Source organism: Geotrypetes seraphini, chromosome 2 (assembly GCF_902459505.1).
Source record: "Geotrypetes seraphini chromosome 2, aGeoSer1.1, whole genome shotgun sequence".
NCBI lineage: Eukaryota > Metazoa > Chordata > Amphibia > Gymnophiona > Dermophiidae > Geotrypetes > Geotrypetes seraphini.
The window spans coordinates 383,254,351-383,398,529 of record NC_047085.1 but is presented as its reverse complement, the minus strand read 5'-3'; the positions used below and the strand labels follow the sequence as shown (position 1 = coordinate 383,398,529).

Sequence of the window (144,179 nt, the reverse complement as noted above, 5' to 3'; positions counted from 1 at the left end):
TTCTCTGTCTCCCCCCATCTGCTTTCTCTCTCCCGTGTTCTATCCAGAATCTGTCATCCCCACTTCTATACAGCAACTGCCCCCCCCTTCCATCCATATCTTCTCCTTGTCTGTCTTCCATCCAGTCTCGGCAACCTCTCTTGTCTCTCCTATTTCCATACATCTACTGTTCCTCTTCTCTCCTTTCTTTCCAGCATCTCCTCTTTTTCCTTCCATCTCCCACCTTTGTCTCTTTCCCACACTATCTGCCTTCTTTCTTTCCCCTCTTCCATTCAGTATCTGCCCTCTGACTCCCCATCCCTTTCTATAAAGCATTTGTCCCCTCTCTCCTTCCATCCAGTGTCTTCCTCTCTCTCTCACCTCCTCCCCCTTTCATTATATCCCCCTCCTGTCTCTCCCTCTTCCATCCAGGCCTGTCTCTCTCCATCTGTACAGCTTCTTCCCCCTCTCTCCCCTTCCATCTATATCTTCCTCCTGCCTGTCTCCCCTTCCATCCAATGTTGGCCACCTCTCTCATCTCCCCCCCCTTTTATCCATCATCTCCCCTATCACATCCCCTTCCTTCATCTCCATCCAGGATCTCCCTTTCCATCAATATCTCCTAGTGTCATCCTTCTTCCATATAGCATTAGCACCTTCTCTCCATCCAGTGTCTTCCTTTCTCTCACTTCTTCCCCCTTTCATCATATCTCCCTCCTATCTCTTCCCCACCTGACACCCGGCTTCTGCTTCTCATACCATGCACCAAGAGCAGCACTTCTATCTCCCCTAGCCACTGCTGCTGCTTCTTTAAACAAGCAGCAATAGTGGCAAAAAATCCTAACTCAATCTCTTGCCGGGCCGCAATTGCAGCCTCAGTACATATACCTGCTACATATACCATCTTTCCATTGTCCTCTTCCGGTTCCTGGTCAGTGCCAGCAGCCGATCATATTAAGGATGTGAATCTGGCCAGCGGGAGAGTGAGACAGCTTGTTTTGCCACTGCTGCTGCAGATGCAGCCAGGATGGTGGTGGGAGGGAGGTGGGGAAGTGCTGCTTTTGCTGTCCAGTAGCTCTAAATTGCTGTGGGAAGTCTTCAAAAGACACGGCTGTGCAGCTTAGAGGGAACATTGCATACAGGTATGGACAGATCAGACAGCTTCAAAGATTACCCTTCAGGTGTAACAGACTGGCCCAACAGCAATACCTACCTTTATGTCAATGAAAAAACTCAACAATAGACCTAAATCAGTAACTGGATTTCCCTCACTAGTCCTTCTTTCTAGATACCATTGTACTCAGGGTAAAATGCCCAAACCTCAATTCTCTTGTCTTGAAATCTAACACCTACTTCATGAAGCTTATAATCACATCTGTAACTTTCTGAGCTTTCTAGTTCTCCATCTCACAAAAAGAAAACAAAATTAATAGATAGTCTTATAAGAGCATCAACATATGCAAATAAATCCTCCCCCCTTGGCTTTTTCTAGGGTTTTACTAGCAAGGCTCTAACAAAAAATAGGATGTTTTCTGTTAACAGCCTCCATACCCTGGACAGGACACCACAAAACATAACCTTTTTGTCTTGTCTTCCACCCTCAGCTGATAAATCTTCCTCTCTTAAAGAGATCCCACGTGCCTATCCCAGGCTTTCTTAAATTCAGACACAGTCTCTGTCTCCATCACCTCTACTGTTCCATGCATCTACCACCCTTTCTGTAAAAATGTATTTCTTTAGATTACTCTTGAGTCTATCACCTCTTAAACTTCATTCTATGCCCTTTCATTCCAGAGCTTCCTTTCAAATGAAAGAGATTCAACTCATGCACATTTATGCAACGTCCCCTCTCTCACCTTTCCTCCAAAGTATACAGACTGAGATATTTCTGTTCCCATACACCATATGACGAAGACCATGCACTGTTTTAGTAGCCTTCCTTTGGACCGACTTCATCCTTTTTATCTTATTGAAGGTGCGGTCTCCAGAATTGTACACAATATTCTAAATGAGGTCTCACCAGAGTCTTATACAGGGGCATCAATACCTCCTTTTTCCTACTGACCATACCCCTCCCTTTGCACCCTAACATCCTTCTAGCTTTTACTGTCACCTTTTCAACCTGTTTAGCCACCTTAAGATCATCACATACAATCACACGCAATTTCCGCTCTTCCGTCGTGCACATAAGTTCTTCGCCCCCTAAACTGTACCGTTCCCTCATATTTTTGCAGTCCAAATGCATGACCTTGCATTTCTTAGCATTAAATTTTAGCTGCCAAATTTCAGACTATTCTTCAAGCTTCTCCAGGTCTTTCTTCATGTCATTCACACCATCTGGGGTATCTACTCTATTGCAGATTTTGGTATCATTTGCAAAGAAGCAAATCATACCTGACAGCCTTTCAGCAATATTGCAAGTCATGGCAGAATACTGTTTTTTTGATTTACATCCCCTAGGTCAAATCATGGGCTAAAACTAACATAATCATCATCCAAATAACAAATTTATCTTGAATCAACATAAAAAAAAAATTCAATATACTGATCTAATTACATCAAGCTATCTGAGGGCTAGATTTGGCAACTGTGGGGTAAAAATGGTACAAAGCATCTGTAGAAACATAGAAATAGACGGCAGATAAGGGCCACGGCCCATCTAGTCTGCCCACCCCAATGACCCTCCCCTACCTTTCTCTGTGAATAGATCCCACGTGTCTATCCCATTTGGCCTTAAAATCAGGCACGCTGCTGGCCTCAATAACCTGAAGTGGAAGACTATTTCAGCGATCAACCACCCTTTCAGTGAAAAAGAATTTCCTGGTGTCCCCGTGCAGTTTCCCGCCCCTGTATTCAGTACATAAAAGTTTGAAATATCATGTCCTATGTCTCAGGATTAAATTCCCTCTAACCTGAGGAAGCAAAATGGGATGTTTTCCCCCAAATAGGATCAAAGTTTTACAGTGCCTTTTTCATCAGATTTTGCTGACATGAATGTTTTTCACTGTCAATTTTATTTTTCCCTTCAACAATTGCAAGAAATGAAAACATTGGACAGGAGATGATTTACGTCAGACTTGTGCAAGCAAACTGACTTGAGGCCTTTTCATACAACTTTTTTAACCTTCATTTGTCAGAAAATTAAATAGGGTTCTAGAATGTTTTCACCGAATACTTGTGACATGCTGGGTTGAAACTGCATCTTTCCTGTTTTCTTAATGTTGCATCTGAATCAGCATCTTTTAAAATATATCATGTAAATCTTTAAATGCCACATACACAACAAATATAGCAGGTGTTTAATTGGGTTTTAAGATCCACAGTCTTCACATTTTACAATCACAATTAAAATTAAGCAATAACACCAAAGGAGTTCGAGTATACAGTGATAATATTTAGCCATATAGGGAAATTGATAAGGATCCAGATACCATGGTGCCCATTATTGTAACCCTGTGGTGACTGATCACTGTTGTGTTCCTAACAAACACCTAAGAAATGCTTAAATTTTACAGAATTATCAATTTGTTTCTCCGGTATGAGAACACTGAAAACCTTAAGGGAGATTGCAATAGTTAGTGTGGTATTAAAACAGTTATATAACTAATAAAAACACTAAATCAAGTTAGATATGCAGCACTGTGTCATTTTCATTTTAATAAAAAAGAACATTATTCTCTCCTCAAAATTGCAAAGTTCTAGTTTTTAACTCGGTGCCAACACAGTCTGAAGCCAGCAAAACCTAGATCTGCAGTTTAGAGAATTGTTTTGTGGGTTTTTCCTCTATAATCCTCTTGTTCCCTTCAGTGTCTGAATAAAAGGCACAACCCAGGAGATCTATGTGAGATAAAGAAGAGAAAGTAATACAGGGGATGTAAAAGAAATCACAGTCTATATAAAAACAAGGTTTTAGAAGAATAGAACAGAAAAGAAAGCAGGACTAGTGAGGTAGGAAAACAACGTTACATGTGGTCTTATTCATGGGTCTCCTTTCCTTTTATTTTTTTTGTTATACTGTATTTTATTTATTTTTACATACCACTTACAATCTAAGTGGTGTACATTCAGGTACTCAAGCATTTTTCCCTATCTGTCCTGGGACAATGGGGGATTAAGTGACTTGCCCAGGGTCACAATGAGCAGTGTGAGATTTGAACCCACAACCTCAGGATGCTGAGGCTGTGGCTCTAACCACTGCACCATACACTCCCTATGTGTGTTTGCATTCTAACATATCAGTACTTTCATAAAGGTATGCGTTTTTATTGTGTGAGCAAAGGGGTTATATAGATAATGGACATCCCAAAGTGAACAGACTCCACCTTTGATTCCGTGCATCTATTTGCTGTTGATGTTCCCTGCTTGAGAGTTGTATGTTTCTTTGGGGGGGTGAGGCGGGGAGGGTGGGGGGGAGGGGGTTTCTCTCTGTGGGGTGGGGGTGGTGTTTGATCGTGGAGGACATCAGAGTCCAGTCCTCCGCGGTTGTCGGGTGAAATTGTATGCCCTGTTTTCTACTGCTGTTGTACTTGCTGTTGTACTTACATAATAAAATAGATTTGAACATAAAAAGAAGGGAACTTAAGGAGAAAACTTCAAAAGGGGATAAAGAAAGGGGATGATTAAATCTATGGATCAAAAGTTCATGATCCAGTAGACATGTGCGAAAGTTCTGACTTGTCAGCAGGAATATGCTGGAAGATGTTTGGATGAATGCAACTCATAGTAACATAATAAAGACCTGAATGGTCCATCCAGTCTGCCCAATAGTCACGCGCATTATACATTCATGGTTAAGTTGCCTTTTTCCATTTATATTGCTGGGCCATAGACCGTAGAAGTCTGCCCAGTACTGTCTTTAGGATCCCACTACTAGAGTTTCTGTCATACCTCACTCCAGCCTATCCTAACCATCCTGTCACTGGAGCTTCCATCAATGCCCTCCCCAGCTCATCCTTAATCAAATCGCCATATATGGGACACAGACTGTACAAGACTATCCAGGACCGGCCTTTGTTTTATACCATTCATTGTCCAATTAGAGATCCTCTGTGTTCATCCCACACTTTTTTGAATTCCGTCAACATTTTCTTCTTCATCATCAACCTCGGGAGGGCATTCCAAGCTATTCTAGGAACAGCTCATTAAGTACTTTTTGTGATAATTAAGTATGTCTGAGTGAATGAAGAAGAAGTTGGTAATACATTGTTGACTGTGATTCTCACCATTTAAAACTCCCATCTCTACTAGGATCTACAGTTGGGATATTCAATTCAGAGTAGACGAAAAAAGAAATGATCAGCATTCCGTATCCAGGTCTTTCAAACATATTCTCCAATATAGGTCTATCTGGGCCTACACATTAACCCCCTAATACTATAAACTTGGGTGCACAATTGCAACTAGACAGAATTGCATATGCAAGTTATAAAATATCACCTAACTTACACCCCCCCTTTTACAAAGCCGCTCTAGCGGCTGCCGCATGGCAATAGCCTTGAAGCCTTTTAAATACCTATGGGCTTCGGGGCCATTACTGTAGCAGCCTGCGCTAAACGGCTTTGTAAAAGAGGTCTTTAATTGATTAAGTGGGCGCTAATTGGCTTTAAGTGCCAATAATGACCATTACTTGACATTAATTGGCAACATTTTATTGTTATGCACGAAACTGCACTTAGGCACTATTCTATAAACCTAGTGCCTAATTTCTATAGCTTAGAACTATAGCAAAAGAGTGTTAACATGGAAAGGCATGAACATGCAGGGGCATATCGGGCACTTGTGTGCTAAGTTTAGAGAATACTGTCAGTTACACATGTAACTGACAGTATTTAGATGTGCATACAGTATTTACTCCAGCTTTTGACATGGCTCACCCCTTACGTTTGGCACTCAAATACTGATGCTTTGACTCTATAACAGCTTCAGTGCTAGAATACTTGCAGATCTACCCCTAAGGGGGGGGGGGGGCAATTTTCAAGCAGCTTTCTGAGAGTAAACAAGCACTTTGACCTGTCTCCACTTCATGTGGAGAAAAGTATGCATGTCATCCCTGCAGGGAATAAGGGCGGCACTGGTGGCAGGGCCTGGGCCATCCTAACAATGTTCTTGTAGGAGTTTATTTTTAACTCCCTGTACATATTTCTCCATGGTAATCTTGCATCTGTAAATTCTTAGGGTATTTATGTACTGCACCATCCCAGTCAAAAGTTTCCAAAGGAACATTTCACAGGGCATTTACATTTGAAAATAAGCTTGCAAGCACTATACAATAGAGGTATGTTTGTATACAGTACAAATTCCATTCTAGAAAGTAGAAAATGAGGCCAAATATTGTATTATTTCATATTTTGCTATTACATCTTGAAATTTTTTTTTTTTTAAATTTAAATAAATCTTTATTAATTTTAAAGACATACACAAAGTGCATACAGAAATACAACAGTTGGCACCAAATAACAGCACTTATTACTAACAAATAATAATATAGACATATTTCCCCCACCTCCCCACCCTTCCTCCCAACCCAGATGTGTAAAACTCAATAAAATGTAAGGCTTGAACTATTAATTGGTGGATACAAAATTTGCTAATGGGCTCTAAATCTCCTTGAAGTTTTTACCATGACTCTTTAGTTCCGAATTCATACATTCGTATTGATAACATAAGCACAGGGATTCCCACCAAAAGGTGTGATTCAGTCTATCACAATTCTTCCAGTTTTTTGTGATCATTTGTATAGCAATCCCAGATTTTATTTAAAACATTTATAATCCGCTTTAAACCAAAGCAGCTCACAATCAATGTACAATGTACATACTGTAGTTTTGAGCACAGACAGGTTTCAAAATCCACATAAAAACCAGAAAGGTAGAGGGCAGAGTATGGACACCATATCCTGTTCATCTTAGAATAGAATCATATAATCATTGCAAAACATCATGCCATCATCATAGCATGTAGCAAGATAATGTACACAAAACCAGGCTGCATTATGTTTGCGCATTTATTGTAGAATGAAGTATAATAAATATAATGATTAAAGATAAAGCACTAACCAAAAAGAATGCTATCTCAATAATGGCCTATGGACTTCTCATTTAGGAAATTATCCAAACATTTTTTGAACCACTAAGCTAACTGATTTCACCACATTCTCCAGTAACGAATTTCAGAGTTTAATTACACATTGTGTAAAGAAATAGTTCTTAGTTCAATCCCTATTTCTGGGACTTTTGGACTACTGCAACATCCTCTACCTGCCATGCCCAGCAAGCATAACAAAACAATTGCAGACAGTAGAAAACACAGCCCTCAGACTGATCTACTCACTAAGCAATATGAGCACATCACTACCGTATACCTAGACTCACACTGGTTCCCTACACAAGCGTGAATACTATTCAAATTTTACTGTCTATTATTCAAAGCAATGAACGGCACTGCCCCCATCTACCTAATCAATCGCCTAAACTGGAACAAATCAACCAGACCTAGGAGAACTCAAACCCCTTTTACTCATCCCCCATTCAAAGGCACACAGCGCATGAGGATATACTGTAGGAATGAGGCTTCACACAAGGCTCAGATCGAGATGAGGCAACCCTAATGGATGGTCTCTCACCTTTTTATTGAGTATCTTAGCTCCTTAATTACATAGCTAATGCTTTGAAGGCTACGATCTCATCATGCATTTACTGTGTGGATTATAACAAGGTAACTCATTTGTTTACATATCTCATGTGATTCTCAAAGCTACTATCTCACGTGACATATGAATACATCATAACAGTTACAATAAAGTGATTCTTTTGTGTATTCTTTTAATATGTCTATAATCTTACTATAGCATGTGACAGTCCAAAGGTTATAATGCATGCTCCTTAAGCACCTCATGATTAGCCTTAAACTCAGGGTCTGCTTTTGCACATAGGTAAAGTCTGATTGTTGCCCATATAAGGAATAGTTAAACAAGATAAGGAATAAGGGTAAATGTGTGTCAGGTTAATATATGATAAGAAGGGAGGGGGGGAATGTCTCAGCATTCTGTCATAAAGTGCAAACATTTTCCTTGCTTTTAGAATGTCGACATGGCAGGAGAGGAGAGGGAATGAGAAAGGATTCATACTTCCACAGGGCCTCAGATCCTCACACAAGGCCTTAGATCAGTGTGCTGACCTTGCCCTGGTTCAGAACTGCATCCCTTCAATGTATGACAACCTACTAGCAATTCAAGCAGTGAAACTAGACCACCACCTCTCAAACATACTGATAACTACGACTGACTACAAAATATTCTGAAGGGAAATTAAAACCCTGCTATTCAGAAAATTTATCAAGAAAAACTAATACATCTCCTTAACTATTCCCAATCTTGTATAGGCAGAACAGAAGTCACTAATGTAATGTAATGTTTGTTTTAAATCTGCTATTAGTAGCTTCATCGCATGTCCCCTAGTCCTAGTATTTTGGGAAAGAGTGAACAAGTGATTCACATCTACCCTTTCATTATTTTATAGATCTCTATCATATCACCCCTGACCTGTCTCCTCCAAGTTGAAGGGCCCTAGCCACATTTTACCCTTCTCCATTGAGAATATTGACCATTTAAACCCACTCTCTGTTTTCTATCTTTCAACCAGTTTTCAATCCTTAAAAGGACATTACCTCCTATCCCATGACTTTCTAATTTCCTCAGAAGTCTTTCATGAGGTACTTCATCAAATGCCTTTTGAAAATCAAAATACACAATATCAACCGTTCACCTTTTCCACATGTTCATTCACCCCTTTAAAGAAAATGCAGTAGATTGGTGAGGCAAGATTTCCCTTGAATAAAACCATTTTGGCTTTTTCTCATTAATCCATGCTTACATATATGTTCTGTAATTTTGTTCTTTATAATAATCTCTATCATTTTGCCCGGCACCGCCATCAAACTTACTAGACTATAATTTCCTGGATCACCTTTGGAACTCTTTTTAAAAATCGGTGTCACATTGACCGCCCTCCAGTCTTCTGGTATTATGCTGGTTTTTAAAGAAAAATTACAAATTACTAACAATAGTTCTGCAAGTTAAATTTTCAATTCTATCAGCACTCTGGGATGTATACCATACGGTCTAGGAGATTTGCTACTGTTCAATTTGTCAAATTGACCCATTATATCAGTGTTATAGAGATTTTTATGCGTTTCTCTGATTCATCTGAACTGAATACCATTTCTGGAACCGGTAGCTTCCCCACATCATTTAATCTCTCCTCTATGGCCTTGTTTTCCCTTTTATCTCTCGGTCGTCTAGCGGTCCAACTGATTCTCTTTCCAGCTTTTTGTTTTTTATATACCTAGAAAAGATTTTACTGTGTGTTTTTGCTTCTAGCATAATCTTCTTTTCAAGATCTCTCTTCGCCTTCCTTATTTAGCACCTTGCATTTGACTTGACATTCCGTGTGTTGTTTACAGTTATTTTCAGTCAGGTCCTGCTTCCACTTTCTGAAAGATTCTCTTTTAGCTCTACTAGCTTCCTTCACTTCACTCGTTAACCACCCTGGCTGCCATTTGGTCTTCCTTCCTCCTTTTTTAATACATGGAATATATCTAGTCTGGGCTTCCAGGATGGTATTTTTAAATAACATCCATGCCTGATGTATATTTCTGACCTTTGCAGCTGTACCTTTAAGTTTCTTTTATACCATTCTACTCATGTTATCATAGTCTCCTTTTCTAAAGTTAAGTTCTGTTGTACTGGATTTCCTGTGTAAACGTTTTCCAGGGATTATATCAAATCACTGTTATCAAACGGCCCCAGGACTATTACTTTCCTCACCATTTCATGTGCTCCACTAAGAACTAGATCTAGAATTGCTTTACCTCTTGTTGGTTCCTGAACCAGCTGCTCCATAAAGCAGTCCTTGATTTCATCAAGGAATTTTATCTCCCTAGCATGCCTGGATTTACCCATCAATATTGGGTTATTTGAAATCACCCATTATTGCTGTGTTATCCAGTTTGTTAGCTTCTCTAATTTCTGATAACATATTAGCATCTGTCCGTTCATCCTGGTCAGGTGGACAGTAGTACACTCCTATCACTATCCTTTTCCCCCTTACACACGGAATTTCTATCCATAGGGATTCCAAGGTGTGTTTCTGCTCCTGTAGAAATTTTAGACCATTAGACCATTTGATTCAAGGCCCCCATGAGACATATAATTTAAAAAAATGTTCAAAAAGTGGCCTTAGTCGGTACTTGAACGATCAAAAAGACAGATCATCCAAGAACCGCTAATCAAAACTGATTTTAGATGTATCTAAAATCAGCTTAAGCCTTTAACCTTCCTCTGTATGCCTTGAGCGAAAAGGGGCGTTTTTGGAGGAGTGGATAGGGTGAGAGGTGGGCAGGATGTGAGCCGACCTAGACTTAGTCATCCAGCAGCTTCCTCTGAATGGTGGGCCTGCCCCTTCCCGGTGCATTGTGGGATACACCGGGAAGGGGCCTAGGGTCTGATTGGCCCAGGCCTTAGGCACATGTTATTGGACAATTATCCTTTACATCTTATTCCGTTTTCGTCAAATAATAATAAATTAACCAATAAAGATTTTCTTAAGAGTATGTCGCAAGCTGTGATGATGATTGAGAAATGCCTTACTACACCATGGGAGACCATGATGTATGTACCTATATGGAATAACAAGCAGATTAAGATCCAAGGGGAGATGATTCAATGGCCATTATGGCAGCGGGCAGGTAAATGGTCAATTCATCATTTACAAAGGGATGATAAATGGTCATTCTTCCATGATTTACAGCATGAATATAAGTTGCCTCCTAGTCAATTCTATAAATGGATACAACATAAGCACTGTATTGGTACTTTCTTGAAATGTAAACCTCTTTGTTCTTCCATCCCAAGTCTACTGCCTTTTATGTCAACAATAACATCTAAAAAAGGGTCTGCTTCTAAATGGTACAAAATATTGCAGGTCAATGCATTTTTTCATCCCAAAGAAATGGAATCTACAAGGCTATCTGATAATAAAAAGGATATATCGGAGCAATGTTGGGAACAGGTTTGGCATTTCATTCACAAATCATTAAGGTCAACTGCAATCAAACAATCAACTTTTTTTGTATTTCACAAGGCCATTTGGACGCCATATAAATGATCTAAAATTAATAGGGATAAATCAAATAAGTGTTGGTCATGTTTAAAAGAGGTTGGCACCTTAATTCATTTATTATACTATTGTGATAATATACGTGAATATTGGCTGAGAGTATGGGATACTATCTAATCTAATCTAATATTTGTGTGTTGTGCACACCTAAACAGGCTCTAGGTGACTTGAGGAAGGGAGGGAAGTGGGTTAGGGTGGGAGGAAGGAGCGGAAGGGGGACAAGAAACATAAATCCTAGGCGAATTAAGTAAAGGTCAGGTGCTTATGACGATCTTAGAAGAATTAATTGTTGAAGAGTGAAGTTTTCAGTTTCTTTCGGAATAGAGTATGGTTGGTTTCAGTTCTTATAGTCTCTTTGAGATCATTCCAGATTTCGATTTGAGGAAGGTGAACATGGACTGGAAGATTCTTTTGTACTTGAGATTTTTTGTCGAGGGGAGGTTCAGTTGGATCCTGTTGAGAATTCTGCGTGAGGTGGACCATGCATCAGTTAAGAGTTTGATGAGTGGAATGGCTGAGTTGCCGTAGATAATGTGATGCATGATACTGGTTGAATTTTATACAAGCTGTGATGGGTAGCCAGTGGAGTTGTTTGTGGTAGGTTGAGATGGAGTCGTATTTTTTCAGACTGAAGATGAGTCTTACTGCAGTGTTTTGAATAAGTTGCATTTTGTGGGTGAGGGTGGTTTTGATTCCCAGGTAGGCAGAGTTGCAGTAATCCAGTTGGGATAGAATTATCATCTGGACAATGGGGGCAAAGTGATACTGGTGGAAGTATCTGTAATCTACTGAGAATCAAGGAATTACTAATATTAAATATCATCGTATTAGGTAATTTTGGGCTGCAGCAGCAAATATCTGATAACTATTCAATATTATTAAGAATTTTGATCAATTTGGCCATCATAATTATTTTAAGACACTGGAAGGATACATCAAAGGTGGAATATATCTTTGTGGAATACTGTTTGTATTACTGCTAAATATGAGCATATTGCTGCAGAAAGTTGTAATGCTTCAAACAAATTTAATAAAATATGGGAGCCATTGAAATCTTATAGTTATGCACCTGTTAAACCATGAGGATTTGTTTGAATACAGTATACAACCATACTGTTTTACTGTTTTATCTATAATAGCATTAATGATTAATTGTTAATTGTTATTCGTATTGTTTTGTTCTGGTTTTTTTCCTTTTATATGACTTATGTTATTTTACATAAGTATGATTACTTTAAATGCCAATAAAAATTATTGAACTAAAATAATTCTTATTTTTTTTAATGGCAATCTTTAAAAATGTTAAAGAGTTTGATAAAATCAATTTGTGTGTATAAATTAATATAAAACAATTTTGAACATATATGCTGAGCAATCTTAATATGCATGTTGTCAATTTTTCTGATTCGTACCACTGAAATCTACTACAGATCAGTTGCCAAAACTGTCAGTCTTGAATAAAGAGAGGAAAATTCAATGTCTCCAAAGGTTTGACTTGGCTTAGCATCAGTCTCTGTACAGCTTCTTGCTTTTAGAATATGCACACTGTATGGGAGTGTACAGCCCTTCCCTGAGACTGTGGCAGCCTGTGCAAGTAAGTGTAGTGAACAAGATAAAAGAAAAGATTCCTTTAAAAGAGACTCTCTTGGGAGATGTAGTCTTAGAAAGTTAGAAGAGTTTGTCAGAAGACAGGACTAAATGAGGCTAATTTATTTATTAATTGGAGACTCTCAAAGGAGCCACAGGCCCAAAGCTTCCAGAATTGTATGAATCTGGAGTACCGTGAACATTTTGAGAAAAATCACAGTGTGACTGGACAGGATTTTAAAGAAAAATATTCTCCAAGTTGTTTTCCATTATTCAGTAAATGGTGCTCAAATTTGGATACCTGAAAAAATGTGTACTGAGCACTGTTCTATAAATGGGCGCTGTTTATATAATAACACATAGTGCTGGGATCTATGCCCCACTTTTAGGCATGAAGTTTTATACCAACTGAATTCTGGTGTAAATCCCCACATCTAAATTAGCTTGTTAGGTGCCATCGACTTGTGCTCAAGTCCTAGTGACTTGATGAATTACATATCTAAAAAGAGATCAGTCATCGGTTTTGTGCCAGTCCAGTAAGGTCCTGCAGCGTCATCCCCATGGTTTTTTTCAACATTTCCAGCTATTTGATTGCAGGTCGTCCTCTATTCCTGGTTCCTTCAATCTTCCAAAACACAATGTCCTCCAATGATCTTTCTCTTCTGACAATGTGACCAAAATTAGGATTGCCCAAATTCTATAATAATTCATGTATCATTAGTGAACTTCCCTGACCCTCCTATGCTCCTCCCATGGCCACCCCCCCCCTCATTTCAGTTGTATGCTAAATTATCTGCATACACATTTTTATAGAATAGTACTTAGCAAGATGCAGATGTAAATCCAAATTGTTGCCAAGACTGTTAGGGGCAAATTCTATAAGAAACGGCCAAAAGTTAGATGCCAAACTAGGCACCGTTCAGCGCGATTCAAGTAAAATTGGGTACTGTTTAGTGAATCATGCTACGCGGCGCCCTGTTTTGGAGGCACCCAATAAATAGGCCAGCTCTAGGTACAACTAAAAGTTAGGCGGCCATGTGAGCGTTTAAGCACGCTTAAGAGCAGCAATTCTGTAACAAGGCGCCTAACACGAAGCCATGCCCATGCCTAAGATGCATAGCACCTATTTTTTTTTTTTTTAAAAAGGCTGCCTACATTTGTAGGGGTGCCTTGTTACAGAATCGCTCTTTCCTGATAGGCGCCTAAGTTTCAATTATTGCTGATTAAAAAGCTTAATTGAGCTTGTTATTCAATTTAGATAGGCGCTTATCTAGTTGGGCATCTCCAAAATAGGTGCCTAACATTAGGCACTGGTTACAGAATTAGTGCCCAATTATTGGCGCTAATAAGCTTGTTACCAAATTTGTGCACATAGTTGCATGCTAAATTATATCTGCATGTATAGAATTCCCCTGCAGATGTAGTAAAACAGATGGTCTGCAGTCTGAATTTTCCTGAATAGTTAGGTTATATTTAGTTGACATATTTTTGCTGCATTCAAAAATCGTTGTTTGCTTTGAGATAAATCAAACTTATCTGTCCATTCCTAGCTTTAAATGGTCTGCATTTGTTGGCCCATTTGTTAGTCATCAGTCAGCCTGATTACTGCAATGCTCTATGTGCTTTGTTATCACTTACACCACTGAGCAGTTCCAATTATTTCAAAATGCAGTGGTAAAACCTATTTGTAGTGCCAAGAAATTAGATCTTGCAACATCTTTTCTAAAAGAACAGCACTTGCACCCAGTTCTGTATAGGATTAATTTTATAATCCAAGTTTTAATCTTCAGAGTCTTCTGCGCAGATACTCCTTACTATTGCAACCTTGCTTATTTTTTATTCTCTCTTGTGCACACTCCAGTCCTCCCAGAACAATTTTTTGATTATCCCATCATTGACTGCTCACTGGAATAAGCACTTCAAAGTGGATTCTATTGTTGGCTTCTTCATTATAGAACTCCTTTCTTGACCTGAAGAGTTTAACATTAGGGGAGAAGACCTGTTTTTTTTTTCCCTCTGGTGATTGACAACAGTTGATCTTTAGGCCTCAGATCTATAGAAGGATTTTGGTATAAAGTTTCTTGCTAAATGTAAGGGCTGAGTATAATGGATTGTGTATGGTGTTGTGTTTTAGGCTGTTTTTAGATTATGTTTTCAACAACCATTATTTGAATGGCATTATACCAAATCAATCAATAGACACAATAAATAAGATAATTTGACAATTGTCATTTACAGTGGGGAATATCTATGCCTGAAGGTTCGTGTAGCCAGCTGCTTAGGGCTTTAGCAGTTTATTAGTAGAGTGTCATGGAAAGGACTGATTTTGTTCTTGTTGGGAAAGTGTGCTAGCTTGAATGTAAATGCATCTGAGATATAAGTAAATTACCCTGGTACTACAGGGTTTGCTATTAAGCTTTGTCATAATTTTGGAGGTTTGCCCTAGTACTGTATGTGACAGTATGGTCAGAATTAGGGTTATCACATGGCTCCAGAAAAAGGAAGATGGATGGAGACATCCGGTTTTACTTCCACTGCTTTCAACCAGATGTCTCTATTTGCCCTCCTTATTTCCTTTGCTTTCAGTGGAAGTAAAACCTGGATGTCTCAATCCATCCTCTTTTTTTCTGGAGCCATGTGGTAACCTTAGCCAGAACTAAAGGACAACCCCCCCCCCCCTTAACTAAGCCACGGTAGAGATTTCTACCGTGGCCCAGAGCACTAAATCCTCTAACGCTCATAGAATTCCTATGAGTGTTGGAGCAGCATGGAAGCATTTAGTGCTCTGGGCTGCAGTAGAAACCTCTACCATGGCTTAGGAAAAGAGGGCCAAAATCTTCACCAGCAAAAGCAGTCTTGTGTGCATGAGCAATGGCTATTACTACCTCTCCGATTATGCCCAGCCTAGGCCAGTGTTTCTCAAGTCGGTCCTGGAGTACCCCCTTGCCAGTCAGATTTTCAGGATATCCACAATGAATTTGCATAAACTTGATTCGCATACTTCTTCCATTATATGCAAATTTCTTTCATGCATATTCATTGTGGATATCCTGAAAACCTGACTGGCAAGGGGGTACTCCAGGACCGACTTGAGAAACACTGGCTTAGGCCATTGTTTTTGTATTATGTGCTGCCTTTGTTCACCCTGTAGATAAGTCTGTTAACCGCATCAAAATACTTATCAGGTGTATAGCAGTATATAAATAAAATTGTATGTTATTATTATTTTTCTGTGCCTGACTTTCTGTACTTCCTGCAGGGGTGTGAGAGCAATGATGTGCAAAGGAATGCACCTAAGGTGACTTTAGGGTGGTTTGGATGCAGATTAAAGAATGACACGGGGATAAATTTTTCCCCATTCCCGCGGGAAATCATTTTCCCATCTCATCCCCGTGAGTTCTTATCCTGTCCCTGCCTCATTCCTGCATGCCCCGTTCTCATCTGCACAAGCCTCAAACACTTTAAAATCATAAATATTCGAGGCTTGTACGGTTAAGGCAGAGCTCACAGGAATGGAGCACGGACAGGGATAGTGACAAAACTCACAGGGACAGGACGGGGAAATTGAGTTCTTGTGGGGACGGGGGGACAAATTTGTACCCGTGTCATTCTCTAATGCAGATTAAAGACTAAGAACATTTTTTTTGACTGAAGATGTTTTAAGAATTGGAAAGAGCGGATGGTAGCATAGCTTGTTTTAAGAAAGGTTTGGACAATTTCCTGGAGGAAAAGTCCATAGTCTGTTTTTCAGGAAGACATGGGGGTAGCCACTGCTTGCCCTGGATTGGTAACATGGAATGTTGCTACTCCTTGGGTTTTGGCCAGGTAGTAGGGACCTGGATTGGCCACTGTGAGAATGGGCTACTGGGCTTGATGGGCCATTGGTCTGACCTAGTAAGGCTATTCTTATGTTCTTATGAGGCAGGATGAAGCACTGTAGTTGGCTGTGGTGCCTTGTTGGGGATTGGGGAATTTAGTTGAATTGGTGGCTCATGTGTAAAGAGGCTGTGCCACAGGAACTGAGCAAGGCAGTGGTAACACTACTTCAAAAGAAGGGTCAAGTTAGGGATTTGCAGTTTGCAATTTAGAATTTTAATACTACAGAGAAAGTAGTAATAAAAATACATTATGGTTTGCTTGTGGCAAGAACTCAACCATTTCACCCCTCTGAGTCCAGATATAGCATTAACTGAAGGTTCAAAATAAATAATGACCTAGAGCAGTGGTTCCCAACCCTGTCCTGGAGGAACACCAGGCCAATTGGGTTTTCAGGCTAGCCCTAATGAATATGCATGAAACAAATTTGCATGCCTATCACTTCCATCATATGCAAATCTCTCTCATGCATATTCATTAGGGCTAGCCTGAAAACCCGATTGGCCTAGTGTTCCTCCAGGACAGGGTTGGGAATCACTGACCTAGAGTATGATGTGACTTGAGCTGCCTTTGACATCATCCACTATGGCTTTTTATTATTTCAGCTGGCAAAATTTGGATATGAGGGGATGGTATGGTTATTTCCCTTTTATCTATAGGTCTCAGTGTGTGTTTTGGGAGGGAATAGTTTTGTAGGAGTACTCAGTTTCTCGAAGAGTCTCCCACAGGTCAGTATTATTACCAATCCTGTTTAATTTGTTCATGGCCCTGCTGGCCTAGAAATTAGAACAGCGAGAAGTAGAGTTTCACATTTACCCCAATGAAATTTAGTCACTGCTATATATGAAAGGGTATCCACAGAAAGTAATAGGAGGATTACCGGTAATTAATTTCTCTGAAAGGTGGTGAATTGGTTACTAGAACAGCAATTGATCCTGATTGTCAGGAAAACAGTGGTAAAGTGGCTATTTTGGACATGTGAAGGGGCATAATCAAAACATACATGTAAGTCCGATTCAGACGTATGGTACTAGATGCCTAAAGTCGGCAGTGAGAAAATGCCCATTTTTAAAAAATTCATCTAGAATTTTTTTTTAACAAAAATTGTCTATCTGGACGTCCAGGCTATTGTTCATCCAGACTGCCAGAACATCTATCTGTACACTTCTCCCTCCAAATCCGCAGTTTCAGTATCTGCGGATTTGGTTATTTGTGATTGTTTAAAATTGATTTTAATTTTTTGGGCTATTTTCAAGCCCTCTGAGACTCCCTGGAACCTTACCTGGTGGTCTCTCGAGACTATGATGGGAGCTCACGGCAGCCATTTCCTATGAGTGATCTGCATGGGACAGGAGCGTAGGAAGATCACTTCTGTCCCGAAAGCCCGCTAGACAATCAGGTACGATTCTGGGGAGTCTCTGAGGGCTTATGGTAAGGTCCGTGATTCCGGGGGAAGGGTCAGAACCAGCTCAAATATTATTTTTAATATTCGCAGGCTGGCTCTGCTCCTAACCCTCGCGAATATTGAGGGAGAAGTGTATACCACATTTTCAACCAAAATTCTGTCCAAGTCCCAAACACCCAGAATAAGACCATTTGGATGTTGGGGGTGGGTGGGGGGGGGGGGGGGGGGGAGGGGCACTCTTGTAATGGACTGGCCACCCAGACATGGCAACAGAGCAACAGAGCACTGCTGTGAACTTCACAAAAAGGGGACCACATAAACATCTCAACAGAAGTCCCTTATAGGTTATGGTGAGTCCCCCCCAAATGCCCCCAAATCTACTATACCCACCTGTCTACAGCCCCAATAACCCTTATGGCTGCAGATGGCACATATATGACAGTAAAGTAGGGTTTGGGGGGGGAGGTTGATGGGTGCACATGTTTTACTATAAATGTAGTGGTTAGCGTGGCTTATGGGCCTGAGTTCTCCTCTCTATGGTTCACTAACCCAACCCCCAGTCTATTTAAGACACCTGTGTGCAGCTCTGCTTGGCTTTCCTATATCAGGTGCTGATGATCTGGAGACAGATATGCACTTTTTTATTCTGATATTTATGGGTGTGTGAGGAGGGTCAGTGAACACTGGAGGAATGTGTGTGGGTCTTTACTTTGTCTCTGTAGGGTTATCTGGTCACTTTGGATACCTTTTGGGCATTTATACCAGTTTTTACATTATCTAACTCATAACGTTTAAGTTTCGTCCAGAATGTCTAGTAAAACATTCAGTTATTCCTGCAGGACAACTAAGTCTAGGTCGGCCCTCATCCTGCCCACATACTGCCCTAACCACTCCTCCAGATACACCCCTTTTAGCTCTGGGGTGCACAGCTGGATTCAGAGGCCTAAAAAGTTCCGCGACATGTCCAGAAAATCGGTTTGATTATTGGCACCTGGACGACCTGTCTTTTAGGTTGTCCAAGTGCCGTTTTTAGAAGTGTTTTAAGTTTTGATTATGAGCCCCATACTTCTTAAAGTTTTGCCTATTTGAGGGTTCAGGAATCGAAGGCCTTATGTGTGTGTGTGTGTGTGTGGTTCATTCTAGCATGAATCAGCTTAGACTACTCCATCAGTTGAAACCATACTTACCAACAGTGCAAATTAAAAATATTTGTGCATGTTATGATTACAACTACATTGAATCACAGAAACTTTGTTTTTGGGGTTGTCGTAGGTGAATTTGAAGAGGCCTAATACAGTGGCCTAACTGATTATATGAGGTAAGAAGTTATATCATATTACTCCCATTTTTGTGAGCTGTATTGGCTCCCAATGCCCTTACAAATCAAGTTTAAAGTGCTTTGAGTAGTGTAAAACCTCTCTAAGAAATATTACCCTATTATTTACATGAGTGGTTGAAATATTATGCACTAGGTAGAGGTTTACACTTTTCCCATTTGTGTATATTAAGTTTGCCAGTACCCATTACAGTTTATCTCGTGTCAACAGAGAATGAGGCCTTTATGCTATATGGGTCCCAGTGTGTGGAATTCATTACCTCAGTTTGTGTGAAGAAATTAATTTTGCACAATTTAACAACTGAAGGCTTTATTTTTTAACCATTATTATGGGGAAGAAGAGGGTTGGGGTGCGGGTGCTATACTTACCATGAATTTGCTGTTTCTGTTGTTTTTTAAATATGTAAACCACTTCAATGTCTTTATGATAAAGTGGTATATCATTGACTAAATACAGTAAAATAAAGCAGTTCTAATAGGAAAAGTAATACTGTATATGGCTTCCAGAGTATAGGCATAGGAGAAAAAGAAGCATTTTTTCATGGGAGCGTTGAGAGGTCCCTTAAAGGCATTAAAAATGCCTATAAGACAGCATTGATATTCCACCCCCCTCCAATATATATTGTTGCATTGGTACAGCTGTTACATTAATGCTTGCTCACTTTATAACAAGGCTAACATAATGTCAAATGCTATCTGATACCCTGTAGAGAAGGGGTGACCAAATGGTCGATCGCGATCAACCAGTAGATCGCAAAGGCAATATGAGTCGATCGTGTTGTCTTTGCAATTTTTTCACCCTGCTGCTTCTCTGAGCTAGACTTCACCTCCAACATCAATTCTAACGTTGGAGAGGAAGTTCTGGGCCAGCCAATCGCTGCCTGGCTGGCCTGGAACATCCTCCCTGACGTAGGAGGTGAAGTCTTGTGGGTCCAGCGCTTGTACGCGCCAGGCCTGGCTTGGGGAAGCAGCAGGGAGAAATCGGTGTGGTGGTTTGGGGGGGATAGGGAAAGAATCATGGAAGTGGAGAAATCAGCGCGATAGCTTAGGGGAGGCAGGGGGAGAGAGAAAGAAAGGCAGAAATAAAAAGGGGGCAGGGGGAGAGAGACAGGCTGGTAGGGGAGAGAGAAAGAAAGGCAGAAATAAAGAGAGGGGCAGGGGGAGAGAGAAAGAAAGACAGGCAGGCAGGGGGAGAGATAAAGAAAGGCAGAAAGAAAGAAATATTAGCTTTACAGAAGAAGGAAGTGCAACCAGAGACTCATGAAATCATCAGCCAAAAAGGTAGGAAAAATGATTTTATTTTCAATTTAGTGATCAAAATGTGTCTGTTTTGAGAATTTATATCTACTGTCTATATTTTGCACTATGGCCCCCTTTTACTAAACTGCGATAGTGGTTTTTAGCGCAGGGAGCCTATTAGTGTCGGGAGCTGCGAGGGACATTCAGCGCAGCTCCCTGCACTAAAAACCGCTATCGCAGTTTAGTAAAAGGGGAAGGGGTATATTTGTCTATTTTTGTATAGTTGTTACTGAGGTGACATTGCATATTTTAAAGTCATCTGCCTTGACCTCTGAAAAAATCCCCAAATACAAATGATAATTAATATTTTCTCTACGTACAGTATGCTTTGTGTTTTTTAAAATTTTATTGTTGGTAGGTCATTTTGACTTGGTCATTTTAAAAGTAGCTCGCAAGCCAAAAAAGTGTGGGCACCCCTGCTGTAGAGATACATAGCAGATTATTTCTGTTCTATGAACAGATGGGGGTGGGAGGGGGGGGGGAATTCTGTACAAGGTGTCTAAAAAGATAGGCGCCTATTACAGAATTTATTTATTAACAATTGTATACCGCACAATCCAAAGTTCCTGGCTGTTTACACAAGAACAAACACAATAAATTAGAATCAAACAAGGGATTAACGATTAAATCAGGTATTCCAAGTAATTTCTCTCTCTGTCCCAGTGGGCTCACAATCTAGCTAAGGTACCTGTGTACCAATAATGATCAACTTTGAATCAAATATTTACTCATATTTCCAGATTACATCTGTTTAAATGAAGCTCAATGCGGCAAAAACAAAATTATTGTGATTTGGCCTGAACATTGATCTTTTACCTTCTTCGATAACTTTGAGTTCCAGAGATCTTTTGACGATAGATTTTTTCATCTAAGGTATTGGGTATTTTGTTGGACTCTTCCCTTTCCTTTCAAAGTCAGGCGAATCATCTTTTATATAAAATGTTTCTTTAGTCTTCGAATGTTATGGAGTTTGCGTCACCTATTCTCTAAGCAACATTTTGCTGTACACTTCCCCCTCCCCATTCGCAGTTTCGGCAATTGCAATTTCACATATTCACGATTTTTTGGGGAGGGGGAAAAAAAAAGAACCCCCCCCCATAGTTTAGCCTTCTCCCCGGCATCCCGGGCTCACCTGGTGGTCTAGCAGGCTTTCGGGGCAGGAGCGATCTTCCTACGCTCCTGCCTTGTGTAGATCGCCAATAGGAAATGGCTGTCGTGAGCTCCAGCTTCGGGGCTGTTAGCACGGCTTTGTAGAAGAGGAGGTAAATGAGGTCTCACCAGTGTCTTATACAGCGGCATCAATACCTCCTTTTTCCTACTGGCCAAACATCTTCATATGTACCCTAACTTTCTTCTAGCTTTCATCATCACCTTTTCAACCTGTTTGGCCACCTTAAGATCATCGCATACAATTACACCCAAACCCAGCTCTTCTGTCGTGCACTTAAGTTCTTTACCCCCTAAACTGTACCGTTCCCTCGGGTTTTTGAAGCCCAAATGCATGACCTTGCATTTCTCAGCATTAAATTTTAGCTGCCAAATTTCAGACCATTTTTTAAGCTTCGCTTGGTCTTTCTTCATGTTATTCACACCATCTGGGGTGTCTTCTCTATTGCAATTTTGGTATCATCTGCAAAGAGGCAAATCTTACCTGACAGCCCTTCAGCATTATCGCTGATAAAAATGTTGAAAAGAACAGACCCAAGAACAGAACCTTGAGGCACACCACTGGCAACATCTCTTTCCTCAGAGTGATCTCCATGGACCATACCCTCTGTCGTCTTCCACCTAACCAGTTCCTGACCCAGCCCGTCACTTTGGGGGCCCATCCCAAGAGCACTAAGCAGCAAGCCAGCACCAGCAAGCCAGAGAAGCTGTTCACGCTGGTGAAGATTAAAAAAGGTATGGGGGTGGGAAAGGAGGGCGCGAGTGTGGCATGGGGGTCTGGAAGGAGTGAGGGTGGAGAGGCGAGTGCCATCTCCCCAGGCACCTCCTACCCTCGCTACACCGCTGCGTATGTTCATCGATTTTATATTTCATTTTTTTGAAATTTAAGAAACTCTTACCTATTGCTGTGCAATGATATAAATGCATTTTACAATTTAACACTGTCCCCTCCGTCATTTCCCCAGGAATGTGAAACGGTGTGGAGTGGCGGCATCTTTTTTTGTACAAGTTAATAGCTCATAGAGTTCCTGAAGAAGGGGGTCTATCCCTGAAACCTAGCTTGGTAGAGCCTAAAGAATAGCATGTTTCATCTAAGGAGGTGCATGAAATAGTGCTGAATGGCCATCCTCCTGGTGAAGCTACAGGCAAGCCCCTTGCATGAAGATAAGTTTGGCTCTCTCGCTTAATGTTTCATTTTTGTTTTCTGGGCTGCCATCTCTGGGAGACTCTCTTGTTGGAGGAAACATATTAGGTTTATTTTCATTTATTACTTGATTTGAGGCACCTTTTATACCTGTGATACACTCACAATTTTGTAATTAGCGCACAAGTGATATCCTATGATGGTGGCCTAAACAGTGAGAAGGATTCTCACATTGGGAATAACCGGGCCGAAGTTAAGCATTAGAGCTTTTTTTCCTTATGGGATTTTGCTCTTTAGAGGTTACTACCTAACAGAGAGGATTCACTTCACATTCTAAAAATTTGTATGTTGGTGATACACAAGTGTTATTGTTCAATGAGAAAGTCCTCCAGTGACTGCTTTTTCATTTTTGTCATCTTTGTAAGTGGTATATACGAGGGTCAATTGAAAGGTTTCCAGCCTGACCAAGAAAGAGCAAGATTAGCATTACAATTCTTTAGTTGTCTGACAAATGGTGTTACAAACATCTACAGCTAGATCAGTGTCTCTCAAACTTTCTCTAGCTGGGGCACACTAAAGGTAGAGGCCATGGCTTGAGGCACCCAGAAGTGCGTGGATGTCGCTGTGATGACATCACCCATATGCATGACATCAACATGTTGACGTCTGCACAAGTGCAGAGGCCCTCCAGATGGGTCCTGAGACACCAGTAGGGGGTGCCAGCAGGGAGGAGGGCCGGAGAGGAGGAGAAGCACTGACACCAGTTGATTGCCTACAGCATCAAGCTGAGTATCCCCTAAGTCTAACAAATATCAACTGAGTACCCCAACCACAGACCTCCCTAGGCCCAACCAAGCGCTGCCCCAGATCCCATCCTCTTTACTAATTGTAATGCAATTTTTTTCCATTCATTTTTCATATACACACAATATACCGTACTGTACACAGCAGATATAAATTCTCAAAATGACATTTCAATCACTATATTGAAAGTAAAATCATTTTACCTACCAGCGATCCTCTGCGGGCTGCTGTAATTAGCTTTAAATGTGAGACAGGGAGGCTAGAGGGGGAAGCCAAAATACGCTAGAGAGAAGGGAGAACATGCAGGCCTTTGGCAAATCAGACAGCGCTTGCACTGTACCGTATAGGGAAGTCAGCTGGCAGCCTCTCTTTCTCCTCAGTGTGCTGCGGTACACTTGGAATCTTAGAAGGCACACTAGTGTGCCTCAGCACACAGTTTGAGATACACTGAGCTAGATTTTAAAGTCAGTCTGATGTCTAGTTTTGCATTGTCTGCCTTTTAAAGTGAACAATGGCTCCACTATATAAAAAATGGACAAAATTGAGTATTGCACCATGATAAAATTATTTCATTTGAAGGAAAAATCGCCTACTAAAATTAAATCTGAGTTAGACACAATGTTTCCTTCATTTTCAGTGGTGAAAGTGTGAGCTTATGAGTTTATATATAGCTGTACAAGCATTGTTGATGATGAATGCTCCAGACATCCAAAAGCAGCAACAACTGATGAAATGGTTGATGAAGTTCACCGAATCGTGATGGAATATCGCTGATTGACCCTAAATGAGATAACAGAGGCTGCTGGCATTTCTTCAGAATGTGTATACACCATCCTACATAAATATTTAAGCATGAGGAAGTTGAGTGCACAATGGGTGCCATGTTTGATAACCATTGACCAAAAATGAGTTTGGACATTTTGAAAATGCGTTGAGAGTTTTAAGGGCATTTTGTGACTGTGGATGAGACTTGGTTTCATCTTGTACTCCTGAGACAAAATAACAATCCAAACAACAACAGATGAACTGACTCCAAAGAAAACGAAAATGACTCTGTTGGCTGGGAAGGTGATAGCGACCATCTTTTAGGATTTCCGCTGGATAATTTTTATTGACTATTTGGAAAAGGGAAAAACCTCAATGGCTAATACTATGCTGGCTTATTACAACATCTAAGTGCTGAAATCATGACAAAACATCCTCATTTGGCCAAGAAGAAAGTTCTCTTCCACCAGGATAATTCACCAGCTCACACATCAACAATCATGATGGTAAAATTGCATGAATTGAGGTTCAAATTAATTTCCCATCCACTGCACTCTCTGGATTTGGCTCCATGCAATTTCTTTCTGTTTCTGAACCTGAAAAAAAGGCTGTCTGGGAAGAAATTGTCTTCAGATTCTGCAGTCATAGATGCTGTAAATAGTTATTTTTCTAGTTTAGATGGTTCATATTTTACTGAAGGCATCAAAGGTCTGGAAAAACATTGTATCAAATGTACTGAATTAAAGGAAGACTGTTGAAAATAAATTTCATCCCCCCCACCTTAAAAATGTTTATTTTTTTAAATTAGGCTGGAAACTTTTCAGTTGACTTGTGCCTAAAAATATATGTGTGCATCTGGCCTATTATACTGGTGCTCTACTGTATAAAAGAAAGAAAATGTCTGCTTTCCTTTATAGAACAGGCTCCAAATAGATGCCTCTCTATAGACTTCACCTCCATGCCCCCAGTTCTAAATGCATAAGTGTTTTCAATATCGCTCATGTCAAGATCAAAACTGCATGAAACACTGGTACAGCACAGTAAATAAGCCCCGATAGGCAATGAGACCTTCTAGAGATTTTTCTATGTGAGGGATTATGGAAGGTAAATAAGAGGCTTATATATGCATGTGGGAAAATAAACCTTGGAAGGCCAACAATGGGTGAAAGAGAGAGTTATGTAGCATAGATAACGATATATCATCCTGCATACCCCTAATATTTATTTGGCCATTAAAAATATCTACTGACTATCCCATTTCCTAACAGCTGCTATTCAGAAAAAACTAAAATATCTGGAGATATGTTCTTCAAAATACAGAAGTTAAAAGTACATTAAATGGATATAACTGAAAAAAATACGATTGAATATTGCTGAAGTACAAGGCAGGATTTAGATTATTATTTTTTTTTTTAGTGACACAAAAAATATATACTGCTAAGCTTACAGCAGGAATTAGCCCACAAATTTGTTTCTTTGGATCAAATCTGTAAAGCTTTAAGTTGCTGTGACTGGCATTTCTGTAGCTATATTGATCACAGGACATAAGTTTATTTTGTTATTATACTGTTACATTTGTGCATCACCACTGAACCTACCTAAACAAATGAAAAACCTGCAAACATAACCATAGTACCAACATATTACATTATAATATTTCTATTTGGACACTTAGGAGCAAATTCTATAAATGGCATCCCTGATTGTAGGTGGTGGTAGGCGTCCTACCGCTGGCTAACTAGCCAATCGGGACATTCGTTTATATTTTAAAAAACACACTAAGGCAGGCTGCCTACATTGTAGGTGTCTTCGCGAGCCTAGGGAAGGAGCCACCTAGGCTCACCCAAGGCTAGGCTTGGGTGTGGTTTCATCCAGAAGTTGCCTTAGGTGAGCTTAGGTGGCCGTAGGCGTCTCCCTAGGGCCGTGATAGGCGCCTGAAATGTGCATTTCAAATAGACGCGGCCGCTAAACTGATCACGGCAATCGGTTTAGCAGCTGTGGCAAGAAAGCCATTCATCCCCCCCCCCCCCCCGAAGACTACCAGCAGGAGGGATGCTCATTCCCTCCTGCCAGAATCTCCCCCCGAGTCACTCCCCAGCAGGAGAGATGCCCAACAGGGCAGGATTAACCAATAGGGCAAGTAGGCACGTGCCTAGGGCCTGAAATGGTCAGGGGGACCCAATCTAGGAGGGCATCAACATTGTTTTTTCCAAACGGCGATGGTCCCCTCCAGCATCGATTGGCAACGCGGGCCCCCCCGATCGGCAATGCGGGCCCCATCCCGATCGGTAACACGGCTCCCCCATCAATTGAAAGTAAGACAAGCAAGCAACGTGGGTAAGAAAGGCAATGGGAACTGTAATTGTGCAAGCGATGCTGCTTGCCCAAAGCTTCCCTCTGACGCAGATTCCTGTTTCTGCCTGGGCCCATGGTGGGGTGGGGCAGGGGGCCCAGTGTACTTGTGTGCCTAGGGGCCCTTGACGAATTAATCCTGCCCTGATGCCCAGTACCTCTTTCCAGAACCTCCCACCTTAAGATCATTGGCTTGAGATTCCGGTTGGCCCAGGTGTCTAAGGCCCCTCCTGTGGGGTGCCAGAGGATGTCTTGTGGGAGGGGGAGTTCCAGCAGGAGGGACTGGGCATCCCTTCTGCCGGTGGATGTCTTGGCAGGGCGGCGGCAAGAGAAATTGGACACTCCTCCTACCGTGGATATTCAGGGGTGGGGGGGGCACGGTTTCGGGGGTTCCAGCAGGAAGGGACTGATCATCCTTCCTGCTGGTAGTCTTTGCAGGGGTGACAGGTTCCTTGCTGCGGCCGCTAAACTGATCACAGCAGGGAGATTCCCTTACTGTGATCAGCTCAGCAGCAACCTGATTCTCTAACTGGCGCCTGTGACATAGACGCTAGTTAGAGAATCATGGCGTTAGGCGGGCTTAGGCATCTGTCTGTGAGTACAAAGTGTGTGCGATTCTCAAAAGCCACTTAGGTGGCTTCTGAGACTGGGTGTCCTAAACAGAATCTGACCCTTTCAGACTTATTTATGCACTAGCTGTTGAAAAGAATAAATGAAAGATTTTCAGGCAGCTTGGTTAATTAAATAATAGCACTGGCAAAGAGAAGATGCAAGTTTCAGAAAAAAAAAAAAAAAAGAAAAAGTTTTATTGTAGACCAGGAATTCAACTTAGTTCTTGGGACAAACCTAACCAGTCAGGTTTTCAGGATATCCGCAATGAATATTCAGAAGATAAATTTACAAGCACTTCCTCCATTGCATATATATTCATTGTGGATATCCTGAAAACCTGACTGGCTAGGTGTGTCCCAAGGATTGGATAAGAACTACTGCTGTAGAGCCAGGTTGGAGAAATCCTTTTGAGATTGTGGCCTAAAGGACCAGTGAGGGAGTAAAGGGTTCTCCCTCACTAATATGGTTATTATATTGTTGGACAACAGAGGGCACTAGGTAAGAGTCGGCTACCTAGAGGAAAGTATATGTAACCCTGCTGAGTCAGAGGGGCGGGATTTCTGGCCTAAAGTGGAGTCATTCAGGGAGGTCCTGAGGGAGAGGCTTCCAGGAGAGAGACTTCCCTAGCAGTGGCTTGAATCAGACCCCTGGGAATGAAGAGAGCATGTGAGATCTGTTTATGTGAGATGGCTAATGTCTGTTTGGCTTGGGTAAGGCATTTATATCCTTTGAATATTATGAGAGCTGGCTCTGTGAGCAAAAAATAAAGAGTGCTGAGCTGGATTATGAGATATGGTTAACTGCCTAGAAACTAAGGCTGCTCAAGTTGGATTGAGATATAAAAGTACAGATGATATCTTTGCCTTCCCTGATCCTGTGAGGGAACAGGCTCAGGTACGAAAGGAAGAAAGACTTGTCAAAAGAGTAAAGACTGCTGAACTGGACTAAGATATAAAAGATAAAAGTATATCTTTGCCTTCCCTGAGTCTGCAAGGGAACACAGTGGTCAGTCCAGGACACTAGTACCCGGTAAAAGCTCAAATAGTAGCAACATTCCATGCTACCGATCCAGGGCAAGCAGTGGCTTCCCCCATGTCTGTCTCAATAACAGACTATGGACTTTTCCTCCAAGAAATTGTTCAAACCTTTCTTAAAACCAGCTACCTCTTATTTTTTTTATTTTTTTTTTTTGGGGGGGGGGGCAATTTTCTTATTTTGTTGTTCTTGCCAGTAGATGGTGAAATGTGCTAGGAAGTTGTTTGACCACATTACGGGTGTCCAGGTTTTTGCTATTATCTTTTGGCTGTTTTTCCTTTTTCTATTGCTTATTATAAAGTCTGGTTTGTAACCTTTATTGTGGGTTTTTTGGGAAGGATAATGTAACCAATCTAGGCAGCTAACTTAATTTTTTTTAAAAATTATTTTAATTGGCTTAATTGATGCTGATAATTAAAAGTGCCATTACAAACTGATTAAAAAACAATTTAAACTATTAGCCAGTAGGCACCTACCACCTCGCGTTTGGCGTCTACACTGAGGCGCCTACCAGCGTCTACACAGAAAGTAGGCATGGTTAGGGTTTCGGTGACTGAGTTAAGTGCCGGTAGGAGTCTACCTTAGGGGCTGGTATATTAGGCCAAGACAACCCTGGCTTAATATACCGGCGCCTACCTTTGATTGACATTTACAGAATCTGTTTATTAGCAATTTATAAGCAAGCTCTTGTCTATTAAAAAGCTTTGCTGTGGTGTTCTGCTCAAATTTTTTTTCACAGTAAGTTTAGATATATGGGATAGATGGCGACAAGGCATTTGCGATGACTACCCCGGAAGCAGGTGCTGTTTCTGCCAAAATGCCAAAGGGTTTGAGTGCTGCGGCTATGATTGGAGCCACATAGTGTCAATGACAGCTGAAGAATCAAACATTACTGGTGGCATTGGGTGATTTGAGCATCTTGTCTATAAAGATAAGTTGCTGGTGTTATTTCCTGTTTGAAATATACGATTTTCGTGGTGGACAGTTTTTAACACTGTTGGACACGTGGTTGAATTTCTATCACATTGCACATTATACAAATGAAAAGCAAACAATGGTGTATTTATTGACGTTCAAGCAGTTTGTTGTGGCTGTTGTGGTTATAGCTTACTAACTTTTGCTCATTAGCTATCTTTACACTGATTTTTTTTTTTAAAAAGTAACAATTTATAAGACCTTATAATAACAAATACCTATAGCACTATTCCATGTGATATTATTTTTCTACTTTATTGGCTTTTTTGATTATGATTTCAAGTGGAAGAGGGTACCCCTGTTGTTGCCTGGACTGGATTAATGCCAGGGATGGTCTGACGGAAAAGTCTGAATGGAGCAGGTATACTGTATACGCGGTTAGAGGCGATTTTCAGTCTGCTAATCAGGTAAATGCCTGGATAGCAAAAAAACAGTCTGAATATTAGCCAACACCTGGATTATATTTTTTTAGTTTTTGGATAATATTGTGAACTTTATGCTTCCCTCCTGGTTGTCACTTCATACAGTATATGTTGTTTTTATTTTACATGTTACAAAGTGCTTTACTAGGGGGGTGCTGAATAGTTCTCAGCCCAACCAAGACGAGAATGATGTGGCTATGGTTCAATCAATTTTCTGAAACAATGTCAAAACAGAGAATTTTGTTTCTGCAAATTGGCACTTAATGAAATAAGATAGCGCTCTTTTCAGCTACAGTGGCAAAATAACGCTCAGAATGTAGGAAGTTGGTTGGTTGGGCTGAGAACTTTTCAGCACCTCCTCCTATTAAATTCATGTCTCAGCTGCCTTAGCTAATTCAAATTTGCACTGATGCTCAAATTTTGATTGAATCATGGCATACAAAATACAAATAAATAATAATAATAGGTCAAGCACCAAGATTATTCAATGTCAAAAAAGGCTACATGTCTGTATGCTGTTCTGCGGACAAGCGGGCTATTCTTTTTTGGAAATTCCTGACCCTTACTAAGACAGGCAACTTCTACTGAACACCTTCCTGAGGTTGTCTCTGCTATTGTTCAAAGTCCTGGACCATCATTGTTTTCTTTTTTCCCCTCACACAAGCAATGTTCCTTGCTTCCATCCTTTTTTTACTGTTTAAAGCTGTCTCAAATTTGGCTTGGCAATGGCTGCTCCCTATTCTGTGTATGAGTAAGGAATAGAAGCAGTATATTGACTAAAATACAATAAAATGAAACTTATTGCCAAGGCTGATCCAGCTGCAGATCTAAAGCGTCAAAATTATTCCTTCACTGACTGGCATTCATTAACTTTACGATGGTTTCATGCCCTTATAGGTGGTATCTCACCATTCTTTTTATTTTTTTTTTTTTTACTCTGATGCTTCCTTTATTTTTGCTCAAATTCCATTCAGTTCTCAAAATATCATTACCATTGCAAACAAGGCAAATGTGTTTATCGGAAACTGCAAACTCCTTTAGGGCCTCATAGGATTAATCACGGTTATAAAGTTTTATTAAACACAATTTTTGTTTAATGACAAGCGTTACCAGTCCTTCCAATTCCGAACCAATCCTGTCCTAAGGGTGTATCTAGCGCAGCAGATTGTTTTCACCAGACTCTCCAGACAATCCCCGCTTGCTTTGTCATGCACGAAGATATTTTTCTTCCCGGATAATTTGAACTTCCTTAAAAATCACATCTGTTTCATACTTTATTTATTTGTAATTTAAATCCTTAAATTGAATCTTTCATTACCAACATCTGGGCCTGAAATGCAGCTCACTTGAAAAAAAAAAATACAAATTTTGTTTTATTTCTACTTACGCCACCCTCCTCCCCCTTTTCACTCAGTAGCACTGGTACGAAACATTCCCTGGCCAGAGGGAAAACAGCCGGGTATCTTAAAGCTGGGATGCTGTACCATGTGTAATGTGGTTCACTCAAATGTCCCTGAAGTGACTGGCAATTTGCCCAGAATTAGACTGAATGCAAGTAATAAGCTGTAGAAATTCCACAATATTGACAATTAGATATCTCTATACAGCAGCAGCTGGGTATTGTTCTCATAGTATACTCTCTCTCAAAGCACCTCCTAAAAAAAAGAGGGAAAATAAATTCTGGCAGAAGGTTGCAGGCTGCAGAAAGGTAATATACATTGTATGAAATCTCTTGAATATAGATTAATAGGAATGTATCTATTAGTACAGTGTTTTTCCCCTCAAATAATGGCTGAAATGAAATTTCATGGAATCGGAGTTCATAATATCACATCTGTGCTGGGTAATTGCTCTCTGTTTAGCTCTTTTCTTTTTTTCCTACATAAAGAAGGTACCTCTCCTCATTTACACTAATTGTAAAAAGAGAGAAAAATCTGTACTCTTTTGCTCTTTGTGCTTTTCATGTGCTCTTTCAATGTATACCTTGGATCTGGTTGTCACTCTTTCAGTGCATTTATTTCAGTCCTGTTCTTTTCTTAAAAAAAAAAAAAAAATCCTGTGCAAAATCACCACACGGTCTGTATTTGGGCTCCTTTAAATGGAGTGAAAATGAATGAAGACAATGAATCCCTTTTCATATACTCTGCTCAGTAGATTGAAGAGAAACCACTATGATCTGTGCATCCGTGTATCTCCTGTCCTAGCTCCCATCAGAGTCCCGACCTTGGACGAAAGACAGCACAAAACACGGGAAAGAACTGAATGAGCTTAGCCTATATTTTATATACTATCTGGTGACCACACACTGTACTATATCTGTTCGTTATTGTATGAAGCAGCACACATACTTTGTTTTCTCTGGAATTTCCAGACAAAAGCAGCCTGCGGACTCTGTATTGGTTGGGTTCTGCTACTCCCTGTATTTAAGATCACAATTTTTTTTTTCTATGTGCTTGCTACATGGTGAATAAAAGCTAATTTTAAAAGTAAGTAATCGTTTTTGAGAAGTAATATAAAACTGAGGGAAGATGTCAAGTTTTCCACTGCAGATGCTAATTTATCAAGCTAATTACCAAGAAAATGCACCTAAATTGCTGATAATTTTGAGTCTTGATTACTTTAGCAGCGTAGACACTGGTGGCTGCCTTAAGGATCAGAAATCTTATGTCAGCTTCCCTGCCTCCTCTCCCGCGGCCTTTCTCTGCACTGTCTCTGCCAGAGTAGGTCTGAGGCTGGTGCTAGCACCCTCCTGAGGATCTCTGCTGGCAGGTGCGGGCGAGCTCTTTCTTCTGTCCTTTTACAGTGCACTCTAGCTGCTGAGTCAGTAGCTAATGAGGCCAGTCCATGAAATAAAGGCAAGGATGAGAAAGCATGAGGTCATACCACTTGCCAGCAGCACGTCTTTCGGTCTCTGTGGTGTAAGATGTACTCAAACAGCAAGGGTTAAAAAAAAAAAAAGAATTCAAACAAAACAAACTGCTGTACATTAATTGACTGCAGTATCAAGATCCTTTTTAGAACCTCCGTTATCAGCAGAAGTACAAGTATGTTGACATGAAGACAATAATTACAAAGCAGATTTCTTGTGAGAGGACTTAGCGGTTCTGATGCTGATCCCTGTTGTAATGAGCACATTTCCATACTTATGAATTACATACAGCAGAAGATATACTTCCAGTAATCATTAAACTCCCCCCCTAGCAATTCATGCCTAGCTGAGCCGCTCGCCTTTAGCTCTTGAAGGGTTAATGTGCTGTTTAGTACTGAATAAGATAAAATGAGCTGTAAATAATGTAATGATATATATTGTTTAGCTGCTTATACTGTACCAGGTGCACATACACCCACTCCTCAGTGAGACGTAATCTGGGGCAGTCATCAAACACAGTTGTATTTTTAATACCCCCTTATCCCATCCCACCCCACCCTACATAAATAAACAAAAACACAGAAAAAGAAGAACAGCCAGAAAAATATATATATTTAGATAATACAATCAAAGATTCAGGAGAGATCTGCCCTATTTTTCAAAGTCCTACATCTATGCCAGGTAAAATACAAAACTGTGTGTGTGTAGAGTCTATATGCACAAAATACATTAATGGTCCTTTTATAAAAATACTAGAAATATGATACATTCTCAATAGGTTACAAGGAACAAAATATGTATTTCTGAATACTGGTAATTAGTGTATAGTGGCTATTAGACATTTTTTAGCAGCTGCACATGTTCTAGAAGTACCGGTAACAAAGCTTATACAAAATAGCCTATTTACATTCTGCCTCTTTCTCCTTTTTCTAGCTTATAACTAGTTTCAATTAATTGCCAATTTTAAAATATACATTTTAGTAAATATTTACCATTACATATAATTGATAGAAAATTGTGTGTCAAGATACTCTCTGAATTACCAAGATACTTCTCAATGGGAAGGGAAGTTCTAGGGAAAAGGAAGCTGAGCTGACATAACTTTCAACTAATACAGTAAACTGCATTGGAAATGGAAAGTTAAACCTTGTCATAAAATCAAGCTTCAGTAGAGCGTTTTATCGTGGATTGACAAGGAAGATGCTCTGACGCTCATAGGAATTGAATGAACGTTGGAACATTTACCTTGACGGCCCGCGCTAAAAAGCTTTACCGCAGCTTCATATTTAGGGGCCATAGCTTTTTATTTTATATTTTACAAGAACTTTAATTCCTCTAAAGAGATGCTCTTTTTTTAAAAAAGATGGTCCACATGGTGTTATTGTAAACATAAAACCTCCCTGTTTTCACTATTGCCGGGATTCAATTTGTCATCTCAAAATCTACCTCATTGATTGTATTTATGCTTAAATTTAGTCATTTTGCTGTTGTTATACTGTTAACAAACTTGGAAATATAATGTCAAGGTATATCTGCTGTACATTGTCTTGGGTGAATCTTTTTCATAATGACAGTTAATGCTGTAAATCCCCATAAATAAATGCATTAGTCATTATTTCCAACAGTTCGAAAAGCTTCAACCATGTCTCTTCCAGGTAACTGTGGGCTGTGAATGCATGAGAAGTATTTCACCATTTTTCCACAGTCTTGTAAGATTCTAGATCTGCTTACAGACAAAAACATGGAAGAAGAATCACACTCTTTAGAAGGCTAAGCCAAAAGAAGAACGGAGATGGCCAATGGGCGTGAGTAGAAATGCCACAGGGACCATACAATGCAGATGAATCTTGAAATGGCTGCTTATCAGCAAGTGCTTGCATCAGGGGTCCTAACACAAAGAGAGAAAAAAAACCCCTTGATAAACACAATATAAATAATTTACATACAAGCAATAAACAAATCAGTAAAGTGAAAACAGATTGAAAATCAGCAAAACCATAATTAAAATTATACAAGAGGGGCCTAATTTTGGAAGCGACGCCTTCCGTGGCAGATGCCTGCTGTATGTCAATGACCAAAACTCTCAAAATACCCAAAGGGGAATATCAATCAATCACAACTAACCCAATCCCCAAATATAACCCAAGAAAAGTAGGTAGTACTACAACCAAATGCCCACAACCCCACAAATGCAGGAAATAACAAAGTTCAATAAATATATATAGTGTAGTGGGGTCTCAGTGCGACAGTCCAAGTTATGGTGCGCTGGAAACCAGTGCTCTTGGCTTAACATATAAAGCGGGACTCTTTTTCAAGTCGCGTTGTGCACCATCATAGACCTCACTTGTGCACAACTAATAATAATTAATAATATATAAAGTGCTAGTGCAAAAGTATTAGTTTACAGCAAAAAGTTGCAGTGCTATTGACTTTTAAAGATTAAAACCAGCGAGGTGAGTAAACTTATCTGCGGTAGCTGCCCAGTGTTTTCATGTCCATTATTCTCAAAAATGTTTGGTTTTTAAAAAAAAAATTCTTTATTGATTTTCCAAACTTCAATAGTGCAAAACACAAATATTTAACATATAATAAGTCAATAAAAGCACATTCAACTTACAAGTATACATAACCAACCATTTCCTCCCACCCTCCCAATGATTATTCAAATAAACACAGAAACATAGATTTTCCCCAATAACCTTACCCTATTCAAATTAGTAATATCCTTCCATCCTCCCGCCCACCCCAATTGTAAATACTCAAAGGTCAAAATTAGGACAGAAATAGCCCCCCTCCCACCCTTCCCTGGATGTGTACGAAAATAAACAAAAACTGACTCATAATCAAAGACCTGCTATAGCGAAGTAATATAAGATGTCAATGGGCCCCAAACCAATTTAAATAAATTACTGTGCCCCAAACTATCGGCATTCATTTTTTCATACCTATAGCTGGAGCACAGATTTGCTCAACAGAAAGGGAAATTTAGACGATCAGAATTCTTCCAATTTCGGGTAACCACCTGCATGGCTATTCCGGTCATGATAAGGAAAAGACGGCATTTATAACGATCCATAGGGGGTTTAACATGTAGTAATGTTCCACATATGACCGCCTCATACGTCAGTGGAATTGATGATTCCAATATGTTGTTAATCTTACCCCATATTGACCTCCAAAAGTTAAGTATCAAAGGACAATAGAACAGATGATCCAGTGTCCCATTGTCTAGAGACAGTGCCAGCATCTATTAGATTTAGAACTATCTAACCTGTGTAATCTAACCGGGGTCCAAAAAGATCTATGTAACAAGAAAAGCCATGTTTGTCTCATAGATGCTGACGCTGTACATCTCATCCTTCAAGTGCAAATATGCTGCTTTATCTCAATGCTTCAAATGTCTCTGAAACTAGATTTTGTTTTTTTATTCAAGAAATCAGATATTAATTTATACCACCGGGCAGCCTGATAATTATTGTCCTAAAAAATCTGTCTGTAAATTAGGAAAAAGATGTTTTAAGAAATGTTTTATAACCGATCAAACCTTTGGAAACACACTGAGTCAAAACACGTGGCAATTTCCAGAGGTGGTCCTCACACCTATGGATAAAAAGTATAGCAAAAAGTCTAATTAGAAGAAATACAGTATCAGCCATCTACTATAATAAAACACTAAGCGTGCATGCGTACTCCTACCTGTGTGATCTGTGATCCGTATGTCCGTGGCAGGCAGGAGTGCGCATGCGTGCATAAAACGGTCCCTGCAGTCTTTCTGGCTCCCCCTTCAATCACAGTAAGTAAGTTCTTTGTCGGCACCCCTCCTCGAAGCACCCAACCCCCCGTTGAACCTCCCATTGCAGTCTGACACTCCCATCCCTTCCCGCCGTCTGAGCGGCTCACTTAGTCCCTTGCTGCCAACCTTCCCTTCCCGTGGTCCCAACTGTTGACCCTCCCATCGTGGTCTGACCCTCCCATCCCTTCCCGCCGTCTGACCAGCTCACTTAGTCCCTTGCCGCTCCCCTTTCCCTTCCCGCGGTCCCGACAAACCTGCCAACTGAAGCAGCATCCGCAGCACTCTACACATGCTGCTTCGGGGCCTTCTACTGCCCTGATTTGCTCTGCTGCGTCTCTGATGATGTCATCCGGGATGTGCCAGAGTAAATTAGGGCAGTAGAAGGTCCCGAAGCAGCGTGTATAGAGTGCTACGGACGCTGCTTCAGTCGGCAGGTTTGTCGGGACCGCGGGAAGGGACGGGGGGGCGGCAAGGGACTAAGGGAGCTGGCCAGACCGCGGGAAGGGAATGGGGGAAAGGGGCAAATGCTGCTGCTGCTGCACAGGGAAATGGTGTGGGGGGAGGGAAATGGAAGGGGAGGGAATGCTGCTGCGGCTGCTGTACAGGGAAGTGGGGGGGGGGAGAGAAATGCTGTTGCTGCTGCACAGGGAAGTGGGGTGAGTGCGCTAAAAACGCTAGTTCACCTTTGTAAAAGGAGCTCATAGTAATATATCTTCAATATACTGTTTTTGGACATTACATCTAATCTGATCCTTTAGATTTATGTTGGATAATTCTTTAATGCTTTAACTTGTTCACATTCTAATTATGCATTATGCAAAAATATCTTTTCAATAGTTAACACAATATATAATTTAGACTTCAATCTATTCAGAACCTAGCCATCAGAGTTCTCACTGGGGCTACATGTTTTGCTAGGGTTACTCCACTTTTAAAAGAGGCCCATTAGTTGCCATATAGATGCAATTTAAGTTGTTAGTGCTGACTCACAAAGTTTTATTTTCTGGATAGCCACAATATCTGGCAAACTTACTTATTCCATATTGTCTCTCACGGTCATAAAATCTCAGAATCAAAACCATTTAGCGATACCTTCATTATCAAGAGCAAGACTAGGTTCTACATGCGAGTCCACATTTTTTTACTTGACCACAGCATGATGGAAACATCAGGACAAGTGGGATTTACAAAGGAAACCAATTCTATATCATCTGCATAAAAAGGTTTATGATGGTGGTTTGAAAAGTTTAGTAAAAGAAAAAAAAAAAATCAAGTTGATCAATGTGTAGTCTTCATTGAGGGCTTTACACTTAGTCCAGCGAGTTTCCAGGTTTTTTTTATATAATAGGAAAATTGCTTATGAAAGAACTAGAAATTCGCTGGACTAAGGGCTCCTTTTACTAAGGTGCGCTAGCGTTTTAGTGCACGCAGATTAGCATGCACTAACCCCACACTATTCGGCTAGAACTAATGCCAGCTCAATGCTGGCGTTATTCCACGCGTTAAAGCCCTAATACAGCTTAGTAAAAGGAGCCCTAAGTGTAAAGCCCTCAATAGAATCTATGTTGTTTACCGTAATTTGCTTTTTTTTTTTCAAAACTTTTCAAACTACCCTCATACGATATACTCCTAACTCCTGTATCAATAAAGCTAAAAGACTAACAAATAATTAAACAGTAGAAGAGATAACAAAGAGCCCTGAGAGACTCCACAACAAAGATCATGTCATTCAGAAGACTGACCAAAGCGTGAAACATAGAAAGATATTCCTGTCAGGAATGACGTGAACCACTGAGGAACTGCATCTAATATGCCTATATCCTTCAATTGACCAATCAGATTGACCAGATCAAAAGCCACTGATAAGTCCAGGAAGACAATTACAATTTAGCCTTCTAATTGCTCCTGAATGTTACTAGCTGAAGGCAAATTAATTTTGCTGATAAAATCTTTCAATTGTTCTAACACAAACATTTCAATCAACTTTGAGAGAAAAGGTAGATTGGAAACTCGAAGAAAATTCTCCAGTGAAGAGGGATCTAATAAGTTATTTTTTAAGATACATTTAAGAACGTATCACTGTTGTTTTCCAAAAGACTGGGAAAATCCTGTCTAAAGGCTAGAATGTATCATATCCACTATAGAAGGAAATAGGAACCGCAGCTTCTCAACCAGAAACTGTGATGAGACTGTGAAATGAAGAGATGAATTTATCAAAATCTTGCAATTGTAGATGGCTAAGTTGAGACCAATGTCTCTAGAGACTCACTGAATTGTATACAATATCTAAAATCTCTATAAAAGATAAGAAAGGGAGATGATGTAGCAAAATAATTCTGTAGATGTTTAACCTGATCTTGAAAATAGGTAGCTAACTTCTCTGTTGACACTGATGAATAGTGAGGAGTCGGGTAGAGAATGACACAGGGACAAATTTGTCCCTGTCCCCACAGGAACTCAAATTCCCCATCCCATCCCTGTGAGTTTTGTCACTGTCCCTTCCCCATTCCTGTAAGCTCTGCCTTAACTGCACAAGCCTCGAACATTTAAGATTTTAAAGTGTTTGAGGCTTGTGCAGATGAGGACAGAGCTTGCAGGGATGGGGCAGGGACATGAATAGAACTCACTGGGACAGGACGGAAAAATGAGATCACGCGGGGACGGGGTCCCTGTATCATTCTCTAGACTTGGAGTTTTAGTTCAAGAAAATAGCATCTTATAAGCACAACTACATTTCCCGATTTGCACAGAAAGTCGGTTGTTTTGCCAGCTTAATTTCTTTTAAATGAGAATTATTCAATTCAATACATTTTTATTTTGACAACTCTGATCTCCTTTTCCTCCATTGCCTTTCAGCTTTCCTAGTTTAATGTTTCATGAAAGCTAGACCCTGATGATACCAAGTCTGCCTCATTTCCCCCTTAACTTCTAGCGCAAATAAGGGTACATGAGAGTTTAGAGTCCGTGTTAAAAGTAGAATCCGCAGTTCAGTTTTTTTCAGAAAGAGAGAGAACTTTGAATTCAGTCAAAAATAGGCAGTCTGAAAGAAAATGGGCGATCTCTATCTTATTTAAAGAATGGGATAATTTAGAAATGTTAGCTGTAGGTGTGATATCACGGTTAAAGCAACCTTGAAGGTAAACCAATGAATGGTCAGTCTCACGCGGTGGCCCTCAGGTCAAAGACCAGTGCCCTAACTGAGACCGGCCCTACCTGCGTACGTCCGTATTCAGCAGGAACTTATCTAGCTTTGCCTTGAATCCCTGGAGGGTGTTTTCTCCTATGACAGACTCCAGAAGAACGTTCCAGTAGAGAATGACACGGTGACAAAAGTCTAGGGAAATCATTTACTGTAAATCCTGCATTAGAGACAGTAACATCTAATGATTTTAAAGTAAATATGAAATAATTTCTAAACTGGATAAATGTGCATGTACTGACACACACATGTTCATGTTGCCATTCTATAACATAACCGAGTATGTGCCGACACCTACACATTTACGAGGAGGAGCTGAAAAGATCTCAGCCCAACCAACCACCTTCCTAAATTCTGAACGTTATTTTACCACTACAGCCGTTATTTTTCATTTTTATTTCTTTCTTTCAAAAATTGACGAATCGCTTAAATCTAAGGGCGCCTTTTACTAAGCTGCGCTAGCGTTTTTAGCTTGTGCTACAGATTAGCGCACGCTAACCCCACGCTACATAAAAAATACGTAAGCTCTATGGAGGTGTTAGTGTGCAGGCGCGGCAATGTAGCACGTGCTAAAACCGCTAGCGCAGCATAGTAAAAGGAGCCCAAACGATGTACAAAACATTTACGCCCACAATTTCAAGCACAAATAAACATTGTAAAATGCAGTGAACAAATAGGTCTACCCCCACAAATTTCCTCAATACAGAATTCTTTAAAATGCCAATTTGCAGAAACAAAATTCTAGGTGTTTTGACATTGATTCCGATCATTGATTGAACCCTATCCACGTCATTCTCTTCTTGGTTGGGCTGAGAACTTTTCAGCACCCCTTCGTCAGCAGCTGGGAACGTAAGAGCATAAGTATTGCCGTTGCTGGGTCGGACCAGTGGTCCATCGTGCCCAGCAGTCCGCTCACGCGGTGGCCCTCAGGTCAAAGACCAGTGCCCTAACTGAGACCGGCCCTACCTGCGTATGTCCATGTTCAGCAGGAACTTATCTAGCTTCGCCTTGAATCCCTGGAGGGTGTTTTCTCCTATGACAGACTCCAGAAGAACGTTCCAGTAGAGAATGACACGGTGACAAAATTTATCACCGTTCCCGTCCCCGCGGATAACCGCGGGAAACCATCTTCATGTCATTCTTTAAGGAGAGAGGGAAGAATCAGAGTATGAATGGCCACAGCCACTGACCCACAAAGCTTTGCTTTGAAGAATGCTGGTGTAGAAGGACTGAGGTTGAAATAGACACTACAGAATGACAGTCTCTGGTATCCAGAGCAGATATTGTGATGTCATAATGCCTCATTCCACCAGTGCCTAAGAACCAATCACATCAGTGATGTCACAATGGCTTCATTATCCTTGGCTCACATAAGCACAGCCACTGACCCGCAAGCTTTGCTTTGAAGAATGCTGGTGTAGAAGGACCGAGGTTGAAATAGACACTAGAAAATGAAATAGGATTATTTCCCACGGTTATCCACGGGGACGGGAACGGTGATGAATTTTGTCACCGTGTCATTCTCTACGTTCCAGCTCTCCACCACTCTCTGGGTGAAGAAGAACTTCCTTACGTTTGTACAGAATCTATCCCCTTTCAACTTTAGAGAGTGCCCTCTGACTGCTGACCACTCAACCCCTCCCTAAGGCTGCTTCACCTCCTCTGCTTTGAGCTAAAGAGCCCAGTACATTCTAGGAAATGTAGTTCACCCAGAAGTGAATCTCTATTTCACCTTTTTAAAGAGCTAAGGTGAGTAATATTTCAATGTGCTTCATTTTTCTTTATTGCAATGACAAGCATCATTTTCTTTCTTAAGTGCTGTACCTGTGTGAAAAAAAAAATGTATCACTAGTATTAAGCTAGGATTCTTCTGGAACTAGTAAGAACATTAACTATGTACTATGTATGACCCCTTTGCTGAGCTTGCATTACATTATTGCCTTTCTGCAAAGGAAAACATTGCAATTCAATTATATTTGAATAGTGACCAACTTATAGCTCCAAATTTGTACTAAGGATACAGATGGTCAAGGGGTGAAGGAGAATATCATGGATAGGTAAATTAACCTATGCACCCGTAATAATGAATCTATTTTTATGTATTCCAGTGATCTCTTCGTGTTTAAGATGCCAAATTCCCTATATAAAGACTGTCTTCTGACCAGAATTTAGAACATACTTTGTTTATATTTAAGATGCGCATGTCCTCATATATAGATATATTAATAAACAATTGTTAATTCAGAGCACAAGCTAGTGGGTTTTTTACTTACAGTTTCCACACCTGCATAGCTAAACCCAACAAAGTTAAAACTGCTATTTAAGTGGTCCTACTTGCCTGATTAACTAAGCAGGCACTGGCGCTGAATACTGTTGGTGCTCTTATAACTTCTGGGAGTGCATGAAACCTGCCCCCAAACCATCCCTGCACTGCCTGGACTAGGGGACATTCGAAGTTACAGGGAAATACTTTTAAAACCAATTGGAGGAATTCTTTTTTCACCCAGAGAATAGTTAAGCTCTGGAACGCGTTGCCAGAGGATGTAGTAAGAGCAGATAGCGTAGCTGGTTTTAAGAAAGGTTTGGGCAAGTTCCAGGAGGAAAAGTCCATAGTCTGTTATTGAGAAAGACACGGGAGAAGACACTGCTTATATTGTATCGGTAGCATGGAATATTGCTAAACCTTGAGTTTTGGCCAGGTACTAGTGACCTAGATTGGCCACCGTGAGAATGGGCTATTGGGCTTGATGGACCATTCTTATGTTCTTATATTCAACGGCACTGCCCTATTAAGTGCTGCTGAATAACTTCTCCTAGGCCACTCTGCATGTCTTAAACAGGAAGGCCCCTCTTTTGCCCAATTAAACTCTTTTAAATATCGGACCCACATTGTAGAAAGTATTTGTACATTTCAAATTCATGCTGAGATCCTTCCAATCTACCCTCTCGCTTGCCAAACAAGAATACTACAAAACTTTTCGAAAAGAAATCAAAACCCTACTTTTCAAAAAATTTATCCAGATATCTTAACCCAACCCTTCCCCCTCCTCCTAGATAAATTCTCCCCCAAAACCTCCACTTAAATAATCTCTTCCTCCCCAAACACCAACCAAGTATTCAGATCCCTGAAATGTAACTCAATCTTATTTGTACTCTAACTGTAATCTATTTGTTATATCACACAGTAACGTACAGTCAATTTAATATCCAGAATTAATCCAGGTACCTCTCCTCCCTTGTAACCAAAAAAACAAAACAAACAAAAAAAATAAACCCAAAACTGTTGTAACTTCACTGGAAATGTCCAGTTAGCTCTTTTGTAATCCACCTTGAACTGCAAGGTATAGGCGGAATAGAAGTCCCTAATGTAATGTAATGTAACTCTCTTAGTGTCAACCCTTGCCGTCTCCTTGCCACACTCAGCTCTACTCAAAGTATCCCCATCTCCTATCCCCTCCTCACTTTCTCCCTCAGACAAAGGAAGACTTCTTCCACGACAAGATTCACAAGATCCACCTTGAATTCCCAACCATGTCAACTCCCCCACTACCCCTTCCAGCTGTCCACTCTACCAACCTCCTTTCCCCAGGTGTCACTCTCTTCTGTCTTCCTCTCTCTGCCACCCCTGCCACTTTGTCTTCGTTTTCTGAAGTCACCAAAGAGGAAACTGCTCACTTTCTCTTCTCCTCTAAACCCACTACCTGTTCCTCTGATCCAATTCCCATCTGCCTACTCGGAGCTATCGCTCTCACTGTCATCCCTCCCATCTGTCACATCCTCAACCAATCACTCTCCACTGCAACAGTTCCTGATGTTTTCAAACATGCCATAGTTACATCTCTCTTCAAAAAACCCTCACTAGACCCCACATTCACCTCCAACTATTGCCCCATCTCCCTCCTCCCCTTTCTATCCAAACTACTCAAACATGCTGTTTACCATTGTTGCCTAGACTTCCTTTCTTCTCATGATATTCTTGACCTGCTTCAATTGGGCTTTTGCCCTCTCCATTCTACAGAAACTGCCCTTGCTGAAGTCTCAAACGACCTGTTCCTGGACAAATCCAATGGCCTCTACTCTGTCCTCATCTTCTCAATCTGTCTGCTGCTTTTCATACTGTTGATCACCACCTTCTCGACATGCTGTCCTCGCTGGGATTCCAGGGTTCTGTTCTCTCCAGGTTTTCTTCCTATCCCATCATACTTTCAGTGTATGCTATGGTGGATCCTCCTCTGCTGCCATTCCACAGTCTATCGGTGTACCTCAAGGCTCTGTCTTGGGCCCTATCCTCTTTTCCATATATATTTACTCTCTCAGTATACTGATCTCCTCTAATGGTTTTCAATATCCTCTCTATGCTAATAACTCCCAGATCTACCTCCCCACACTAGATATCTCTACAGGAATTCAGGCCCGAATCTCAGTCTGCCTGTCTGACATTGCTGCTTGGATGTCTTACTGCCATCTCAAACTGAATATGCCTAAAACCAAACTCATCTTTCCGCCTAAACACACCTCTCCCTGCCGCTGTTCTCTATTTCTGTGGATAGCATTCTCTTCTTCCTTGTCTTGCCAGCTTGCAACCTCGGGGTAATCTTTGACTCCTCTCTCTCCTTCTCAACTCAGATCCAACAAACTACTAAAACCTGTCGCTTCCTCCTCTATAATATTACCAAAATCTGGCCTCTGCTCTCCGAGCACACTACCAAAATCCTTATCCATGCTGTCATAATGTCACACTTAGACTACTGCAACGTACTTCTCTCAGGTCTCATAAGAACATAAGAATAGCCTTACTGGGTCAGACCAATGATCCATCACCCTCACCAAAACATGGCCCCGCATCAGGTCCCTTCAAAGTCCGTGTCCCATGAACAAATTAAGCTGGTATCTCACCAATCCAAACATCCTCGCAGTGGCTAATCCAGGTCACCAGTATCTGGCAAAAAACCTATAGAGTAGCAACATTCCTTGCTACTGATCCAGGGCAAGCAGTGGCTTCCCCCATGTCTTTCTCAATAACAGACTATGGACTTTTCTTCCAGGAAATTGTCCAAACTTTTCTTAAAATCAGCTAAGCTTTCTGCACTTATTATAACCTCTGGCAATGCATTCCAGAGCTTAAGTATTCTCTGAGTGAAAAAAATATTTCCTCCAATTGGTTTTAAAAGTATTTCCCTGTAACTTCATTGAGTGTCCCCTAGCCCTTGCAATTTTTGATAGAGTGAAAAATCAATCCATTTGTACCCGTTCTACTCCACTCAGGATTTTTGTAGACTTCAATCATGTCTCCCCTCAGCTGTCTCTTTTCCAAGCTGAAGAGCCCTAACCTTTTTAGTCTTTCCTCGTATGAGAGGAGTTCCATCCCATTTATCATCTTGGTCACTCTTCTTTGAACTTTTTCTAGTGCTGCTATATCTTTCTTGAGATAAGGAGACCAGAACTGAACGCTGAGGCTGCACTATGGAACAATATAGAGGCATTATAACATTCTTAGTCTTGTTATCCATCCTCTTTTTAATAATTCCTAGCATCTTGTTTTCTTTTAAGGCCGCCGCTACACATTGGGCGGAAGGTTTCACTGTATTATCTACAATGACACCCAGATCTTTTTCTTGGGCACTAAACCCCAAGGTGGACCCTAGCATCCGGTAGCTGTGATTTGGGCTAGTTTTCCCAATGTGCATTTGTCCACATTAAATTTCCCGCTCAGCCATCTCTCACACCTTCAATCCCTTCAAAATGCTGCTGCATGACTCATATTCCATGAGAGCCGCCACGCTCACATTACCCCTCTCCTCAAGCCACTTCCTTGGCTCCCCTTCTGTTTCCGAATACAATTCAAACTCGCTCTCTAAGGTCATATTTCGATTTTTCAGCATTCAGGTTATTAGTTCAATCTCTTGTATTAAGTACTTTGGATTATTGTAATGTTATTTACTTGGGATCCTATATAAAAAAAACCATCAAGAGATTAAGAATTATTCAAAACACAGTGATTCGACTAATTTTTGGTCTGCAAAAATTTGAACATATCGCCCCATATTAAAAAAATTAGACTGGTTACCAGTCGAAGCCAGGATTATATTCAAATTTTCATGTCTATATTATAAGATGTTAGGTTTTGCACCTATTTACCTTTCAAAACATTTTGTATTCTGTACTAATTTACGACAAACACGTGGAACTTCTTTGTTCTTATTTCCCATGTTGAAAGGATGTGTTTATAAAAGATTCCTGGACAAAACTTTATTTTATCAGGCTGGCATTAGGGGTAAAACTATAAGTGAATTGTTAATAATTTTTTCTACCTATCAAACATTTAGAAGATCTCTGAAAACTTATATGATAAATTTCTTTAAATTATCTCAGTGATGTATTTCAGGCATGTGTTCATGTATGTATTTCACTGTTTGACAGTTTCTCTTGATGTAAACCGCATTGAACTGCAAGATACTGCGGGATATAAATACATTTTTATTATTATTAATATCTCTCCTCACTTATCTCCCCCTATGCTCCCCCCATGAACTCCGTTCATTGGGTAGGTCCCTCTTATCTATACCCTTCTCCACCGCCAACTCCAGACTCTGTCCCTTCTCTCTTGCTGTCTATCATGCACACATTCACAAAGATCGTGGGGAAGGCCCCACTGGGAGGAAAAGCCTCAGATAAAGCCCTCCCACCACCACAGCTGTGGCTAAGGTGTTCAGGCGGAGAACCTCATCGGCATAAAAACCTCTCGTGGAGCCTAGTGCGGCTCTATGTTGTGCAAATAAATAGCAAAATTAAATAGCCAAGTGGTCACAATAATTTAAGGTCATTTTACACCTTAAATTATTGTGACCACTTGGCTATTTAATTTTGCAATTTATTTGCACAACATAGAGCCGCACTAGGCTCCACGAGAGGTTTTTATGCCGATGAGGTTCTCCGCCTAAACACCTTAGCCACAGCTGTAGTGGTGGAAGGGCTTTATCTGAGGTTTTTCCTCCCAGTGGGGCCTCCCCCCGACTCATGTTTTAGCTCTCTTTACCTTCCACACGATCTTTGTGAATGTGTGCATGATAGACTGTTATTGGATTTTTTACTGTTTCTGAGTTTTGATACTACCTTCTCTCTTGCTGTACCATATGCTTGGAACAGGCTGCCAGAGTCAATATGTCATGCTCCATCTCTAGCAGTATTCAAATCCAAGCTAAAAGCCTACTTCTTTTGAAGCTGCTTTCAACTCTTAACTCTCACTCACTGTGAGATACACTCATCGTATCATTCCTTCTACTAGAAACTCTCCAACCCTGAGAAGTCCTGTCTGTCTTTCCAAGTTAGATTGTAAGCTCTTCTGAGCTGTTAAATGTACAGCACTATCTTTGCCTTTTAGTGCTTTCAGTGCTTCAGTGTTGGTATCTTGGCTCGATCTCATACCGCCGTCGCTGACTCACGCCAACTTATAGCCTTCGTCATAGTGATGAAAATTGACCAGTCAAAGAGCATCCAGTCCACGTGACAGTCTAGCAGTTGACAGCTAACAAACTGACTTTCCATGGAGCAAGTTTTCAGGTGCAGATCGCAAACTAGATGATGCCATACATATTAATTATGCACAATCACCTACATACACAACACACAAACAGTGCATGTCTAATCACGATGAAATCTGACACATGAGTAAGACATACCAAGTAGACAAAAATAAGCCTTGTGGAGACAAGATTTGACAAGGTTGTTTTTTTTGCGTACTACCATGGATCACCCTACTGCTGTGAGGACACATTCACTAAAGTACCCAATTTATCTGTGTCAGTCTGTTTGAGTTATTACCCATTTGTAATCATTTTTTTCCTTGCTAAGTATATTGAACTGGTTTCCTGGTTTCAGTGCAAAATGATGTATTTCATAGGATGGATAAGGATAAATCTGTGGCACCTAGGGCTGGATTCTGTAAAGGACGCCCAGTCTCAGAAGCAGCCTTTTGAGAATCACACATGGGCCTAAGCCTGCCTAACACCTCAATTTTTTAACCGGTGCCGATGTCACATGTGCTGGTTAGAGAATCAGGTTGCCACTGAGCTTATCGTGGCAAGGGATCTCCCTGCCACGATAAGTTTTGCGGCAACCCATTCCACCCCTGAAGACTACCGGTAGGAGAGATGACCAGTCCCTCCTGCCAGAACCCGCCACCTCAATATCACCACAAAGATCGCCGGCAGGAGGGATGCCCAATCCCTCTTGCCAGAACCCCAGAACACCACTGCAAAGATCGCTGGCAGGAGGGATGCCCAATCCCTCCTGCCGGAATCCCCCCCAACATTTCTACAAAGATCACCAGCAGGAGGGATGCCCAGTCCCTCCTGACGGACACCCCCACCCCCTGAACATCGCCGGCAGGAGGGATGCCCTGCCAGAACCCCCTTGACCATCACTGGCAGGAGGGATGCCCAGTCCCTCCTGCCGGACGCCTCCCCACCCCGTAAGGTAGCCCCCCCGGATCCTTCCTCCTCCAACCCTTGCTGGACCCCTCCATCCCACCTCCCAGACTCCCCCCAGCCCACCCGGAACCTTATGCTGATGGCCGGCCAGAGGCATCCTTCCTGCCTCCAGACGGTTGGCTCGTCTTAACTCGGATTTTGGGCCTTCCCCTTCCCAGTGCATAGGAGGGGCCTTAGGCACCTGGGCCAACCAGAATCTTAGGCCCCTCTTGCAGTGTATTCTGGTATGCACTGGGAATGGCCTAAGATTCCGATTGGCCAGATCCCTTAAACCACTCCCATGGGGGTGGAGGAGGGGGATACGGGGGGGGGGGGAGGTAGGGAGGCTACCTTACGGGGTGGGGAGGTGTCTGGCAGAGAGTCCTAAGAAATAAAAAAGGGAAGACAGTGAATGAAAACTAGGAGAACATAGTTAGATTGTGAGCCCACCAGAACAGATAGGGAAAATACTTAAAGTACCTGATTAGATTGTGAACCCTTGTGAATGGTCCAGATTGGCTGTGTTAATGAGCGGTATATCAAATAAAAAATAAACTTGGCTCTAAGGGCATTATCATGAGGAATATCTCTCTCAATATGTTAAAAGATTCCAATATGCTCAAAAATCACAGACAATGATAAAAGGGTGAAATCACAACTCATTACAAGTGACAACTAAAGAAAGCTGGCATGGGCCTCTGTGCAGCATCTGACTTTCAAGGAACTGTAGCTGCCAGAGTTAAGGCAGATGGCTTCTCAACGAAATATCAATCTGGGTGCCATGCTCAAAGAGATTAAAGAGTTTAGCTGGGAGATCCTAAGCAAGGTAGAATGCGTAGAGCACAAGATGGTGTTCACAATCCTTGTTAGCAACTTGGAAGAGACAGTAATTCAAAGACTGCTAAAGAGAAGGCAGGGCGCAATTATAGAATTAGCAAAGGATAAGAATAATAGCAGTCGGTGGTTGAGCCTAAAAATGGTTGGTGTCCCAGAAAGGTCAGAAACTACCAGATCCTACTGTATTGTGTTTACCCAGGAGATGTGTGTATCACATGTTTAACAATAGGCTCCAGTTTTTTTCCCCACTTCTGAATTTCAGCAGTTCTAAGGTATATTAAATTGAGCAAACTTATTGGGAAACACACTGATCTTAGTTTAATAGCTTGGTCCCTTTTCTGTAATACAAAGTAGGTCTGGATGCAGCAGGTGGTTGGTAAGGTAAAGGGATTATGGATTTAGCTCACATCTTTCTCAGTAGTTCAAAATGAGTTAATTTCAGATTCAGCACATATTTTTCTGTCCCTGGAAGGTTTAGAATCTAATGGGCTCTTTTACTATGCGGCTATACTAAATAGGCATAGCGAGTCCTTAAAGGGGCCTTTCCTGTGCACTAAGCTCATTTCTAGTGTGGCCATCAAAAAGGACTTTTTTCTGTTTGTTTTATTTCTGGCCATGTGCTAATGTTAGCAATAGTGCACAGACATGAAAAAAAATTTTTGCCATGGAAGCACTTACCGTCAGCTGTTTAAGAGGTGCTAAGGGCTGTCATGTTATGGATGTTCTAAGCAGTTAGTGTGGTGGTACTGACAGTGCACCAGCTGATTAGCACATCCATGGCCATTCTCTGCCCTTGACATTCCCCCTCCAAATGAAAAGAAAAAATAAACACAGTTGGCCTGATATTGAACTACGTGAGGCAGCGATCTCAGATATTCAAGGTTCAAAGAAGAATGACCAAAATGATAAACGGAATGGAATTTCCTCTCGTATTAGGAATGGCTAAAGAGGTTAGAGCTCTTCGGCTTGGAAAAAGATGGCTGAGGGGGGATATGATTGAGATCTACAAATTCCTGAGTAGTGTAGAACAGGTAAAAGTGAATCGATTTTTCACTGTTTCAAAAAAAAAAAAAAAAAAAAAATACAAAGACTAGGGGATACTCAATGAAATTACATTGAAATACTTAAAAAATATATAGGAGGAAATATTTTTTCATTCAAAGAATGGTTAGAGGGGCATAAATAAGCGATAGTGTGCCTAAGTCTGAGGTTGGATGTTTTGTGCAAGACTTCCACAAACCCAGTAGGAAAAATTTCCATTTTCAAAGCTGCCAAACATCTATCTTTTATTTATAGATATAAGTTTTGGTCCCTAGGACGTCTACCTTTTTTGCCCATTTTCAAAAATATAAACATCCACGTGAAAAACACACAAAAGCAAGTTTTATAGACATAATCACCAACTACCTTGTCTGATCACTGCAGAGGAATCCCCATCAGTTGAGCTGATTTTGGGGATTTCTGGTGGCTCAGCTGATGGGGATTCCAACTGTCAGGATCATCTCAGCCTGACATCTCTGGACCTCCCCTGATATCTCCTGATATCCACGACATCCCCCTGACATCTTGGACCTCCTCCAACATCAAAATAACCATTTTGAGCCAATAAGGGCCTTTGGCCCCTCCCACTGCATCCCAAGATGCATTGGGAGGGGGAAGTCCTGTAATTTGCAGCATGTGGCCCTGTAGGCAGGAGGGAGTGGGCTTCCCTTCTGCTGTATTCTAATCCCTTACAACCACAAATATCCTTGGATACCAGTTCAAGTAGCACATCTCAGCACAAAATGCGGCCATGGACACATGGCCATTGGCATGTGCCCAAAGAAGCATGAGCAAAGGGGCAGGTCCCGCCCCTTTGGAGCAATTGAGGTATGCGGAGTGAGTCATTTTGCTCTTCTTCAAAGGGAAATGCAAAGTAGTTAAAAGTATGACTATAAGACCCATAATTGTTACGGGACCTATATATCAACATTTGCAATTGGTAACGTCATTGGACATTGCAACAGTGAATACAGTTCTCTTCCTTAAAAAAAGGAATCTCCCATAGGCAATTAATCTCTCAAAGTTAAGAGGTCTAAATGGATCATCAGCCTGTCTTTTTCTAACGGAAACATGGCTATTGTCTGAAGAGGATCCAATAATAAATGACCTTCTTCTACCAGATAATTTTAAAATTCACATGCTAAATAGTGATGGCAGAAGAGGGGGAGGATTAGCAGTTCTTTTTAAGGAAGGATTTGAATTTTAACTATTGGATTCAAAAATGACCAATCGGTTAGAAATATTAGCCTGTAAAATTAGCAATAAGGAACTAGAAGAATCCCTTTCTTGCATATTATTTTATGTCCCACTGAAAAGTTGACAAATGAAAGAACCTCCCTCACCCCAAGAAGTCTGCAAAGATTAGGGAAAAGAGATGAAGTCCAACTCCAAACTAAGCAGAAAATGAAAATAATTCTATAATTTAATTTAAGAGTATTAACCGGACAAGCCCTCAGTCACACAGCAACCTCTGTCCACTGAAAATTTGGACAAAAGTTAGAGAGGACTTTTGTGAATTTGTTCTACATAATTCAATTACTCCTTCATATAATATTATTGTAGGAGACATAAACTTACATTTAGATGAAGAGGACAATCCAGATGCGAAAGATTTTAAAAACTTTCTATCTTTGCTTAATTATAATCTCCCTTTACCGACACATACACATGAAAAAGGACATCATTTAGATGTGGTAGCTATGTCTACAAAGGAGATTTTAGATCCTTCCAATCTCTCCATCTGATGGTACTTGGTGTCATGATATCTGGTCTGATCATTTTACTTATTTTAATTTAGGGCTCCTTTTACAAAGGTGTGTTAGGTCCTTAATGCGTGGAATAGCGCGCACTAGCCGCTACCGCCTCCTCTTGAACAGGCAGTAGTTTTTTGGCTAGTGCAAGCTATAGTGCGGGCTAATCCAGTGCATGCGCTAAAAATGCTAATGCACCTTTCTAAAAGGAGCCCTTAATCTGGACTCATTTAAAATCTAAAACACATCCAAGGTTAAAAAAAGAACATCTCACAAGCGGTCACATCAATCCAGAAGAATATTGGTCACAATATGAATTACGAGCGGAGATAGGAGAAGGGGTTGATTTTTGGGATCATTGGATGAAAACAAACACATCCATTTTAGATAAAATTGCCCCTAAACGAAATAGTAAAAGCTGCTCAAATAAATATAATAAATGGTTTGACACTGAACTTTTAAAAATGAAATAATTAGTAAGATGATTGGAAAGGATCTGGAAAAAAAACAGGAAATTTGTCAGACTGGAACAACTGGAGATCCAATATAAAAATCTACAAATTGATAAAAGAAAAACATAAAGCATTTTACTCATCCAAAATTGACTCATCTAATACTAGCTCATAAGGAATCAATACAAGAGAACTGTTCAACTTGGTTACAAATTTATTTGACACCACATGCTACACTCAATTCATGCATAATATTAAGCTACCTTCAGCAAATGATTTAGCACAGCATTTTGATTCAAAAATTAAAAACTTAAGAAATAACTGTTCGACAAATGACAAATATGAACATCAAATAGTTAACATACAAGGAAATGAAATAGCAGCGGATATGATTTGGAGTTCCTTTCAAGATTTAGAATGGAATAATTATGTCAAATTATATAACAAGTACACTAAATCATACTGCGTTTTGGACTCTTTTATCACCCAGAAATTATGAAAACAGCTCCATTAGATTTTAAACTAACTTTGCTGAATTATTTGACCGATAATATAAAAAATGGAAAATTCCTTACTAATAATGGTCACGTTATAATAACCCCAATTCCAAAAAATTGTAAACATAGAAACATAGAAAAATGAAGACAGAAAAGGACCATAGCCCATCAAGTCTGCCCACATTAAAGACCCACCCCCCTAACTTTACCCTCTTAGATATCCATAGCCCATCAAGTCTGCCCACTCTGATGCACTCCCCCCAACTTTACCCTCTTAGAGATCCCACATGCGCATCCCATTTACTCTTAAAATCTGGCACGCTGCTGGCCTTAATCACCTGCACTGGAAGTTTATTCCAATGATCAACCACTCTTTCGGTGAAGAAATACTTCCTGGTGTCGCCATGAAATTTAACCGCCCCTGATTTTTAGCGGATGCCCTCTTGTGGCTGAGGGTCCTTTAAGAAAGAAAATATCATCTTCCTCTTCGATACGACCGGTGATATATTTAAACGCAGCCTCTCCTCGTATGAGAGGTCCTTGAGCCCCGAGACCATCCTGGTGGCCATTCATTGAACTGACTCAATTCTCAGCACATCTTTTTGGTAATGTGGCCTCCAGAATTGTACACAGTATTCCAGATGAGGTCTCACCGTGGATCTGTACGACGGCATTATGACCTTGGGCTTCCGGCTGATGAAACTTCTACGGATACACCCCAACATTTGTCTAGCCTTGAATGAAGCCTTCTCCACTAGATTGGCAGCTTTCATGTCTTCACTAATGATTACTCTTAAATCACGCTCTGCTGCAGTCCTAGCTATGGTCTCACCATTTAGGGTGTAATTTCTGCATGGATTTCTGCTGCCAAGGTGCATGACCTTACATTTCTTAGCGTTGAAGCTAAGCTGCTAAGTCGAGGACCAATGTTCCAAGAGTAGGTCCTGTGTCATACCATCGGGCAGATCGCTATTACTTACTATGTTACATAGTTTGGCGACATCGGCGAATAATGTTATTTTACTTTGAAGCCCCTGAGTCAGGTCTCCTACGAATATGTTGAAAAGAGTCATCAGCATTAGTAACTAACTATTGACCAGTAGCATCCATTCCATTTTTTGTAAAAATCATGGAAGGATTGGTACATACCCAATTGATGGAATATCTTGATCAGTTCTCTCTTTTACATGAAACTCAATCTGGTTTTAGATCTTTGTTTAGCACTGTGACAGTAATTGCAACAATCTTAGATAATTTATGTTTCTTGTTTAGTAGAGGCCTTAATGCCCTGATTATGCAATTTGATATGAGTTCTGCCTTTGACTTGGGGCTCCTTTTACTAAGGTGCGCTAGCGTTTTTAGCACGCGCTACATTGCCACGCACGCTAACCCCACGCTACACGCCAAAAACTAACACTAGCTCATTAGAAGCTTTAGCGTCTAGTGCGCGTGGCATAGCAGTGTTCGTTAAGTGCACGCTTATACTGCTAGTGCAGCTTAGTAAAAGGAGCCCTTAGTAGACCATGGGAATCTGTTACAATGCTTAGATGCAATTGGTAACAGAGGAGAGGTGTTAGACTGGTTTCGAGGTTTCCTTATGTCCTGCACCTATCAAGTACATTTTAATTACGATCTCTCTGATACCTGGAGTAATCCATCTGGCGTTAAGCAGGGATCACCATTATCCCCATTGCTTTTCAATGTTTACATGTCATCATTAGATGTGCAATTGACCCAGCTGGGATAAAATTATTTAGTTAACGATCATTATCCCATTCGCTACCTCTCTCTCTTGGAAGTTACTCCAAAGGCAAACGAAGTACTAAATTTGATGGAGCAATGGATGACTCAATTTAGACTGAAGCTTAATTCAGAAAAAACAAACATTTTTGTAGCTTCGTCACACCCGCTTGATACTAAAACATCACTGTGCATCAATAAACTTAGTTATCCTATTCAATCTACTATGAAGGTTTTGGGTGTAATACTGGACCAGGGCCTAACGATGAAAGACCAGGTGGACTCTTTGGTTAGAAATGGTTTTTTTACTCTATGGAAGCTTCGGCCTATTAGAGCATATTTTGATGTTTCATCATTTAGAATTTTGGTACAATCCCTTATACTGAGTCAACTTGATTACTGTAATATTGCCTATCTGGCAATTTCCCAGAAGAATATGCAGCGATTATAACTGGTGCAAAATGCGGCGGTCAGGCTAATTTGGGGTTGAAGAAGTTCGATCATGTAACACCTTCCTACCAACTTCTGCATTGGTTGTCGATGGAGGCACGTGTGAAGTTTAAGTTTGGATGTTTTTGCTTTAAGGTACTATTCGGTTTAGCCTCTAAATATAACTGACCTTTTCTCTTTCTCAACCAATAGACATAAGAGAAATTCACACTTGAATTTTGTTTCTCCACCGGTTAGAGGATGTAAATTTAAAGACATCATCAACATCTTTTCTCACATCAGGCAGCATTATGGGATAAAGATCTGGAACAATTGCTTATGCTTACTACTTATGGGGAATTTAGGAAACACCTAAAAACATATCTGTTCCTGAAGTATTTAGGTAACTGACCTGTACAATCTTAGTTCACAATATCTGATCTCTAGAGCTGTTTATCACTAGCTCTTAACTTCGTTAATTCTCCTCAATCTGTAGCATCTTTTAATCATTGTAAACCGCATAGAACTTCACAGTCCTGCGGTATATAAACTGTTATTATTATTATTACCATTACCTGTTCTTCTTAAATATATTTCCTCTCAAGAAGCTTCTCCTTCTATTAAACTACAAGATTTATCAATGAAAGATTTAGGGCTCCTTTTACAAAGGTGCGCTAGTGTTTTTAGTGCACGCACCAGATTAGCATGCGCTACAGTGTGCTAGCCGAAAAATTACCGCCTGCTTAAGAGAAGGTGGTAGTGGCTAGCGCTCGGGGCATTTTAGCGCATGCTATTCCGCACGTTAAAGCCCTAACGCACCTTTGTAAAAGGAGCCTTTAATGTTGGGTATTACTAGAATGGGGAACTGTGCCTTGCACTTGTCCAAAAGAGCAATCGCTAGGCACAATTCCTCCCTCCTGTCCAAAATGAAAAGAAAAACAAAAAAAAACCCATGCCCACGGCTGCTACTCTCCCTGCCGGCTCAGCTAACTGCGACTCCCCCTGCCCCGATCAGCTCAGCTGCCAGGGAGAGCCCCCAATTCAAACCTATCTGCCCTTGAGGATAGCCCCCTTCCCCCACCAGGCTGAGCTCCCCTGAGCCCCCTACCCCCTACTGTTAAATCAAATCATCAGAAGGAATGCCCTCTCCTTCCTGTCGGCAAGCCCCCTACCTCCCATTCCCCATACTGAAGATTGGCAGGAGGGATGCCCACTCCCTTCTTGCTGAAAGGGTCTCCCAACCTGGTGGTCCAGTGTAGCCCTTATGGACAACAAACCTCCCCTCTGCAATACTAACAGGCTTTAATTTCACACACACACACAAGCCAATCACACAACAGGTAGTAACAGGGAAAAAGAAAGGAAAGAAAGGTGGAGAAAAAGCCTCAGTTCAGCTTCATCTGGCAAAAAACTCCACCTTTCAAGGCTAACCCTGTACTCCAAAATATAGAACCAGTAGAAAAAGCTCTATGGTAGCCTGCAGGGAGATGTTACAAAACACACCGGGACACACAGCCCTCAGTTGTGAAAAAAAGGGTGCCACTTTTGCCCCTACTATAGCCAATCTGTTTATGGGGTACTTTGAAGATCGGTTTATTTACCCCTCTAGATTTTGTCAAGCGATGGTGGGTGTGACCCGCTTTATTGATGATATTTTCTGTCTCTGGCGTGGATCTTTGGAAGAGTTGTTCTCATTCAGAGACTATATCAATGCTTGTCATCCTGCGCTGAAATTTGAGATGAATTTCCATTGCACAAGGATAGCGTTTTTGGACGTTACTGTGGAAATTGAGGGTGGCTTGATACATACCACTGTACATGTTAAGGAAACTGATCGTAATTCTCTATTGCAATTTAGCAGCATGCACCCATATGCCATGAAGACCAGCATCCCGTTTGCCCAATTTTTGCACTACAGACGCATCTGCAGCACTAATGAAGAATTTCAACACCAATCTGCCCTACTACAGGAGAGCTTTGTTAACAGGGGTTATCCCATCCATGTGATAGCGAGGGCCAGGAAAAGGGCCCTATATAACCATAGAGAGGCCTTACTTGAATACCGTCAGGGGCAGCGGTCCCAAGATATGGTCCCCTTTGTCTCCACATTTAATCATATGTCCAGAAGTTCACAGCGGGTCATTCGCCAACACTCCAACATCTTAAGGGTACATTCGAGCCTACAACATCTTCAGACTTTATTTTTTTATGGGCGTAATCGGAACCTTAGTGATATACTTAGCCCTAATGTTTTGAGACCTGCTTTGTCTGTTCTGGACATGGGGACTACAGGGGGCCACAGAAGTTGTGGTCAGTGTTCAGTGTGTGCTGTAATGATTGAGTCTGACAGGTTTGTGCACCCTAAGACTGGTAAAGTTTATAAACTACGAAGTGCCACTTCATGTAGAACAGAGGGGGTGGTTTATATTATAGTGTGTTCCTGTTCTATGATCTATGTGGGACACACTTATCGTCAATTCAAGACCAGAATAATTGAGCACAGGTCCTGTCTGCACACTCGGAGCTTGGAGGAGCCATTGGTGACACACTGTTTGGAAGCTAATCATGAATTTGGGGCTCTACGTTGCACAGTAATTGAACACATTGCTTACCCTGCTCGCCGGGGGAATTGGAGGCGTTTACTCTGGCAGAAAGAGCAAAAATGGATTTTCACTCTGCAATCTGTTCAGCCTGTGGGACTGAATGCCCAGATTGAGCCTTCTTTGGTGTTTGAATGCCTGTGATTGGTGGATCGTGTCTGGAGGTGGAGCTTGTGTGCAATTTCTAGCTGGAGGCTGTGGAGTGTCTTAGCACCGGTATTGTTCTGTGAAGTGGTGTGAGAGCCTGAAGAGCTTGGTGGGTCTGGATAGAGCGTATGAGAAGCAGTGAAGTTGAAACCCCTGACGCAGCAACCAGAGCGAAACGGAGGGTTCCCCATCGGGTTCAGTGGCTGCAGGGCCCAGGAGGTGAAGAGATCCTGGATGCCAAAACAGCTAAGTTGTTCTCTTTTTTTGCTGTGTTCCACGCTGAATCCTGGACTACTTTGCTACAGTGTTGATTTACCCATTTTTTCACAACTGAGGGCTGTGTGTCCCGGTGTGTTTTGTAACATCTCCTTGCAGGCTACCATAGAGCTTTTTCTACTGGTTCTATATTTTGGAGTACAGGGTTAGCCTTGAAAGGTGGAGTTTTTTTTGCCAGATGAAGCTGAACTGAGGCTTTTTCTCCACCTTTCTTTCCTTTCTTTTTCCCTGTTACTACCTGTTGTGTGATTGGCTTGTGTGTGTGTGAAATTAAAGCCTGTTAGTGTTGCAGAGGGGAAGTTTGTTGTCCATATGGGGTTCTGATTTCGAGGTAATATTATTGGAGTTTAACTGACCTTTTTCCTGAGAGTATATGTATTAGTGGTCCAGTGTAGCCCCAGACACCAGCCCCCCAACTCCATAGCTTGTTAAGAAGGTCGGCAGGAGGGATGCTCAGTCCCTCTTGCCAGCAGGTCCACCTCTTCAAAATGGTGGGCCTTCCTGGTGCATCCTGGGATGCACTGGGATTTGCCTAAGGCCCTGACTGGCCCAAGTGCCTAAGCCCGCTCCCATTTTTCATGCATCCTGTGGTCATCTGGTCAGTTTGGGGGCCTTTGTGGTACTTAGACACCTCTAAAACAGGCCTATCTCCTGCTTGTCTAAGTTCCATCCAGGACATCCTGGGAAAGGTTCGATTATTTCTGGAAGATGTCCAAGTTTAAGCATGCCCTAAGTCTGCCCATTACATGCCTCCCAACATGCCCCCTTGAACTCTGGATGCACAGCAGGTGAAACGTCTTACTGGATGTCCAGAAAAACAGTTTTGAAAGTTGACACTTAGACATCCCGGCAATTAGGACATGCAAGTGCCAACTTAGGCATTTTTTTATATGCCTTATTTTTTTGATTATGCCCCTAATAGTCATTCTTAGCCAAAAATGTCTAACATGCATCATCTTCTGTCTGTATTCAGCTATCTGACGATGGTGCAGGAAGAGTGGCAGTCTTTTTAAGGACTTCTTTCAGTGTCATCTGTCTATTCTGTTTCAGTAATCTCTTTGATTGGGTTGGCTGCCATATGCCATAATCTCATGCTCATTGATAAATGCATGTTGTTCCATGCCATCAATTAACTGGTCACACATTTTTACAATATCTATATGGATTTTTTTTCTCCGATGTTCACAAGGTCTTTATCATCACTGCTATCTTGAAACTTTTCTTTATTTAACACTCAGCAATATCACCATCACTGAAAGAATGCACAACAGGTGTATCTTTGTCAATATTCAGCACTTTATCAGTTGCCTCTAACTTATTCACATTTTCAGATGATAGACTTCTTGCATAAGAAGTGAGGTTTGATATCATCAGCGTTTCATCACTGATTTGGAAACCTTCAAAGTCTTCCTCCACAGGTTCATTTTCATCTAACATTGTTGATGGACAAGGTTTATGCCAAACTTTTTTTTTTTAAATACTGATTTAGCTACATCTTTCCAGAGATTGGCAAGTGCATAAATGACATCCTTAAGACAGCACTTCTTGAGAAAGTCCTGAATTCTTATGCCTCTGTTAATTGCATCGGGCATGTAATTTAGAAAACTGTCTTTATACTTGGTCTTCTTGGAATGTAAAATTTCTTGGTCACAAGGCTATATATAGTAAGGATGTAACACTGAGTGGGAGGTAAATGGCAGAAACATTGTTTTTCATAAGAAGTTCTTGAGGTGGATGTGCAGAGCACCAGTAAAACTTCACAGTTCTCTTTCAGTCCAGATTCTCTACCATGAGCTCTTGCTGCTGGCAGAGTGGTTATGGTACCAATCACTAAGGTACCCTTTTATGAAGCCGTTGCATTAGGGTATTTTATTGTTCCGATGCTCATATAATTCCTATGAGCAATGAAGCTTTTACCGCTGCAGCTGGTGATAAAAAAAGCCGTGTGTGGGGGGGGGGGGGGGGGGGGGGGGGAGGGTAGTACTTTTTTTTTCTGGTTACCCATGCTTTCTTGTTAGCATAATAGTCCACAGATATGTGATGCCATACTTCAATGTTCCCTCTAAGGACCGAGTTCATGTGAGCAAATATTTTTTTTCATACACAAATGACTGAGTTGATGTGAGCAAAAATTTTTGTTACATTATCCATATGGTATTACACACTGTACATTACAAATTAAGGCTCTCTTTTAATAAGTTGTAGTAGAGGTTTCCATGGTGGCTTGGAGTGCTAAATACTCTGACACTGCTCCGATGCTCGTAGGACTTCTATGAGTGTCGGAGCAGCAATGGAGCATTTAGTGCTCCAGGTTGTGGTAGAAACCTCTATTGTGGCTTAGTAAAAGGGGGGAAGGGGAGGGGTAACAATTACAAATAGAAAATGAAATGATTTTTCTATTGAAAGGACTTAAAACATTTTTCAGTTAACTCTCAGAAGCCAACACCTCTTTCCCCAGGTCAAGACTGTAAGCTGTCCTAACCTGAGGAAAACGGTTTTGGTCTCTGGCAGTTGGTCAAAAATGTATTAAAATTATTTCAATGAAAAGAAATCATCTTAATGCTGTTTTCTATTTATATTTATCAACCTTTATAAACATGGGTACCACACTATCCTGAATTAGAAATAAAATTATTTGTTTTACTTTTATGTTCTGGCCATTCATTTATTTGGTTTCTGCTTTCCTCTGTCTTAAGTCCAGGATTTTTTCCCCCTCCTTTTCCTTTTGGCTTTCTTCAATTTATTTTTCTGCATCTATGTCCAGATTTAACTCATCTAGTTTCAAGTTTCCTTATTTTTACGCTCTACAGGCAGCTTTCCATCTCTTTCCCTCACCCTGGGTCTCCTATTTTATTTACCCTTATTCCCAGTATCTCATTCTGCTCTCTTTCTCTCCTCCTTTTATACTGTGTTTGCCCCCTATATCTGCTCTTTCTTTCTGCTTCCATCATTATCACCTTCCTTTCTGTCTCTCCCCCATATATCTGCTCATTTCTCTCCTCTTCCATCCAGCATCTATCTCCTGTACAGCTTCTGCCTTCTTTCCCCCTTTCCATCCAGCATCTCCCCTCTCTCGCAGTGGCATAGTAAAGTGGGTGGACCACTCTGGGTGCCATCTTGTTGGGGGCACTGGCATCTCTTCTCATTCTACCATTCTCAGGCTACTACACTAATGATTAGGCTATTCCTGTATTTCTTCTAGAATTGTGGAGTGCCCAAGGAATAAGAAACCAAAGAAAAATAATTCAAATGTTGCTGGGTTTTTCTAAGTCCCAGTTTCCCTTCAAAAGGGGTCTCCTTCTCCTCCTACCTTTACCACACTGGTCAGGAATGTTCTCCCCTTTTCCGGAAATTGTGAAGGAATACACAGGTCGTAGTATAGCAATTTAGTAGAGCCACTAGAGGTCTCTCCTATCCTAAAGCAGAACCTTAAGGGTAAAACTGTCCAAAGAACTACATAAATGAATAACAACCCCCACCCCCCAAATAAGTAAATCCTCAATTAAATGAAAAAAAAGTTTTACTCTTTGGACTTAAGGTTTCATAATTAAGTCAGTATTTAAGGTAATATCTAGATAAACTTCATCATTTGAGACTGGAACAACAGGTGATTATGCAACTAAAAAGATAGAGCAAATAATTAATTGTTATTGTATATTCTGCGTTGTCTGAATACAGATTTATCCAAATTGCCAGGTTTATTCATAGCCATTAATCAGAGTTAACTATAATTAAAAAAGGAAGCAATTCCAGAAAAAAAAAAATCTCAGAATATAGTTTGGGGGAATTGCGTCAGCACAATCCATTAATAAATTCAATGCTGCACAGAAAAATGTACGTAGGTGTGAAATCCTGCTGGTAGTATTAAATCTGGTAAAGCAAAGCAGAAAACTAAGATAATGTTTGTAAGACAGGGTGCTTAATACAGCAGCAAGAGTGATCTCAGTTTGTATTTGAATCATTTAGTAGTGACTCTGGCTGTCTCTAAGGTTTTTGATATTTTGATACAGGTACAGGATGTGTTTGTTTTAATGGTCTTAAGCTGACAAAATACAGAAATGTTCTACAGAGATGAGAGAGAATGTGTGCAGTGAAGTAAGGCAAAATTCTGCTATATGTACATATGGTTAAGTAGTTAAGGGCCATAACTTATTTGGACAAACTACAATTCAGTACTGAAGTATTTTTATTTTAGACACTGGCAAATTCTATGTAGTCTTCCTAAACTTAGGTGCTTACATCAGCACACCCAGCCAATGTAAGCACCTAACTTAATTGGTTAATAGGTTTAATTGGCACCAATATTTGGCACCTAACACAGAAAATTATAAGGGGTTTGCATCAAAAGATGTATGAAAAGAGACTAGAGGAGAGGAGGGATAGAGTGATATGTTATAGACATTAAAAACCAAACATTTTCCAGTGGATCGATTTTTCACTCTGTCAAAAATTACAAAGTCTAGGGGACACTCGATGGAACTGCAGGGAAATACTTTTAAAACCGATTTGGAGGAAATATTTTTTCACTCAGAGAATAGTTAAGCTCTGGAACGCGTTGCCAGAGGTTGTGGTAAAAGCAGATAGCATAGCTGGTTTTAAGAAAGGTTTGGACAAATTTCTGGAGGAAAAGTCCATAGTCTGTTATTAAGACATGGGGGAAGCCTCTGCTTACCCTGGATTGGTGGCATGGAATGTTGCTACTCTTTGGCCACAGTGAGAATGGGCTACTGGGCTTGATGGACTATTCGTCTTACCCAGTACAGCTATTCTTATCTTCTTAGAGAAGGGAAAATGGTAAAACTAGAGGGCATAAACTGAGGTTGCGTGGTGGCAGACTTAGGAGTAATGTTAGGAAATTATTTTTCATAGAAAGGGTGGTGGATGTCTGGAATGCCCTCCCAAGAGAGGTGATGAAGATGAAAATGGTGACAGAATCCAAAAATGTATGGGATGAACACAGATGATCTCTAATTAGAAAATGAATGGTATAAATTGAAGAACTACTGGGCAGCCTTGCATGGTCTGTGCCCTGTATATGGTAATTTAGTTTAGGATGGGCTGTGGAGGGCTTCGATGGGAACTCCAGTAATTTGGAACATGAAGACAGTGCTGGACAGGCTTTTATGGCCTGTATCCTGCAAATAAAGAGATGGTTTGGATAGGTTGAAGTGAGCTTCGATGAGAAATCCAGTAGACAGAACCTAAAGACAGTAGCGGGCGGATTTTACGGTCTATGACAGGAATATTAAAGAAAAAAGATTATTCAATTTAATCATGAATTTATAATGAGTGTAACTATTTGGCAGATCAGATGGATCATTCAGGCTTTTATTTGCTATGTTACTATGTATAAAATGCTGTTAATTGGACTTAATTGAAAGGCACCTAACTCAAAAAACATGATTCTATAAAAAGTAGGCGCCTAGTCCAAAGTGCCCACCTAAAAGTAGGCATGATTAGGGGGGCAGATTATGGACATATTTTCGAATTAGGCACCTAATTTAGGTACATGTATTTAGATGAAGAAAACCCTGGCATAAATATGGTGTGTCTAAAGTTAGGACTGATGCCTAATGCCACTTAGGCGGCACTAAACGTGATTCTACATAGAATCGCACTTAGCGCAGCACTTGTTGGCGCTGATACATTAGGGGTTTCTTTTACTAAGCTACGGTAGCGTTTTTAGCGCGCGCTAACCCCTGCGCTATGCAGAAAAACTAACTCCAGCTCTATGGAGGCGTTAGCGTCTAGCGCGTGCGGCATTGTAGCGTGCGCTAAAACTGCTAGTGCAGCTTAGTAAAAGGGGCACTAGGTGAACAATATAGAATCAGGCCCTTTGTTTCTGAGTATTTTCAATCACTTTGTGGGTTTGTGCATAAATAGATATAAAATCCAATCTTAATTTCAGCTTAGGCTTTTTTTTTTTCCCCTTGACAAAGGGCAGTTTTGCAGAATGTAATGGGACTCGCATGTCTGTAGAGATAGGCAGGAACAGCTGAGGCTTTTGCTCTACCTTTCCAAGCTCTCCTTTCTTTCCCTCTGGTCTTTGCCATTATCACGTGTGTTTCAATAGTTGTGTTTCAGCGGCAGTCTGGTTCAAAAAAAAAAAATGGGGGAACTTTAGACTGTACTGAATAAGTTTGTGTGATGATTCAATGTAAATAGAAAAGATGCGGTGTCACGCTTCCAAAGTCCTGCCTACCTAATTGTAATTCAACACCCTTGGGTATCTTTAGGTTCCCTCCCCCCTCCCCACAACATTGTCTATGAACTCCATGCCACTAGACAAATAAACTCTTTGGAAAAATGCACTTTTTTATTGAGAAATAATGCCATCTCTTTGTTAGATTTTCAGCAATTCTGTTTTGCCCCCACTGTTTTAAGCTGAAAATGAAAAATTGTCTATAAGATGTTTGTGCATCATATTGTACAGAGCGGTATGTAGGTCAGCATGCTGCACCATAGCAGATAAGGCACAGCGAACAAGTGTTCTATGTACTTACAAGCAAATATCAGTCATAATAGAAGTAGACAGATCTACAAGAGCATTTTGGCTTCGGAAATGTTTCTTGTCATTAGCATTTAAAAAAAGCTCTGAGATTCAGGCCTATCAGCACCGATTCACAGCAAAGCCTGGCTTGGACAGGTTGTTATCTGTTCAGTACAGAGGTGCAGCTGGTTAGCAAATGGATTTGCAGATTTTTTTTTTTTTTTAAAGCAGGGATGAGTAAAAAGGCAAAGAATTCAGTACTTACAACCTATTCAGTATGTAACAATTTTGTTTGTGCTATAAACCAAACCTTCTGTTATTTTATTTTCTTTTTTTTTTATTGCAAACGGTATTATTTTTAGAAACAGAACCCAGAAAAGAATGACTGATTTAAAACAACAGTATCAATCATTATTCACATTCCAGTATCCCTTGGGGGCACTCAGATCACTAAAATTATACCAGTAAAGGGAGCAGTTAGAACTGCAGGTTTCCATGGTCCATTTTATGTCCTTCCCTTTCTCTGTGAGTCATGAAAGCAAATGGCAGTAACTATCTAATAATTTGTCATTTCTTTTTCTACTTTTGTGTTGAGATATTTTAAACATTTTTTTCCCACAGACACTTGGGGGGTAAATTCTTAACAGGACACCTATGATTTTACAAGGGTTGCTGAACAGAGATGGCTTCAACCTATGGAAGAAGTGACGTGCCTTGCATGAAAGACTTCAGGTAAGTAAAATATGGAAAAAACATGCAACATTTTAAAAACTGTTTATATTAATGCCCACAGTATGGCAAAAAGTTCCAGATCTAGAGATTATAGAGGATAATTAGTCATACAAATCTGATTATTATCTTTGACTGGGTGACTAGATAGTTGGATTGAGGAAGAATGCTGGATGTAGTGCCCTTAGATTTTAGCAAAGTTTTTGACGTAGTTCCACATAGGTGACTTACAATTAAACAAAGTAATCGACTAAGTTAGAAACTGGTGCAGTAGAAAATGACAAATGGATTTCACTCTGAGGAAAGTGAAGTTACTAGCGGTGTGCCATAGGAATCGGTCCTTATCTGGCTCTTTGAATCTTCACCAGTGCAGGTGGCTTCTCCAGCCTGCTGCTCATGCTGGCTTTCCCTCTGATGTCACTTCCTGGCTCTGCGACCTGGAAGTGATTTCAGAGGGAGCCAGGCCGGTGCGAGCAGTGGGCTAGAGTGGTTGCTCATGTTGGTGAGTATTTTGGAGAGGTGCAGGAGGGAGGGAGGGGAGGGCGCAAGCATGGCATGGATGAGGGGCAGAGAGGGGCCAGTGCCCCCACCAAGACAGTACCTGGGGTGGTCTGCCCTCCCCACCTTAATGCTCCACTGCTTGGGGAAATCCACTGCTTGTTCCTATGATAAGCAGCATAAAATCTGTTTTACGACTTGGGATTTAGCTAGGTACTTGGGACCTGGGTTGGATACTGGGCTTGATGGACCTTTGGTCTGTCCCAGTATGGCAATTTTATGTTGTTCTTATTGTAGAAGGGATGTCTGGAAAGGTGTGCTCTTTGTGGACAATACCAAAATCTGCAACAGGTACCTTTGACAGTGTAGACAGCATGACGAAGGATTGGGTAGGTACCAGAGAGACTGTATTTCCTGTGGAATAGGAAACGACCCACTGTAGCATTATATTAAACATGCCAATGGGGTCCTGAGCCACGCTGGCAGCAGGAGAGATCCACTGCTACAGCTAAAATATAGCAGAGTCTGGAGATCCTAACCTCTGCCAGCAGAAGAAAATGGAGCCACTTCTGCCACCATGACAGGAGTACTGCAGTGTATGTCACCAGGAAGGAAGCAGTATGATTTGTGTGGTGGTCCATGTTTTGGGTCCTCTCAGCTACAGGCCCCTCTCAGAACATTTTGAACTAGATACTGGTCCATGTAAGCCTGGCCCTGTGAAGAAACAGGGTGCAGGATTTTTTTTTTCTTTCCTTTGAGTTAATAAAGAAGTTTCCTTTATCATTTGTGCTTGTGTCTTGCTGTTTGTGTACGGGCCCAGACCCAAATCCCGTTCGTGCTATTACACAGAATTACAAACAACTCACCTATGACTTCCGCAAGAGCAGAAGCAGATAAGGCAATAAGAATAAAACAAAGAGAAGGACAAAGATGCAAAGATGTACAGGCTAGCAATCGTGCTAGCTAAGGAGTAGCCGGGTTGGTATCAGCTGACTACAATTTAACACATACCAACTGGATCAGTGCTTGCCAGTTGATGTTGGCTGATTATTGTCCAGTGAGACCATGGAAACTTTGTAAGAGAATATTTGGGCAACAACCACATTGTTTTTATAGCTATTTAAATATTCAAAATGTGGAAAAGCTGGTGGGGCTGGTAACCGACATATATTCTAGTAGTACATATGGGAATAACTCATACTGGATAGCCTAAGGCTACCAGACGTCTGGATTTCCCTGGACATATGTCCTCCTTTTCGAGGACATGTCGGGGGGTCCGGACGGCTTTTCAATGACCCGGCTTAAAGCTAGCAGCAACGTTGGGAGAGCATCTGCACATGCACGGATACACTAAAAACCTCTTGCGCAGTTTTGTAAAAAAGGTGGGGGCGGGGGGGGGGGGAAGAGGGGGTTTAAGGTTAGTATATTATCTCCTGATTTTTCCATATAAACCTCAGTAGGATATGGTTTCTTTGGAATGAAAGTTTTATTTCATGTATATAAATAAAATGCAACAGCTTCTCTTTTCACATTTCATACTTTCCTACTGTTCTTTGCAATGCTTTTTTCACTCTCGACAGTTTCTGCTGAATCTCCTAGTATCTTTTATAAATGATATTTTCTATTCTGGTCTGAAGGGAAATAGTTCTTTGAGCAAGAACTTAGATCCAGTCAAAAAAAGCACATGTGGGATTCCTAAGTTGGCATATTAGGTACAATCCCTACTGCTGGTATCTTATCTGCCCTTCTTGCTGCCTCACTTTGTCATACTGGTATCCTAATTATTCCACAATTGCTATTACATTAACTATAGCAGTAACCATTGGATCTATTTCTGCATTGGTGGCTTTCACATTTCTTCAGGCACACCAGTTTTCACTCTTGTCCCTGGAAGACAATCTTGGTGGTGTCGGAACAAAAAGGATGCTGGGACCAACCATTAGTGAAGTGACCACATTATAAGAAAACTTAACACACATGCAGATCTTGCTCACTGTACCTTTAGGAACTGGATTGATCCTCAGGACTCTCCTAAACCTAGATTTATGCCATGGCCTCGAGGGTAGGGTTACCAGATTTTAGTTGACTAAAATCTAGACACATAGCCCTGCCCCAGGCCTGCCCAGCCCAGCCCAGCCCCACCTGTTCTCGGGTGGGAGGGCATCCGTGTATGCGTAGATGCAACGAGATAGCATCACATGCACGGCGTTGCATCCATGCATGCGCAGAAACCCTCCCGACGTGGTTCCAAAGAAGCAGCTTTTCAAAATCCAGACAAAGTGCCGAGTTTTGAAAAGCTGTCCGAACGCCTGGACATACCCTCTAAAAAGAGGACATGCCTGGGTAAATCCGGATATCTGGTAACCCTACTTGAGGGGAGGAGTGGCCTAGTAGTAGAGCTGCTGCCCCTGCACCCTGAGGTTGTGAGCTCAATCCTAGCCTGCCTCCTGTGACCCTGGGCAAGTCACTTAACCCTCTATTGCCTCAGGTACTACAATTAGATTGTGAGCCTTAAGAGTACAGTACTTCCCTAAAATTTGCGGGGGTTCCATTCCAGAACCACCCACAAATTTTGAAAAACCGCAAATGCGGTTTAGGAGCTGAGCGAAGGCAGGAGAGAGCAGCTGGGGCGCTGGCGAGTGCTGAAAATCGTTCTCAGTATTTTCTGACTGCCTCTTCGTGGTACTAAAGTCAGGCTACACCAATCAGGAGCTGCTATGACACACCAGAATTACTGAATCCATGATTCGTGAACCGCGAAGTCACAGGGGTTTACTGTACCTGATTATAATTCAGAACTGCTTTGGGTGAATCTCTTCATGAAAAGGTGGTTAATAAACCCCAACAAGTAAATCTAATGGGTTCTCTGGTAGCCAGGTGATTGCTGGGAATAACAGATCATTCCCACAGAGTTGCCAAGTTACCCATTCCAGGAGGGAGACTTTTTTTTGCTGGTTTTGGTACTGAACATAACAGTACAACTATGCAAAAACCTTGTAGAATTTTTCTGGATGCGGGATACATTTATGATTCAACGATTGCTAGGAATATATATATATAGCACTATCATTTTACCACATTTGGTTCAAAAACTCAAATATGCTGAGAACAAATGTGCACAGGCAATATTTAGTTTCTTTCAGAATAAAAAAAAAAAATTAGCACCTAATATATGTCACATGAAGTTCATAAGTACTGGCCAAGAATCCAGTCCAGTAGTTTAGCTTTTCCAGAAAACTAACAACAATGCAACATATACAGTATAAATACCATACATACCCCAAAGCAGTGTATTTGTAGTCCATGATTCTATCCATTGAAATCAATGCTGCAGGTCCCATAATGTACCAGAATTAGGTTGGCAAAAATCCATCAATGACCAAAAAGTCTCCCTCCTGGAATGGGTAACTTGACAGCTGTGATCCACACAGTGAATCTCAGATCAGGAGATCTGCTACCCTGCAGGGGAAATGTTAGGATTTTTGTAATCAGATTAGTGTTTTCTCTTGGACTGTATAGCAAACAAAATTCTCATGAAGCTGTTTACATGGTATTTGAATGAGCTGGTAGCACAAAAGTGCTTCTCTCAAAATGGCCTCATTTCAGTGACTAACTTTGCTGGTTACTATAGCAGCCTCAAATAGATTAGGAACACATTAATTTATCTTTGCCATGCATTTGTATTCTCTCCAAAATCTCAAATCAAACTTTCTTAGAGTTCTGGAATCATCCTTCTTTTCTTCCATCGACCTGGGCTGTTTAAGGAGCACTTCACTAAATTCACTGAAAACTCATTTTATCTTTATTATAGATCTTAAGGGCAACATTTTCAAATACCTCACCCAAGTGCAAAGCTTAGAGATACTTTATTTCCACTTAATCAAAAAAGAATTATGGGCATACTTTATTTCCACTTTATGGGAATACTTTATTTCCACTTATCAAAAAGGAATTATGGGCATAATTTCCTTTGAAAAACTGTCCACAAAATACCAATGGAATATCTAGACAGAAATATGAGGGGTAGTAGCTAGAGGCAAGCTAGGTAAGGGAGCTAGAACCACAAGAATACAGATAAAGGTTTTGGCAGCCACTTTTGCAAAGGAGCCACTAGAAGCAGGAGCATGCAAGGTTCACTCCTGCCCCCATTGCTCCACTGGACTACAAGGACTAAGGAATGCCTAAAAGGCCTGCTCTAACTGGGGGGAGGAGAATCTGTGATTATGCTGTAGCGAGAGATGATCCGATATGTCGGGGGTGAGAGAGGGAGTTCATGCTTATGTGAAAGAAGGATTGGTTATTTTTTCAGGGGTGAAATATACAAACATGATGACAGATAAAGGCCAAATGGCCCATCCAGTCTGCCCATCTGCAGCATCCACTATCTCCTCTATTCCCTACGAGATACCATGTGTCTGTCCTACGCTTTCTTGAATTCAGACACATTCTTTGTCTTCACCACCTCTACTGGGAGACTATTCCATGCATCTACCATCCATTCTGTAAAAATGCATTTTCTTAGATTACTCCTGAGCCTTTCACCTCTTAATCTCATTCTATGCCCTCTCACTCTGGAGTTTCCTTTCAATTGAAAGAGACATGTCTCATGTTTAAACTTCTATCATATGTCCCCTCTCCTACCTTTCCTCCAAAGTATACATACTGAGATCTTTAAGTCTGTCCCCATATGCCTTATGCCATAGAACATAAGAAGCGCCATCTCCGGATCAGACCTTCGGTCCATCAAGTCCGGTGATCCGCACACACGGAGGCCTTGCCAGGTATACACCTGGCTTACCCTATAGCCAACCATATCTCTATATGCCTCTCTCAAGGAGATATGCATCTAGTTTGCCCTTGAAGCCTAGGACTGTCGATTCTGCAATAATCTCCCCTGGGAGAGTATTCCAGATGTCAACCACTCTCTGTGTGAAGCAGAACTTCCTGATATTAGTCCTGAACTTGCCCCCCCTTAGCTTCATTTTATGTCCTCTTGTCCGTGTCAAATTGGACAATGTAAATAATCTTCTCTGCTCTATTTTGTCGATTCCTTTCAGTATTTTGAAGGTCTCGATCATATCCCCACGCAGTCTCCTTTTCTCAAGGGAGAACAATCCCAGTGTTTTAAGTCGTTCCTCATATTCCAGTTTCTCCATACCCTTCACTAGTTTAGTTGCTCGCCTCTGCACCCTCTCCAGCAGTTTTATATCCTTCTTTAGGTAGGGAGACCAATGTTGGATGCAGTATTCCAAGTGTGGTCTGACCATTGCCCTATAAAGCGGCATCAACCATTTTAGTTGCATTCCTCTGGAATGACTTCATCCTGTTTATATTTTTTTGAAAGTGTGATCTCCAGAATTGTACACAATATTCTATTTTTTTAAAATTTTTTATTCATTTTTATAACTTACATCAAGTGTAACAAAAAGTAACATCATTTTAACTTAAATATATCACTTGAAATTCTCTAATTAATCATACTCAATTTATTTTATCCCATTCCCTCCCAATTCTTCAATATATTATAACACATATCATATAATAAAGACTTTCCTTTCATTCAAAGCACCTAGTGAAAATTCAAAAAATTACCCCCCCCCCCATTATTTCATTTGTACTAACCAGGGAAATGATATTTATTCATTGTAATAATTTGTTAATGCCCCCACACATCTTGAAATTTATTAAAATTTCCTTTCTGAAGAGCTAATGTTCTTTCCATTTTATAAATATGACACACTGAATTCCACCAAAAACTATAGTTTAATCTACTCCAATTTTTCCAATTGCATGTTATTTGTTGTATGGAGACTCCTGTTAAAATAAGTAAGAGTTTATTATTTTTGGAAGATATTTGGCTCTTAGCCCTCATAGACATGCAAAATAATACTGTATCATACGATAATGCCACATAATTTTCTAACAAATTATTAATTTGGCCCCAAATTGATTTCCAGAAAGCCATAATAAATGGACAATAGAACAATAAATGATCTAAAGTCTCTGCTTCAAGATGACAATGCCAACATCTATCCGACTTAGAGCAATCTAATTTTTTTAAAACTCTACTGTGAAACCATCACCACCTGGAGCTCTAAGGGACTTCAATGATGCTTGAAACTCTTTTAGAGATATTGGCTTTTCTAAGCTTTCTTTTATATGTTCAGGAATTTTTGGTCCCTTAATTGATTTTAAAAAATCTAACCCATCCTTTTCTTTATCTAAATAATGCTCAGAAGAATACAGGCCTTTATAAAAATTTAAAAATTGTTTTAAAATCGGTCCAATTTGAGAATAGGTATTACCGTTCTCATCCTTTACTGCTATTATTTTTGTTTTCCTTTTTTTTTGCTTTTAGATAATTTGCCAATAATCTTCCCGCCTTATTTGAATTTCCATAATACAAAGCTTGTTGAGAAAAGAAGTATTTTCTTATCAATTTAGAAGAAATCTCATTGTATTTACATTACAGGCTCTTTTAAAAGCTAAAGGTAGAGTATTCCCATTTATCAATCAATTTTGACTCCAAAAGATTAATTTATTGTTCCAAACTAGAAAATTGTTTTTTAACTTGTTTCCTAATATATGTCGAAAATGAAATAATTTGACCTCTCATGGTAGCCTTAAAAGCATCTCAAATAGTCTCAATGGAGATATCTTCCATATTATTAATTTGAAAATAATCATTTATTTTTGATTGAACTTTCTCAATTTGGCTCTGCAAGCAGTGTATTATCAAATCTCCATACAGATCTACTATTATCTGGATCAATTATTTTAAATTTAATCCACACCCCACCATGATCAGACAAAATAATTGGATCTATGGAGGCTTGTGTTACTTGTTGAACTAATGAATTTGAAATAAATATATAATCTATTCTTGAAAAAGATTTATGAACATGGGAGCAAAAATAAAATTCCTGATCATTAAAATGAAATATTTGCCATATATCTTTCAAATCACAATTCTGTACCAAATTATCTAATCCTATTGACCTCATAACTCTACTAGGTTTTTTTCTCCATTAAAGGATCTATAACAGCATTAAAATCCCCTGCCACAACTAAATTAGAAGCAGCCAGTGGTAGTAACAATGGTTGTAGAGATTTAAAAAATTCCATTTGGTTCGAATTAGGTGCATATACATTGAAAAGCGCCAGCATAGTATTTCCCAGACTCATGTCAACATGTACCCACCTTCCTGAATCATCTTAAAGATAGCATTACATTTTTTATTTACCAATATTGCTACAACTGCCTTTTTCCTCACTGCTGGAGCAAAAAAACAATGTTTTACCCAGTCTCCTTCTAGTTTTTGGGATTCTAAAGCCAATAGATGAGTCTCCTGGATAAAACATATATCTACATTCTGTTGGTTTAGAAACAATAGTGTTTTCTTTCTTTTTATAGGATGGTTGAGGCCATAAACATTTAACGAAAATAATTTAAGCTCCATTAAGATCTTTACTTACAGGATACATGAATCTCATCAAATATGTCCTATTTTTATAATATCTCTGTATATATTTCATTTCCCTTAATTTAATATGTGAAATATAATACCCATTTTTCCCAAACTCCCCCTTCACAACACTTCCCCCTTGATCTCTTAAATACTCTAATTATAAGATCCCAAAAACCCTTCTCTATTCCCACCCATAACTTCCCCTACTCATATTACGATAACTTGAAGACATAATCAGACTGGTAGCCCTCCCCCTATCATCTTATTTCATTATTTCCTCTAAACTATTTAAATTGATCAACCTATACCCCTTTGATATGACAATTTATCAATTTTTTGAATTTTACTAAATTGAGAAAATCACAATTCTAAAAGATATATTCCCCCATTCATGACATATAATCAAGCATCCCTTAAATAGTAATATTTCTTAAATATTTAGTTTTATCAATTCATATAAGAAGATTAAATATTAACTAGATTTTATTAACCATATAAATTAATAAATTTATTCAAATTCATTCAACTCATAAAGTCTACAACATATCAAAATTATTTCTTAATTATTAATGATTTAATGCAAATATCAAGAATCCCCTTAGAATTATTATAACAACTGTATTAAATTATATATCATATCTTTGTCTATAAATAATAAAAACAATCTATATGCACTCTTGAAAAAAGTGTGCTTGGACTCTTGGAAAATATACATGTACTCCTGAAAAAAGTGTGTTTGCACACTTAAAAATGAATAGACATATTTATTTGTAAAAGTGTGCGTTGATTTCAAAGAGTACATGCATATGTGTTCTACCTCAAAAGTGCATTTGGCATATAAATTTATAGTAACATAACCTGAACATTCATGTACGTATTACAAAAAACTAATCTGAATAATTCATAAGTCTAAGATATAAATTATCTCCCTGTTCATGAAATATAATTATCACCCCTTATACAATAATATTTTATAAATATTTTAGTTTTATGTACTCATATAAGAAGGCTAAAAAAAATCTATTACAATAATACTTAAATAATTATTTGTCTGAGAAATACATCCAATTCATATTTATCTTCATCTTTCTTTATAATTATGACAACTGGAATTGTAATATATTTAGAGATACTAATTGGGGAGGCAGGTGGATGAACATGTCTCTGGAACAGCTACCCACATAACCCAATAGATGTAGTAAATCCATGTGTGCAGTTTTCAAGGGGAAAACTCCTGTAAAACTTTATTTCTTTCACTCTCCACCGCACTGTAAAAGATCACAGCACATTGCTAGCATGCATTCGCGATTAACTGCACACAATTGTATCCAGCTTTAATGTGAGCAGCAAGAATATGAGCGGGCTTAGTGTCTGCAGCCCTAGACTCTCATTATATGTACCGACACAGAGGGAGCAGAGTTACTGAAGAAATGCAGAAACTGGTCAGCTTGCTTTTGTAACATTAGTTCTGCCGTAATCCATACAAATAGGGAGCTGCAGTACTTGGTTGAAAGTGTTTCATGGAAACGTTCAAACCTGAGCATCGGCGGCACAAGGGGAGGGCAGTTAGAACCACCAAGTATACCACAAACTGTGTAGAAAAGCAGGCACTGCCAAAGCCTCCCCTGATTACAGCTCTTGTTCCTACTGGCCCAATGCAAACGCAAGTTAAATAAAGACTCCAAACCAAATCAGCTGCCAACTGGAGCTGCGTGAGGATCATTTTAAACACCTCCTCCATACAAGCTGGAACCGGAAGAGTGACGGAAGTGAGCAGGGACAATGCAGTCAGAATGAACCGGACCTAAGCCACTTCCTCTCATAAACACAACACTGCTCACCTCCTTTTCTCACGACCCTCTCCTCCTATTTAGAATCATCTTTGCTCTTCGCAATCAATCTCCCAGAAACATCAGGGCTCAAATAGAACGATTCCATTACTGGCCTCATCCACGGAGGGCCTGCACTGGAGGAGGGAGGCAGGGCAAAGTGTTCCAGAATCTCCTCTGTTTCTCCTTCCGTCATCCAGTCCGACATCAGGTGATTACTTGAATGTAGTAATGTAACAGCTGTTTTCTTGCTCCTAAGTTGAATCTTTTTCTATTCAAAATGGTGACCCTTCCACTAGTTTCATTACAGTTAAATTCAGTTGCAGTAACCATTTTTAATATTAAGGAGGTCAATTAACAGTTATTCATTTGTTTATGCATTTCTCAAAACTTTCAAATTCAAAGTTAAAAAAAATTCATAATTTCCAACAATATTCTGATTAATTTATAGGTACCTCTAAAGTTGTCAGAAATTAACAGAGTCTTTCAGGGTCCTCAAATTGATGAAATTTATCTTTATAGGTAACCCTCATCAGTGCTGGATAATATAACCCATATTTAGCTCCAAGATCTTTTAATGGTTGTCTGAGCTCCATAAACTGCTTCCTCAGCTGGACTGTTTCTTTAGCAAAGTCCGGAACAAATAGTAGTTTGGAGTCCTTATAAATCAAATTCTTTGTTTCTTTTGCAGCTTTTAAAATGTCCAATACATGTTGAAACCTTAATAATTTTATTATTACTGGCCTGGGTTTTTCCTAATGAGGTTTTTTCCCCCCAATCCTATGTGCTCTTTCTATTTGCAATGGTACTTTAAATTTTATAGGAAGAACTTTAGGAATTATTTCTTCTTGAAATGCTATCATATTTTCCTTTTCAGATCCTTCTTTTAATACCAGGATCCTTACATTCTGTCTCTTTGATCTATTTTCAAGATCCGTCATTTGTTTTCTCATTTCTTTAAGGATAATATGGTCTTCCTTATGATCCTTCTGCTCATGTTCAATCTTTTCTACTCTATTTTCCAAAGTATCCATTCTGTTATTTATTATATCAAATTTACCATTCATTATGTTCATCTCTTTTCTAATCTCAGTTAATGTTAAGTTAATATTTCTAAGTACTTCCATTACCTCAATAACATCTAATAACATCTAAGGCATCCATAGGTAATGGGATCCCGTCAGGAGTTTGTGGATCTTCTTTTAATCTTTTAGTTTTCCCTGTGGCTTTTGCTGGGGTCACCTGTATCTTCTGCTTGATTGATGACATTATTATTATTGTTGTTTTTAGAGGATTTATACTCAGATAGAAGAAACAATTTTCTTGTTGGAGTCTATTAAATGATGTCTAGAGGAGGGAGCTTAACTGCTAGCCATCCATTCAAAAGGTCTCCAAGTTCCGGAATACACAATATTCTAAATGAGGTCTCACCAGAGTCTTATACAAAAGCATCAATATCTCCTTTTTACTACTGACCATTCCTCACCCTATGCATCCTTCTAGTTTTCTCCGTCACCTTTTCAGCCTGTTTGGCCACCTTAAGATCATCTATTTGAATCAATTGATCGAAGAAGATGCAACGGTGTATATAAACTAGTATAAGCTGATAAATAAAGTGGCAATTCGGTATGTAACACATGAAATGTAAGAATAAATACTTTTAATCTGATTCTTTTTTGAATTGGCAACCAGTGCAATTGAGTAAATAAAGGCGTAATATGTTCAAATTTTGATACTCTACATCTAATCATACAATTCTGTAAAGTTTGCAGATTTTAAATTTGATTCATAGGTAATCCTGCATAAATTATATTACAATAATCCAATTTTGAAATCAATAATCAGTAATGCCTATATAATGTATGTAAATAATCAAAGTCCAAAAAGTCTCCCACCATGGGTTCGATTGATCATGACTTCTAGTTCCTACTTAGAATATAGGGGGCATTTAAAAACATAACTATTCACCAAATATTTGGGTAACTAATTTCCATTCAATTTGACATCTTTTTTTTTGTAAACTGCATAGAACTTTACGGTCCTGTGGTATATAAGCTGATTGCTATGATATGTTATGTTGGGGGGTGGGGGCGGGGGGATATTTGTATGTACACTCTGCTTATGCAGATCCCAGTACTGCTTACGAATCCAATCAGACGTTGATATTCATTGTGATGCCTAGACATAACCCAGCACTTCATACTGGGGGGTCTAATTTTGCTGGTAATGATCACCACTTACTGAATATTGACTGGCAAGTAAATAAAATTAGAAGACAATTTTATAGCAAGCTTATAAATCCACAACAGCTCTAATCCTCAGGAATCAAACTGCAACAATACTATATATGAAAAGACAGTACTGTAAATATTACACTGGGCCCTAAAGCATCAGTATATCTGTTATTGAGAAACTAGAACAAGCTGGATCGCTATTGAGTCCTATGTGAAATGGCATGGTAAATGTGTAGTCTACTTTTTAAGGTAATATATAGAAATACATAGAAATGAAACAAAACAAAAGGAATAAAGATGATACTTTTTTTTATTGGACTTAGTGCATTGTTTGATTAGCTTTCAAAGGTAACCCTTATTCTTCAGATCAGAAAAACATAGACATCCAAAAAGACAGCATAAACTGGCACTTGGAAATCTTACTAGTCAAAATGTCAAAGTGGGCATTTTGAAAACTGACTTTTTAGGCATCTTTTTAGTGCACCTAAGTCTTAAGGGTGCAGGTTTTGGGTGGGAATAGGAAGGGCTTAGCACTTGGATGTTTTACAATGATAAGCACACATTTGGGCTAGACTTATTCTAAAAATGAATAAGGGTCAAAAGGTATCTATACTGACCAGATGGCCACTGGAAGGATGAAAATATGGCCCCCACACTCTCCCATAGTGGTCACTGACCCTCTCCCATCTCCCAAATATTTACATGAAACAGTATATATCTGTCTCTATGACAGCTGCAGATATTATGGACTGTAGAGAAGGGGACCCAGGCCCATATGCTACCCCTAACTACCGGTGGAAAGTATGAGCTGACCAAAAACCTACTATACTGCCATATAGGTGACACCTGCAGGCATAAGGGCTATTGGGGTGGTAGACATGTGGATATAGTAGGTTTTGGGGGAGTTTTGGAAAGCTCACCGTATAATGTATAGTGAGATGTATACCTACACCCTTAATGTGACATATTCACAGCAGTGCCCCCTAGAGCAGTGTTCTACAACCTTTTGACACCTATGGACTGGTGGAAATAAAAGAATTATTCTGTGAACTGGCAAATTACTAAAACTGAAATTAAAAAAAAACATCTCCACAGCTCGGTCCCCATCCCATCCCCATGAACTTGGTCCCTGTCTCCATCTCAGGTCAGCCACGTGCAAGAGTCACTGTGCGCTGTCCCGGCAAACAAGTGCAGCTGGAGCTGAAGATAAGGAGCAGCCAAGCCGGATGGAAGATGGACACATGCTTGCAGGGGACACTAATTCTTCACGGACTGGCAGGAAATCTTTGCGAACCGGCACCGGTCCATGGACCGGTGGTTGAAGACCACTGCCCTAGAGTGTCCTATTGCTTTGCTGGCATGTCTGTGTGATCAGTACATTAAAAATGCTGGCCTCTCTTACATGCAATGGCTTGTTTTGGACATTTTTTTAATTTGGATGGTTTTTTTTTTAATAATGGCAAAATAAATTTGACATCTAGCTGTACAAAATATCTAAAAGATAGATGTCTTGTGGGTTTGAAAATGGACATTTGATGATTTTTGGATGGTTTTCTCAAAATGTCCAAAGTTGGACTTAGGCATCCTGTCAAAAATGCCCCTTCAAATGAACAAAATCTCATTTGTAGAAACAGCAAGCAATTGTCTTTTATCAAAAATGATGGAACTAGTATGGTATGGAAAGAATTTGTCATTCATGTGGCTAATGAAGCTGCAATTTTGTAATGTGCAAGACTTGTAAGATGGTGTTGAAGTGGATTGAAAGGACACACAACAAGTTATGTTATAAGAAACATCAGGGACTTCATCTATAAAATGATTCCATAGGACAAATCCAAAATGACCACTGTGCCTGCAACAGTGAAAGTGGAAGTTGCTGATGTGGTGGTCATCACAATGTGCACCATGGACATCAAGCCCCTTTCAAGATCCTCCACGGCATCCTTCCTCCATTATTCCCACTGTCCTGGAATTCCTTGAATCTTAGTACCACCAGACCTACCCAAAAATTGAAACTATCCTTCCCCTCATTAAAAGGCATTTCCCACCCAGGAAAACTGGGGACTTCCCTCCTCTTCAGACTCACCGAGCTCTGGAATAACCTTACCTCCCCTTTTCGGAACCTGAGTGCTCTCCAACCCTTCCGTAAACATCTGAAAACCTGGCTTTTCTCAAAAATTTAACTACTCCCTCCTCATCTGACATCCTAGCTCTCCAACACTCCTCTTTCCTCCGACCTTCATCTAACCCTTTCCCTGGAGTTCCTTTCTCATTACAATCCCTGTAAACCGTGCCGAGCTCTATGACCATGGAGATGGCGCGGTATACAAACCTAAGGTTTAATTTAGTTTAGTCTAAGGAATTAGCTTTGCTTATCTCACTGATAATTTGATTTCAATTGGTGCAAAATATGGCAATCTTTCTGCTGACCAGATACTACCCTCTGCCAGAATAGTTTCAAAGACATGTTTTTGCTATTGCTGCTAAGGAAAAAGCAGCACTGTCTGATATGTGCAACATTAAATTTGGTGTTATAAATGTGTGAACTGAAGATGATTCTGGAATGCCATACATTATAGTAACTGCATAGTATATAGATGAAATATTCATCTTAAAATCAAGAATCATTGACACCAGAACCAATGTTCTCTCTAATTTTTGCTCTAGCTGCTGAAATAAGTGAGCTGATAGAACTTTCAAAAGATATTGTCACACATGTCAAGCATTTAACGATGCAGTAGAAGCTTGAGTCTAGCCTGAAACAGACTGTTCCCACTAGATGGAACAGCATCTATACAATGCTTGTATTAATATGGAAAAACTAGGGCTGCATATCTAGCACATTGCTAATACAATAAATATATAATGTGCTTGAAAATATTTAATCATGTATCGTATATCTAATATACCAAAAGCTGACAGGTTATATACAGGAAATGAAGATGGAAAACTGACAGGGTTGAAGGTCAGTCTAGAAGAGGTATGCATGCAGATAGGCCTAAAAATGATAAATCCCTGGGACCCGATGGAATCCACCCGAGCGTAATCAAGGAACTGAAAGGGGTTATAGCTGAACTCCTTCAATTACTAGCCAATCTGTCAATCAAATCAGGAAGGATTCCGGAAGATTGGAAAGTGGTGAATGTTATGCTGATCTTCAAGAAAGCTCTGAGGGGAGATCTGGGAAATTATAGACCAGTGAGTCTGACTTCGGTACCGGGAAACATGGTAGAGGCGCTGATAAAGGACTGCATCATTGATCACCTTGACGGACACAATCTGATGAGGACCAGCCAGCACGACTTCAGCAAAGGAAGATCTTGCTTGACAAACTTACTGCACTTCTTTGAGGGAGTAAACAGGCAGATAGACAAGGGTGACCTGGTCAACATTGTATAGCTAGATTTTCAGAAGGCGTTTGACAAGATACCGCATGAACGTCTACTTTAAAAAATTGTGAGCCATGAAATTGAGGGTGATATACTCACGTGGATTAAAAACTGCTTGGCAGATAGGAAACAGAGAGTGGGGGTAAATGGGTAATACTCGGCTGGAAAAGCATCATGAGTGGAGTGCTGCAGGGTTTGGTGCTCGGGCCCATGCTCTTAAACATATTTATAAACGAACTGGAAATTGGTACGACGAGTAAGGTGATTAAATTTGCGGATGATACAAAGTTATACAGAGGACACAGAAGGATTGCGAAGACCTACAACAGGACATAAACACACTCGAGGAATGGGCTGCGAAATGACAAATAAGGTTCAACATGGATAAGTGCAAGGTGATGCATATCAGTAACAAAAATCATATGCACGAATATAGGATGTCTGGTGCTGTACTCAGAGAGAGCCCCCAGGAAAGGGACTTGGGAGTACTAGTAGACAAGTCAACGAAGCCGTCTACACAATGTGCGGCGGCGGCGAAAAGGGTGAACAGAATGCTAAGAATGATTAAGAAGGGGATCACAAACAGATCTGAGAAGGTTATTATGCTGCTGTACCAGGCCATGGTATGCCCCACCTGGAATACTGCATCCAACACTAGTCGCCATACATGAAAAAGGACATAGTACTACTCGAAAGGGTCCAGAGAAGAGTGACAAAAATGGTTAAGGGACTGGAGGAGTTGCCGTACAATGAGAGGCTAGAGAAACTGGGCCTCTTCTCCCTTGAAAAGAGGAGGCTGAGAGGGGACATGATCGAAACATTCACGATATTGAAGGGAATTGACTTAGTAAAGAAAGAGAGATTGTCCATCCTCTCCAAGGTCGAGAGAACGAGAGGGCACTCTCTAAAGTTAAAAGGGGATAGATTCTGTACAAACGTAAGGAAGTTCTTCTTCACCCAGAAAGTGGTAGAAATCTGGAACGCTCTTTCAGAGGCTCTTTCAGAGGCTCTTCAGAGATTCAAGAAAAGGTTAGATAAGTTCCTGCTGAATCAGAACGTACGCAGGTAAGGCTAGACTCAAATAGGGCACTGGTCTTTGACCTAAGGGCCGCCAGCGAGCAGACTGCTGGGCACGGTGGACCACTAGTCTGACCCAGCAGCGGCAATTTTTATGTTGTTATGTTCTTATTAATATGATTACCTTCTCCCATGCAATGCTTCATTGCTTCTCTATATTGAAAATAGCTTCAATGTCAGCGGCATGTGTAATAATAATAATAATTTATTTCTTTTATACTGCTATACCAGAAGTTCGAAGCAGTTCACAACAAGAAAAATGCAGACAGTCAATGTTTAGGATGCACAATAAAACAATCAGTCTGAAATACAATAAAATCAATAAAATCAATTGGTTTAAATCTAATAAAGTTAAAACAGTGGCATAATTAAAAATGTAGACAGCTGTAGGAATTCATAAACGTTAAGATAGTGGTATTTAAAAATTAAAACTTGTCGAACAAGCAAGTCTTCAATGATTTTCTGAAGTCAACATAAGAGGTAGCCTCGAGTATAGATTTTCCAAGCCATGTATTTAGTTTAGCTGCCTGGAATGTTAAAATTCTGTCAAAAAACTTCTTATATTGACATGATTTCAGAGAGGGATAATTAAATAGATATATTCTACGAATACTCTTGTTGGAACAATTCAAAATAAACTGAGAAGCAAGGTAATCTGGTAGCAACTCAAAAACTGCTTTGTAGCTAAAACAGGCAAACTTGAAGAGAACTCTAGACTCCACAGGCAACCAGTGGAGTTTTTGAAAATAAGGGATGATGTGTTCCTATTTTGTAAAACCAAAGATAAGACAATCCACAGTATTCTGAATTAGTCTCAGTTTTTTTGAGAATTTTTTTTAGGCTCCTAGATATAATATTACAGTAATCCAAAATACTCAAGATGGATGATTGCACCAGTAACCGAAAAGACGATTCGTCAAATAATTTTTTGATGGTGCAAAGCTTCCATAAGATCGATATACATTTCTTAAACAGTAGGTCTGTATGTTTTTCCAGGGTTAGATGTTTGTCGAGAGTTACACCTAATATTTTTATAGTATGTTCAATTTTGTATTCTTGTCCGTTCACATACAGTGGTGCCTCGCATAAAGAACGCCTCGCACAGCGAACGCTGCACACAACGAACTTCATGTCATGATTCATACAATGAACTTCGTTTCACACAACGAAGTCGCCCGAGCTTCCACGATCGCTGCCGATGTATTGCATCCTTCCGCGCAGGCACTGCAGGCAGTCGTTAGTCACTGCGCTTAACGCGTTTCACATAACGAACTTTTCGCATAACAAACTTGCTCCTGGAACGAATTAAGTTCGTTGTGTGAGGCACCACTGTAAATCAAATTTTCTTTTATCTTTTCATTGGGAGTTGCCAAAAAGAATTTAGTTTTTTCTTTATTTAATTTCAATTTGAAAGCTATCAACCAAAGCTCAGTTTGATTCAAGATGTTGGCTAAGAGATTAATAAAGTCTGACGACAAGCAGGTTAGAGGGATCACTACACTGATGTCATCTGGGTAGATTTAAAAATTGACCTTTAGGCTTTGTAGCAAATTTCCCAATGAGATTAGATAGATATTGAACAGAGTCGGGGATAGGGGGGAACCCTGTGGCACCCCACAGATATTATTCCAACTGTAAGAAAAATTGTCATCCTTGAATACTTGGTAAGATCTTTTACCTAGGAATCCCTGAAACCAATGGAAACATTTCCTGAAATGCCAATGGATTCTAAACAATTCAATAAAATAGTATGATCTACTAGGTCAAAGGCACAACTTAGGTCCAGCTGCAAAATAATAGCACTGGTACCTTGTAGTGCTGCTGCTGGTTCTATATGACCAAGGAACAGGAAGTTACACAGAGTTGGATATAACTTCCTGTTTTGGGGGTCAGGCAGAGGTAGCAATGGCACTCATAGGTTGGTATCAACACTGCAGCCATTTTTAGGCTTGGAGAAGCAGCAGGAACTTTGAAAAATTAAGCAAGTGACTGCAACTTTCTAGTTTGCTCTTTCAATGTCTAGAATATTTGCCCTAAATATTAAGCAGAAACAACATTCCCTCCAAGTGCAGAGTGTGATCTTACCCTTAGAGTGAAAGTAGTGCTGATGGAATCGGGAGAGGGCGGATGGGGAGGGAAGTTAAAGGAAGCAGCTGCAGTGGCTGGGTGTTGCTATGTGGCGGTACAGGAGTGAGCTGGGAGTCAGCATCACAGCCTTGTGGTGGTGTGGGGGCAGCATTAGGGGTGAGCCAGCAATTATTGTTGCGGCATCATGGTAATGTGATGATGTGGTGGGGGGGGGCAAATTTTCCCTTTGTGTAGCGCTTAAGTGATCGATTGCTTGGTTGGGAATCCTTCCCTCTAGGTACTTCTGCTGGATGATTGGTCCACTGTTGGTGTCTTTCCCTGCTGTGAGGTGGAACAGTTTTCTTCTGAGCAGGTATGAAGGAGCTGGGGTCTGGTGCTGTGTGGGTTGTTTGCTTCCTTTTCAAATGTGTGTGTTTTATTTTATTTTTTTTTTTTTGCCTCTTTTCAGTTGTGTAGGGGTTGGGTTTGGAGTGAGTGGGAAGTTGGGGTTATTGCGTTTAATTTGGTGCTCTTTTGTGTGTGTATGTGGGGGGGTAGAAAGTGTGGTAGTTGAGTGGGTTGTGTGTGTGCTTACGTGTAGGGGGGGAACTGTGGTATGGGCTGTTTGTGTGCAAGGAGACTTTGGTTTACTGGGTTTGTGGTGGGAGTTAGATGGGTGAACTTTGGTGCTGAAAATATTTAACAGATTATTTTCTTTAAATAATTAGCTACGGTATGACATTTTGACATAGAGGTACTTGTTTTGAATGTCTGAGACATCCACACTAATGCATAGCATGTCAGAAATAATATTCAGTTATAAACGGGTACAGTTAACGTTAGGGTTACCAGACTTCCAGAAATATCTGGACATTTCCTCTTTTTAGAGGCCTGTTTGGGTGCCCCTGACAGTATGTCCAGGTTTTAGAAGTTCCCAAGCTCGGAGCCATGTCTGGAAGCCCTCTGTGCATGTGGGGCCAGGTGTCCTCTATTTCTTTAAGAGGAAATCTGGCAACCCTAGTTAACGTTTAATGTTTAATATTGTTAACGTCTGAAACTGCAAATAAACAAGTGGTTTATGCTTGATTTTGGGAATTATTTGTTTTGTTGTATTTTCTTTTAAAATATCCTACCTATTAATCATGATTAATTGTTACTGCACAATGAGATTTATTGTGTGTAAAATTTTAATCTTCCTACAACTGTAATAAAAACTTAACACATCTTAAACAACTGGCAACTGAATTCAGTGATAAAAAACTACGGAAGCTGTTTTTGGATTTAAATGAACCACTGTTAAATTACATCATTTGTGAACTGTTTTTTCGTTGATATGGCAATAAGAGCCTTGTGTGCGATCAGACTCTTGCCATCTGCAACTTCCTTCCATCCGGTGCTCAGCTGCTCAAGCATCTTACTATTACTGAAACAGATTCATCCATTTTTGCTAGCATCAAGGAGCATTTCCAACAATTACAGGGGTCCCCTGTATCTACGGTTTCTGTATTCATAGTTTCAATTATCTGAATTACTGCCCATGCGCCGAGCTCATCCACCTATCCATTCTTTACCCCAATGCACCCGCACCTACTCCAGCATACATCCCAAATACCTCATCGGCAGTGAACAGCATCTCCTACCTGCTGCTCTCAATAGCCTGAGTCCCCTTCTTCTAAGGTCACATCTGGGTCACGGGAGAAGGATGTGATGTCAGAGGGAGGGAGCTCAGGCCAGAACGAGAAGCAAGCAGGAGATGCTGCTCGCTGCCGGTGAAGATTTGAGGAGGTATGCTGTGTGTGTGTGTGTGTGGGGGGGGGGGGGCTGTGGGCATGGTGGGGTTGAGTGCATGTGGGTGGGAGTGCTCAGCACTCGGGTGATAAACCACAGTATATCAGTGTTTGCTATTATCCATGGTCTTGGAACCTATTACCCACGGATATGGGGGCCCCCCTGTAATTGACACTTAGGGCTCCTTTTACGAAGGAGCATTAGGGCCTTAACGTGTGGAATAGTGCGCGCTAAATTGCTGCGTGCGCTAGCCGCTACCACCTCCTTTTGAGCAGGTGGTAGATTTTTGGCTTGCGCGTGCGCTAAAAAGCTTAGCGCAGCTTCGTAAAAGAAGCCCTTATTTTCCAATTCATCCACTATACAGTGTTGCTTCTCTTCTACACCAACTTCTGAAAGACAATTCAATTATCTTCCCAGATGATGTAAAAATACATGCAATCAAATCATTGAGAAGTTTGTATCAACAGATTGAAATAGAAGGCTTGAGTTCTTCAACTCAGGATCCTCCACAATATGCATTTCTAGAAAATGGATATTAGCAGTTTTCTGAGTGACTTTTATGGCACAATGTCTCCTCTGAAAGATGTTAATGAATTGGACAGTTATTTATGTTCCGGTGATGCTGCTGCTGCTGTTTTGCCTATTTGGGAAGATAAGCAAAAGTGCAGGCCAAAATTAGCAAAACTTGCATGGGGAATCCTGTGCATTCTTGCTACCAGGACATCTTCTGAGAGCACATACATAGTAACATAGTAGATGACGGCAGATAAAGACCCGAATGGTCCATCCAGTCTGCCCAACCTGATTCAATTTAAAATTTTTTTTTTTTTTTTTTTCTTAGCTATTTCTGGGCGAGAATCCAAAGCTTTTCCCGGTACTGTGCTTGGGTTCCAAATGCCAAAATCTCTGTTAAGACTTACTCCAGCCCATCTACACCCTCCCAGCCATTGAAGCCCTCCCCTGCCCATCCTCCACCAAACGGCCATGCACAGACACAGACCGTACAAGTCTGCCCAGTAACTGGCCTAGTTCAATCTTTAATATTATTTTCTGATTCTAAATCTTCTGTGTTCATCCCACGCTTCTTTGAACTCAGTCACAGTTTTACTCTCCACCACCTCTCTCGGGAGCGCATTCCAGGCATCCACCACCCTCTCCGTAAAGTAGAATTTCCTAACATTGCCCCTGAATCTACCACCCCTCAACCTCAAATTATGTCCTCTGGTTTTACCATTTTCCTTTCTCTGGAAAAGATTTTGTTCTACGTTAATACCCTTTAAGTATTTGAACGTCTGAATCATATCTCCCCTATCTCTCCTTTCCTCTAGGGTATACATATTCAGGGCTTCCAATCTCTCCTCATACGTCTTCTGGCGCAAGCCTCCTATCATTTTCGTCGCCCTCCTCAAGTCTTCTTACGTCTTTCGCCAGATACGGTCTCCAAAACTCCAAAACTACATTTTCTATTGTAGGAAGGACTGTGGAAGAAATGAGAACTAGATTGAATCCTGAGATTGTTGATGACATATTTATCCACAGAGTAAAATCATAACAGTATTTTGATTAAAATACGCATGTAATATTATTATTTGGTTATAGGCCTACAGAAGACTCTATATACATTAATATATAAAACTATAAAACATGCAGGGACAGAGATTGTGGGGATGGAGATTCTCCACCATAGGTGAATCTTCTAGAAAATTTTCATAATGAATTGTTGGCCAGGGGTTACTCCAAGAAGGTTGTGGACAGAGCACAAAAATGGGCTCTGCATAATCCTGGGGATGCTTTATTGTCTGAACCTGTTCAACATGACACTGGGTCTGTGATGGTATATGGCAGGAGTGTGAAACCAAAATCACATAAGGGGTCGAGATCTAAAACACAGGCTAAGTTGTCGGCCAAATTTTTTATTAAGATACTTAGGGCTCCTTTTACTAAGGTGTGCTAAGCATTTTAGCATACACTAAATATATGCGCGCGCTAAACGCTAATGCGCCCATTATACGTCTATGGACATGTTACCATTTAGAGCGTGCTAATATTTAGCATGCGTTATAATGGCTAACGTGCCTTTGTAAAAGAGGGGGTTAGTCTTAGTAGAAGTATAGGGATACAACCTCTCCAACCCCACGCTGGCTCTGTGGTATAAAAATAAATAAAAAAGACTATTCCTCTCTCTTTTAGGTCCTAGTTTATGCTTGATGTCTAACATCAACTCTGACAGGATACACATTTCAAATCTGACATACTGTAATCACAAAATAGAAAATAAAATTATTTTTCCTACCTTTTGTTGTCAGGTCATTTTCTCTTTCTGCTTTTTGTCTGTCTTCTACTAATTTTTTTTCTAGTGTCTGCTGTCCATTTTTTCTCCTCTTCTCTCTTGTTCCATTCCCTCCTTATGCCTGTCTCCAGCATGTCTTCCCTCCTGCGCTGGTCCCTCTCTCCTCACAGCCCAGCATGTCTTCTCTCCTGTGCCAGTCCAATGTCACCGTCAAGCTGAAAAATCTGGCTCTTGGGCCTACCAGCATGATTTAACTGGGCAGGAACCTTATGTATGTTCTTACTCCCTTTCTGATTCAGTTGCACTGTTAGAAATTAATTTAAGTATGTGAGGGGGAGGGGGTGCAAGGTTAACATGGGTAGGCGCTAGGCCTTTTAGTCTGAGCCCAATTAGCTATGTGGATGTGGCATTGAATATCGGCTGTACCCAAATAGTTTCCAATGATGCCAAAGACCCAGTGCTCAGCACTGAATATCCAGGTCTAATTTAGCTAGCAACAAGTGTTTGAAGAAACATCAACCACCAATGAGTGAATATTGATCTATGAAAAACTAAAATAAAGAGTCATGCTTCTACTGACAAATTATGCCTTAGAGTAATGGATTTCTGAATAGTCTGCAACAGCTGTTAAGTACCATAAGTGATACTTTTAATATTTTAAACTCAGTTATTTCAAGCATCTACAAACACAATAGTTAAAGATTTTGCCATAGTACCTAAAATGCAGCCTTTAGTTAGTTGAGCCTGATATAAATCTAAAAGACGAGGTAATAATGTAATTTGGAATGATTTGTAAAACTCTACAGTGAACCCATCACCAACTGGAGCGGATCCAACTCTAAGGGACTTCAACGCTGTTTGAAGTTCTTTCAGTGATATAGGCGCTTCAAGATTTATTTTTATATGCTCGGGAATTTTTGTCCCCTTGATTAACTTTAAAAAAAAACTCTAAGCCCTCAAGTTCTTTATCTGAATAAAGCTCAGAAGAATATAAAGCTTTATAATAGTTCAAAAATTGTTCTAGAATATTTCCAATTTGAGAATGAGTTTCACCCTTTTCATCTTTAATAGCCACAATCTTTATTTTTCTTTTTTGTGCTTTGAGGTAATTAGCCAATAATCATCCCGCTTTATTCGAGTTTCCATAATACAGAGCCTGTTGAGAAAACAAATCTTTCCTAGCTAATTGTGAGGAAATCTCATTGTATTTATATTTAGCTTTCAAGAGGGCCTGTAAAGTAGTTTGTTCCCATTTCGAGGCCAATTGTGACTAAATACTTCAATTTTGGCGATCCATTCAGGATCAAATAAATAGAATACTGGAAGTTCCATTGGCTTTGATGTACGACGACGTAGCGCTGTTTGGTACGTTATTGAGGGCCAAGGGCTCCTTTTACTAAGCTGCGTTAGGGCTTTAACGTGCGGAATAGCACGTGCTACATTGCCGCACGCACTAGACCTTAACGCCAGCATTGAGCTGGCGTTAGTTCTAGAAGCGTAGTGCACTATGTAGCACGCGGTAATTTCCTGCGTGCACTAAAAACGCTAAGCCCAATAACTCCATATAATAATAGACTACTTCTCATTATGACGGGAGTTGCCATATAGCTTATTATGAAAAACTGGAAAATTTGGGATAGGTTAAATTATAGTTTTTGGTGGGAATCCTTGTGCCAAACTTATAAATTTGAACTTATGAATGCAATACAATTGGGACATTATAAGAAATTCAAGGAGGTCTGGGACCCATTGACAAAATTTTGTAAAGATTGATTATTGGTTTTAGCCCTTTGATTATACACATCCAGGATGGGTGGGTGGGAGGGGAGAGGGGATATGCCTTTAATTTATTATTTGATCGCAATTTTGTTTGTTTGATCATTTGTATTATTCTTGTTTGTTTTTTTGCTATATGAAAGGGTGGGTGGGTGGTTGGGGAGGGATATGTTTTTATTATATCATTATATCAGTTGATGGAATTAAGTGCTGTTTATTTGTATATTGTTTGATAATATGTTGCACTTGATGTTGGCTTTTAAATTGAATAAAGATAAGGAAAGAAAAACAAAAATGCATCTACAAACACTAAACTGCATACATACTTATAGAAACCATTCAATTATATTAAAAGATTTCTCAATAGGCAGCATCCCATAAGCTAGCACAAGTCTGTTACCGTTATAAAAGTAATATATCTAAACCCACATTACAATTTCCTGCAAAGAGTTATAAAACCTTGCTTGATATTATGGCAAAATGATTACATACCCTAATTTAGCACATGTCCTTTGACTTTGTTTTATGACAAATGACTTAAGCTGTATTAACAAAGGGGTAAATACTCTTGGTCTTCTTCTGTTTTTATATCTATTTGCAGTTTAAGAAAAAGTTATACTTTATAGAATCTATTTGCAGTTTATAAGAAAAGTTATACTTTATAGAATCAAATGGGTTGCAAGATCTACCAAAGGAAGTCGTACCAAACAAATCTGATTGATTATTAGGTCGAGGGCATGCATTGGATACAGTGGCATAGCGAGGGTAGGAGGTGCCCAGGGTAGGAGGTGCCCAGGGCAGTGGTGCTCCCCCATGCCCTCCTCTCTGGCCCAACTGCTCCTTCCGTGCCCCCTATGCCACTCTCGTGCCCTCCTTTCCCAGGCCAGCGCGAACAGCTTCTCCAGCCTGTTGCTCGCACCAGCGTTGGCTTTCCCTCTGACATCACTTCCTGGCCCGGGACTCAAAAGTGATTTCAGAAGGAGTCAGGCCAGCGCAAGCAGAAGGCCAGAGTAGCTGCTCGCACTGGCAAAGTTTCAAAGAGGTACGGGGATGGGAAGGGAGGGCGCAAATGTGGCATATGGGGGCAGAGAGGTGCCGGCGTCTCCATCAAGATGGCACCTGGAGTGGTCTGCCCCCCCCTTACTATGCCACTGATTGAATATGATCTACTTAGATTTCATCAGTCTTTGATACTTTTCCTTATAAAGGGGCTTATAAGTAAACTTAGTGCCCTGGGGCTGGGTCCCAAAGTGGTGACTTGAATCAGAAATTGGTTGATTGAGAGATGAGTACTGAATATTGCCTTTATGTGGATAATCTCGGCTCTATCCATTATACTTGGATATTCAGTGCCGATACTTGGATAACAGTGTGCACCGAATATTTGAGTGTAACTTCAGACACTACGGTCAGGGTTGGTATGAAACATCAACCCTTGAGTCTGAGTATTGACGCAACTGTAATTTCTTTGATATTAAAAAAAAAAAAGTTGTCATTAGTCAGTGCACTCTTTTAGTGCTTGCTGCTGAAGAGGCATGGCAGAAAACCGAGCAAACTGAACATGTGTAGCAGACAGCTTTTCTTCCTCTGTTTATGGATTGTTGGACTGATTCTGAGCAGTTGGAGGTCAGCCCATCTCTAATATTTATACAAATTTGGAAGTTCATTTTATGATTTAAAAACATATACTTGGTTTTGGCAGGTGCCAGTGCAGTTTTGTTGCCCAGAGCATTATTTCTTATGATGCAATGAAACATAGCCCGCACATCAAGCCAATGCTGTATGTGCAAACAAATGTCTTTTTGCTTTTCCATGCCATATTCAGTAGTATAATTTGCATGTCTTCTATATTTAGACACACCCAAAAATCCAGTGTCGGAACAGAGTTTGGCATTGAAGCAAGAATTCCATTTTCTCAGCGCTAGTTGTGTTTCCTATCACTTGTATGAGATTTATTTATTTAGTTAGTTTTGGGCAGGTAGTGGGCAGAAACAGCAACGATGCTGCCAGCAGAAGACTTTTTTTGGGGGAAACCATAATTATCATGAGCATGACAACTGCACTTTTGAATATAAAAATTTGATTATTTCTTTTCAGCTCCTTGGCTTTTTTTAAAAAAAATTTTTTTTTATTAAGACTAAAGAGGTCTGACCTTACTGGTATACAAACGATAAGCTAAATAACAATGGTACAAATAATTTAAAAAAATATCATTCCCAAACCAAGATAAAACACTAAGGCCTCCTTATATCAAGCGACGTTAGGTTTTTTTATTGTCAGCTGCTGCAGTAAAAGTTCCGATGCTCATAGGAATTCCGTGAGCGTTGGAGCTTTTTACAGCAGAGGCAGGCGATAAAAAAACCTTAATGTGGCTTGATAAAAGGAGTCCTAAAGGAAACACATTAATAGCTTTGAAATTAAAATTTTTTACTTTGACCTTATTGATTGATATAATCAATTAAGAACATTTCTTCTCTTCCGAGGTGGAAGTAAGGAAGAAGTAGGGAATTACAGGCCGGTAAGCCTGACTTCTGTGGTAAGCAAATTAATAGAAACACTTTAAAACAGAGAATGGTCAAGTTTCTGGAATCCTGTGAATAATATTATTATTAGATGCTTGCAAAGTGCATTCAAAGAGATATCCACTAAAATCTGGGAACAGGGAGTTCTCAGTGCTAACAATGCAGCTAACATTAGACAAAACAGCTCAATTATTGGAAAATTTGCATTTAATGTCCTACTGTGCACATAATTATCAATATATGATTTTGTGAAAATTTCTTTGGTTCAAAAGTTGATCTTGATTTATTTGTTGGTGAAAATATTTCAGTGCTTTCCATCAGAAAAATGTTGCATTAAAGTAAAACCTTCATAAAGTCTCTTTAAAATGCCTTGTTTAGACAGAGGTTTCTTTGGGAGAATTGCTACCTGAGACCTGTTACTTGCTTCTAATTGGTCCTTTGTACTTGCCCCCGGGAGAACTTTGGAGGGAAGCTCTTGCTGCACTGCTGGCCTGGAAGATCTTAGCTATACCCCCTGAGTGATGTCACTTGGGGGAGGGAGGTGAAAAAGGCCAAGCCAGTGGGCGTTCCTTAAGGAGGACTTTGGGGGACTATGGTGAGAAAATTTATTGCTTGATGACTATTTTTCTTTGGTTTCTTTTTTTTTTTCTTGGAGCAATAAGACCTTGAAACCTGTAGGTAGAGGAACAACTAAGATGGCAGACGTTTAGCAGCTGTGGTCCGATTGTTGAATTTTTTCTTCTAAAATTTTTACCTTGCGATGCTGCACTGAGACGCTGTTTGCGTTTTTTCTTGAAGCATGCCCCACACTAAAAGAAAAGGAGTAGTGAGAGAGTTGCAATCTTTGTATCTTATCTCCTCACTGGTACAGCCGACACTGGAGCACTTTTTTGAATTGCAGACAACAGCCGACTCTCAGTCATCCCAATGACGGCAGACTTCCACCCAGACTCTGAGTGAGGGAGCACCTGAGTCTTTGGAGTTCCAGACATCATTGTTGCCGCCAATGATCTCTGCACCAATCTGTCCAGCGAGCGGGCAGAGTAGTGATTCCTTCTCCGGAGAGGAGGATGGAGTGATGCCGGAGAAGGTAACGGGTAAAACTATACTCTAGGCTGGAGTGCAGGAACAGAAGAATGCTGAGGGTAAGGTTTGGGAACCTTAGTTAAACACCCTGCGGTAACTCTGGAAACTCTATTGGAGGCCATAAGGAGAATAGATGAAAAGGTGAATAAAACTGCTTCTGATATGCAGGTACTGGTTAATAAAATGAACTCTTTCTTTAAACATTGAAAAGGTGAAACAGGAATGTTTTGATAAAATTGAATCCGAGACTGTCTCTTTGAAAAACTCTATTACTAAAATTATTAGAGAAAGCGCCACGAAGGTAAGGCGTGTGTGTGAAAGCGCCACGAAGGAGGGTGGCATTAAGGAGGGAGCGAGCGCGATAGGGACCGGGCCAGCTGTGCACCCCCCTAAGGCTGCACCCGGGGCAGACTGCCTGCCCCTGCCCCCCCTTGGTACGCCACTGGCCGCCACACATTGCACGGATGGCTTCATCGACTTGTCGACCAGTACTCCCAAGTCTCTTTCATGGGGGGGGGGGGTGTCTCTCCAAATACTGCACCGGACATCCTGTATTCGTGTATAAGATTTTTGTTACCGACATGCATCACCTTACACTTATCCACGTTAAACCTCATTTGCCATGTCACAGCCCATTTCTCGAGTGTGTTTATGTCACGTTGCAGGTCTTCGCAGTCCTCCTGCATCTTCACTACTCTGAATAACTTCGTATCGTCTGCAAATTTAATCACCTCAATCGTCGTACCAATTTCTAGGTCATTTATAAATATGTTGAAAAGCACAGGTCCAAGCACCGAACCCTGCGGCACTCCACTCCTGACGCTTTTCCAGTCTGAGTATTATCCATTTATCCCCACTCTTTGTTTCCTATCCGCCAGCCAGTTTTTAATCCACGTGAGTATTTCACCTTCAATTCCATGGCTCACAATTTTTCGAAGTAGTTGTTAATGCGGGACCTTGTCGAACGCCTTCTGAAAATCCAGATATACAATGTCAACCGTCTCGCCCTTGACTATCTGCTTTTTACTCCCTCAAAAAAGTGCAGCAAGTTCGTCAAGCAAGATTTTCCCTTGCTGAAGCCGTGCTAGCTGGTCCTCATCAGATTGTGTCCGTCAAGATGTTCAATGATGCGATCTTTTATCAGCACCTCTACCATCTTTCCCAGTACCGAGGTCAGACTCACCGGTCTGTAGTTTCCCGGATCTCCCCCAAAACCTTTCCCGGATCTCCCCTCGAATCCCTTCTGCATCAGGAAAGTCAGAAAACTGGAGTTGAGACGTGAGGATTGCAAATAGAAACATAAAAACATGATGGCAGAAAAGGCCAAGGCCTGGATTCTGTAACCAGCACCCTTGTTGGTGGCCATCTTAACAGCGGTCGCTGATCCCTGTCAAACATGTGATGGCACCAGGTTTAGAATCTTTCCTCTGACAAAGATAGGCGCCGGAAATGTAGACCAGGAGTTTCCAGGCCTACATTTCCGGTACCTACCTTTGATGTGAATCACATCTCCGCAGACGCTTTATGCCACCTAATGCCACTTCCGACGTTAGCCATGACCACAGTGGCATTAGGCAGCCTAAAGCACTTACAGAGATGTGAAATTCAGTTAAAAATGCACCTAAAAAATCAGCACTGATTAGAGAATCCAGGCCCAAATGGCCCATCCAATCTACCCATAATCACTCTGAGCATTCAACATCTCATAGGTATATCCATTATATCATTCACAATAGAAGTTCACTAGAAAATAACTGCTTGTGTGTAGAAACTTTCCACCAAAAAAACCCACAAGTCTACTCCTCATTCAAAATAATATTTTGAAAAAATATATAGACTTTTAAAATATGATGTGCTCATCATCCCTCTCCTTTACAAAGCCACGCTAGCATTTTTAGCACCGTGTGCCACGGTAATAGCTTGGACGCTCATAGGAATTCTATGAGCGTTGGAGCTGTTAGTGCAGTGGCTGGTGGTAAAAATGATAGCGCAGCTTTGTAGAGGAGGGGGCAAATTAAAAATTTTTTTTAAAAAATTATTTTGAATGAGGAGTGGAGCTAGAAAATATTCAAAGAAGAGCGACCAAGGTGGTAAAGGGGATGCAACTCGTCTCATATGAGGAAAGATTAAAAAGGTTAGGGCTCTTCAGCTTGGAAAAGAGATGGCTGAGGGGAGATATGATTGAAGTCTACAAAATCCTGAGTGGAGTAGAACAGGTACAAGTGGATCAATTTTTCACTCCATCTAAAATTACAAAGACTAGGGGGCAGTCGATGAAGTTACAGGGAAATGCTTTTAAAACCAATAAGAGGAAATTATTTTATCTCCGAGAATAGTTAAGCTCTGAAATGCGTTGCCAAAGGATGTGGTAAGAGCGGATAGCGTATTTGGTTTTAAGAAAGGTTTGGACAATTGGGAAATAATAAAAGGTTTAAAGAAGTATGGGGCCCATTGGAGGCATTTATTAAACAGGAAATTGATTGAATTGATTAACTTCTGGATTTCTTTTGATTTTTACAGGGAGGGAGGGAGTAGGGTAATTTGCTTTAGTATTTGTTCGAATATAAGGGCTGTTATTTGTTATATCTGAACATGTATTTGTTTGCACTTTTTATAAGTTTTGAAAACTAATAAAGATTCACAAAAAGAAAAAAAAAAAAAAAAAAAAAAAAAGAGACCTATAGAAAGGTAATATTACTTTTGTTTTGTTACATTTCTGTACATCTTCACTACATTGACTGGCCACAATCAGGTCATCTGAGATAATTATTTCTTGAGCAACAAGCTGTGCGCTTTCTGGTTTTTGCCTTCCCTCTCTTTCAATGTATATATTTCTTTACGGAAAAGTGTTTTTTACTGGCATCTTTCAAAAAACCTACAGAAAACAAAACAAAGTTTGTCATATTTTGAGTGATGAGGGCTGGATTGTTCCGACATGGCTAATTATAGGCCTGTGTTGGCTTTTTTTTTTTTGGATAACATAAACATGCAGTATCAAATCAATTCAGTGAATTATTAGATTATAATATGTTGTTTTATCCTCATTGCTCCAGTTTTCTGGTGGGTTATGGTATAAACTCTGCTCTGGTTGCCCTGAGAAATGATTTGTAGAGAAGCCTACTGTAGAAATAGGCAAGGATTGTGTTGCTATTCTCTTAAACCTTTCCTCAACCTTTGACACCACTGATCATTAAATTTTATTGAGTCATTTATCTAGTATTCATGTGGTAGGCAGAGTTTTGGATTTTATTACCTTATTCCTGTCTGATAGAGTACAGGTTTGTTGGCAGGAGGGGTTTCCTGAACTCTAGGGTCTCACATGCTGCATTCACTGGTGCTCATTCTTGTCCTCTCTTTTCCTTAACATTTTATCTGCAACTTTGGGCCGTCAAACTGCAATCCGAAAGGACTGAAAACCAACCAGGTTTTCAGGATATCTATAATAAATACATGAGAATATATGCATACACTGGAGGTAGGATTTACAAATATATCCCATGAATAATAATGAAAACATATTTTCAGTGTTGGCAAACATCAATATAGTTTCTCAATAAACAATATTGATAATATAAATTGAAGCTAAAATATACTTAATACTGTACATTTTTCTATAATGTTCAAAAACTGGAAAATAAAATAAGAAAATAGGATTTTATTAGACTAATCCAGTGGTCGGCAAACTGCAGCTCATGAGCCGCATGCGGCTCTTTAGCCACTTGAGTGTGGCTCGCGGCTCAGCTAGCTAGAGCAGGGGTGCCCAACCTGCTTCCCTTCCCCATAAAGAGGACGCTAAAGCCCCGAGCCGACCAACCTTCGCTGCCTGGCTGGCCCAGAACTTCCTCTCTGATGTCAGAATTGACGTTGGATGGCAAAGGTTGGTCGAACCGGTGCTTCAGCGTCCTCTTTACGGAGAAGGGAAGCAGGGAGACCTCAGAACTCGGCAGTGGCCTGATCCTCTGTAGCGGTGGCGGCCTGTTCCCCAATGGCGGTGGCTTGGGGGAGGGCAGGAAGAAAGAAAGAAAGGGGGGCAGGGAGACAGAAAGAAAGAAGGGAGATGGCAGACAGAAAGACAGGGAGAAAGACAGAAAGGGGGCATGGAGAGAGAAAGATAGGGAGACAGACAGAAAGGGGGCATGGAGAGAGAAAGACAGATAAAAAGAAAGAAAGGGGGCATGGAGAGAGAAAGAAAGAAGGGGGCAGGGTGAAAGAAAGAAAAAGTTGGGGAAGAGAATGAAGTCTGGATGAGAGGAAGCTGAAAGAAGGGAAGAAATATTGGACGCACAGTCAGAAGAATAAAGTGCAACCAGATACTGATGAAATTACCAGACAAATGTAGGAAAAATGATTTTGTTTTCAATTTAGTGATCAAAATGTGTCCGTTTTGAGAATTATCTGCTGTCTATATTTTGCACTATGACCTCCTTTTACTAAATTGCAATAGTGGTTTTTAGCGCAGGGAGCCTATGAGCATCGAGAGCAGTGCAGGGCATTCAGTGCAGCTCCCTGCGCTGAAAACTGCTATCACGGTTTAGTAAAAAGGGAGGGGGTATATTTGTCTATTTTTGTATAGTTGTTACTGAGGTGACATTGCATAAAGTCATCTGCCTTGACCTCTTTGAAAACCCACGGAATATAAATGATAATTAACATTTTATCTGCGTACAGTGTGCTTTGTGTTTTTTAAAATTTTATTGTTAGTAGATCATTTTGACTTGGCCACGAAGGTAAGGAGGAGGGAGGGAGGGGAGCTGCTGAAAGACATCTAGTAATCCTTGCAGGCTTGACTGTGCAGGGAATTATTTTTGTAAAATCATGTTTTGTAATGTGACTGGCATTATTTAGACTTTAATTTCTATGAATGAATAGAATGAAAATGATATAAAATTGCTTGCTTGTTTTTATGTGCGTGCGCTGAAGGGAAGTGGAGATAGAGTGGGCTGAGGACACTGACGGGAAATGGGGAAGAGTGTGTGGAGAAGATGCTGATTTATAAATTGACAATTGTACAGAATATTGTTTCTTTTTATACTTTAATATAATAAGTTCAGTATGAAACTATTTGAGGCTTGTGTGGATGGGATCAAATGGTTTGCGGGGATGGGGACCAAGCTCGCGAGGACGGGGCGAGGAGGAACACAAATTTTTCCCCCCGTGTCATTCTCTAGGCTCTGCCATGAATCGATTTTGACTATGTGCGGGTGAGCGGGGTGTCAGTTGGGTTGACGTAACTGTTGTAGCGCAAGTGGGCACGGGGTATAGCTCTCAAAAGAAATCTTAATTGTTGTACTGCTGATCGTTGGCTCTTTTGACTGAGTTTGCTACCACTGGCACTAATACATTTTTTAATTAGCTTTCAGAGGCCAAAACCTCCTTCTTCAGGTCAGTACAGTACACTGCTCTTATGATATCCTGTCCTGACCTAAGGAAAGGGGTATTGGTCTCTGAAAGTTAGTTAAAAATGTATTAAAATTAGTCCAATAAAAAAAGACTACCTTATTTCTATTTTTTATTTATAAACTTATCAATACAGCTACAATATTTTATTCTAAAGCAAAAAAAAATAAATTTCTACCTTTTGCCATTTCTGGTTCTGCTTTCTTCATCTTCTCTTCACTCTCTTCTTCCTATCAAGCGTCTGTCCTCCCTCTCCCTTCCATGTAGCATCTGCCCAATCTGTAAATGTGACATAATCCAAAAACAAGTATGTGGAAATTTGTGGTTGTATGTGTTGCCCCGAAGCTGACATTAAAAGCAGAATCTAACAAAGGAAATGGCGGGAAAAAGGCAAAACATGTAAAAGTGCATCTAGTGAACAAAATTGGAGGAGGAGGGGATGACTGTGAAGGGCCATACATACTTTTTTTTTGTTTAACTGCTGTTTATGATTAATTGAAAATAGTCATGAACCAGTCTGTAAATGTCATTAAATATGGAAGTAAGTTAAACTATGGCTGCTATTGAATAAGCATTCTGACATCCTAGAAAAATGCCAAAGTAACCGTGATAAGAGAAAATAAAAAGGAGAAAAAAGAAAAAAACCTAACCAAACCACCTTCTTCCAATAGAAAGATAAATGTCAGGTGCAGCACTATCAGCATGAATTAGTGAGAAATAGTCACCTTAAAGTGCAAATATGCATAAAAGTAGGAACCAAGGAATGGGACTCACAATACAGGAGTGACTAGCAATGATAATCTTTGTCTTTCCAAAATATGTCTGTGTTAAAAACTGAAACTGATCATTATGAAAAACTAAAGGGTCCTTTTACGAAGGCGTGCTAACTGATTTAGGGCTAGATTAATTAAGCAAACTGATCATGTACTGATCGGTTTGCGAGCCCTTTGCGACCTGATTTTCCTTCTGCAGTATTCACTAACCTGTTTTGCGATCCGATTCCGATCCGCGCATGCAAATGAGGGGAACTGCATGCAAAGTATGCAGGGACGCGATTCACTAAACAAGTTTGCTGATTCGATTGTGCTGGCCGATCAACCCAAAAAGCTACTGCTGAGGACCAGTCGCTGAAGCCCTTTCCGACTGCCTTCTGCCGCCCTGCTCTCAGCCCTGTCAGCCCCGATCTCCTGCTTCCCCAATCTGCCTGTCTGCCCCGACTGTAGCTGCCCTAATCTGTCTGCCTGCCCCGATGCTGCCTTGATCGCCTGCCTGCCCCGATCTGCCTGCCTACCTGCCTCGAGCTTCCATCATCGCTTGCCTGCCCCGACTTTCCCACCCTTCCCTGCAGAGTAAGCCCATGGTTTTAACCCACAGACTTAAAGCGGGTTAAAACTATGGGCTGTAAAAATAAGTTTACAAAAAGAAAAAAAAAAAAGTGCCGGACTGGAGGTCCAGCGCATGCGCAGGGATCGCTATAGAGTGATCTGTGCCGGCAGATGGGGGCGTTCCTTTGATCGCCCTCATCTGCATGTTGCAGTTTTGTGAATTTGTTGGACTTGCCTGGATCGGGCCCGATTGGGCACGTTATTGAATCTAGCCCTTAGTGTGCACTAAATGCCAAAGGGCTCATATTCTATGGGCGCCTTAGCAATTAGCACGCGCTAAATCGATTAGCGTGCCTTAGTAAAAGGATCCCCAAGTCTACTCAGAGATTCAACGACAAAAAAATTCTATAGCACAACGGTCAAGCATTGTGAATGTGACTATGGTAATGACGGAAAAAAAAAAATCTACTTACAGAATTTCTCAGCAAGCAAAGAGTGAGCATACCTGTAACTCCCAAAGTGCAGTCGAGTAAATGAGACTGAAATTTTCGAGAGGCCATTATATAGGAGTGATGACATCACTATACAAAACACGACAGCTAGAGTGATTTTTTTCAGCACATAAATCAGATAGAATTACTTCTCTGTTAAGGTCCTTGCATTAGCTCCCAGTAGAAGCATGGACTATTTTTAAGATTTGTATGATGGTACACAGAATACTTTTTTGGTTTGGATCCATCTTATCTAAGAAACTTTATCTGTATCTCAAACAGGGAGGTTTCCAGACTTTTGGGATACTTGGATGCTTCATTTCCCTACTCCTAGAGGCAATCATTCACAAAGAAGTTTCAAGTTCAAGTTGAATTAATTTTTGCTATACAGTACTGCATTTCGCATACTATCTATGTCAATGGTTCCCAAACCCTGTCCTGGGGGACCCCCAGCCAGTCGAGTTTTCAAGATATCCCTAATGAATATGCATGAGAGAGATTTGCATACCTGTCACTTCCATTATATTCCATTAGGGATATCTTGAAAACCCGACTGGCTGGGGGTCCCCCAGGACAGGGTTTGGGAACCACTGATCTATGTGGTTTACATAATACCATCTCTAATCAGGCAGCATTTCACTGGAATTCTTTACCTGTACAAATTAGAAGATCAGATTCATATCCTTGGTTGCAAAAATACCCAAAGTCATATCTTTTTAAGAGATATCTGGATTTGGAACTGATATTTGCTGTAGATTTTCTCTTGTAACATTACTTAGGGTTTTATGTTTTTATGTGGCTCATGATTATAATTGGTTACATTAACTGATTTGCATCAAACCTTGTAGTATTTGTGGAACATAAGCATATTTTGTATTTGTATTTATAAGTAATAGTTATTTTATTCCTAGACTAACCCCCCCCCCAATTCTCTATATATGGCACTTAAAAAATTGTGCTGACCAGAATGGTGGTTAGCATGATTCTATAAAAGGCATCCGCTATATATAGAATTGAGCTTAGCAGCCTACATGGCATGACATTAAGGCATGCATGGTTAGGTAAAGGAAAACCAGGTCGAAATGCCTACGCCTAAGTTGTGCATGGATCAGGCGTATTCTATAACAGTGCCTCTTATTTTTAGGAATGCCCACAATCCGCCCATGCTCCTTCCCTAGCCACGCCGCCTTTTGAGATTCACCCACCTGAAGTGACACGCACCACTTTATAGAATGCGCCTACAAAGTTGTACATATAGCTTCTTTTTTTTTTTTTTTTTGTAAATCTTCATCGAGTGCCAACCAGCAACAAATGTTAGGTATTACTTGCCAATTATCTGTTCCAGTTGGCTTGTTAAACAATTAAGTTGCACACACAGATTGGCTTTGCACACCGACTAGCGCACGCAAATTAGGATGCCATTTACAGAGTTTGGACCTTAGATCAAGTTAAATTCAAAACTCTTTATTACTCAGTCTAGTACTATTTGGCCTCCCTATGAGCTTCTGTTTTAGCTTTGAATAGTGATTATTTTTATTCACTGCTTTCTCTAATAGCTGCTCTCCATGCCTTTCTATTTGAATCAGCTCCTATGAATTGTAGCCTGAAAAAGTCATCTAAAGTGCACAAAGCAGGATATTTCTGAAAATGCCAGGGTCTGGGGAAGCTGCAGTCATGCAAAGGGTTTAAGCTAGAGTTGTTCTAGCAATAAGCTGTGGGCTGGAGCAGTGACCTTTGAGCCAGTAGAGCTCCTGAGAATTGTAAGTTCCAATCCTATTTTTCTACTGACTTGCCATATGAAATTGGGCAAATCACTTTATCTTACTGTGCCTCAGTTTACCCAGCTGTAATTGAGTAATTAATCGAATTGCTCCTTCTGCCCTCTGCCTTTTGGAAGCTGTCATGCATGTCGGACACCAAAAATGGTAGCCAGACTTTGTGTCCTAGAGTCACTGTGTGCTTGTTTTAAAGTATTAAATCATAGAGCGTGTGGAGATGCCGCTCTGATGAAGGGGGCTGAACAAATCAAAATAATTGCGAGTCCTGGATTAGCTTTCTCAAGTGTATTTCTGGACACATTATTGCTAGAGTTGCAGTGATTTTTTGCCCATCAATGTCAGAGTTGGCAATTATTTATATATTTATTGACATTTACATAATAAACATCCAAGCAAAAGAAAGCTTGTCAAAAACAGCACTGAGCTCAACAACAAACAGGGCCATAATTAAACTGCTCGCAAGAAACATTAGCTATAGCAATACTAAAACTGTACTAAAAGTCCACCACGTTGAGAAGATCCAGGTCAGTAGTGTAGAGCAGTGTTTCTCAACTCGGTCCTGGAGTACCCCCGTGCCAGTCAGGTTTTCAGGATATCCACAGTGAATATGCATGAAAAAAAATTTGCGTATTGTGGAGGCAGTGTATGCAAATCAAGTATATGCATATTCATTGTGGATATCCTGAAAACTTGACTGGCACGGGGGGTACTCCAGGACCGAGCACGGGGGGTACTCCAGGACCGAGTTGAGAAACACTGGTGTAGAGCTAGCAGTTTTTAAAGCTGTGGGAGATATTTTAAAAGATGAGAATTGCAAAGCACCGGAGTAGAAGAACAAGGAAGAAAAGTGGTATATGCATGCTTTTTTTTTTTTTTTTTGCATCAAAGGAGAGACTTTCCATTTCAGTGAGGGACTTCTGGCAGCTCTCCAGAGGGCAGCAGAATTTGCAAGAATGTACAAATACAAGTGGAAGGAGAAACTGTTGTGCTTGCTGCGGTTACCCTATGCGCTAACCACAATCTGGTGCTGAGGAAATCACAGATAGGAAGACACTCACTCTTTGGCAGAACCCCTTTTTGACATTAATTGCACGATTGATAAAGTATCAAGCACTGAATTTTCAAAGTGTGTGTGTGTATGTGTGTGTCTCTGTGTGCGCATGATGGGAAAGTTAACAGCAATAGCTGTGAGAGAATAAAAATATTTGTCCTTTTAAGTGTTGACAAAAAAAAAATCCCAATGTTGGATCCAGTCTTGCTTTATAAATAAAATAAACTAGATCAGTGCCAGGGCACACTGGCGTGTTAAAGAAACTCTAATGTCTACTGCATACTGCCTCTGTCTGTTCCTGGCATCAGGGAGTGCAGACCTCTTTGGCCTCTCTCTCTCGGTTGGGCTCTGCTGAAGAGCCAACCAATGCGGCTACTCATGAGGCAAGCCTGGCAGCAGACGAACCCAGATGCCGAGCTCTGGATTGTCCTTCTGCTTGATCTTTGACTGGCTTCTTCCCCGGAATGAGCCCTGACTTTGCAGCGTGTTGTGTTGCTGTCTGTGATGCTGGGTGCATAATTATTAGCCTTCTGTTGGCTAATCTGCTTCTCTGGCCAACGAGTCTTTTTAAATCACTTTTGGTCATTAGAAAGTTGCGCTTTTTCGTTTGACGTTACATCTCAGACGCATATGAACGCCAGGGCTATAGGTTTACCACATGTGCTGCTGCTCACAAATTCAGAAGGTACTCCAGATTAAAATGATTGTTGGTTGCAATGTGACCCGAGTACACACTTTCTTGCTGCCAAACTTTCATTGAAAATTGAAGATGTGTGAGCTTTGCTACATAAGAAAACAAATCATATAGTAAAAATCCTTTTCTCTGGGCTGTGAAATCTGCTTTAATTTCTATGCCAATATATCTATATATATTTTACAAACAATCTCTATATTAATATAGGCATTTTTTCTTTTTATCACATCTCCTTTCATTATAATTGCTTAATGAAGCAGGAACAACTTCTTCCAGATCCCAGACCCTGTAAATCATCAGAGAATTAACGTACCCATTTGAATACTAATGGGTTTTCCTAGAGACCAAATGCATAAAATGATGGTTCTATTGTTTCAAGACAAGGATCTTTAAGGGAAACAAAAGTGTGCAAAACTTTATGCCTTAGCTGAAAGTGAGCAGATATACTTTTACTTGAATGTGCGCAGACTGTCTTTGATAACCAGGAATTTTCACAGGTATATGCCAGATATTATTATTAGTAATACAATCAGGTAAGTGTACCAGCTTTGGACAGAGACAGGTGAGAGTCAGGCAGATCCTGCTTCTTAGAGCTTTTCGGGCTCATAATGAAAAAAATATAAACATCCAAAAAGCATCCTAAATTGGCACTTGGACGTCTTAATCACCAGGACATTCAAGTGACAATAATCAAAACTGCCTTTCTGGACATAAGAACATAAAGACTTGCCATACTAGGACAGACTGAAGGTCCATCAAGCCCAGTAACCTGTTTTCAACAGTGGCCAACCCAGGTCCCAAGTACCTAGCTAGATCCCAAGTAGTAAACAGATTCTATGTTGCTTATCCTAGGAATAAACAGTGGATTTCCCTAAGCCATCCCAATAATGGCCTATGAACTTCTCTTTTAGGAAATTATCTGAGCCTTTTTTAAACCCCGCTAAGCTAACTGATTTCACCACATTCTCTGGCAACGAATTCCAGAATTTAATTACACATTGTGTGAAGGTGTTCCAGATTGGCTTCGGCATAATAAATTTTCACTGAACATTCTTAAAACTACTTCTCGCCCTCTTCAGATGAACATTTATGTCTACCCATCTGTATCGACTCCTCTCCAATTCAAACAGATAGTAAAGTTAAACTATCTCGGAGTCATGCTAGACAAGAACCTCACCTTTCATCAACAAGTTAGTGCAGTTATGCAGAAATGTTTTCAGAAGCTTAGGTTCATCCGTTCTATTTCTTCTTTTCTTGATCCCTCCTCAATTAATATCTTGATTCACTCCCTAGTAATTTCAACTATAGATTCTGTAATGCCCTTTATCAAGGTATAACCCAGAAAGAAATCTGTCATCTACAACTATTGCAAAACACTGCTGTTAATTAATCTATCATGCAAAAAAATTTGACCATGTCACCCCTCTCCTCCGCAAAGCACATTGGCTACCTATTACTCATCGCCTCTCCTATAAAATACTAATCCTCACTTTTAAAACAAAAAAACTCTAACCAACCGGCGTTTATAGATAAACTTTTGATCCCTTATTCATCATCCAGGACCCTCTGATCAAATAATCAAAATTTACTCTCCATACCATTAATACGGGAACTATTTTACGATACTACTCGCAAATCCATCTTTTCAGTTACCGCCCCCTCTCTGTAGAATGCCCTCCCATTAGACGTTCGATTAGAGAACTCGCTTGAAAAATTTAAAGCCAAACTTAAAACCTTCCTCTTTAAAGATGCCTTTATTCTTTAGTATTAGCTTCAGCCTCTTAATTCCTTGATTAATGTGAAGCTTTGAAACATCTAATACTTCTTTTGAAATGATTCCCCTCCTAATGTTTTTGCCACTCCCCATTTACCGTCCTTTTTATTAATTTTACTTTGATGTATTTTAAACAACCTTTCCTCCCCTACTTTCCTTCTGTCTCATATACGTTAATCCAAATTCATCTAGTATTTTTAATATTTGATAAAATATTGCTTTTATTTACCTATTTTAATTGTCCCTTACAATCTTTTTATATTGTATACCGTCTAGACCAGGGGTTTCAAAGTCCCTCATCGAGGGCCGGAATCCAGTCGGGTTTTCAGGATTTCCCCAATGAATATGCATGAGATCTATTAGCATACAATGAAAGCAGTGCATGCAAATAGATCTCATGCATATTCATTGGGGAAATCCTGAAAACCCAACTGGATTGCGGCCCTCGAGGAGGGACTTTGAGACCCCTGGTCTAGACATTTGTTTTGATAGATGATATATCAAAAATAAAGAAACCTGAAACTTAGAGGTGTGCTATGGGCATGCCTAAGGGCGGGTTAGACTTGGATGTCTTGCAGCGAAAATCAAATATTTTGCAAGACATCCTGAACCGAACTTAGACGTTTGGAACTAGACCTGTTGTAGAAGCATCTAGGTGCAAAACCGACCAGATGACCACTGCATGCATCAAGGTAAGACATCCCCACACTCCTCCTGTGCTCATTGACCCCCTTCCACCACACAAAAATGAGAACAAAAAGATACATACCTGTCTCTAAAACACCAGCATCTAGTATGGGGAAACCTAGTAGTTGTGCACACAGGTGTCTTAAGTAGCATGGTGGGTGGGCTAATGAACCATAGAGAGGAGGACCCAGGCCGATAAGCCACTCTAACCACTACATTTATGGTAGAACATGTGAGCCCACCCAAACCCTACTATACTGCCATATATGTGCCACCTGCATCTGCAGCCATAAGTGCTATTGGGATAGAACACAGGTGGTATAGAAGGTTGTGGGGGTTGGGGGCTCACCATAAATTCTAAGAGGGTTATGGTGAGATACACATCTGACACCCTTTATGTCAGGGGTGTCCAATGTCGGTCCTCAAGGGCCGCAATCCAGTCGGGTTTTCAGGATTTCCCCAATGAATATGCATTGAAAGCAGTGCATGCAAATAGATCTCATGCATATTCATTGGGGAAATCCTGAAAACCCGACTGGATTGCGGCCCTCGAGGACCGACATTGGACACCCCTGCTTTATGTGAAGTTAACAGCAGTGCCCTCTAAGGTGTTCCATTGCTCTGCTGTGATGTCTATGTGGCCAATCCATTACTATGCTGACCCCACCCATATCCAAATGGTCTGCATTTGGATGTTTTTAACATGGATGTTTTTCTGATTGGAAATGGGGATAGAGTTAGACGTTCTGGCAGCATAGATGTCCTGGTGGCCAAGATGAGCTCTGTGACCGGGTAATACCTGGACTGGATTAGCCAGAGTCCTGGGTCATCCAAGCCTCAGACGAGCAGTTGAATGAGGCATGGAGGGTAGAGGGGTGATTGCATCAAATAAAAAAGGGCCATCAAAAGTGTTTAGTGTGAATTATTATGTCCTTATTTTCTAGCTTATACTGTGGTGAAAGGAAACCCCTCCCCCAAAAAACAGACTTGTTCTGGTGGCTAAACAGCTTGTTATCCCAACCAGGCTCCACAGTTGTACAGTTCACAATCTGGCAATTTTCACCAAACGTGCTTTCAACCGGCTATGCTCTACCAGTCCTTATTACAAAAACAAAAGACCAAACTTTCAGTATCAAAGTCCTGGAACCGGCTAGTTCTGCTCAGCCTGGTTCTTTCACAGTACTTCAGGACACAATTTTTCCATCTCTTCTGTTAACTTCAATTTAATCAGAAGCAGGGATTCTATACCCTTCAGTTATTAGGGTTTGTGAGGCAATTCCATCTTCCCAGAACAGCATATGATTTCCCCAAGCTTTTACTCAAAAACATGGCTTCAGGTAAACAGGATTCTACAGGTTCCATTTTATAATCACTTGTAAATATTTCTTCTGGCATTTCTATATCTAAAACAGTGTTACCTTCAGAAGAATACTGACAAGATTCAGACCTGAGTTTTCTCCCTTTTTCCTGTGGGAAATGCTGGCTTCTGGCCCCTGGATTGCACTGGTCTGCCTCTTTCCATGGGTTCAGGCAGGCTGAAGGTTATTGGCTGTCTCTCTGGCCAAGAGAATACACCCTTTTCTCTAGCCTTATGTTGATTGTCTCTAGAAACACCTGTAGCTTTCTGGTGCTTTGATAATGACCTTGGATAGCTTCCCTGCTGACTAGCCCTGCCCCCAGCAAAACTGATTGCAGGAACTAATTCCTTTGTGGGTTTTGCTATCACCGGCCTGGTGCCTGCTGGTACTTGTAGTTCTTTACCTTTAGCATTCCCTACACTAGAACTAGGCAAGTATAATCGGGTCACTTTTGGGCTGCCTTTCACTAGGGATAAATTCTGCAGGGCAGTTTCCCTAACCTGCTTGCTTCTAGGAGCAGGTTTAGGGATAGTTTTAGAACATTGCACGGTTTCTACCAGCATGTCAGGAATCTCCCTGTCACACTTAGTAGATGATTTTCAAAAAATATACATATTTGGATGTCCAACAGTTTGCTATTTGAAAATGGTCATTTTTGTCCCTCCAACTTTGGATGTCCAGCTGGAAACGCCCAAGTTGGACTTAGATTTTTTTTTTCTGAAAATGCCCCTCTATATGCCACCAAGGCAAACAGACAGGACTCACAGACAGGAAAAAAATTTAAAAAAATTAATGAGACTTTGATTTAAAACTGAACTCATGGCTAGAAAGAATTACTTCAGGTGGGTTATAACTTGTTATATGCAGCCTGAAAAGGTGGGATTACAGGTTATTCATCTGAAAATCTTATACTGTATATTGCCTGACCAGCCTGGAAAGGCTGTATAATCAGGTTCACTAACATCTTCAGGAAAAGTAACCCTCCATCAATAAAAAAACAAACAAAATAATAGGTAATAATAAGTTAAAGCTGTAGAAACTAGATATCTGTCCACTAAAAATCTATAGTAAGTACAGGATTTGCCTGGATGGATGAGTGAGATATAAACTGTTTCATCTAAAAAAGACATGAAAAGGATTTTTCTAAAAGGTAAAATCTTCCCTCATGCAATTTAAGTTTAACATAATCTCACCATAGGGCTATTCAGTGTTTTCTTCCATCTATATAAAGATTGTTGCAAAATTTAATCTGCAGAATAACATAATTTCTGAATGGACTTCATCTCAGCACTGTTTCAGGCTTTGTTATTGCTTTTGTAAATTGTTAAAGTTCATGAACTAGTAATATCTAACAAAAATTTTCAATCATAAGGAATGAAATATAGAAAGAAAGGGCTGATATTGTGAAAGTTATTGTGTATAGTAGACAGGGCTCCATAATACCATAGAAGTATATAACACTATAATGGTGATGATGATATCTTCATATGTGGCACATCATAGCCAGTATTGACTGGTTTCAGTGGTGTAGTGAGAGGGTGAGGGCTTAGGGGGCTGACCACCCTGGGCACCGTCTTTGCAGTCGTACCGGCACATCTCATCCTCTCCACCCACCTACTTCATTAAAATCTTTGACGGTAGTAAGCAGCATCTCCTAGCTACTGCTTAAGTTGACCTCAGCTCTCCTCACATCACTTCCTGGTCACAGGACCAGGAAATGATGTCAGAGGGAGAATTGAGGCTGGCATGAGCAGCAGCTAGGAGATGCTGCTTGCTGCCGCCAAAGATTTTGAAGAGATACATGGGGGGGGGGGGGCACAAGATGCCACTGCACAAGGCACCTCCTTCCCTTGCTATTCCACTGACTGGCTTTATCCATTAATTCAAGTTCTGCCCAAGGACCTGGGAATCATAGAGATATCACTGTAAAATGTATCTTTCTATGTAGGGTTTTTTAAACTGCAAAATTAATAGGGGTTATGCCTTGTAAATTTAACTTTTCCATGTGTTTTATACCAACCTTCTAATATGCTTGAATGCTTTAGGATTAGATGGTAATGTTTATTCATGGTTGAAGAGATTTTTGGAATCTAGATCCTATCAAGTTAGATTTTAGACTCAACTTTCCTTTAGTTGGAAAAATCCATGCGGTGTTCCCCAGAGATCCCCGCTATCACCTTCATTATTTAGGGCTCCTTTTATGAAGCCGCATTAATGGCTTTATCACACACAACTTTTTAGCGCGCGCTAACCCCATGCTAGCCAAAAAACTACCACCTGCTCAAGAGGAGGCGGTAGTGGCTAGCACAGCCAGCAAATTAGCGCGCACTATTATGCGCGTTAAACCGCTAATGCAGATTCGTAAAAGGAGCCCTTAATGTTTATCTCTCATCGTTAGGTTCGTGCCTAAATGATCTGGACATTGGTCAGATGACATTACATTAGTCATACCTTACAATTCGGTTCTATATCAGATTACTACTAAAATTGAGACTATAATGGAAAGGATGAATCTCTGGATGCAGCAATTCAAACTAAAGCTTAATTCTGATAAAACAAAGTTTTTCGTAGCATCACCCAGTAAAACCATTCACGAACTTTCCATTAATATACACTCAACATCTTACGTAATTCATCCAATGATTAAAATACTAGGAATCGTTTTAGATCAACATCTTACGATGAAAAGTCAGATAGATGCTGTTGTATGTAAAAGCTACTTTACTTTATGGAGACTGCGAACAATTAGAACATAAGAACATAAGAAGTTGCCTCCGCTGAGGCAAACCAGAGGTCCATCCTGCCCAGCGGTCCGCTCCCGCGGCAGCCCATCAGGCCTAATTGCCTGAACAGTGTCCCTGACTAATTTTGTAACTGCCTCTAATCCTCTAATCCTATCCCTATTACCTACCTCTACTCCTATCTGTACCCCTCAATCCCTTTGTCCTCCAGGTACCTGTCCAGACCCTCTTTGAAGCCCTGTAGCATGCTTCTGCTTATCACATCCTCCGGTAGCGCATTCCATGTATCCACCACCCTCTGAGTGAAAAAGAACTTCCTGGCGTTTGTTCTAAACCTTTCCCCTTTCAATTTCTCTGAGTGCCCCCTTGTACTTGTGGTTCCCCGTAATTTGAAAAATCTGTCCCTGTCTACTCTTTCTATGCCCTTCATGATCTTGAAGGTTTCTATCATGTCTCCTCTAAGTCTCCGCTTTTCCAGGGAGAAAAGCCCCAGCTTCTTCAGTCTGTCAGTATATGAGAGGTCTTCCATACCCTTTATTAACTTAGTTGCTCTTCTCTGGACTCTCTCAAATACCGCCATGTCCTTCTTGAGGTATGGCGACCAGTACTGGACACAGTACTCCAGGTGCGGGCACACCATTGCACGATACAGTGGCAGGATGACTTCCTTCGTCCTGGTCGTGATATCCTTCTTAATGATGCCCAACATTCTGTTTGCCTTCCTTGAGGCTGTGGCGCACTGCGCCGACGCCTTCAATGATATGTCTACCATCACTCCCAGGTCTCTTTCAAGATTACTCACCCCTAGCGGTGATCCCCCCATTTTGTAAGTGAACATCGGGTTCTTTTTCCCTACATGCATGACCTTGCATTTCCCTATGTTGAAGCTCATTTGCCACTTTTTGGCCCACTCTTCCAGCGCTGTCAGATCTTTTTGGAGATTTTTGCAGTCCTCCTTGCTTTCAACCCTGCTGTATAGTTTGGTGTCATCTGCAAATTTAATAACCTCACATTTTGTTCCTGCCTTTAAATTATTGGTTCAGTCACTCCTATTGAGTCTTCTCGACTACTGTAATATTGTTTATTTATCAGTCACCAAGAAAGAATTGTTGAGACTATCACTGATTCAAAATATAGCAGTTAGATTGATCTACGGATTGAAGAAATATGATCATGTTACGTTGTTTTACTGTGAACTCCACTGGTTACCTGTGGATGGCCGGGTACTGTTTAAGCTGGGATATTTTTGCTATAAAGTTCTTTATGGCTCAGCTCCTATCTATCTGACTGATAGTTTCTCCATAGCCACACATAAATACAGCAGAAAAACCCATGCTTTGTTCAATTTTCCACTTGTAAAGGGCTGTAAAAGCAAGAAATTTCATAATCATTCTTTAGCATCCTAGGCAGCCTCTCATGAAAAAGAATTTTGTTCATTGTTGCTCTCAGCTGATTCCTATAAACATTTCAGGAAAACTTATCTTTTCTCTAAATACTTGACTACTTAATCCATCCTATTCCATGGATCATGTTTATAATTAATAATCTTTTGTAAACCGCGTAGAACTTTTTGGTAACGCGGTTAATAAGCACAATGTAATGTAATCAAATGGGTATTGCTTCATGAGCACCAATTGCAATTGGTATTTATTTCCAAAGTTTTTTCCATTTCAGTATATAAATAATGATATTTTTCCATCCAGATTTACTAAAAAGTGCTGTTGCTTATAAATATGTACAGTTTACTGCAGGTTCCATTTTATGCAATGGGATCTCTGAAGTGAAACACATATTTATTTATTCAGTTTTCTATACCATTCTCCCAAGGGAGCTCAGTACGGTTTACATGAATTTATTCAGGTACTCAAGCATTTTTTCCTATCTGTCCTGGCAGGTTCACAATCTAGCTAATGTACTTGAGGCAGTGGGGGGATTAACTGATCCATTCGAAGAATTTGTAAATTGATGTCCCAGATTATTTACTGTTAAATCATATACATAGTACATTTTTGCTGAATTTTATTGTATTCTAGCATATTGTATTTTATTCACCTACTCACCTATTGGATAATTTTAGTTCAACTTTTTAGAATTGTATTTTATTCATTGACTGTATATTTTTAGTATGTATGTGAACCGCCTAGAACTATGTGGTAGGGCGGTATATAAAAATAAAATTATTGGGGTCACAAGGAGCAGGGTGAATTTGAACCCACAACCGCAGGGTGCTGAGGCTGTAGCTTTAACCCCTGCGCCACACTCTCCCACTGATAAATCTAGTTCTTAAATTGTATACTTTCATTGGACAGGAAGTACTATAGATAGATTGCAACTAGCACACCGGGACAGACAGAGAAAAATGCTTGAATATCTGAATAAATTCATGTACACTGTTCTGAGCTCCCCTGGGAGAATGGTATAGAAAACTGAATAAATAAATGAACTCACTTTGAACTTCCAATAAAAAGGATTGAACTAACAGCCAGCATAGAAAAAATGATAAAACGGACAAATGAACAGAACTGGAAACGGTTACACATCTTGCCTCTATAGTTGCTGATATCAGATGGCTAGCTATAGAAAGGCACAATAAGGACCAGATCTTAGAAGACTTACATACAATTTACGTGTGAAAACATTGCATTTACATCATGCACATATATGTAGTTGTAGGAAAGGTGCTGTTTATATATACATTAATCCTGGTGAAATTCTGCACATGCAAGATAGCAATTCACTTAAACCAGTGCATCGCAAACTGTGTGGCATGGCACACTAGTGTGACGCAACAGAATCCTGATGTGCCGCGAGATGCCCAAGGAGGTGAGGCACCAGCGCTGGCTGACCTGTGGTGAGAGGTACGTCCTGTAGCCAGTCAGCCGGCTCTTGTGCCTCTCCTCGTCACAGGTGCCTCTGCTCCTTCTCTTCACCTCTGCTTCTGCAGCACCGCCCCCCCCCACACCCCCCACCAGCAGTAATAAGAGGCTCAAGGCCGCGGCTGGAGGACATCTGCGCCTGCATGGACATCAATGTGATGACATCACACATGCACATGATGTCATCGCATGAACATCCACGCACTTCTGGATGTCTTCCAGCTGCGGCCATGTGTTTAGTGTGCCGCGGCTTCAATAAGTTTGTGGCACACTGGCTTAAACAGTCAGGTCTAAGTCGACACTGAAAGAGGAAGTGACCCACTGTGCAGTGATTCACTTCCTCCTCTACTGCCCTTGTCTGCACTGAATTCTAGGGGTCCTGAGGGGGTGAGGAATTCTGCACTTGCAGAATTACACCAGGAGTAACACATACTAAGGCAGAATCTGCTGCTTGACAAATGGCAATGTAGACCCCCAATTAGGGCTTTCATGGTGCTACCATTCAGCATCAGGCTGCCAAATTTATCTGAGCAATTTCACATTGAGAGCAGGGAATGAGTCTTAGTTGATTGAGTATTAGGGTTTTGCTATTAATTTATTATGTGAACTGTTACAAATTGTGTTTTAATGATTTGCATTTATTAAATATATTTTAATACAGTGAATTTCCCCCTCCCCCTCACTACAATGCTCATAGGAATTCTATAATCTATAATAATAAAATGCTAAGCACCCATGCGCACTCTTAACCCGTGTTCCCTGAGTCCTGATCTGTCGGGATGTGGCCGGCAGAGTGCGCATGTGCGCTAAGGCAGGAGGAGGGCTTTGAGGCGAGGCAGCTGTTGGCGCCTGCAGGCCGCAGCGGCTTGAGGCGCCTGCAGGCCGTGGCGGCTGTCGGCGGAGTGCAGACGCTAAAGGAGGTAAGGGGTGCTTCCCCGTGGCCCTCTTTGGCGACTTCGCAATGGAGGCGATCAAGATAGGCTGCCGGCGTCAGGGTCTTCCCTCTGCAAGACCCACCTATGCCGAAACAGGAAGTTGAAAAAAGAGGCGGGACTCGCAGAGGGAAAGCGCCGACGCCGGCAGCCTGTCTTGATCGCCGCCACTGCCAAGAGACAGCCGTGGTCGGAAGGTGGGTGTTACCGTCTGGAAGGAGAAGCGGTAATGTGATCTTGCTTTGGTTTGGGGGGAAGGGTGCGCTTGCTGCCGGGAGAGAGCTGTGTCGGGGTTGCCATTGCTATGTGAGCAGCAGGGCGAGGGATCCATGTGGGTATTGTGCCGTTGTTGTGAGGAAAGGCTCTGGGGGTGCTTTGGTGGCGAGTCGGACACCACCTACAGCGGAACATCCTGTTTCCGGGGCCTTCTGAACATTCTGAAGATCAAGGGAGCAGGAGAAGAAGGAGTGACATGCTGTAAATTACATGTGTGCTGAATGAAGGACAGACATGTTGGAGATAACCTGGGGTAGGGGGAAGGAAGGAATAAACAAATGATGAATGAATGAATGAATGAATGCTGGACATTCCTAGGAAAGAGAAGCTGGAAATAAAATCATGAGCAGGTCAGCAGGAGAATGACAGAAGCTGAGCGGAGGGGGGATTCCCAAGAAGAAGGAAGGGGTACTGCTTTGGGGTGGGATACAAGAGAAAGGGTAAAAAAGGAAGAGAAGCTGGTTGGGGGTGGAATATAGGGAAAGGAAGAATGGTCTTAGAGGCAAGGGAAGGAAGATAGGAATGGAGCTGGGACTAAAAGGGTGATAAATGCAGTGGAGGATCTATGAGGGCCGAAGGGGTACACAGGACTACGGAAATGGTGAAAGGTGAGGTGGTGCGACTGGGATGAGTGGGAGGCAGGGTCTGGGCATGGAAGAAGCAGAGTATGGGTGGGGTCAGGGTATAGGTGGGGCTATTCTAGCACCCGTTACTGTAACACATGTAACGGGCTAAAACACTAGTAATAATAATAATAACTTTATTTCTTCTATACCGCCATAATCTTACGACTTCTAGGCGGTTCACAGTGAAGAGAGCTGGACATTCAGCATACAAATGGCAAGGATGATACAGTACGGTCAGTGAATTACAGATTACAATTAGTAAAATACAATACGATACAATACAGTTAGTACAGTACACGTATTTCTCAAGTTATCAGCATGGAGTTGATCGTTTAGAACTGGTAACTGATTAGGAGATATGAGTGTCAGAGCATTTAGCACTGCAGACCACAGTAGAAACCTCTACCATTGGTTAGTAAAAGAGGGGGTTAATTTGTTGTAACTATGTTATAAGCTACCGTGGATGGTTATTGGGTCAATAAGGCAGGGTCCAAGTGCATAGACTAGATTATTTAATGATTACTATTTATTCAGTTTTTTATACTGCTCTCCCAAGGAAGCTCAGAATGGTTTACATGAATTTATTCAGGTATTCAAGCATTTTTTCCCTATCTGTCATGATGGGTTCACAATTTATCTAATGTACCTGGGGCAATGGAGGGGGATTAAGTGACTTGCCCAAGGTCACAAGGAGCAGTGTGGGTTTGAACCCACAACTTCAGGGTGCTGAGGCTGTAGCTTCAACCACTGCGCCACACTCTCCACCATTCTCCTAGATCAGAACTAGGCAGTCTGGTTCTCTTCAACCATTATTTATTACCAGTTGGAAGAATAACCTAGTGCTTACAGCAGTATTGAAATCCCATGAAGCTCTTTTGTGATTTTGGGTAAGTCACTTAACTCTCTTTTGCCTTAAATACAAAATTTGGGGTCGATATTCAGCTGTGGCCAGTGTTATGCCTGGAAATTCAATGCTTTGAATTTCTGGGTTTCTAGAGCTGGTTAAGCACAATATTTAGCACATAACTGGCTTTGGCGCACCACGCAAAGATAGAACTGATTTTTATTTGGTCCTATTTATGTGGTTACCCTGCTTGGTGAAATGCTGAATATCAGCATTTAATCAGCCAAGTGCTGACTGCACCACCGGAACACCCCCAAAATAGCCAGTTTTGAGTTCAGCACTAACCAGTCATTTTCAGCAGCACTAATGGGTCCTTTTACAAAATTGCACAGACAAACAGCGCCCACTCAATGTTGCGCTGCTCATTCTATTCCTATGGGCGGCTCGTCACTTAGCATGCATTGCTTGACAGTGCAGCTTTGTCAAAGCCCACCTAAGTGCCACCGAAAATATGTTGAATCCATTTTTATTTTAAGAAATCCAACCAACAGAGAACCAGCAACCTTGAAGCAAAAGCTGAAGAAAACCAATTACAAAGCAAACAGACCCAACATCTCTTTCCCGAACCCCCATCCCACCCCCAGCCCCCCAAATCCAAAAACAAAAGAAAGACCACAATGCAGTAGGCTTGGACTCTTATAGCCCACTGCCGATGAATGATACCTGAACCCCAAGCGCCCCCCTCCAAGAAGATAGACCAGAAAAGGAAGACTAACCAACTGAAGTATCAAAAAGAAGAGAAAAAGGAAGAAGAGAGAGAGAGAGAAAAGAAAATTAGGGGACAAATTGTGTCCTCTCACATGCCACAGGCACCCCTGTGTGGACAATATGCAGAATCCCCGCCCTGGAGAGGTTTACAAAGGAATTCAAAATGTCACTCCGAGCCCTCGGTGATAAGGATTTGAGATAGGAGTCCCAAATCTGAAGAAACTGCCTTTTTCGGCGAAGGCTATGACATACATCTCTCTGTTCCTACAGCAGTAGAGCATGCAAACGATTCCTCCAGGCCCAAAATGAGGGCAAAGTATCACCAATCCAAATGGAAAGAATCACCTTCTTCCCCCCCCCAAAACAAGTGATTTAACTGGCCAGGAGCAGTTTCTGGCCAGTTAATCATTGTGAATATTGCCCCCCCTCTGATTATAAACCCTCTGGGGACAGGGAAACATCTAATTTATCTAAATGTACAGTAACTCATCTTGAGCAACTGCTGAAAAGAGTGTCAGTACAAATCCTACTATATCCTACTATATATCCTATACAATATGTTACTGTGTTTGTTTCTGAGTGGCCTGAGGGGCATCAACTCATGTGGATAAATCAGTCTTAGTAGTATGTCAAATGAAGTCAGTATAAGCCTTATTTTATCAACATCATTTTGCCACGATTGTTCAGTCTGCTGTATAAGCTCAGTTGGACTATTGTAATTCAGTTTATTGTAGTATTAGTAAAGATAATTTAAAACATCTACAACTGATACGGAATACTGCAGCTCTGCTGATTTTTATCAAAAATAAATTTGAACATGCCATGCCTCTCTTGAGATCACTACTTTGGCTTCCTATTCAGTCAAGAGTCAAGTTCAATTGTGCCTATCTAGTTTTTAAAATATTTTATGGACAAGTAGGTAACTCAGTTGTACCATTGCCTTTAGGTCTATGGCTGCAGATCTTCTACTGCGTATAAGCTGTCTTTTCCATCATTTAAAGGTGTTCAGTCAAGGAGTCAAGTTTTCCATGCTTGCTTGTTTCTATTTTCCACTTTATGGAATGAATTACCCATCAGTTTGCGATCATGCACTACCTATCAAATCTTTTGAAAAGATTAAAGACTTTCTTGTTTTCTACTATTTTGGATTACTGTATTTTTCCCGCTTCATAAGACGCACCTGTCCATAAGACACACCCACCTCTAGAGGAGGAAACCCCAAGAAAAAAAATTCTGAACCAAATGATGTTCCCTGTCCCCTCTCCCTCCCGGTAGTCTAGTGGTAGTTGGAACAGGATACTGGGCACATCTAGTGGTGGGCACGTCTAATGGTAGGCAGCCCCAAGTCAGCCTGCCCCCAGCCAGCCTGCTAGCCAGCTCCAGGCCAGCCCCAAGCCATCCAGCCAGTAAGCCCCAGGCCCGCCAGCCTCAGGCCAGCCAGCCCCAACCCAGCCAGCTAGCATGCCAGCCCCAAGCCAGCCAGCCAGCCAGTCCCAAACCAGCCAGCCAGCCAATTCTAGGCCAACCAGCCAGCCCCAAGCCAGCTCCCCCCATATCTTTTTAAATCCTGCCCAGCAGCTCCAGCCAGCTTCCCTCTCTCCCTGCCTGCCACGGCACCTACTTAGCAGACATTGCTCAAAGCCTTTGCTCTTCTGGGCTCCTCCTTATTTCCTGGCCAGTGGCAAAACAGATCAGCAGCGCGGACGTCAGGAGCAAGCTATATGCTCTCCCACTCGGCCCTGCACTGCTTTCCGAATTGTTGCCGTAAGTTCTCGCAAGAACCTATAGCAGCCATTTGGAAAGCAGGGTGGGGCCAAGCGGGAGAGTGTAAAGCTTGCTTCTGATGTCCGTGCTGCTGATCTGTTTCGCCGCTGGCTGGAAAATAAGAAGAGGGTGCTGGACCACCAGGTTAAAAAGGAGGAACGGCGACAGCGATGACGGATGGATGAACAGGGGGGTGTGTGTGTTAAAAATAAAAAGGTGGTGCGGTAGCAGCGGGTGGGTGGTTTTAAAAAGGTGGTGCAGCGGTGGCGGGTGGATTTTACAATGGTACGGGGGGAGGGTAACAAAATTTGTACCTTTGCTTCATAAGACGCACCGAGATTTCCACCCACTTTTGGGTGGAAAAAAGTGCATCTTATGGAGCAAAAAATATGGGAAGGTTTTATTTATATAATTCATACAAATTTTTTAATGTACTATACTGTGAAAAGTCTTAATGTAAACCACATTGAACCCTCTTTTGCAGGGATGATGCTGTATATAAAACTAAGGATTAGATTAGATTAGAATCTCTACAGTGTAGTATCTCTTCTTGTCTGTCCTAGATATTTAGATCATCTTGAGATTTATACTTATTTTTTAGTGATCAAATATCTGACAGATATAGTGTGTCTTTTAAAACAGTTTATGTTCAGCAAAATCTGAATATTTCCTGCTATTTGCTTGCCAGATACTGATCTTATTTTGGATGAATCAAACCCTATACAATGAGAGGCAGATTCTGTATATGACACTGGTCTCAGCAGCCGCCTAAGAAGTGGCTGAGAATTGCACACCAGTGTCCTATACAGAATCGTGTTTGTCTTTAAAAACAGACGCCTTACCCCCCCCTCTCCCCAGTTCTGTAACCGGCACACATGTCACCAGCTCCAGTTCTAGAATCGTGCCTGTCTCATCAAGGGATCCCTTGACATCAGCTGATCGCAGCAAGGGAATCCCTGATCAGCTGAGTCAGGAGGCCTCCCTGAAGCCATGGAGTCTTAAGCCAATCAGAGTCATAGGCCCTGACTGACTCAGGTGCCTAAGGCTTCTCCTATGGAAGGAGCCTTAGGCATCTGAGCCAATCAGGGTCTTAGTCCCCTCCCTGGTGCATTCCGGGATTAATTGGGATGGCGAAGGCCTGCCATTTTGCAGAGGCAGGCCTGCCGGCCAGAGAGAGTAAGCATCCCTCCGGCCGGCCTTTCTTCATTACAGGTACTGGGGGTGGGGGTGTCAGGGTGGTCCTAGGGATGCAGGGTGGGGGTCCAGAGGTTTGCAGGGTACCAGCAGGGTCTGGAGGTTTGGAAGGAGTGTCGGGGGTCTGAAGGTTTGGGGGATATCGCTGGCTGGGGCGATAGGGGTTCTGGGGAGGGGGCAGAAGGTAGTGGGCATCCCTTCTGTTGGGCTACTTTCCAGGAGTCGGTATCCTTCCTGCTGATGGCGTTTCATGGGAGGGTGTTGGGGACATGGGCCAGAGGTAGGAGGGAGTGGGCATCTCTCCTGCTGATTTCAGAGGTACTTGTCGTGGGGGGTCTTCTGCCGCAGCTACTCAACTGATTGTGGCAGGGATATTTTCCCCCTAATCAGCTGAGCCAGCAGGAATCCCTGAAGCCACGGCTTCTGGGAGGCCTGCCAGCTCAGCTGATAATAGATTCCTTTGGTGTGATCAGCTGAGCCAGCTGCGTCTACCTTTAGGTTTTTGAAATGTAGGCCAGCATTTTGCTGGCCTACATTTCAGGTATCTATTGCAACCTTAAGGAGACGCCTAAGGTCGCTTAAGCTCGCCCAAGGACACATCTGAGCGAAACCACACCCACGCCCAGCCTTGGGTGAGCTTAAGTGTCCCTAGGTGTCTCTCTGCACCCATGGCAAATGCCTACATTGTAGGCGGCCTGCACCATTTTTTTGTTTTAATGTGCCTACCACCTCCATGATTTATTGTCTAAAACCTTGCAAGAGCAGCATTTTCCACTTACTATAATAACATTCATATATGTGCCAAAGAATATATATTGCTAGATTTATAGCTGATTTCTTCTCATGTCATTATTACCTTTGGGAAAACAAATATGTAAAACTAGCCCCCTCTTTTACAAAGCCAAGCAGCAACATCCCTGAAGCCCTTTAAATCTCTATGGGCTTCGGGGCCTTTACCGCAGCGGCATGTGCTAAACAGCTTCGTAAAAGAGGCCCTTGCTGTCTTTAAATCAAGTTGTGATTGCTTACTTTGCTAAGAATTAAAAGGCATCATCTTTTTGAATTCATCTTGTGCAGCCTTCCCGGCATTTGGGAACAATACTTTCTTAACATCAGGTATTCCATACTAGACGGAACTTGTAAAAACTGAAATCCCAAACTCCAGCGGTTGTTAACCCACTAAGAAAGTCTTGACGGTACAAACAGATTACTGGAGACACTTCTCTCTAGTTCCTGTTGAATTAACTTATTTTCCTAATTTCTCATTCACATTTTTAAAATTCAGAGGCTCTTCAGCCGATTTAGAAGTAGCAAGAAAGCCCTCTGTAAAGGTTCATTATGCTGGTGGTACTAAAAGGACCTAAAAGGGTAAGCAACATCTGGTACTCCATGGGTGATCCGCATCCTTTGCAGGTCCCTACTGCATATTACATCTAATTGCCTTATTCTGTGGGATTTATAGCTTAATTAATTTATGCTGTTCATGCTGCACATAGGTGATGGGTTTTCCGAGCAGAGGCAAGTTGTAGGGAGAAGTTATTCCCCTGTTTTAAAAGTAAATAAGACTGCCCTAAAGGATGGTGATATAGAAACGAATGCAGGTGTGATAGAAATGTCACTACATTATGCGTTTTCCAAATTTCATTCTAATATTGAACTGCCACTTTAATTAATTAAATATTTACTCAGTGTGGACGTTTTTATAGGTTTTCTTAGTTAGTAGCTATCTAATTTCTGTTCAGTTTTGTAGCTGCTCGCCCCAGCGTTTACAACCTATGAAAACCTCATAAATCTCCTTCATTTTTCTAATAAGACATGAAAGTCCTTAATTGGCCTTAATGAAATGCACTTAAAGGGCAATAAATGTGTTTAAGCCCCTCTTTCAGGGTGAGCTACAGTACTTTCACTCTGCTCTGCTTTAGCCTTTGCGGTAATTAATCACTTATTCATATGTGGCACATCAGTAACAAGATCAAGCAACTACTGCACAATTGCATGATAATAAGCTGTTCATAGATGTGTCAAGACTTAGCAATTCTTTTTAGAGCCTAATTTAAACTCTTATTACAACTACCCAGCCTGCTTCTCTGAAGACACTGTGAGGATTTTGACATCTTTTTTTGTTATCAAGAAATGGGCACTCTGATTCTGGATTAAGTTTTAGCAACTAAAAGTGTACTTCCGAGATGCCCCTGGGTAAAGGAGCTGAGATAGTGGGAAAGGGAAGGGAGTCTTCCAAGGATGTTCTGTGTCTTGAAAGAAAAATGTGCCTGCAACTTCCCTGTTCTTGTTTCCTGCCCAATATCGCTTAATCTTTCCTCTCTCCTTTTTTGGTCATTCCCCGGGTAACTTTTCCTGCCTTGTACTTTTCACTTTTACCTTCCTCTGTGCCTCCCCATCTCTTTCCCTTATCCCTCACGCCCAATGGCATCTCTAGTCAGAAATATTTAGGGTAGCAACAGGGGGGAGGGAGCAAACTATATATGGAGGAGAGCATGACAAATCAATATTTCTGCACATATGATGCCCACCACCACATCACACAGCCCTCCCCCCAGCCCCACTTTGAAATTAGTGATATAAGACACCAGGGCCACCTTCTTTGTGGATGTGACATCTGAATTTTCTTCTAGATTGGAAAGAATCTTAATTATAAACCCCAAATCTCCGGTTCTGTATCAAAGCTCTCTGTTATCCAACAATGGAGTTATTTCTCTTACAACACAGCATACAAAAAAATATTCAAATTGTGATTATCACTTTACTTAAATCAGATTTTTTTGTGTTTGTGTGTGGTGACTGCAGGATGTGAAGACCAGTCTTGCAGAGAACAGTGGAACAAAAAGCATACAGGTAATTGAGGCCAGCAGTGTGCCAGATTTTAAGAAAAGATGGGATTGGCATGTGGGATCTCTTCATGGAGGTAGTTAGTGGGTGGGCCATTAGTGTGGGCAGACTAGATGGGCCGTGGCCCTTTTCTGCCGTCATTTTCTATGCTTCTATGTTTCCTGGATGTTTACAGAAAAATGTAAAAAAAAAAAAAAAAAGACGTACTTTTTTTTTTTTAAATCCAGGAAAGGCTGGTATACTGCACTCTGTTGTAGACAATGTGCAATGAGATGTTGGGACCCAACACAATCTGGGGTCCTTTTACTAAGGCGCGCTAGCCGATTTAGCGTGCGTTAGATATTAGCGCGCACTAAATGCAGGTTAGTGTTTAGTGTGCGCTAAATCGGCTAGCGCGCCTTAGTAAAAGAGGGGGACTTTTAGGTAAAATTAAATAGCAATGAATTCCCTATAAGCCAGGGGTCTCAAAGTCCCTCCTTGAGGGCCAGAATCCAGTCGGGTTTTCAGGATTTCCCCAATGAATATGCATGAAATCTATGTGCATGCACTGCTTTCAATGCATAGTCATTGGGGAAATCCTGAAAACCCGACTGGATTGCAGACCTCAAGGAGGGACTTAGAGATCCCTGCTATAAGCCCACCATTTAGAGCAGAGAGATAATAAGGAAAGAGGCTCTCTCTAAAGAAGAAAAAAAAAAAAAGAAATAAATTCTCACAACATATCACGTAACAGACATAATAATAATAATCATCTTATTTTTATATACCGCCTGACCAAAAATGGTTCTAGGCGGTTTACAACAAATAAGCACAAGTCATACAGTGGAGAGTACAATTTAAAAGGAAAAAACAATTCAAAACAAAATGCAATAAATAAGAATTGGTCCTACAGTAGAAAATATGATTTAAAAGAAAAATGCAATTTAAAAGAATGGTTCTAAGCAGATTACAACAAATAAGAACCGACCATACAGTAAAAATACAATTTAAAAGAAGATACATTGCAAGACGGAAGCATAGATTTATTAAACGAAACAACCAGTTAGGATACAAATTTTTCAAACAGTTGGGTCTTCAATAGTTTTCTAAAATCAAGATAAGAAGAGGATCCTAGCATAATTTTACTGAACCAATCATTCAATTTGGCAGCTTGAAAAGAGAGAGTTCTCTCCAGAAATCTTTTAAAACAACATAATTTAGCGGAAGGAAATGTAAACAGACAAACTCTGCGTGTGACCGTATTTGGGTGGTTGAAAGAAAAATGGGAAACATCAGCATATCTTATATTCACTTTAAATAATATACAAAATGTGCTTTGTGCAGTCCATAGTAACATAGTAACATAGTAGATGACGGCAGATAAAGACCCGGATGGTCCATCCAGTCTGCCCAACCTGATTCAATTTAAATTTTTTTTAATTTTTTAAATTTTTTATAATTTTTTCTTCTTAGCTATTTCTGGGCAAGAATCCAAAGCTTTACCCGGTACTGTGCTTGGGTTCCAACTGCCGAAATCTCTGTTAAGACTTACTCCAGCCCATCTACACCCTCCCAGCCATTGAAGCCCTCCCCTGCCCATCCTCCACCAAACGGCCATACACAGACACAGACCGTACAAGTCTGCCCAGTAACTGGCCTAGTTCAATCTTTAATATTATTTTCTGATTCTAAATCTTCTGTGTTCATCCCACGCTTCTTTGAACTCAGTCACAGTTTTACTCTCCACCACCTCTCTCGGGAACGCATTCCAGGCATCCACCACCCTCTCCGTAAAGTAGAATTTCCTAACATTGCCCCTGAATTTACCACCCCTCAACCTCAAATTATGTCCTCTGGTTTTACCATTTTCCTTCTCTGAGCAGATCAAGGTCATAGCAGTTCTAGAGGACAGCATTGTTATTAACTGTTGAAGCTTCTCTTCTTTGGCTCTTCTGCAATGACAACTCATTCTCTTTTCCATGAAGCTACTTAGAAATTAATCCTCCTAGACCACCACAGATAGGCACAGGGTGGGAGTGGGAGGCCTTTGAGTAGGTAGAAGTGATTTGACGAGGGAAAAGACATGGGTGGGGCATTCTAGGAGTTTGGGCGACTTAAATTAAGGAAGTTCCTGGAGTTGTGCAATCCTATCTGCTCGCATAGCTATGAGGGCACCAGCACTGAATATCACTGGTAGTACCCAGTTAACTGCCAACTCTTCCCTAACTCTGCTCCTAGACTGCCCTTTTACTGCCCATGTTTAATATGGCCAGCCACCAATGCTGCTGAACATTGGTGGCTGGCCTACTGAGTACACTTAAATCATGTTGAATATTGACACCATTAATTCTAGAACTCCCTGCCCCTAATACAGTAGTAGTATAAACTGTGATTCTCCCCATGCCTCTAATTTCTCAGCAACTGAGAGCTAAGAAATATGTACTCTGTGGCATTTAATTTACTGGAATTCTTGTGGGGGGCTGCGGAGAAGTGGAAAATCTGAATCTGAGTTTCCAAGTTTATTCATTATATTATACTGCACCGTCAGTTTACATTTATGCTACATTTAGATTAAATTGCAATAATGTTATAGAAATCCTGTCCCCTGCATGCTGCAACTCTCCCATCTATACCCTAGTGTCTATAAAATAGATTGCAGCCATAGGACGATTTATGCTTTAAGAAACCATTCTACACTTTGGGCTTAACTTGCTATAATGCTGAATTTTAACACTGTTAATTACTTATTAAGAAGCCAATTATCAGCCCTAATTGACTTATTATTCAATTAGGTTGTGCATCATATATAGAATTTGGGGTAAGCGCTCAACGCCCTCTAGTGGAATAGTCCTTAAAAGAATTATTGAATAGAAAACTAAATTATGGTTTTAGAATTGGACTTGCTCATAACTGAGAATGTTCTCTAGATTTTGTTTGGCAAAACTTGAGCCCTTGCCCCTCTTTCCCCCAGTTGTAGGGAAGCCATACTTTCTCTTATTTTAGTTCAAATCTTTTTTTAATTCAAATATAGAAGATTGATTAGAAACAACAACAGCAACAAGCATTACAAGAGCACTGTGTACATACGTATGCAAACAACAAAACAAAGAATGACAGTAGAATGATCCTCAGACTGTGCTCCTGGCCACAAATTCCTCAACCGGTGCCCACACTTTAGAATGCTTCAATAATGTTCCTTTCCTCACGGCAACCATCTGTTCATTCTTTTGAGTTAGGCATATTGTATTTCACCAAATGTTCATGCCCAATTCAATATAATCCTTCCAATTATTAACTTTTATGCCACTGCAATCAGCAGATCCAGTAATTTACACTGTTCCATTGGCAATTGTGACCGCATCGCCAAAGATTTCCACGTCATTTTTAAATATAACCCCTCTTGTACCGCCAGCTTCTCTAAGACTCTATTTCAAATTGAGGACCAGAACTAAGAAAGATAGGATAAAAATAAAGCATATACACAAAGATGTCAACAGCTGCCATAGAGGGCCGTCAAGGTCTAGGCCAGAAAAAGGTAGACAAGGTAGACCCATGGCAGGATGGTCCAGACAGGTTGGGAGCAGATGACAAACAGGCAATGCAGAAGGGTTCAGGAACAACATAGAAACATGATGGCAGATAAAGGCCAAATGGCCCATCCATCTGCCTATCAACAGCATTCACTATCTCCTCCTCTCCTTAAGAGATCCCATGAGCCTGTCCTATGCTTTCTTGAAGGAATATTGTACAACAGAGAATTAAGGCAGGCATTAAGTAGGTAGCAACAGGGAAAGGGAGAACTAGATATAAGCTATGCATAGGACAGACCCATCAGATGACTTGTTAGATTAGCAAGGGTATGTTGTGCTGGCTTCATTATATATGGTGGGCATATTCCTTGCAGGTCCAATGGGATTCTTCTACTACCATAACTCAAAAGCACTAGGGCCTAGATCAAGGTTGTGCACAAACTGTGTGTGACTCAGCTGCAGGTCTTCAGTGTCTGGATCACAGGGTTTCGGATTTCAGCCTTGGTGTTTTTTTTAGAGAATGCTGGATGTTTCTGGAGCTCCAGGAAATGGCTTTTCTGTATGCAGCAGATGAAATTGGGACAGCAGATTGGGGTCATCAGCAGGGATACATGAATAACCAAATGGATACAGAAGTGTGCTGGAAGTGCAGAAGGAAGGCTGTGGGGTTCACTTGTTCTTGTATTATGAAAAGTTCCATGAATCTCTACTCAAATTTCTTGGTAGTCTGTGGCTTCATAGATATCAGGTGGAGACCCAGACTTTATCTCCCATTGCAAACTGGGAAGTATCTATAGCTTTGATTGACATATTTTTTAATGAACTACTTTCACTCTTTCTACATTTCTGCTGTACTTTGTGATGTTGATTACTTAGTGTTAGTACATACTGTAGCAGATGGAACCTTGGAGCCTTAAATTTCATCAGAATGGAAATGAGAATGAAATCCATTATTGGTAAAGCGTGACAGGACTTAGTAAATGTTCTGGTCTATTCTATGAAAATTCTGTTATAAGAAAGTAACTGGTTCTAGTCAATCTGGTGATAGTTACAGAAGCACTGTAGATATTGTTTCATGGTCTGATTTACACATTCCATTTGTCCTTTGGATTGCAGGTGGTAGGCTGATGACAAATGGACCTCTATGTTCAGAAGCTTCATCCCTTCTCTCCAGAATCATACAGTGAACTGTGTATCTCAGCCAGAGACTATGTGGGAAGGTAGATCATAAAGACAAGCCACTTTCTGGATCAACAAATATGCCTTTTCACATGATGACAGACCTGAAGCAATTATGAAGTGAACCATATAGGAAGAAGAGTCTACAGATAGCAGATTGATGGATTTCCCTTGTAATATGAGTAAATCTGCAATGAAGACCAGGGAAATCCATCTCCAAAGTTTAGAAGGTATAGGTAACAGCAATAACAATTCCTGTGAAACCTTGTTTTGGGTAGAGACTTTAGAGGACATAATATATTCCTTAATATAGGCATATCTTGGCCCCTAACCATCTGAAGGCATGGCTCACACACTAACTATCTTGTTCTGTGAACTCCAAGGTGACCTGCTAGTAAGGCATGATAACAGCTGCAAAACACCTCCAAGCGTGCCTTGCCTTTGGGGATATACAGCTTGTGTCTTTTGTAGAGGACTTCTTGATGCCAATTCCAACATGACCTTGTTATTCCATGCTATGGATCTCATGCAAACTCATCATTGGGCAGGCTTGCCTTTACATGTGAATTATGTTAACAGCACATAAAGAATGTGGTAAAAACCTCTTTTTATATATTACAGTTATTGCATAGGGTAAAGACTAAGCTACCATCTGAGGAGTCTGATACAGTAGATTACTGTAATGCCTTATATTTTGGTGTTTCATCAATGGTTTTGAGACCACTGTCATAGGATCCAGCTATTGAAAATGATTGGGGGGTGCTGAACTCATAACAAATTTTCCCTCATTCAACCCTCTGTTAGTGAATAATCAGTCTGTATCTAAATGACAAGAGCAGGGCAGGTAATGTGGACAAATCAAAAGCTAGGATTCTGGCATTTTTTCCTCCCCCTGGCTGCTTGTCAGCATCATATTCTCTTTCTCTATTCAAGCATTTCAGCACCTGTCCCTCTCTTCCCTCACCCTATCTACACCACATTCTATTCCCCCAGTTTTTTCATTTCCCCCTAATTTCTCCTTCCCCCTCACTCCTCTTTGATCTCTTTCCTCCCTCCCAACTCCCTTTACACTTTTTAATTTTTCTCCTGAATAGGCATAATTTGATCCTTTATATTGGGGGCAGGGAATTTGCTCTACTCTTTTTAACATGTTCTGCTTTTCATTTTCCCTTGACCCATACTTCTGCTCCCCAACAAGTTCCAATGCATTTTGCCTGGTCCATGCAGGTTTGGCTCACCCATCCCTTTCCCTACTTCTCACTCTCCTCTACAGGTGAGACTTCCTTTTGGCTTTGTCTAATTAATCCATGCTTATGTACATGCTCTGTAATTTTGTTCTTTATAAACATCTCTACCATTTTGTCCAGCATGATATTCCATGCTTCCATAACCTCCTCCCCTTTCCCCATCCTTCTAAGGAAACATCTCATTTATCCTTAGTGACTGCAAGGTTGGAATAAAAGAGGAGATACCAGCAGCTATCCAAAACTTGTCCAGCCCAGTTAGTAATATTATATTTCCCACCTAGTGATTCTTGAGCTTGCTCAGTTGTGGACAGCAGCTGATGTATTCAAACCATGAGCACAAAAATCTAAAAATTATCTTGTTGCTTGTTCTTATTTTTTCCTTCCTAGTCTTGCCCCTCCTGCCACTTCCAGACCTTTCTTGACCCCTTAGTGCTTCTACCCTCCAACCTGATCCTCTATCTTCCCAGAATCCTTTTCTCAGCAACCTACTCTTTGAATTCAACACATTTTCTCTCCCTCTGCTCATCTGTTTCTCTTTCTTCAGCCCATCTCTCACCCACTTATCTTTGTATTACAGCCTATGCCCCAGCTTGCATTCACCTCAACTTTCACATTCATTCTCCCTTTCACAATACACATTTCTCAGTCTCTTTTCCTTTCACATCTATCTGTGCCTATACTATTCTTTCCCTTCTATTACTCTATCAGTTCCTCATTCCTTTCTCAGTAGATCCCTCAGCAATTCTCTTCCTCTCTATAGCAGACTAAAGGCAGAAAGCCCATCTAACCTATACTGCTGCTAAACTCTGTTCTCTGTTATTAGCCCATTATTCAGATATTCCTTAGCCAGTCAATGGGCTGCAGGTAGAGGCAGGACCACTAAACTTCCATCCTGCTTTCCCCTGTGACCTATTGGCTAGCTAAGGAATGTCTGACCAATGGTGTCTCCTATGCTACTGGTTCTGCCTCTTTTGCAGCTTTATGGCTGGCTAAGGAATGTCTCACCAATAGGCTGCATGGGGAGGAGTGATTAGTAGCTGTAGAGCAGTGGTCTCAAACTCAAACCCTTTGCAGGGCCACATTTTAGATTTGTAGATACTTGGAGGGCCTCAGAAAAAAATAGTTAATGTCTTATTAAAGAAATGACAATTTTGCATGAGGTAAAACTCTTTATAGTTTATAAATCTTTCCTTTTGGCTAAGTCTTAATAATAATATTGTAATTTATAGGTAAAGAGGCATATGATCAAGAAACTGTTTTATTTTACTTTTGTGATTATGATAAACATACCGAGGGCCTCAAAATAGTACCTGGCGGGCCGCATGTGGCCCCCGGGCCGCGAGTTTGAAACCACTGCTGTAGAGGCACAACCTTACTTCCTGCTTTTCTCTGCAGCTTTACAGAGAGAAAATTTCAGCTCTGATATTTGTGTAGTGCTGGAAAAAATAGTGGGGGTTTTCTAGCACCCATAGAGCTGGTGCCCTGGCCTACTGCAAATCGTACAGAATACAGCTAACAGGTATATTTCAATATGAATATACAACATTTTGTGTGATTAGTTTATACTGGCTACTTGTAGAATTTCAAATGAGAGGAGAGGAGCAGAGGACATATTTCTCTCTGAGAGGAAAAGAAAGGCCATATATTTTAGAGAGGAGAGGAGACAGGATATTTTTCTGGGTAAGTATTGTCACAAACCCCCTTGCAGTCCAGGGCTGGCGTGTGACAAACACACAGATTCGGGCGCGTCCCCTTCAACTAGGGGTACCTTCATGATTTTTAGGCGGCCCCAGACAATGGTCTAGGCCCCTCGAGATATAGGGTAAGTACAAGGTTTCACTATATCACCAAGCAAACGAGTACTTTAGGAAAACATAAAGTGGTTTATTCTGACCTCCAGGTCAAAAGAAATGCAACAGCAAAACAATATCACTTTGCAGGTCATTGAACAAAAATAGTAAATTGGCAAAAATCAAACTTACAGTACATTTTCAAGCAGACAAAAACTCTTTAGGCAAAATTGTCACAGCACACTCTGCTAGCAGTTCAGCTTTTCTCTCAGCTCCTACATGCAGGCAAAAATCACCCAGCTGAGATGGTTAACCTAATTAGCTCCCTGAAACGGGAGTCACAGCAACATTCCTACAGTTCAAACTGCACTTTAAACATTTCAGCTTGCCTCTGGTTCACAAACTTGTCTTTGAATGTATACCTTGATTCAGGCTTCAGGCAAGTATTATTCTCAAACTTCACTTGCTTATACAGCTCAACATATATCCCCTTCTTCAGGTTTAACTTGTGCAGCAGAGGAAAAAAAAAACGATATGCAAAAGGAAAACACAAACCACAAACAGTTTCCCCGTTGCTTCATTCTTTCATTCAAAATTCCATACCTTCTGTCTGGCCTTCTACCCTAGAACCAGCTATTTCTATCTCCATGCCTTCTACCTGGTCTGGACCCTGATAGTTTGAAGGGGTTAAGACTTCCTCCAAATCCTGCATGGGATAATCCACCACGTTTTCCTCTGCTGCCCTGTTCCACAGCCCCTCTCCTGGCTTGGGCTGTGGGAGTGACTCGCCCTGGTCACTCGCTCCTCCTCCTCCTGTTTGTCTCAGCCTGCTTTTAAACAGATCAGAGCCAATCCCCTTCAGCCAGTAGCGAGGGATGGGTTTTGGCTCTACAGCAGCTTTTCTCTGTCTAGGTTTTTCTATTGCAGCTACCTTCCTCGTGGCTTCTCTAGCTGCTCTAGAGACAGGAGGCTGATGTTGCCAATCTGTCTGCCTCTGTTCCAGTTCACTATCTCTTTGGTTATGGGGGCAAGGGAGGTCAGCCTCAAGGTGAGTGCCAGAATCGATCTGGTCTGCTCTTCTGCATCCGATCCTATCAGGGACCGGACTAGTGCTGGTGCTGGGTTTGTCACATTCCCCCACCCTTAAAGGATGACCCTCGCTTGTACCCTGAGGAGTCCCTATATTCTCGGGAATATGTGACAGGCTAAATAACTTCAATGGCGTTTCCTATTTTTGTTTCTTTTATCAGAAGGGCTCGGACTAGGGCTTGTATCACAGAAGTCATCAGGCCACCGTAACACTGGGACCTTGTTTGACTCACCATCCTCTAAACCCTTTGTACACTCCAACCCCTCTAGACTGAATACTCTGTGGGCTAAGGCTGCTACAGCCTCTGATATTTCTTCCATACCACCCTCCTTTGTCTGTTCCAGTTGAGCCTGTAAGTCACCCAACACCTCTTCCACTCTGTTCAACTGAGATTTATACTGGCCTAGCTGGGTTTCAAATGTTTGGTTTTGCTTTACCCATTTACATGTTTCACCTTCCTTGTCTTTCCATTTTCCTGCCAAACCTTCCATAAGCTTTTTAAGCTCACCCTGCTGTTGCTGATTTCCTACGACCTGCTCTCCCACTTGAGAAAGTTGCTTGGTCAAGTCCTCTAGAGCTTTATTAAAGGACCCTATATTTTGTTGATTTTGTTCTTCCAGTTCCAGCTTTATCTCTTTACCCAGAGCCTCTTTATCTTTCGTCAGAGCTCTTATCTGAGCTTGTAATTCCTCCATATCCTTCCTCCATTCAGCCCCCTCACTGTGTTCCCCCTTGTGTGAGTCTCCAGGAACCGGGAAGGTTGCCGGAGTATGCGTTTCAGAACTCTGTGTTTGGATGTTTTCCGTTACCTTACTTGTCACTTGAGGAGGTATATTATCCTGGTCAGTCAATTGTCTGTGTTTACTAGGGTGTGTGTTCCCCGATGACCCAAAGCCTTTCATACCCCTCTTAGTCTCAGGGAAGTAAACCCATCTCTCCAGTCTTGCCACCCATATACGTTCACACACTATCTGGGCAATGCAATCTCCAGGCTGTACTTGGAATGGTACAGACCCGTGATTTACCAATAGGACCGCTACATTACCCCGAAAATCAGGGTCGATTACTCCTGCTGCTACATCTACCGAAGCTTTCCATGCTAAACCTGAGCGAGGCGCAATCCTTAAATACGAGCCTGGTGGCGGAGACAACTGTAAATCAGTATTAACCAGGGCTCTCCCATTGGCGGGAATCAGTTGTTCCTGTGCGGCATAAAGATCGTATCCTGCAGCCTTCCCATATGCACGTGTAGGGGCCTTTGCTTTTTCAGATAAGGGTACCCATCTGATTGTGGGCTGCCATTCTTTTCCACCATTTCTAGCTCGCCAGTCCCCTGCTCTTCTGGCCCTCCTGGATTGGAACTGATATTGCTTAGACCATGCTCCCAATATCAGTCTACCCTTAATCTGGGTCTCTTCCCCCCTCCTGCATCCGGTAGGGGTCTTATAATCACCCCTAACCTTGGTTCTGAGCCAATCCTGACCCAGGATCAAGGAATGAGGTATATTCTTAGCAATAGCTACCTTTAGCTCAATCATTTCTCCCCCAACTCTCAAGTTCACCTGCTGACGGGGATACTCTCTCATATCACCATGCACACACCACACCTTCACTGTATCCAACCCTTTATCACTGGGGCTGGCACCCCTAATTTGATGCCATAATTTCTGTGCCATAACGCTCTGTTCTGCCCCCGTATCAATTAGGGCAGACACTGTCCTACCAGCCACTTGTACTTTCTGAAAATATTCTCCGTGACTAGCTCTCTTTACCCCACATGCAATAGTAAAATCCCTTCTTTCCCTGCATTCCCTTTGACGGTGTCCTTTTCCCCCACACCTGAAGCAATATATGGGAGCTGGATTAAGGGGTTTCTGTATACGATTCTGAGGGTTCCTGGGTGGCATGTTATTATTAGTAGGAGCCTGAAGTGTAGTGTCCCTCTGGAACTGTGTCTGGGGTCTATCACTTGGGCCTGGTTTCTCGGGAAGTCCCTGGGCGTCCAGATAAGCTTCTGCCACAGATAATGTCTGTGTCAGATCCTGGCATCCTTGTTTCTGGATCCACCCCTTTATGTTCTGGGGCAGAGCTTCTAGGAATTGTTCCCTGACTAACTCAGCGAACATCGCTCGTGGGTCTGCCAAGAAAGGCTGTAACCACCTCTCTGCAGCTTTCGTTAGGCGTTGTAACAGCGCCTTAGGTCTTTCTCTAACCTTTAACTGGAGAGCACGAAAGGTTTGCCTGTAATATTCTCTTGTATACCCCAGAAAGTCTAGGATATGTGCTTTCACAGCTGGGTAACTACTGGCCTGATCCGCAGCAATGGTCTGAAAAGCCGCAAGGGTCTCGCCAGCCAAACATGGCAGAAGGCGCACCGCCCACTGCTCTGGAGGCCAACCTGCTGCAGCAGCAACCCTCTCAAAAGAGTTTAAAAAATCATCTGGGGCATCCTGTGGTGTTATTTTGTTCAAATTCAATAAACCTAGAGAGTTTTGCCCTACCACAGGTAGATTACCCCCAGTCCCCAATACCGGTATATGCATCTGTCCACCAGTCGTAGGCTTCAATAGCTGCGCCATTAATTGAGACTGCTGCTCCATGGCTCGCATAAAGTCACTGTGATGACGTTCACTAGCCTCCTGGCTTGCTTGCCATAGTCCGTGGCTAGTCTCCAGGACCTTCTTTAAGTCCTCATTCTGCCTCTGACGTTCTCCCGCAACCACTGCTAACGCCGCCGGCTCCATGCTGACTCTGTAAAAAATGAAAAAACACACACTCCAAGTGCGATACCACACAGTTCTTTCTCCCCGACACTATCTTCACCAGCCCCTCTGTTGTATATGCTTACCAGAGGTACTGATGCATCATCGCCTGCGTGCTCATTACAGGGTGCACCACCCTTCTTCAGAGACCTCTTGGTCCCCCTTTTGTTCCTCGCCAGCTCCGGATGATGGCCTCGTCTCCCGGTCTGCTATCCGCACCTCCTGCAACCGCCAAACTCAGGACACTGGAACCGATATCCTTGCACTGTTTAAGCCGCTTCCCTTCCACAGCAGTTGTAATCCCGGTTCCGATAAACCACACAATTGTAGAGAGTAAATAATAAAAAAAAAATTTTTCCCACCTTTGCATTCCCTAATCTTCACCTGAAGAGGTACCAGATCCGCACTCCTGATACCAAATTGTCACAAACCCCCTTGCAGTCCAGGGCTGGCGTGTGACAAACACACAGATTCGGGCGCGTCCCCTTCAACTAGGGGTACCTTCATGATTTTTAGGCGGCCCCAGACAATGGTCTAGGCCCCTCGAGATATAGGGTAAGTACAAGGTTTCACTATATCACCAAGCAAACGAGTACTTTAGGAAAACATAAAGTGGTTTATTCTGACCTCCAGGTCAAAAGAAATGCAACAGCAAAACAATATCACTTTGCAGGTCATTGAACAAAAATAGTAAATTGGCAAAAATCAAACTTACAGTACATTTTCAAGCAGACAAAAACTCTTTAGGCAAAATTGTCACAGCACACTCTGCTAGCAGTTCAGCTTTTCTCTCAGCTCCTACATGCAGGCAAAAATCACCCAGCTGAGATGGTTAACCTAATTAGCTCCCTGAAACGGGAGTCACAGCAACATTCCTACAGTTCAAACTGCACTTTAAACATTTCAGCTTGCCTCTGGTTCACAAACTTGTCTTTGAATGTATACCTTGATTCAGGCTTCAGGCAAGTATTATTCTCAAACTTCACTTGCTTATACAGCTCAACATATATCCCCTTCTTCAGGTTTAACTTGTGCAGCAGAGGAAAAAAAAAAACGATATGCAAAAGGAAAACACAAACCACAAACAGTTTCCCCGTTGCTTCATTCTTTCATTCAAAATTCCATACCTTCTGTCTGGCCTTCTACCCTAGAACCAGCTATTTCTATCTCCATGCCTTCTACCTGGTCTGGACCCTGATAGTTTGAAGGGGTTAAGACTTCCTCCAAATCCTGCATGGGATAATCCACCACGTTTTCCTCTGCTGCCCTGTTCCACAGCCCCTCTCCTGGCTTGGGCTGTGGGAGTGACTCGCCCTGGTCACTCGCTCCTCCTCCTCCTGTTTGTCTCAGCCTGCTTTTAAACAGATCAGAGCCAATCCCCTTCAGCCAGTAGCGAGGGATGGGTTTTGGCTCTACAGCAGCTTTTCTCTGTCTAGGTTTTTCTATTGCAGCTACCTTCCTCGTGGCTTCTCTAGCTGCTCTAGAGACAGGAGGCTGATGTTGCCAATCTGTCTGCCTCTGTTCCAGTTCACTATCTCTTTGGTTATGGGGGCAAGGGAGGTCAGCCTCAAGGTGAGTGCCAGAATCGATCTGGTCTGCTCTTCTGCATCCGATCCTATCAGGGACCGGACTAGTGCTGGTGCTGGGTTTGTCACAGTATACACTGTTTTGCTCTAAACTTTGCTAATTTTGGGGATTAAAGCTAAACTTTATAAAGATAGTTTTAGATCTTAAAAGAGCAAGCTTTGCTTAGCTAGTTTCCATAGAGTATAAACCTGACTTGAACTTTCTGCTAGAAATAGTCTCTGGCAGGCAGAACAGAGTCTGGCTTAGAGGTCCTTTTATCAAGCTGCGGTAGGGGTTTAACGCACGTAATACCACGCGTTAAACTGCCTGCCACGCAAGCCGCTAACACCTGCATTGAGCAGGTGTTAGTTTTTTAGCTGGCCGCGGGGGTTAGCGCATGATGAAATGTCAGACACACTAACCCCACTAGCGTGGCTTGATAAAAGGACCCCTTAGTCTGCATTCCCACCCACCTCTAGCTTATTTCCTTTACTGATAGTCTTAATTTAAACAACCGCCTATATCGGAACCTTACTACTAGACAAAGGAGAACTCAGACCCCATTTACCTACCCCCCATTCAAAGGCACTCAGCGCAAGAAGATGTGCTTGCATCGCTAGTAGGTGGTCAAACATCTTCTTTTTTTGTTTGGGGGGTCCAAAAGCTGTGCCCAGACCCTGTCTAAGTTATGCCCCAGACCCCACCCCCATAATAATACAAATTGTAATACCATTTTTTCCATTCATTTTTCATATATATATATATAGATAGATAGATAGATAGATAGATAGATAGATAGATAGATATATGGTTAACCACTCCATCTCCAACTTGCTGACATCAACGAGTGACTTCAAATCTTTGTCGAATAATTTTCTTATTTTTTGTAGGTTGCGCATGATTAAAAATGCTTTCTGGGTAGTCTTGTTGATTTGGATTTGCATTGTGCAACATCTATCTATCATCACTCCTAGGAGTTTAAGAGTGGACTGTATAGGATAATTGGTGGCATTTATTTCTAATTCTGTAATGGATGGGGTTTTGTCCTTTTCGAGTAATAGAAATTTTGTTTTGTCCAAGTTCAGCTTCAATTTGTGGTCTATCATCGATTTTTCCACTGCTTCTAGTGGGTTTTTTTCATTTTTCAGTTGACGTGGGGGTCTGGTGAATCGAAGGGGAGGAGTATGGTGATGTCATCTGCGTAGCTTAATGATGTTACATCTAGGTTATCAAGAGTGGTCCCAAGGGAGGATATAAAGAAGTTGAAGAGCGTAGGCGACAGTGGTGACCCTTGTGGAACTCCACAGGGGTTAGACCAGGGTTCTGATTTGAGATCGTTTGACTTACTCTATATGTTCTTGATTTAAGGAATCCTTGGAACCAGTTGTGAACCCTGCCTGAGATCCCTATGGCTTCGAGTATCTGTAGTAGTATGGAGTGATCAACCAGGTCAAATGCAGCTGAGAGATCAAGTTGAATTATCAACGTCCTTCTGCCTTTGCTAAGGTGCTGTCGGGCTGTGTCTAGTAGGGTTGCTAGTAGTGTCTCTGTGCTATGGTTGGTTCTGAACCCTGATTGAGAGGGATGAAGTAGGTTGTGGTCTTCCAGATAGTTAGTGAGGTATTGTGCAACTAGTCCTTCTATTAGTTTAACGTATATTGGTATTGAGGCGATGGGTCTGTAATTGGAGGGGGTATCTATTGGGCCTTTATAATCTTTCACAATTGGGGTGATTATGATCTCTCCTAGGTCCTGTGGGAATTGACCTTCCGTTAGCGTGGTTTGTATCCATTGCATGAGGCTAGCTCTAAATTTGGGGGAGGCATTAGTTATCAGATATGTGGGACAGTTGTTCAGGTTGCATGATGCTTGGCTGTATTTTTGGTAGAGTTGGTTCATGTCAGACCAGTTTACTGCTGTGAAGTCAGTCCAGGTCCTGTCTGCTGCAATGGCTTCTCCAGTTACAGGATTTGTTATTATATCGTTGAGGTGGGTACGTGTGTTGTTGAAGGTGGTCCTGATCGTAGTAATCTTGTTTTTGTAGTGGTCTGCAAGTTGGGTGGCTGTAGGTGGGTGGTTTCCTTGTGCGGCTGGGAATGGTTTGGTATCAGTGAGGGTTTTTTACTAGTTTGAATTGTTTTTTTATTTCTAGGGTTTCTAAGCCTACCTGTTTGGAGTAGTAAGCTTTTCATTTTTCCTTAAGTTTGATCTTATATTGTTTATTAGGCTTCTCCATGCTATTTTTGTGTGTTCCTGGTACTTTTTTTTCCAGTCTCTTTCCAGTTGTCTGCAATGCCTTTTGAGTTGGTGAAGTTCGGTGTCGAACCATTTGTCAGATGGTCTGCAGATTCTGTGTTTTGATTTTACTGGAGCTAGCTCATTCAGAATTGTTTCACTTAAGGTTCACCATTGGGATATAAATTCTTTGGGATCTATGGATTCTATTGCGGAGTCTGCTTTGTCCCAAAATGTGGTGTATTCAATTTTTTGACGGGTTTTATAGGAGGTTTTGAGGGGTTGGTGTTTGTTGTTGCATTGCGCCCAGTTGATATCGAAGGTGAATTTATAATGGTCTGACCAGAGGGAGAGGTGCCAGGCCCTGTTTGAGATGTGGATTTCAGGTGTGTGAGGGTGTTGGGTCATGTATGCAGCAATATCTAATTGGTGACCTTTTTCATGTGTGGGATGGGGGTTAAGAATCTGGTAGGTTAGTGCTTTGAGGTATGAGAGTATACTTTCAACATGTTTGGAGGTGTGGTCTTCTAGGTGGAGGTTTATGTCTCCAAGGAGAAGGTTATGTGATGACGTTAGAGAGTTCTGGAAGATGAAGTCTTCGATTACATGTTTTTTGACGCTCCATTTTCCTGGTGTTATGTAGCAGAGAATGCAGGTCATGGTGCCTTTGAGTTTAACATCGGATAGTTGGCAGGCTAAAAGATCTAAGTAGGGAGTAGAGTATTTGTTTAGAACTTTTATGTTGAGGTTGTTTTTGACTAGGATGGCCAATCCTCCCCCACGCTTTTTTTCTCAGCAGACCATCTCTAGTGTGTATTACTTGGGGCAGAATTCTGTTATGCAGGGGTCTGAGTCAGAGGTAAACCATGTTTCGGCTAGGAATAGGCAACCTAGCTGTTCTTTAACTATCCAGTGTTTTGCTCTCTTTCTTCACTTTCTGCCCTATATCCATCTATAGCATTAACTTTTAACATTGATCTTTCTTAAATTTTTCTGCCTTCTTCTCAAAATCTACTTTTCCATGTCTTCCCTTCCTATCTATCCATGTGTACCTTCTTCTCTTTCTTCCTTCTCCCCTATTCCCATCTATCCATAAGAAGCATTTCTTATCCCCCCCGCCACACACATTGCTATACATAATATCCTCCCTCTGTCTCCCCTTCCCCTCCATCCCTATGCACCATCTCATTCCTCTCTCTCCCTCTCCCATGGTCAAACATCTCTGTTCCCCCCCCCTCTGTCGCCCCTCCTGTGGTCTGGCATTTTTCTCCTCTCCTTCCCATGGCCTGGAATCTCTCTCCTCTCTCATGGTCTGACATCTCTTTCTCCTTCCATCTCTCTTCCTATGGTCTAGCATCTCTCTCCTTCTCTCCTCTCCTTCCTGCAGTCTGTCATCTCTCTCCTCCCTGCAGTCTGGAATCCCTCTCTCTCCCCTCCTTCCCTTCCATTTCATGGTCTGGCATCTCTCTCTCCTTCCCATTCCAGTGGTTTAACTTCTCTCTCTTCTCTCCTTCCATCACCCTTCTCTGGAATCTGATTCCTCTCCCTTTTTTGAGTCATCTCTCCTCCCTCCCAGTGTAACATTTCTCCCTCCCTTCTCTCCACCACTTACATGTCCACCCTATGTATACCATCTCTCTTTTCCTCCTACTCCACACACCTACAACAATTTTCTTTTTCTCTTCCCTCACCCACTGGCAGCATCTCTTTTTCCTTCCCTTCCTAACAGCCAGCCCATGCAGCATCTATCCTTCCCAAACCCCTCCCAGTCCATGCAATATCTGTCCTTCTTGCTTACCCCTCCCCCTCTGCAGCTCATGCAGCATCTGTCCTTACCTTATTCCCAACCCCAGCCTACCCCACCCTCAGCTGGATCCTGTGTTATGACCTCTCTCCAGTTCCCGACTCCCTCACCTACCACCTCCCCACCACTGTAACTTAAAATCTTCAGGCAGCTAGCAGCACAATGAAGCGAGCCTCCCACTGTCAGCCTGCCCCAGAAGTGTTCTTTCTGCAGAACTTCCTCTTCCTGCGTAGGCAGGATGCTGCAGAAAAAATACTTCCAGGGCAGGCCGATGGGAGGCTTGCTTCATTGCCCCACCTGCTGTCCAAAGATTGTAAATTACAGTGGTGTGGAGGTAGTAGATGGAGGAGTCAGAAGAACCATACTTCCGATTGCCAATGTTTGGGAAGGCCATGCCCCTCACCCCCCCATTCCGCCTATGTGCTAAGACTCAAATATTAAATAAAGCATACAAATTACCTTAAGGCTCTCTATACCAGTCTAACATACCCAATACCTTAATAGGATTTAATTAAACAGCTCAATAATAAGATGCAGAAGGTGGGAGTTATCCAGTCTTTTGTACCGAATGTATGATTATCTCCCAGTTGGCGAGAAATTATGTGTGTGATCGCTACAAAGAGCACTTGGCTCTCAGAGAATGAGTCCGTTCCCTTGAGGCTAGAATTGCAGAATTGGAGGAGTTGAGGGAGACAGAGAGGTACATAGAGGAGACCTAAAGGGATGTTGTAGAGAAGTCCCACCTCCAGTATGGCAGCCTCTGTGCTGCCTTGGAGGAGGGAGGTCTCCTAAAAGGAGAACATCACCATGGTGATCCAGGAAATGATCCTTTAGTCAGGACCTTCCCACTAGGAGATGCAATATCCTCTTGCACCAAGGATCTATCTCCAGCGGCTTCAACCCAGAAGGGAGGAGTGAGGATTGGAGATCAAACACTTGTTTCTGTGTTAGCTTCGTTCTTGGGACTTTTCAATATTAGCATTTATACTCATGAATTCTTTACTATTTTGGTGCTGTTGTCGCTTGGTTCAGGGGCACTGAGTTTGTCTTCTGTTCTTTTGTGGTTTACTGCTGAGAAGGAAAAACCTAGGTCTCCTTCTACAAAGGTGCACTAGCGGTTTTAGTGTGCGCCTAGTGCTTGCTATAATGCCGTGTACTCTAGCCGCTACCGCCTCCTTTTAAGCAGGTGGTAATTTTTCGGCTAGCGCTCGCTATAGCGCGTGCTAATCTTCTGCATGTGCTAAAAACGCTAGCGCACCTTTGTAAAAGGAGCCCCTAATATAAAGTATTGCTTTTGAAATTGCATTATGCTATTTTTATGAATCTACATCGTTGGTGCCATGTGAAAACAGCCACTTATATATCTCTCCCTGGTAACCAATCTCTAATCTAATCTATCACTGTAACTGTTTATATACATTTTCTGTCAGCATGCATCTTAGTGAACGTATGTTATTCAGATATATGGGAACTGATTCTTAACTTATTTATTCTCTTTAATAATAATAGTAATAATAATTTATTTTTATATACCACCAAAGCCATAATAGTTCGAGGTGGTTTACAACAAGAAATGCTGGACAATCAGGGAATAAAACACGATATAAAATCATCAGTACATACATACATACTTCCAACCTGTTGAAGGCTGGTGCACACTTTGTGCTCATGGCATATTTTTGAGGGTGGTCTTTATGCCAGTAAATCTCTACTGAACGCCCACAAAATTTATGTCCTCAAATCTATCTTTCTAAGCCTCTCTTCTCCATAAAGGAGAGCATTTCTCCATACGATAAAGCCTTTCCCGGCTGTGTCTCTGTACCAGTGAGTGAATTAGAGATACTCAGAGTATAAATGTAATAGTAGACGGATTTAAACCTCCGTTGTTTTTTACATAACGGAATAGAAAGAAGATAGGTGAGAAAATATGCAGAGGTTTCAATAACTTTGCGTATTTATAAGGAGGACATGAATTGTTTCAGGTTGGTCTGATGGGAAGGAATGCAGATGCATGTTTGGAATTTAAGCCTCCTGTGAATCTGACAATGCAAGGGTAAGGCAGGGGGGGTTACCGGAGGTTGAAGACAGGATAGCGTAGGTTGATGAGAAAAATCAGTTTGTATATTCACAAAAAAGAAGAAAACGAAATGAATGTTGAGTGAATGATTGGACGTCCTAGTATGCTTGTTTATTGTATGTTGTGAGATAAACCCTTTATTTTTACAGGTCCAAGAGATTGCCATTACTTTTTTCCCATTATTAATGCCTATTTGTTTTCCAAAGCTCTGAAACTGCATTCTTCTGCCCACAGTTGAATCTGCATTCTTTTTACGACTATGTTTTAGATACAGTGCACTTTAGGAGCTTACTTATTGATTTTCATTTATGAGTACTCAAGAATAAAGGAACACAGAATATTGTCCCCAATCTGAAATGTACATTTTTTCACTTGTCGTAGTATCTTTACTTTTTAGTGGTCTTCTCTTTTCTTGTCCATGGTTGAAATGTACACTTTAAGACAGTGCCTTCAACAGAGATAGGAAGAGCTGAAGCATTTCCTAGTTTAGATGTTAAAAATAGGATTTATTCCTCTAACAACCAAGGGGTTCCCTAGCTAATTTAAAGGTTTAGGACAAGCACCCCACCTTATAGGGGGCAGTGACGACAAAATGGCCAAGGCCGTTGCCTGGGGGGGAAAGGAAAGAGAGGCAGGGAGGGGGAGGGGAAAATCAGGGTAGAGAGAAATAGGACCAGGAAAGGGGGGCCAATCAGGGGCAGGGATGTAAGCACAGGTGGCGGGGTGAGTGAGGGGAGGCGACCCCAACTGTAGCAGAAGCCGCAGTTCAGCCCTCGCCATGGGAGCGTTGCGGCATTCCCTAGCTAATTTAAAGGTTTATCCTTTACAGTATAAATAAAAAGACACCAATATTTTGAGTCAGAGAAATTAGGGGTAATTAGGATATTACCAGATATTACCAGCTGATATTACCAGAAGTGCAGAAGAATGAGGTATCTGCACTATCATGTCAGGGTCACAAAATGAGAAAGCAGGCTGGGGACTTTTCCATAAAACTGACCTCGCAACAACCCAATTGCTGTATATAATATTGGTTTATTAGCAATAGACAAAAATCAGCTTTCTTGGAACAACAAAGTACAGCACATTGGGCCAATGGATAACATACAGAGTGGCCACCTTCTGCTTATGGATCCATTCTAAAGTTAAGCCAGCTGGTATGCCATTTATATACTTTTAGTTCAATAGCCTAGAGTACCACCCAGTTACAGATTACATACTCACTTTCCATTGGGATGACACATTCATAATTTCTATTGGTTGTATAGTCTACATACTTATCACGGAGCCATATTGAAGCATGATGTCACCTAGTGTCAAAAACTGACTCCTCTCTATTTCCCTGACACTGTATTCTTAATACTAAGTTCAATAATTTCTGAGAGCAGGTCCCCTCTGATCACCTCGAGGAAAAATAAAGGGAACAAAAAGAAAAAAGAATTTAAATCATGGTTGCATATGTTTGAAGCTCGCAACCTATAACATTGTATTCAGAATAGAACAATACACTGTCTTCCTCAGGAGTTAGGATGGCCGTTGTAGTGGGAGATTCAATAATTAGGCATGTAGATAGCTGGGTGGCAGGTGGGCATGAGAATCGCCTGGTCACTTGCCTATATGGCGAAGGTGTCAGAACTCACGCGTCACTTAGATAAGATATTAGATAGTGGTGGGGAGGAGATAACTGTCTTGGTACATGTAGGTACTAGTGACCTAGAAAAATATGGGAGGGAGGTTCTGGAAACCAAATTTAGGCTCTTCGGTAGAAAGCTGAAATCCAGATCCTCCAGGGTAGCATTTTCAGAAACGCTCCCTCTTCCACAAGCAGGATCCAAGAGGCAGGCAGAGCTCTGAAGTCTCAATGCGTGGTTGAGATGATGGTGCAGGGTTAAGGGATTTAGATTTGTTAGGAACTGGGCTACCTTTTGAGAAAGGAGGCGTCTATTCTGAAAGGATGCATTCCATCTTAATTGGGATGGAACCAGGCTGCTGGCACAAACTTATGAAAAGGAGATAGAGCATCTTCACTAAGATGGGAGAGAAAGCCGACAGTCACCCAGAAGCAGATGGTTCGGTGTGGAGTATCCTTGAATGATACTGTTGAATCAGAACATTTAAGGAATCCCAATAAAGAGGTTTCAATAATGGTAAAAGAAAGTCAAGACTGCTTAAGAGGGAAGCAGAGTAAAGATGTCAAGTTATCCCTGTCATCTTCTCAGCAG

The 144,179-nt window shown here is 41.1% G+C and overlaps 1 long non-coding RNA gene across 3 annotated transcripts; it reads right to left on the bottom strand.

The window, feature by feature from the left end:
• Positions 1 to 33,402: 33,402 nt before the first annotated feature.
• On the bottom strand, positions 33,403 to 108,028 carry LOC117355843. 3 transcript variants are annotated; one of them, XR_004538459.1, is made up of 6 exons: positions 107,891 to 108,028; positions 98,851 to 98,951; positions 96,529 to 96,712; positions 69,028 to 69,207; positions 36,346 to 36,401; positions 33,403 to 34,689 (listed from the first exon to the last, which is right to left on the bottom strand). It is a non-coding gene; the product is annotated as an uncharacterized LOC117355843 (long non-coding RNA). The 3 variants fall into 3 exon arrangements; XR_004538458.1 differs by lacking the exon at positions 36,346 to 36,401; XR_004538460.1 differs by lacking the exons at positions 36,346 to 36,401; positions 69,028 to 69,207.
• Between the last annotated feature and the right edge of the window lie 36,151 nt (positions 108,029 to 144,179).